This window comes from Labrus bergylta, chromosome 22, assembly GCF_963930695.1.
Source record: "Labrus bergylta chromosome 22, fLabBer1.1, whole genome shotgun sequence".
Classification (NCBI taxonomy): Eukaryota; Metazoa; Chordata; class Actinopteri; order Labriformes; family Labridae; genus Labrus; species Labrus bergylta.
Window position 1 is genome coordinate 15,426,722 of NC_089216.1, and position 144,179 is coordinate 15,570,900.

Here is a 144,179-nt window from a genome sequence, read left to right on the forward strand (position 1 = left end):
AAGGGCACGCCCACAACTGATCAGCCTTTCACAACTGAGGCAATAAGTGGGACTACTGAGGGATTGTCCACAACTGATCAGCCTGGCACAACTGATGCAACAAGTGGAACTACTGAGGGCACCCACACAACTGATCAGCCTGTCACAACTGATGCAACAAGTGGAACTACTGAGGGCACGCCCACAACTGATCAGCCTTTCACAACTGATGCAACAAGTGGAACTACTGAGGGCACGCCCACAACTGATCAGCCTGTCACAACTGATGCAACAAGTGGAACTACTGAGGGCTTGTCCACAACTGATCAGCCTGGCACAACAGATGCAACAAGTGGAACTACTGAGGGCACCCCCACAAGTGATCAGCCTGGCACAACTGATGCAACAAGTGGAACTACTGAGGGATTGTCCACAACTGATCAGCCTGGCACAACTGATGCAACAAGTGGAACTACTGAGGGCACATCCACAACTGATCAGCCTGTCACAACTGATGCAACAAGTGGAACTACTGAGGGCACGCCCACAACCGATCAGCCTGTCACAACTGATGCAACAAGTAGAACTACTGAGGGCACGCCCGCAACTGATCAGCCTGGCACAACAGATGCAACAATTGGAACTACTGAAGGCACGCCCACAACTGATCTGCCTGGCACAACTGATGCAACAAGTGGAACTACTGAGGTCTTGTCCACAACTGGTCAGTCTGGCACAACTGAGGCAACAAGTGGAACTACTGAGGTCTTGTCCACAACTGATCAGCCTGGCACAACTGATGCAACAAGTGGAACCACTGAGGGCACCCCCACAACTGATGCAACAAGTGGAACTACTGAGGGATTGTCCATAACTGCTCAGCCTGGCACAACTGATGCAACAAGTGGAACTACTGAGGGCATGCCCACAACTGATCAGCCTGGCACAACAGATGCAACAAGTGGAACTACTGAGGGTACCCCCACAACTGATGCAACAAGTGGAACTACTGAGGGCACCCCCACAACTGTTTACCCTGGCACAACAGATGCAACAAGTGGAACTACTGAGGGCACGCCCACAACTGATCAGCTTGGCACAACAGATGCAACAAGTGGAGCTACTGAAGGCACGCCCACAACTGATCAGCCTGGCACAACAGATGCAACAAGTGGAACTACTGAGGGTACCCCCACAACTGATGCAACAAGTGGAACTACTGAGGGCACGCCCACAACTGATCAGCCTGTCACAACTGATGCAACAAGTGGAACTACTGAGGGCTTGTCCACAACTGATCAGCCTGGCACAACAGATGCAACAAGTCAAACTACTGAGGGCACCCCCACAACTGATCAGCCTGTCAAAACTGATGCAACAAGTGGAACTACTGAGGGCTTGTCCACAACTGATCAGCCTGGCACAACTGATGCAACAAGTGGAACTACTGAGGGCACCCCCACAACTGATCAGCCTGCAACAACTGATGCAACAAGTGGAACTACTGAGGGATTGTCCACAACTGATCAGCCTGGCACAACTGATGCAACAAGTGGAACTACTGAGGGCACCCCCACAACTGATCAGCCTGCCACAACTGATCCAACAAGTGGAACTACTGAGGGTACGCCCACAACTGATCAGCCTGTCACAACTGATGCAACAAGTGGAACTACTGAGGGCACGCCCACAACTGATCAGCCTGTCACAACTGATGCAACAAGTAGAACTACTGAGGGTACGCCCACAACTGATCAGCCTGGCACAACAGATGCAACAATTGGAACTACTGAGGGTACCCCCACAACTGATGCTACAAGTGGAACTACCGAGGGCACGCCCACAACTGAACAGCCTACCACAACTCATGCAACAAGTGGAACTACTGAGGGCACCCCAACAACTGATCAGCCTGTAACAACTGATGCAACAAGTGGAACTACTGAGGGCACGCCCACAACTGATCAGCCTGTCACAACTGATGCAACAAGTAGAACTACTGAGGGCACGCCCGCAACTGATCAGCCTGGCACAACAGATGCAACAATTGGAACTACTGAAGGCTTGTCCACAACTGATCAGCCTGGCACAACAGATGCAACAAGTGGAACTACTGAGGGCTTGTCCACAACTGATCAGCCTGGCACAACAGATGCAACAAGTCAAACTACTGAGGGCACCCCCACAACTGATCAGCCTGTCAAAACTGATGCAACAAGTGGAACTACTGAGGGCTTGTCCACAACTGATCAGCCTGGCACAACTGATGCAACAAGTGGAACTACTGAGGGCACCCCCACAACTGATCAGCCTGCAACAACTGATGCAACAAGTGGAACTACTGAGGTCTTGTCCACAACTGATCAGCCTGGGACAACAGATGCAACAAGTGGAACTACTGAGGGCTTGTCCACAACCGATCAGCCTGGCACAACTGATGCAATAAGTGGAACTACTGAGGGCACCCCCACAACTGATCAGCCTGCCACAACTGATGCAAGAAGTGGAACTACTGAGGGCACCCCCACAACTGATCAGCCTGTCACAACTGATGCAACAAGTGGAACTACTGAGGGCACGCCCACAACTGATCAGCCTGGCACAACTGATGCAACAAGTGGAACTACTGAGGGCACCCCCACAACTGATGCAACAAGTGGAACTACTGAGGGCACGTCCACAACTGATCAGCCTGGCACAACAGATGCAACAAGTGGAACTACTGAGGGCACCCCCACAACTGATCAGCCTGTCACAACTGATGCAACAAGTGGAACTACTGAGGGCTTGTCCACAACTGATCAGCCTGGCACAACAGATGCAACAAGTGGAACTACTGAGGGCTTGTCCACAACCGATCAGCCTGGGACAACAGATGCAACAAGTGGAACTACTGAGGGCTTGTCCACAACCGATCAGCCTGGCACAACAGATGCAACAAGTGGAACTACTGAGGGCACGCCCACAACCGATCAGCCTGTCACAACTGATGCAACAAGTGGAACTACTGAGGGCACGCCCACAACTGATCAGCCTGTCACAACTGAGGCAACAAGTGGAACTACTGAGGGCACCCCCACAATTGATGCAACAAGTGGAGCTACTGAAGGCACGCCCACAACTGATCAGCCTGTCACAACTGAGGCAACAAGTGGAACTACTGAGGGCACCCCCACAACTGATCAGCCTGGAAAAACTGATGCAACAAGTGGAACTACTGAGGGCACGCCCACAACCAATCAGCCTGGCACAACAGATGCAACAAGTGGAACTACTGAGGGCACGCCCACAACAGATCAGCCTGTCACAACTGATGCAACAAGTAGAACTACTGAGGGCACATCCACAACTGATCAGCCTGGCACAACTGATGCAACAAGTGGAACTACTGAGGGCACGCCCACAACTGATCAGCCTGTCACAACTGATGCAACAAGTAGAACTACTGAGGGCACGCCCGCAACTGATCAGCCTGGCACAACAGATGCAACAATTGGAACTACTGAAGGCACGCCCACAACTGATCAGCCTGGCACAACAGATGCAACAAGTGGAACTACTGAGGTCTTGTCCACAACTGGTCAGCCTGGCACAACTGAGGCAACAAGTGGAACTACTGAGGGCTTGTCCACAACTAATCAGCCTGGCACAACTGATGCAACAAGTGGAACTACTGAGGGCACGCCCACAACTGATCAGCCTGGCACAACAGATGCAACAAGTGGAACTACTGAGGGTACCCCCACAACTGATGCAACAAGTGGAACTACTGAGGGCATGCCCACAACTGATCAGCCTGGCACAACAGATGCAACAAGTGGAACTACTGAGGGCACGCCCACAACTGATCAGCCTGTCACAACTGATGCAACAAGTGGAACTACTAAGGGCACCCCCACAACTGATCAGCCTGTCACAACTGATGCAACAAGTGGAACTACTGAGGGCTTGTCCACAACTAATCAGCCTGGGACAACAGATGCAACAAGTCGAACTACTGAGGGCACCCCCACAACTGATCAGCCTGTCAAAACTGATGCAACAAGTGGAACTACTGAGGGCTTGTCCACAACTGATCAGCCTGGCACAACAGATGCAACAAGTGGAACTACTGAGGGCACCCCCACAACTGATCAGCGTGTAACAACTGATGCAACAAGTGGAACTACTGAGGGATTGTCCACAACTGATCAGCCTGGCACAACTGATGCAACAAGTAGAACTACTAAAGGTACGCCCGCAACTGATCAGCCTGGCACAACAGATGCAACAATTGGAACTACTGAGGGTACCCCCACAACTGATGCTACAAGTGGAACTACCGAGGGCACGCCCACAACTGAACAGCCTACCACAACTCATGCAACAAGTGGAACTACTGAGGGCACCCCAACAACTGATCAGCCTGTAACAACTGATGCAACAAGTGGACCTACTGAGGGCACCCCCACAACTGATGCAACAAGTGGAACTACTGAGGGCACCCCCACAACTGATCAGCCTGTCACAACTGATGCAACAAGTGGAACTACTGAGGGCACGCCCACAACTGATCAGCCTGGCACAACTGATGCAACAAGTGGAACTACTGAGGGCACCCCCACAACTGATCAGCCTGTCACAACTGATGCAACAAGTGGAACTACTGAGGGCTTGTCCACAACCGATCAGCCTGTCACAACTGATGCAACAAGTGGAACTACTGAGGGCACCCCCACAACTGATCAGCCTGCCACAACTGATGCAACAAGTGGAACTACTGAGGGCACGCCCACAACTGATCAGCCTGTCACAACTGATGCAACAAGTGGAACTACTGAGGGCTTGTCCACAACTGATCAGCCTGGGACAACAGATGCAACAAGTGGAACTACTGAGGGCACCCTCACAACTGATCAGCCTGGCACAACTGATGCAACAAGTGGAACTACTGAGGGCTTGTCCACAACTGATCAGCCTGGGACAACAGATGCAACAAGTGGAACTACTGAGGGCTTGTCCACAACTGATCAGCCTGTCACAACAGATGCAACAAGTGGAACTATTGAGGGCTTGTCCACAACTCATCAGCCTGGCACAACTGATGCAACGAGTGGAACCACTGAGGGCACCCCCACAACTGATCAGCCTGCCACAACTGATGCAACATTTGGAACTACTGAGGGCACGCCCACAACTGATCAGCCTGTCACAACTGATGCAACAAGTGGAACTACTGAGGGCACGCCCACAACTGATCAGCCTGTCACAACTGATGCAACAAGTGGAACTACTGAGGGCTTGTCCACAACTGATCAGCCTGTCACAACTGATGCAACAAGTGGAACTACTGAGGGCACCCCCACAACTGATCAGCCTGGCACAACTGATGCAACAAGTGGAACTACTGAGGGCACGCCCACAACTGAACAGCCTGTCACAACTGAGGCAACAAGTGGAACTACTGAGGGCACCCCCACAACTGATCAGCCTGTCACAACTGATGCAACAAGTGGAACTACTGACGGCACCCCCACAACTGATCACCCTGCCACAACTGAGGCAACGAGTGGACCAACAGAGGGCACCCCCACAAATGATCAGCCTGGTACAACTAAAGCAACAAGTGGACCTACTGAGGGCACCCCCACAAATGATCAGCCTGGTACAACTGAAGCAACAAGTGGACCTACTGAGGGCACTCCTAAAACTGATCAGCCTGCCACAACAGATGCAACGGGGGGACCAACTGAGGGCACGCCCACAACTGATCAGCCTGGTACAACTGAGGCAACAAGTGGACCTACTGAGGGCACCCCCACAAATGATCAGCCTGGTACAACTGAGGCAACAAGTGGACAAACAGAAGGCACCCCCACAACTGATCAGCCTGGCACAACTGAGGCAACAAGTGGACCTACTGAGGGTACCCCCACAACTGATCAGCATGTCACAACTGAGGCAACGAGTGGACCAACTGAGGGCACCCCCACGACTGATCAGCCTGTAATATCTGAGGCAACGAGTGGACCAACTGAGGGCACTCCCACGACTGATCAGCCTGTCACAACTGAAGCAACGAGTGGACCAACTGAGGGCACTCCCACGACTGATCAGCCTGTCACAACTGGGGCAACGAGTGGACCAACTGATGGAACACCTACGACTGATCAGCCTGTCACAACTGAGGCAACGAGTGGTCCTACTGAGGGCACGCCCACAACTGATCAGCATGTCACAACTGAGGCAACGAGTGGACAAACTGATGGCACGCCCACAACTGATCAGCCTGTCACAACTGAGGCAACGAGTGGACCAACTGAGGGCACCCCCACAACTGATCAGCCTGTCACAACTGAGGCAACGAGTGGACCAACTGAGGGCACCCCCACAACTGATCAGCCTGTCACAACTGAGGGAACTCTCACAACTGATCATCCTGGTACAACTGAGGCAACGAGTGGACCAACTGAGGGCACCCCCACAACTGATCAGCCTGTCACCACTGAGGCAACAAGTGGACCAACTGAGGGCACGCCCACAACTGATCAGCCTGTCACCACTGAGGCAACAAGTGGACCAACTGAGGGCACGCCCACAACTGTACAGCCTGTCACCACTGAGGCAACAAGTGGCCCAACTGAGGGCACCCCCACAACTGATCAGTCTGTCACCACTGAGGCAACAAGTGGACCAACTGAGGGCACCCCCACGACTGATCAGCCTGTAACATCTGAGGCAACGAGTGGACCAACTGAGGGCACTCCCACGACTGATCAGCCTGTCACAACTGAAGCAACGAGTGGACCAACTGAGGGCACTCCCACGACTGATCAGCCTGTCACAACTGGGGCAACGAGTGGACCAACTGATGGAACACCTACGACTGATCAGCCTGTCACAACTGAGGCAACGAGTGGTCCTACTGAGGGCACGCCCACAACTGATCAGCATGTCACAACTGAGGCAACGAGTGGACAAACTGATGGCACGCCCACAACTGATCAGCCTGTCACAACTGAGGCAACGAGTGGACCAACTGAGGGCACCCCCACAACTGATCAGCCTGTCACAACTGAGGCAACGAGTGGACCAACTGAGGGCACCCCCACAACTGATCAGCCTGTCACAACTGAGGCAACGAGTGGACCAACTGAGGGAACTCTCACAACTGATCATCCTGGTACAACTGAGGCAACGAGTGGACCAACTGAGGGCACCCCCACAACTGATCAGCCTGTTACCACTGAGGCAACAAGTGGACCAACTGAGGGCACGCCCACAACTGTACAGCCTGTCACCACTGAGGCAACGAGTGGCCCAACTGAGGGCACCCCCAGAACTGATCAGTCTGTCACCACTGAGGCAACAAGTGGACCAACTGAAGGCACCCCCACAACTGATCAGCCTGTCACAACTGATGCAACAAGTGGACAAACAGAGGGCACTCCCACAACTGATCAGCCTGTCACAACTGAGGTAACAAGTGGACCAACTGAGGGCACGCCCACAACTGATTTGCCTGGCACAACTGAGGTAACAAGTGGACCAACTGAGGGCACGCCCACAACTGATTTGCCTGGCACAACTGAGGCAACAAGTGGATCAACTGAGGGCAGTCCCACAACTGATCATCCTGGCACAACTGAGGCAACAAGTAGACCTACTGAGGACACCCCCACAACTGATCAGCCTGGCACAACAGAGGCTACAAATCTGCCAACAGAGGGCACCCTCACAACTGATCAGCCTGTCACAACTGATGCAACAAGTGGAACTACTGAGGTCTTGTCCACAACTGATCAGCCTGGCACAACGGATGCAACAAGTGGAACTACTGAGGGCACCACCACAACTGATGCAACAAGTGGAACTACTGAGGGCACCCCCACAACTGATCAGCCTGTCACAACTGATGCAACAAGTGGAACTACTGAGGGCTTGTCCACAACTGATCAGCCTGTGACAACGGATGCAACAAGTGGAACTACTGAGGGCTTGTCCACAACTGATCAGCCTGGCACAACAGATGCAACAAGTGGAACTACTGAGAGCACTCCCACAACTGATCAGCCTGTCACAACTGATGCAACAAGTGGAACTACTGAGGGCACGCCCACAACTGATCAGCCTGGCACAACAGATGCAACAAGTGGAACTACTGAGGGCACGACCACGACTGATCAGCCTGTCACAACTGATGCAACAAGTGGAACTACTGAGGGCACGACCACAACTGAACAGCCTGTCACAACTGGGGCAACAAGTGGACCAACTGAGGGCTTGTCCACAACTGATCAGCCTGTCACAACTGGGGTAACAAGTGGACCTACTGAGGGCACTCCCACAACTGATCAGCCTGTCACAACTGAGAAGACCAGTGGGCCAACTGAAGACATGCCCACAACTGATCTGCCTGGCACAACTGATCAGCCTGGCACAGCTGAGGCAACAAGTGGACTAACTGAGGGCACGCCCACAACTTATTTGCCTGGCACAACTGAGGCAACAAGTGGACCAACAGAGGGCACTCCCACAACTGATCAGCCTGTCACAACTGAGAAGACCAGTGGGCCAACTGAGGGAACTCGTACAACTGATCAGCCTGGTACAACTGAGGCAATGAGTGGACCAACTGAGGGCACCCCCACAACTTATCAGCCTGTCACAACTGAGGCAACAAGTGGACCTACTGAGGGCACCCCCACAACTGATCAGCCTGTCACCACTGAGGCAACGAGTGGACCAACTGAGGGCACCCCCACAATTGATCAGCCTGTCACCACTGAGGCAACAAGTGGACAAACAGAGGGCACTCCCACAACTGATCAGCCTGTCACCACTGAGAAGAGCAGTGGGCCAACTGAGGGTACACCCACAAGTGATCTGCCTGGCACAACTGATCAGCCTGGCAAAACTGAGGTAACAAGTGGACCAACTGAGGGCACGCCCACAACTGATTTGCCTGGCACAACTGAGGCAACAAGTGGTCCTACTGAGGGCACCCCTACAACTAATCAGCCTGGTACAACTCATGCAACAAGTGAACCAACTGAGGGCACTCCCATAACTGATAAGCCTGGTACAACTGAGGCTACAACTGTACCTTCAACTACACCACCTATCACTCCAACAATTCAACCAACTACCCAATCCACTACTCGTAAGCCTTTAATTTGCCAAAACGGAGGAATTGACAATGGTCACAACTGCTCATGTCTCATTGGATTTATTGGACCTGTCTGTGAACATGTTGAAGTTGCTGTTGAGCCAGGTAAATTAAATAACTATAGTAAATTAATGTTAAATCATATACGTTTTTTAAAGACAACATTATTTTAACTTTATTCTTCACTGATATTTAATGAAATATTTCTATGTCCATACAGATACAATCAACAGAACGGTTGTGGTTAATATAGACATCAATGAGGAATATATTGATGAATATGAGGATGAGGCATCACAGGAATACAAAGAATTTGTTGGAAACTTCACCAGCCAGGTGAGATACATGGCTACAGAGTATTAGTCTGAAAAAGCACAAACAATAACAGGACATCCGTCCATTTAAAGAGAAATAAAGGATTATTCTCCAAAGAGATGTCTAATTGGATTTAACCTAAATGTTTTATTTATATCACAGCATATTTTCTTCTTGTATTTAATAAAACGAAAACACAATTATATGACCTAAACTAATATCATGAAGATATTGATATTCTATTATGTCACTATTTTCAGATGGAGGAATATTACAAAATAAGGATAGAAAATGTTAAAGAAGTGGTGGTCATAAGTGTCAGGTGATGTACTTTTCATTTTTTATAATCAATTTTAAAACTGTTTTTAAAACAACTGGTTTTGGTGGCAAATCTTCTTCTCCTTAAGATTGTTTCTCTTGTTCCTTTATAGCCCAGGAAGCCCATTGGGCAGATTATCAACCAACATTGTGGAAGAGGTGAATAATTTAAAAAAACATTGCCAATAGTTCAGAGAAAAGATCAAATAAAATGTAACTGGGTTTTTTTCATACCATTTCAGATACAATTAAGGGCTGAAGGCACAGATCTCACACCAACAAGAGTCGGGTAAGTAGAGAATAAAATGTCCAATGACATAAAGATGTACTGGACTGTATTATGGCTGTATCACAAGTTGACTTTGAAGTTTTTACATCACTCAGGGCATTTGATCTCAATTACCACGCTTGTCTTATCTGGAAAATTTGTGTCTGCTTTATCAATAGGTGTCAGCTTTTACAGATACTGTATATGTATTATCAAATGAGACAACAAATCCAGCTGTACTGCTTATTCTACCAGCGGTGTCAACAGTTACATTCAACTAGATTTAAAATGCTTAGGTGTCTCACCATGAAGCTAGTTTATCATCATCTGACTTATTGCAACTTAAAATATAATTTATTTTTAACAATATTTAACCAGGAAACAATAAAACAAATGAAATTGTAAAGAGACTACATCTCAGCAACATCTCATGTTTTGAATTGTGTTATTTGTTGCATTTTTGAATATTTTCTTTTAAAACCAACTGAAACTGACATATTGAATTCTCTCCCCATCAGTGTTGATGTCAAACATGATGTCATCCTGGCAATTCCAAATAACCCTGATTATGAGGATATATATGTGAATAATACTGAAGAAATTATGGAGGCTGTTGGTGACCTTGTTGGCTGCACTCTAGGTAAGAGAGACATTTCCCAATAGTGTGTGGACATGAAAACACAAGATTAGAAAAAAAACAATTCTTTATGAGGATTTAGAGCTTGTGATAAGGATAAGGAAAGTCCAACTAGTAGTGGTTGATGTGCACACACACTGATGTAGTTTTCTTTTTACATCAACATCATGTTAACATGCTAACATTGACTTCTTAACATAGACTGTGTATCAAATGTGGAGGTAGCTACCTTGATGTGACTTTGTTGCATAGCTGATGGTTTGTATCCTGAAGTTTGGCATTTTTACTCGATCTTTTCTGGTTTTTGGTGCCAGAAGGAACCGTATTTGAAAAAAGGGGTGGAGCTGGGGAGGAGCGAGGGAAACCCTTGCTCTTCTTGCTAAGTCTTCAGCTACAGCTACCTCAGAAAGCAAGGTGCATCTGTAATTTTAGTGTTTGTGATATTAAGTTGGACTCTAAACAAAATGTGTTTACTTTAGAAAATAAATAGCTGAGTCCTCAGAATGTTTTCAAGTAAATCGGACATTACACAAGATATTTTTCAGGTCACCATTGTAGCAGCTTGTCAATCACAGGTAGCCCCTCTAACCCCTCGCCTGCTTTCTGGTCTCTTTGACTCCAAAGTTTACCATTATTTATTAAGTGAACATGAAATTGTTTTGAAGAAGACTTGAAACCGGAGATTGAGATCATAAACTCAAAAAACAGACTCAGAAACAGTTTTTTCCACAGGCAGTGAAATGCCTTTACCGTCCATCTGTGTGTGCTGGAAATGACTGGAGCTGCTAAATTGTTTCTCGTTGTTTTTATAGCAATGACAATAAAGATATATTCTATTCTATTCTAGGAAAATGTTTACTGAGGTAATAAATCACCTGACTATAGAAACATTTTATCATAGACTTCTTCACAATCTGAATTCTGTTTACAACCAGTGGAGACGCCTCCTCTTGGACATTGAAGAAAATTAATAATGATGGTGTCATCTTTTGAGAACCATTCTATTAGATAGTAGGGGGAAAAAAAACTTGTTGATTAGGGTTGGAGAACTTGTTGGTGCTGTGATACAAGCATGGGTAAATAAACGGCTGATACCAAAGAAATTGAAAAATAATTTTCACACAATTTTAATAAATTGATTGTTATCTTTTTGTTTTTTAATTTTCAGACTGCCCGAGTTTTAATGTCACAGTGAAGCCGACAGTGACGCCTACAGAACCAGATCTTCAATGTCAGTATCTCCATAAGTCCTGTATTTGTTTGAAAATGTGTATGTGGGTGTGTGCATGTGTGTGTGTGTGTGTGTGTGTGTGTGTGTGTGTGTGTGTGTGTGTGTGTGTGTGTGTGTGTGTGTTAAGCTTAAAAGAATGACTCAAAGGATATGTTAACAATTTAAATTCCTTTGAGAATCTTCTTTATAGACTGAGCATGTGACATAATTTGAATATTATTTGATTGGAAAGTGATTTTCATTGTTCAGGTTCCACAACATAGAATGAAACATGTTGCTCATGGTTTGTAGCTATCTTCTAGTTTTCAATTCAAGCCCCTTATTTGTTTTAAACATGAACAGAGTAATTTACAAAAACACAAAACTCTCAGCCATGAACTGGCTAACAGAATTAGCATTGCGATAATTTTAACTTATTACTAAACATACTCAACAAACATCACCACATGCACTCTTACTTCCAGACATATGTTTCCTCTGTGGAGGCAGCCTCACGCTCGTCTGGTCTGCTGCTCTGATCCATCTTTATAAACATTCAATGCTCTGATCCAGTGACGCTGCATGACTCGCTCTTTATGTCTCAGTTCATGGGATATGTCTCTCTGCTGCCTCCTTTTGGGTGGTGGTGTGTAATGCGTTAATTTTTCCAGCGCCATCGAAGCTCCTATCTCTTTTTTTGAAGAGGAGCAAATGAGCAAACGATAACGCAGGTCAATGGCGGCCCTGAGCACTGGACCAGAGCTAGCACTCAAGACCAGAAACACGTCACAAGTCAGTAACTTTAGACACGCAGAACGGTTTTAAATCTATGTTTTTATTGCAGATTATACTTTTTATACAATAACTACACAAAATGTTCTTTGCAGTTCAGACGATATTAAAAACTGATTTTAAAAATCTTATCCGTGCTAAATGGTTGCGTCGCCCTAGTGCCCTCTATTGACCAGCCGCCACTGCTTCAGATATTTAAATATTACATTTAATAATAAACAGAGGTAATGTATCTAGGACATGGTGGTATTTAACGTGTCCTGCTGGTGTTATAAAGAAGCCATAACTGTTTTTGCATGCACAATGCTTATCGAGTGTTTTCATCCTCTTCTTCTTCTTCTTCCTGTCTTTCACCAGCGGTCTGTGAAAGGCTGAATGAGGATGCAGATGTGACTGATTTCTACCAGGCTGCGGAGGTTAATAATAAGGTAACCTGTGTGACTGCCTGCCATCCGAAACACGACAAGCATAAAACATGCTACAACAAGGGAGTGTGCAAAGTGTTTAAAGCCACCGGGCCGCTCTGCCAGTAAGTTTTACTCCGCTGTCACACAGTCCTGTTTCTGTCTCCCTCTGCTGCATTGTTTCATGTTGATATTTTTATTTTTACGTCTTCACAGTCTGATGAAAGAGGCTCTTGTTAAATGGATAATACTTTCAGCAATGAGCAGCTGATTTTAACACTTTGAAAACCTCATGTGGAGCTTGTTGTTGCTTCGTTAGCATAGCTAGGTATCCCAGGATGCTTTGAGCAGCACCCTCATGTTTAGTTTAAACATGGAGATTGAATATAATAATTTAAAAATATCTTTTACATTTAAGATATTTGAATTAAACATGATCAGTGCCAGATATTTGTATCACATGATCTAATTCCCGCCTTCTTATCTGTTTGATCAGAGGAGGTTTAGTTTGAAAGAGAGTTTAAACTGTTGCTTTTTGTTCCTCCCCGTCTCTTTAGTTTAACATTCTTCTCCTTCCTCTTTCAGTTGTGTGGACTTGTCCTCCACCTGGTACCTGAGCGATGACTGCAGACTGCCCATACAGAGGACGGCGTTCTTTGCCGGGCTGAGTGTGACGCTCACTGTTCTCTTGGTGCTGGTGGGAGTCCTGGCGGCGTTCGTATTAAGGAACAAACAGAGGAGGTGAGATTCTCACCGGTGGTAAAATGTTCCTACACTTTAGCTTTAGCTTAGCTGTCATGATGTTATTTTCATCAAAATTTTAAATAAATTGAAAGAAGTACCTCTAAAACAAAATCTCAAACTAAATGTTCTAATTGACGGTAAACTTCAAATGATGAATGTCCAAGATTTATGAGTTTGAGATTATTTTTATACCAAATTTATTTTAAAAAGTTGATTTTGGGATTGTTAATTTTTTTGTATTAACTCACTTGTCTGTTTTATTGATGAGATTATGATTCTCTGTTTTTGGTCAATGCAGGGAGTGAATAATGTTATACCCAATAAATATGACAGGGAACCCAGGAAGAGCTGTTTAACATATTTAACCCCTTCAGCTTCCTGGTTGGGCATCACGTACACAATCATTTAAAACTATCCAGTTTATCCAGCAATTGGTCCTTTTTTCAACTTGATCAAAAATACTTTTAGGAACTCTCAGAGACATTATTGTCGTGCTATTGCCTTGATGAAGTTTACTTCATATAAGTTTAACAAAAGCTCTTTATGTTTTACTTTTCAGGTTGTTCAGCATGGCAGTCAATCATTTTATGATCAATCAAACTTATTTGTATAGCACCAATTCATAAAAATAGTTTTCTAAAGACTCTTTAAAAAAAGTAACAGCTTTCAATTATTATATTTCATTCTCTACATTTTCAACTATTTCTTATTGCATATCAGTTTTCAGCATTTCAACGCATTTTCTGCAAGGAAATGCAATTTTTCTAGTTGTGTTAAATTTTACTTTTTTCATACTGCAGGATAAATGTTTATTCTCGTAATAAAATCTGACTGTTTCTCTGCTTTGTCTGCAGATACAAAGACATAAAAGACAAGCTGGTGAATCAGTGGCTGAACGAGGACTTTGAGTGGTCCAGATCAAACATTGACGGTGATGGTAATGCATTTATTACACACGTACACACAATCACACACTCGCCCAAGGGACAAACCTTCTTCTTCAATGACCAAGTGTGGGCTTCTAAGTCTAAAACACGTAAACACCTATAGTATTGGTTTGGGCATGATTTTAGAATGATTTAAGGCATGTCCAAGAGGGGACGTCACAAATTGAACCCTCTTTGCTGGCTGGTCCCCTCTTTGTGAACTAGAAACGACACGGAGGTCCCCTCAAGATATATATATATATATATATATATATCTACACACAAGTACACAAACACACACATTCTCTCCCTCTGTGAGTGTTGTTGCAGCAGTTGTTAGAATTACGTTTTTACTGCAGACGTTTTAGGAGTGTCAAGTTTTAGCACCACAATAACAGGGTTTATATAGAGAAAAAAATAAATAATATATTTGGTCTTTGGAAACGCCAATGTTGGTTGTGATTATCCGTTAAGTTTAACATTGAGAAAATTATAAACCTAAGAAATAAGGGAAGGGAGTGCTCCAGGGAGTGTTTGTGTGCTTTGTGGACTCGCAGAGGCAGGTCTGGTTCACTGGGAGAGGTTTCAGGGTTAGGTCTAATCAGGGTTAGGCCTAATCTACAGGTTATCATCATGCAGTATAAAGGGAGGACATACAACAAAAACTGGTGTATAAACACGCTATGGAAACAGTATCAAACTATTGACTAATAAAGATTAAAGTCTTAAAGCATATTAGACTTCTACATGTCAGAATGGAAAAGACTGATAGGTATAAAAAGTTTAGAGATTGTTGATGTAGATCTGCTCGGCCTGCAGCAGGTAAACAGACTGTAACGTCTGCAGCGGCTAAACAGGCTGTAACGTCTGCAGCAGTTAAACAGGCTGTAACGTCTGCAGCGGGTAAACTGACTGTCACGTCTGCAGCAGGTAAACAGAATGTAACGTCTGAAACAGGTAAACAGACTGTAAGATCTGCAGCAGGTAAACAGACTGTAACGTCTGCAGCAGGTAAACAGAATGTAGCGTCTGCAGCAGGTAAACAGACTGTAACATTGTCATTTTAGTCCCTGACAGGTTCAGATTGTTATTCTGTGTGTGACAACATGACAGAAAGTATCCCTACAGAGGAAGATGATGTTTTAGCCACAAACAGCTGTTACATCACTGTCTACAAACGCACCACACTAAATTCAGAAAAACAGAGATTTATCCTCACAGGACACAGAGGGATGTTGGTTTACTGCTGCCTCGACCAGTTTGTTTATTTGTTTGACTTAATGTTTAAATCGGTCAGTTTTTTTGCTACACAAAATTACATGATAAAGGTAATTTACTCTGTATGTGGTCTTTAAATTAACCCTTTCTTTTGTTCTAATTTCAGAAGTTTACGGAAACCCCACATTCACTCAGAGCGAAGCAACCGTCCACTTAGAGGACCTAGATGTTTACAGACAACCTCTACCTGCCTACCAGCCGACCCGTCCATCTTCACAGATTGACTACAGACAGTCAGCGGGCATGTTCCCCCCGTCACGACAAGCTCACAGACACATCACTCCTTCTAATATTTCTGGATACTCACAGTCTGCTGGTCCAGCCCGTCAACTCAGAAACTCAGTCAACCAGCCGGTCAGTTTTTACATCCACTCCAACACACAATCTTTTGCTCTGAGTGATAATCTCGGTCTCAAGATAAATTTTAAATGTGAAGAATCTCCATCCTTCCACACTTTTGATTATTTTATTGATACGTTAACGTCATGTTTATGTTTCTTTCTTTCTTGCTCTTCACAGATGAGGATCAACAGGCCTCAGATCAGGACGTCCTGGGATGTCTGAGTGGCACGCCAAGAAACTTTGTCTTCGAAAATATAACTGTAAATAAACAAAGAAAACATGAAAAATGATTTGCAGTGTTCAAAAAACAAATTCACAGTCTATTGATCTCATCTGAGCTGCAGCAGATCTGCAGGAGTGACGATTATTTATTTTTCATTCATCATCATGAGTAACTCTTTTCCAATTACACACCGCCATTTGAAGTATTTTTTTAAAATGAAAGAATACACATCAATATTTTGAGTTGCTTAGTGCTGTGCTCATGTTGGATTAGTGTTGAGTGTGTTGAAAAGGTTGTAAGTACTATAACCGCTAGTACAGTCAAGACCTACTCTTTCTGTAAATCGTCTGCTGCTAACATTTGTTATGATTTGGCGCAACCGATCACAATCGATATCTGATGTTAAAATGTGTCTGGACTTGTTCAAGTTTACCAAAGAGAGGCAGTTGTTATTATTTGTATTATTATTAGGATACAAATTAGTTTTTGAATATTGTTATTTATTTTATTTCTATTTATATGTTAATTGACCAGGTTTGACACATTCAGATTAAAGATCTCTTTAACAAGGAGACCTGGCAGCAATTCAAAGTTACAATGATAAGTAACATTAAGGCCATCAGATCAGAAAAAATAAGAAGCTGTTTGTAAATCTGTGCCAATTGAGGGGTAAACTTTGCAAGTTACTTAAACTGTGTGCATTGTTTCATAAACATTGTGCACAGATTCATATAATCTGCTACTGTTCTGTAAACTGTGTGCATTCATTTAGAGACCATATGCACGGATTTGTAAACTGTGCAAGGATTTGGGCAATCTGTGCTATCAGCCACTGATAGCAGATCTGATTTTGAGCCTCGCACATGGATTTGTGAACCGTGGGAACTGATTTACAAACAGCTTTTTTTTCTTAACTGAGCTTTCAGGGGCTCAGTATCCCGTGGAAGTTTTTGGCAGCAACACTTTCTTTCCTAATTTATTTCCATTTTTTAGAATAACAAATGGCCAAGAGTCCAAAGAACAAAGGTATTAATTACCATCCTTCACCAAGATTCAGAAAGAGACTCAACTCCCCACCCCTCCACCCCCCCCCCCCCCCCCCTACACACACACACACACACACACACACACACACACACTACACAACCCATGGATTTTAGTACACCATTATTTTCAAAGCCAAAATTCCTTGTAAGTCATCATTCTTGGGTTCAATGTTGTTTACAAGTCACATAAACTGCTTTGAACTAAAAATATTCCAAACTCTGCTATTCATCGTTATGCTGATGAGTCTCTCTTTTACTGATCTGAAACTATAACTTGTCTCTCTCCTCTTTCTTAATGTTGAAGAAAACTTTGGTCCCTGCAAACCTTCCGACTGCAGGTTAAGAAATGATTGTGGTGGTCTATACAAACCCTGACTTCGGATCTAAACACACGTTGAACATAAATGAAAGACATAAACAGAGAAAACAGCCGACTACCAGAGTCAGGCCATACTCTGTGAACTAGGTATTAGTTTCATTTAGGATCTGATTTTATAACAGTAAATGTTGTTTATTGCTTTTGATGCACTTTATGTTAATAAAAGTTCATAACTTAAAAGACTCTCTAGATTTCTTTTGATGATTAATAACTGAAATGAGATGATGTACAAGGGTTCCTGATCAAGTTTGAACAATACAGCAATTTATTAAAACTAATAACAAAGAAAAAAGAATTATTTGACCTGTATCTGAAACATTTTGAACCAGTTACTTAATTTGAACTTCAATTTGTTTGCTTGATTTACTGATATATTTCTTTTCAGACAATTAATGTAGGAGGTTTGTTAGAGGAGACTCAAATCATGTGATGTCTGTTCTCATTATTTTCCTGAGGGAAAGACCTTCTTTATCAGAAACAAAAACCCATCAAGTATCCAAAGTTTGATGATTTAGAAATCAATCACAAAAAAAACTGAATAAACACACGAGCTGGTTATTAGGATCATGTTTTAATGTGCAGATTTGACTTTGCAATAAAGTCTCAACCGTAGTGATGAAAAATGCAAAACAGAGGGTGTACTTACACTGTGCATCCACTGAGGGGCGCTGTATCATTATTTTGATCAAGCTTCACTATGATGAAGGATTGTGAGTCAAACTGATGTTCACTCACTCAAAAGCTTTACTTTGACAACTGTTCATTTAAATATAAGCACAATTGAATAATGTAATAAGATGAATCTGTATTATTATTTATTATTAGAGATTACTGACAGGAAAGCATGTTCATTTATATCTCTCTGACCCCATCTTTGGTTTAATTTGACTGAAATCCATCAGCTGCATACGTAAATGTATGAAATGAAATACCACTGACAAAGTGATTCACATCTTTATTCAGCAGAACGAGCATTAAAACATCATCATCAAATATGTAGCATAGACACTCGATCTGTGTTAACCTGTGTCCAAAGAATAAACTGTGCAGACAAAAGATGGATTTGAAGGAGTGGGAACTAATGTCGGTCCTGGATTTCATTCCTTTATTTATCAATTGTACAGTTGAATAGGGACGATGCATATTCAAAACAACTCTGTAAGGGTCAGTTTAGGAGAGTGACAGAACAAGAGACACACGAGGTACGCTAACCTGAGCAGCCACACGGTTCACTCAGCAGTGTACATACAGGACACTTAAAAACAACAGTATGATGTAAGAAGTCTCATCTGATTGGATCTACATGATATGTGTGTTAAAACAGGCCTGCAGGTGCGTGCATTACTCCTTCATTTACATGAAGCGACTCTGAGACGCTCTGAATGGAGCAGAATAAAAACTGCTGTTTTGAATGGGAGCTAAAAATGTCTGCTACTGAAAGGCAGAAATATGAAGCCGAAATATTTAGATCATTCATTTTAAAAACCTTTAATATCTGCTGCTGCTTTATGTTTTTAATGGTTATTATTGTTTGTGTAAAAATAAACTTGAAACAGATTGGATTTAACCGGCAGTGTGTTCACACAAAGGACTCTGTGTCAGCGGCTCACTGTAAGAAAATATACAAGCCTGAGGATAAACACACAAACTAAACCAACTGAGACAGACCCGGACACAGGGGGCATCCCTGTGACCTCAGTGGTGCCACTTTGGCGCAAACAAGTTCCTTACAAAAGTCTGTGTGACCCAAAGAAACAAGTCAACATAAATTTCAAACGATTTTATGGTTTCAAATGATCTTTGTATTCTGCACACTCGGAAGTCAAAGTCGGAATTTCAACTTCATCCAAGGTCTTCTTCATATTTCATATTCTTTTTAAATTCCTGGTATTATTCAGGGAATTTGAGGGAATGATGTATGAACCGTCTATAAGCACCGAGAGTGATGTCTTACCCGCCTGACCCCCAATTTACATATACTCCGTGCGCATCACGGTCCATCAGCGCCATGGTTTTACTTAGTTAGGTGGCGCTCACCCTGCCCCACTGGGTCCATTTCTGGAACGTGAACTCAGCCATGTGCAGCTGTACACACATCTCAGGAGAACTGCAAGATCACGGGAGAACTACAAGATCACATGAGAACTATAAGACCACAGGAGAACTACAAGATCTCAGGAGAGCTACAAGATCTCAGGAGAACTACAAGATCTCAGGAGAACTACAAGATCTCAGGAGAACTACAAGATAACATGAGAACTACAAGATCACATGAGAACTACAAGATTACATGAGAACTACAAGATCACATGAGAACTACAAGATCCCAGGAGAACTACAAGATCACATGAAAACTACAAGATCTCAGGAGAACTACAAGATCACAGAACTACAAAATAACAGGAGAACTACAAGATCACAGGAGAGCTAAAAGATCACAGGAGAACTACAAGATCACAGGAGAACTACAAGATCAAAGGAGAGCTAAAAGGTCACAGGAGAACTACAAGATCACAGGAGAACTAAAAGATCTCAGGAGAAATACAAGATCACATAAGAACTACAAGATCATAGGAGAACTACAAGATCACAGGAGAGCTAAACGATCACAGGAGAACTACAAGATCACAGGAGAACTACAAGATCACAGGAGAGCTAAAAGGTCACAGGAGTACTACAAGTTGTTTTGTCTTTCTGAGGAAGATTTTTTGTCCATCAGCAAAAATAGACGTATTTTAAATGGAGTAGAGCGTAGTGGCGCTGAGAGTGGCGTTTAATGGCGGCGTAGTGCATGCCGCTGACGGATTGTGGAAATTGGGGGTAACATCCTCCTCTATGAGTAGTACCTCTTATCATCAAACGGATGAAACAGTCCAACCATGCAAACAAATTAAGAAACTTTGAACTAAATTGTGAACGAATCGTAACATACTTTACAGTATCATATCGTAGTTGTGCCGTTTCACATTGCAACGAAACAAATTTGATATGTTTCGTATCCTTTCAAATTGTATTGTTTCGTTTCTTATCATATCATATAGTATCATACTCGTTGGTAAAATCATACTGAGTCATACTTTAATATATCCTTGAGTATTGTTTTCATATTGTTGGGGTTGTATCAACTTTGGTTATATTCTTTAATAATTATACTTAATTATTAATAATATAAATAAAATATCATTAAACTATGTTTAATCTCATTTTGGGGCACCAACCTGTAATCAGGTAAATATAACCAAAATATCACTCAAATCAGTCTCAAATTAGTTATTTAATTACTAATATTATTAATAATAAATAACTATATTTAATAAATTGAAGGCGTGAAATCCGTACACAAAGCCTTCTTACCCAGCTTATATCACAATGCAAATACACCAGTAATCACAAACAACTGCTCTCTTAAATTATAACAGAATTTATTTAAACAAAGCAACATCAATCCAAAATCAATGAACTTAATTAAACAAATAACTATTATAAACTAATCTAAGCAACAAACATTATCAAGCAAAGGCTTGTGGATGAGGTGTAAATGTGTGTGTGTGCAGATGAGTGTGTATGTAGATGTGTGAGAGAGAGAGAGAGAGAGAGAGATAGAGAGAACAAGATGGTGGAGAGAGACAATGCACCCTGTGGCTTCGTCACATGGTGACAAAAATGGTGGACAACAAAGGAAGTCGTGTGGCTACCTTTTGAAATAGTTTGAGCTCTCTGAGCTGAGTTCAGTAACTGTTACTTAAACACCAGAAAGCCAATGGCCGGACTTTGATTCAACGGCGGGTACACTGGTCTTTCTGATTGTGAAAGCCGTTGACTGAAGGTAAACTAGCATAGCATTACACACATAGACAAACACAGCAGTTCATTACAATAAAACAAATGCAGCAGCTTACAACAGATAATATACAGAATGTGACGTGTCGTCAACAATGATGCATAATTATCAGTGGTTATAAAAGAAACATAACTATTTCTGAAACTATTTCTACCCAGACCAAAGCTCTTACTTGGGGTAACTCCTGGTGATCGTTGCAAAGTTGGTTAGATCGTCACTCTGTTGAATGTTAAATCAACAGATTCAGGCAGGTTTCCTTCGTGGCAGATATAGGAGGAGGGTAGCGGGATTCACATCTTCGACCAGAGCGCTGCTCTATAGGGTCTTCTGGTTGCAGGAGCCGAGTTCTTTATGTGTCCTTGTGGATTCAGGGATCAGTGGGCTTCCTTCAGCGCTCCTGTCCAGTTGCGTTCAATGACGTCTTACGAAAAATCAAAGGAAAGAAACTCTTCTTTTTGCTCGAACCTGATAGCATCTGATTGCGCCCAAAACTCCTAAAAATATGCAGTGGAAGTAGTCAGCTGAATCCTCTGATGCTTGAATTCAGCATGTGAAGAGCTACCTATACTGAGCAACCTCAGCTCTGGAGTTTAACCTATGTAAGTCAAGAGGAGGAAAGGCTTTGTCTCGAATGATGGAGTCCATCTTGTTGGAGAGGGCATCCTCTGGTGTCAGCAGACAACACTTGAAGAGAAGGAAAGGGTTTGTCTCGAATGCTGGAGTCCATCATATGGAGAGGGTATCCTCTGGTGTCGGCAGACCACACTTGAAGAGAAGGAAGCAATGCCTGGTGATTGCTTTTAAAGACTGGAGCTGCCTGTGGGTTTACCTCATGCCTCCTCCAATGAGGATAGAGAATTCAGACACCCCCCCACTTTTCACACCTATTCGTTGGTTTCTGTTGGGGGGTTGCTGGGCTAAGACCCCTTTGTTCAGTTCCCTCCAAAATACTCTAGTCAGGCTTGAGAACTGTGATACAGGCCTGAGTCTCTTGTCCCATACACATGGGAACAATATTGTATAACATCCATTTGTATCATGTTGCATCGTTTCATATAATTTCAGATCAGCCCGTATCGTAGGATTTCTATCGTATCCTAACGTATTGTTTCTGTTCATATTATAAACCCTCTGGTACCGTATCTGATCCTATCTCTCCGTATCATAACCTTTCATTTCATATTCTTTGGTTTAGGGTTGTATCTTAAATCCTCTCTGTTTCGTATCCTATGAAGCCTAAATTTAAGATGATTGCAAAAGTCTTTCATGGATATTCTAAATGTTTGAATGTTTTTAGGCTCCCTTATTTATAGTTTTTTTAAACATAGTTTACTCGTACCAAAGTCTCGGTAAGGGATTCTTGTTATTTTTGTATCTGATAAAACAGAGCAGGTGATTCAGGGTCTGCATCGAGGTCTTCTTCCTGGTTTTAGTCTTTGACTTTCCGAGCTGTTCGACAGTAAACTTTCCAAACAGAGGATTCATTTTACCCTCGAATGTTCACAGAGCCCGTTCTGTGTGTGTGCAGTCTCAGTGAGCAGTGAAAGATGGACGGAGGAAAACTAATTACGCAGCAGGAGTGGGGGAGGCAGGAGGGGGGAGGGGGGAGGGATTGATGTGTTATGCCCTGTCAGTGTTGCTGCAGTAGCAATTAGATAATACATGTGGATCAGCAGCACACAGCCTGCTCAACACCATCAGAGATTAGAGGGAGATGTTTCAGTGTTCATGGTGGACTGCTCTTTCTCTGTTTGCGTCCAAACCTGCCGACCCAAAAGAAACCGACCCGAGAGAAGACACAGAAACACAGTTCACTGGCAGACATGATTCTTATTACTGATCATCAATGAAATATCTGGTGTTTTGGGTCTTTTACCTGGCAACCAAACCAGGTGTGCTCAGTCCTAGGCTTAAGTCCCAGCAGCTCTTCTTCACAAATCTTAACTATTTCAGAAACCTCCCATTTTAGATTTGCCTCCCCCTTAATGCTAACAGCATTCATTTTATGGAGAACAAGTTTCCAGCAACATCAATGTGTACAAACTGCATTTTACACCCTTATTTAATATTTTTCTTCCCATTTCTTCCCTTTTTTAACAAACAATATAATCAGGTAATCCTCTGTTTCTAGTATGATAGATAATCATTTTAACACAGTTTGCAAAAGGAGGAAGCATTATTCACCACACAGTGTTATTTGAAAATGAAATGTCATGGGTTAAAGCCTCTTTGCCTTGGTCCATTTTTTGTGGTGTACCACAAGGTTCTGTCCTCGACCCGATGCTGTTTGCATTACACTAGGGGGCATGTGTTCAAGCTCTGCTTCCTGAACGGGAAAACGCCCTCAGCATCAGCAAGTTCAACTTTTCAACTTCCTTTTTTAGGTTAAATTTGGGGATTTTTAATCTTTTATTTAGAGACAGGACAGACTTTAGAAATCAGGAAGAGAGAGATAGAGTGGGAAATGACATGCGGGAAAGTATGCATCAAACCCAGGCCTCCCCCCGAGAGGAACACAGCCGAATATGGGGCACCTGCACCAACCACTAGTCCACTGAAGCTCCCAACTTTTCAACTTTTGACACCGCCACCCTCATCAATTCTCGCTCACCAACCAATCAATATCAAGGGGCTCGATTTCTAAAATCAACTTTGCCAACATGAGTGGCGGAGGAGAAGCTAATATCTGACGTGTCTTGTCGAGGGGAAAGTTTCCAGGTTTAAAGCTGCTGCTGAGACCAGGACAGGATTCCTTTACCTGTTTTTGTTTTCTTTCTTTTTAATTAAAAGTAAATATTAAGCATACTGAGCAATGAGGCATTTACCGTCAGATGAAGGTAGACGGGGATTGCCAAAGGGTTCTGAGATTGCAAACTGGCTAACAAATAAGTTCTTCTTCATACACCTGAAGGCATCGTCCCAAAGGTCAAACCAAGCCTCCAGCCTACCATGAGGTCTCTCTAGCTCTTCTACTTCCTGTTGTCTTTGATGATGCCCAGCAGTGGAAGTGATGTGTGAAGTCAATAGTAAGCGAGGCCTCTAAACCCCATGGGTGTTTCGTTCCCCACAGCTCGACCAGTCTGCCTCATTAATGCCGCCTCTTCTGGATTAGTTTGCATCTGTTCCTGCCAAAATTCAACAGAAGTTATTGACTGTTTTGTTAACGCTCAGTGAAATTTATTTGAAATGCTCGACAAGGAAATTCATTTTCCCTAAAAAGGAAAACTGCTAAGGATGTGGGTGATTAAATAAATGGTGGTATCTAATATAAAACAGATGCTTTTTTAGCATCATGCACTGACCTAATCTCCATAATCCAACCCTCCAGACGTGGACTCTGTCCTCTGTGTTTCTGGGGCCAAACATACATAAGATAGAGTGTTATTAGGGGGATGCATTAACAGTTGGTGCGGAAAGAGCTGACACCAATAATGGCCAATAAAATCAAAGCAGAGCACACTGGACCGCAGTGTAAAGATGTATTTATACGCTGGTACTGCAGAGAGCATGTTCAGCATGTTCGACCGGGTGACTCAAACAGATTTTATAGGAACACAACATCTGTGAAAATATTACTGAAGTCACTTAGAATTAGAAGCTGGACTGTTTCCTCACTCTATTGTTTTCTCTATGTTACAGCTTCTTCATTTACTTGAGTAATGACGGTAACTGTATGATGTAAATCCTGATTTTCACTTCCAGCTTTTAGCGCTAAACAAAATAAAGGGATTAAAATGATGAAAAGTGTTCACATATCCTTCATTTAAACTATTAGCAACAATGTATGGAGGACTAAAAGTACCAAAATGAAATATATAAATATATAATTAATTAAATCATTAAATGTGTCATCAATTATTTAATATTGGAAATAAATCAACAAATATAGAAATAAATATATAATTATTTAATTAATTAAATGCATGTGTTATTAAATAATTAAGTAATTATTTAAATGTGTCATTAATTATCTAAAATTGGTAATATATAAATAAATAAATAAATAATTTATGAAATACATAAATAATTAAATAAATGTTTAAATAATTATTTAAAATGTTCATTCATTCTATGTAAAAACACATCTATTTATTCCACTATTTATTTAATTATTTCATGTTTCCTGCTCCAGCAGTCATCTATATTCTATGGTGATCTATAGTGATTTATATTTCATTTTGGCACATTTAGTCCTCCATAACAATGCCATGTGACACTATATCGTTTTTTTCATTTTCCCACCCGGAGCGGGACGTCAGAGGAAAATGTCAGCCGTGTGATTTGAGTCAACAACTGACCAATAAAAGAATGAAAGTTGACCAATCACAGCTTATAGATGCGGTTAAAAAGAGTCATTTTCATGCATTGCCTCTGAACAGTCAGAATGATAACGCTGTTATTGTGTATTCATTTTTTTTTTTGTGCTGGGACCCCCTTTAAAATGAGATGGACCATCTTTAGGGGCTTTCCTTTAATCAATTCAAAATACAAAATAGTACGATACAATTCAATTACAGGATATGTAACTTTGTGCTACGTTTTTCACTTATGATGTCTTAAGTTACCATCGATATGATACGATCAGTTCTTAAGTATCAATACGACAAAAAGTCATACCGCAGATACGTTACTTGGCGATAAGATCCGAAACAAAACAATTCAAGATTCAATTGGAGAAAGAAACAAAGTTTGTTCCTCATGGTTGGCAGATGGATAAACGTTTGGTTTGGTCCATTTAGCAGATGGATGGATGGTTGTGTGCAGCAGTGTTGATGACAGTGAACAGTGTCTGCACTTTTAAGGCAGACCGTATTGATTATGTAATATACAATGTGTGTGTGTGTGTGTGTGTGTGTGTGTGTGTGTGTGTGTGTGTGTGTGTGTGTGTGTGTGTGTGTGTGTGTGTGTGTGTGTGTGTGTGTGTGTGTGTGTGTTTGTGTGTGTGTGTGTGTGTAGATGCACTCAGTGTGGAGTGGACTCACAATGTCAGATCGTCCTCTGTTTGCCTCCAGCCTTAATCAGAGAAGAGCAGATATTCACTGAAATCAGACGTCCAGTGAGTAAAAGTTAATCTGGATTGTGCACTTTTTGGTTTTGGATGCATTTCAGTGCCTGCAGATGCAAATGTATTAGTTCATCGACTTCTTCTTTACTCTGAGAAGCAGAAAATGAAATTATTCCAACGACTCAAGCTACAAGCTACACTACTATTTTTGACTTTAAAATGCAGATAACCTTTGTCTAAGCAGCAACCTCCAAGTGCCAAAAGTTGCAGTTCCTCCAGTGTCCACTAGAGTCTGTCTCCTGCAGTGAGTCAGTCCCCATAGAACCCCATGTTAAAAGGTCCATGTTTACATCCTGGTACAAAAACAGTTTTGGTGTGGGCCGAGTGCAGACCGTCCCTGGACCAGACTAATCTTCCTTCGTGGGTGTGAGGCCCCCCAGGGTGTCATGATACGAGCTTTATGAGTCCAACAGACTGATTGCTGAGCATCATGCTCTCGGGGGGGTTTGATTCCAATGACCTTGTGGCCTTTTGCAGGATAACATATATTGTTCTGTTGAAGATGTCAGATGGGGAGGATTGATACTCTTGCTGGTCTCCAAGGAGGTGATGGTGTGGCTTGAAACCTTGAATCCTTCTGAAGAATCATCTCTGGAAACACAGTGTTGTAATCGAGGCTCTGGACTCATGAGACCTTTTCAGACTGCGTTTCCATAAAAGTGCTAATATTTTTTTTTGAAGGGGTTTGACTGCAGTTTATCAAAGACTCATACTTCTCTTACACGCCTGTATTATAAAATAAATGTTTATTTGATTAAGATCTGGTACTACTTAATACTCGTGATCCTAAATGTTGGAAATGTTGACGACCTTCATTTAAACCTTTTAATGGCTCATTAGTGTAATGGAGGTGTGGTTATAGTCATATCTTAGGCTTGGGAGGGGCCAATGTGAGATCTGTTCATGGGGCCCAGAGATCCTGGAGACGCCCCTAGATATGCTCTGGTGATTGGTTGTTTTTGTTGTGTTTGTCAAAGTTGTACTTCAGACAGACATGTTGGTTTATAAAACATTTAGCTGCTCTAATAAATCATTATGTTTCAAGTGATCGGCCCCCTTGTGGTGATATTTCTGTCTGTCACTGAGGAAGACGACGACGACGAAGGAGTGTCTTCACATTAGACTCAGTGTGTGACAGTGAGGGGCGGAGCTTAAAGACACGATTATTTATCAGGCGAATAACTGAAATTGTGACACCAATTAAACACAGAGCGAGGAGGATGTTTTTCACTTAAACTTTATCGACACTGATGGACAGGACAGCTGCAGCCTCATGAAGACTAAATATTTGTCCTCTGCTGCTCCTGTAACAGATCTCTACAGCTGTGTGTGTGTGTGTGTGTGTGTGTGTGTGTGTGTGTGTGTGTGTTTAATACAAACTGAGGAAAGAGTAAAGAGAGGTGAGACAGGTCAGATTCGAGGCACTTAAGTTGATTAAAATGTCTCTGCTGCAGTACCTCCTCCTCCCCTCCTCTCCCCATCTACCCTTTACTGCCTCCCTCTCCCCCACCCTCCCTCCGTCTCCTCCGTCTCCTCCCTCATTCTCCTCCTCCCTCCTTCTCCTTTTCCTTCTCCTCCCTCCATCTCCTCCCTCCTTCTCCCCCCTCCGTCTCCTCCCTCCGTCTCCTCCCTCCTTCTTCTTCTCCCTCCTTCTCCTGTCTCTGTCTCCTCCATCCTCCCCCTTTCTCTCCTCTCCTCTTGTTTTCAGAGAACGCTGCAGAACACAAACCTTGTTAGCCGAGGATAACAGGAGAAACACCAGATGATTCCATGCTCACTGAGAAGGTTTCATATGAAGCTGTGTTTGACTTTCACTTCCCTGATCACGACGGGCCTCAAAAAATCATCAAAACATTCAAAATGTGAGAGACCTGAAACTGTTGTAGTTCGGTTTTGTTCATGCACAAAATAGTTTACTAACAGAAAACCTCTGGGGTTTTAAAATGAAGACAATGCAGAAGTGCAAAAAAACTGTAGTTCCTCGAGTGCCCACTTGAAGCTGGCTCCGAAAGTGAGTCAATCCTCATTAGGTTCCGTATTACAGTGTCCCTTTTTACAGCAGAAATAAACATGTTTACAGCCTGGAACAAAACACATTTTGATCTCTCTAACTCATTTTGTTATCGGCACATCCTGTACAGGGTTAAATTAGTTTACATCTTTTTTTACACATGTATAATTAGGGGCGTGGCTTAGTTGACAGACAGGTAGGCATGTTGTAGCTGTTTGTAAAGATGTTAAAGCCCCGCCCTGAGCCCCACCCCTTTCTTTGTCTCTTGATTAATCTAAAGGTAGAGTCAGCATTTCAAACATGGTGACTGCCATCATTCTGCTTCAAAACTCCTCTTTAGTACCAAAGATGTGACGTCACTGAGACCACCTTCATGTTTTATACAGGCTGTGGGTTTTACCAAAAAAATTACTTTTAAAATGCTCTCCTCCAAACTCTTCTTTTTCTACTGCTGGGATTTATTTTATGTTCACACTGGTCACATGTTATGTAAAATACTAGCAATGTCAGCATGACCTAGTTAATCATGATTAAGGTCTGAAATGAATCCATTTATGTTTTAATCTTTAGTAATCTCATGTTATTGAGAGCCCTTCCAGAGAGGGGGCGTGGGCAGACACAGCTCATTTACATTTAAAGGTACAGACACAGAAACAGCCTGTTCTGAGCAGGGCTGAAATAGAGGGGTTTATAGGCATGATCAAATACAGGATCAGAGTGGATTTACAACAAGAAACTTCACACCGGTTGAAGAGGAGGAGGATATGTGACCTTTATTTAATATGTAGACTCAGACTCCACCAGGTTTGCAGACTTACAGATCCTAAACGATCTGAGTGCTGGAACTTCAATAGTCTGCTCCTCATTTGGTTTCCATGGCTGACTTTTTGTCATGACTTGATTTCCTCTAACTTAGTTTGCCTACACATTGTGGTAATTGTGATAGTTTGATGCATGCTGTGTGAGACAGTCAGTGTTTGAGGTTTGTCGTGATCATTTGAGAGCTTTTCCTCTATTCTTAGCTCCACTTCTCCTAATCCTGAGGGGACGCTCTGCAGAACAGTTGTTGTCTCCAGAGCCAAAAAAAGACAACAGTTGTCCCTTTAAAAGCCTCGGGAAAGAGTGTGTGTGTGTGTGTGTGTGTGTGTGTGTGTGTGTGTGTGTGTGTGTGTGTGTGTGTGTGTGTGTGTGTGTGTGTGTGTGTGTGTGTGTGTGTGTGTGCGTGTGTGTGTGTGTGTGTGTGCGTGTGTGTGTGTGCGTGTGGAACTACTGAGGGCTTGTCCACAACTGATCAGCCTGGCACAACAGATGCAACAAGTCAAACTACTGAGGGCACGCCCACAACTGATCAGCCTACCACAACTGATGCAACAAGTGGAACTACTGAGGGCTTGTCCACAACTGATCAGCCTGGCACAACAGATGCAACAAGTGGAACTACTGAGGGCACCCCCACAACTGATGCAACAAGTGGAACTACTGAGGGCACGCCCACAACTGATCAGCCTACCACAACTGATGCAACAAGTGAAACTACTGAGGGCTTGTCCACAACTGATCAGCCTGGCACAACAGATGCAACAAGTGGAACTACTGAGGGCACGCCCACAACTGATGCAACAAGTGGAACTACTGAGGGCACGCCCACAACTGATCAGCCTACCACAACTGATGCAACAAGTGGAACTACTGAGGGCACGCCCACAACTGATCAGCCTACCACAACTGATGCAACAAGTGAAACTACTGAGGGCTTGTCCACAACTGATCAGCCTGGCACAACAGATGCAACAAGTGGAACTACTGAGGGCACGCCCACAACTGATGCAACAAGTGGAACTACTGAGGGCACGCCCACAACTGATCAGCCTACCACAACTGATGCAACAAGTGGAACTACTGAGGGCTTGTCCACAACTGATCAGCCTGGCACAACAGATGCAACAAGTGGAACTACTGAGGGCACCCCCACAACTGATGCAACAAGTGGAACTACTGAGGGCATGCCCACAACTGATCAGCCTACCACAACTGATGCAACAAGTGGAACTACTGAGGGCTTGTCCACAACTGAACAGCCTGGCACAGCAGATGCAACAAGTGGAACTACTGAGGGCACCCCCACAACTGATCAGCCTACCACAACTGATACAACAAGTGGAACTACTGAGGGCACGCCCACAACTGATCAACCTACCACAACTGATGCAACAAGTGGAACTACTGAGGGCTTGTCCACAACTGAACAGCCTGGCACAACAGATGCAACAAGTGGAACTACTGAGGGCTTGTCCACAACTGATCAGCCTGGCACAACAGATGCAACAAGTGGAACTACTGAGGGCACCCCCACAACTGATCAGCCTATCACAACTGATGCAACAAGTGGAACTACTGAGGGCACCCCCACAACAGATCAGCCTGTAACAACTGATGCAACAAGTGGAACTACTGAGGGCTTGTCCACAACTGATCAGCCTGGCACTACAGATGCAACAAGTGGAACTACTGAGGGCACCCCCACAACTGATGCAACAAGTGGAACTACTGAGGGCACGCCCACAACTGATCAGCCTACCACAACTTATGCAACAAGTGGAACTACTGAGGGCTTGTCCACAACTGATCAGCCTGGCACAACAGATGCAACAAGTTTAACTACTGAGGGCTTGTCCACATCTGATCAGCCTGTCACAACTGATGCAACAAGTGGAACTACTGAGGGCTTATCAACAACTGATCTGCCTGGCACAACAGATGCAACAAGTGGAACTACTGAGGGCACCCCCACAACTGATGCAACAAGTGGAACTACTGAGGGAACGTCCACAACTGATAAGCCTACCACAACTGATGCAACAAGTGGAACTACTGAGGGCACCCCCACAACTGATCAGCCTGTAACAACTGATGCAACAAGTGGAACTACTGAGGGCTTGTCCACAACTGATCAGCCTGGCACAACAGATGCAACAAGTGGAACTACTGAGGGCACCCCCACAGCTGATGCAACAAGTGGAACTACTGAGGGCACGCCCACAACTGATCAGCCTACCACAACTGATGCAACAAGTGGAACTACTGAGGGCTTGTCCACAACTGATCAGCCTGGCACAACAGATGCAACAAGTGGAACTACTGAGGGCACCCCCACAACTGATGCAACAAGTGGAACTACTGAGGGCACGCCCACAACTGATCAGCCTACCACAACTGATGCAACAAGTGAAACTACTGAGGGCTTGTCCACAACTGATCAGCCTGGCACAACAGATGCAACAAGTGGAACTACTGAGGGCACGCCCACAACTGATGCAACAAGTGGAACTACTGAGGGCACGCCCACAACTGATCAGCCTACCACAACTGATGCAACAAGTGGAACTACTGAGGGCTTGTCCACAACTGATCAGCCTGGCACAACAGATGCAACAAGTGGAACTACTGAGGGCACCCCCACAACTGATGCAACAAGTGGAACTACTGAGGGCATGCCCACAACTGATCAGCCTACCACAACTGATGCAACAAGTGGAACTACTGAGGGCTTGTCCACAACTGAACAGCCTGGCACAGCAGATGCAACAAGTGGAACTACTGAGGGCACCCCCACAACTGATCAGCCTACCACAACTGATACAACAAGTGGAACTACTGAGGGCACGCCCACAACTGATCAACCTACCACAACTGATGCAACAAGTGGAACTACTGAGGGCTTGTCCACAACTGAACAGCCTGGCACAACAGATGCAACAAGTGGAACTACTGAGGGCTTGTCCACAACTGATCAGCCTGGCACAACAGATGCAACAAGTGGAACTACTGAGGGCACCCCCACAACTGATCAGCCTACCACAACTGATGCAACAAGTGGAACTACTGAGGGCACCCCCACAACAGATCAGCCTGTAACAACTGATGCAACAAGTGGAACTACTGAGGGCTTGTCCACAACTGATCAGCCTGGCACTACAGATGCAACAAGTGGAACTACTGAGGGCACCCCCACAACTGATGCAACAAGTGGAACTACTGAGGGCACGCCCACAACTGATCAGCCTACCACAACTTATGCAACAAGTGGAACTACTGAGGGCTTGTCCACAACTGATCAGCCTGGCACAACAGATGCAACAAGTGGAACTACTGAGGGCTTGTCCACATCTGATCAGCCTGTCACAACTGATGCAACAAGTGGAACTACTGAGGGCTTGTCCACAACTGATCAGCCTGGCACAACAGATGCAACAAGTGGAACTACTGAAGGCACCCCCACAACTGATGCAACAAGTGGAACTACTGAGGGCACGCCCACAACTGATCAGCCTACCACAACTGATGCAACAAGTGGAACTACTGAGGGCTTGTCCACATCTGATCAGCCTGTCACAACTGATGCAACAAGTGGAACTACTGAGGGCTTATCCACAACTGATCAGCCTGGCACAACAGATGCAACAAGTGGAACTACTGAGGGCTTGTCCACAACTGATCAGCCTGGCACAACAGATGCAACAAGTGGAACTACTGAGGGCTTGTCCACAACTGATGCAACAAGTGGAACTACTGAGGGCACGTCCACAACTGATCAGCCTACCACAACTGATGCAACAAGTGGAACTACTGAGGGCACGCCCACAACTGATCAGCCTACCACAACTGATGCAACAAGTGGAACTACTGAGGGCTTGTCCACAACTGATCAGCCTTTAACAACAGATGCAACAAGTGGGACTACTGAGGTCTTGTCCACAACTGATCAGCCTGGCACAACAGATGCAACAAGTGGAACTACTGAGGGCACCCCCACAACTGATCAGCCTACCACAACTGATGCAACAAGTGGAACTACTGAGGGCACCCCCACAACTGATGCAACAAGTGGAACTACTGAGGGCACGTCCACAACTGATAAGCCTACCACAACTGATGCAACAAGTGGAACTACTGAGGGCACCCCCACAACTGATCAGCCTGTAACAAGTGATGCAACAAGTGGAACTACTGAGGGCTTGTCCACAACTGATCAGCCTGGCACAACAGATGCAACAAGTGGAACTACTGAGGGCACCCCCACAGCTGATGCAACAAGTGGAACTACTGAGGGCACGCCCACAACTGATCAGCCTACCACAACTGATGCAACAAGTGGAACTACTGAGGGCTTGTCCACAACTGATCAGCCTGGCACAACAGATGCAACAAGTGGAACTACTGAGGGCACCCCCACAACTGATGCAACAAGTGGAACTACTGAGGGCACGCCCACAACTGATCAGCCTACCACAACTGATGCAACAAGTGAAACTACTGAGGGCTTGTCCACAACTAATCAGCCTGGCACAACAGATGCAACAAGTGGAACTACTGAGGGCACGCCCACAACTGATGCAACAAGTGGAACTACTGAGGGCACGCCCACAACTGATCAGCCTACCACAACTGATGCAACAAGTGGAACTACTGAGGGCACGTCCACAACTGAACAGCCTGGCACAACAGATGCAACAAGTGGAACTACTGAGGGCACCCCCACAACTGATCAGCCTACCACAACTGATACAACAAGTGGAACTACTGAGGGCACGCCCACAACTGATCAACCTACCACAACTGATGCAACAAGTGGAACTACTGAGGGCTTGTCCACAACTGAACAGCCTGGCACAACAGATGCAACAAGTGGAACTACTGAGGGCTTGTCCACAACTGATCAGCCTGGCACAACAGATGCAACAAGTGAAACTACTGAGGGCACCCCCACAACTGATCAGCCTACCACAACTGATGCAACAAGTGGAACTACTGAGGGCACCCCCACAACTGATCAGCCTGTAACAACTGATGCAACAAGTGGAACTACTGAGGGCACGCCCACAACTGATCAGCCTACCACAACTTATGCAACAAGTGGAACTACTGAGGGCTTGTCCACAACTGATCAGCCTGGCACAACAGATGCAACAAGTGGAACTACTGAGGGCTTGTCCACATCTGATCAGCCTGTCACAACTGATGCAACAAGTGGAACTACTGAGGGCTTGTCCACAACTGATCAGCCTGGCACAACAGATGCAACAAGTGGAACTACTGAGGGCTTGTCCACAACTGATGCAACAAGTGGAACTACTGAGGGCACGCCCACAACTGATCAGCCTACCACAACTGATGCAACAAGTGGAACTACTGAGGGCTTGTCCACATCTGATCAGCCTGTCACAACTGATGCAACAAGTGGAACTACTGAGGGCTTATCCACAACTGATCAGCCTGGCACAACAGATGCAACAAGTGGAACTACTGAGGGCTTGTCCACAACTGATCAGCCTGGCACAACAGATGCAACAAGTGGAACTACTGAGGGCACCCCCACAACTGATGCAACAAGTGGAACTACTGAGGGCACGTCCACAACTGATCAGCCTACCACAACTGATGCAACAAGTGGAACTACTGAGGGCACGCCCACAACTGATCAGCCTACCACAACTGATGCAACAAGTGGAACTACTGAGGGCACCCCCACAACTGATCAGCCTGTAACAAATGATGCAACAAGTGGAACTACTGAGGGCCTGTCCACAACTGATCAGCCTGGCACAACAGATGCAACAAGTGGAACTACTGAGGGCACGCCCACAACTGATCAGCCTACCACAACTGATGCAACAAGTGGAACTACTGAGGGCACCCCCACAACTGAACAGCCTGGCACAACAGATGCAACAAGTGGAACTACTGAGGGCACCCCCACAACTGATGCAACAAGTGGAACTACTGAGGGCACGCCCACAACTGATCAGCCTGGCACAACTGATGCAACAAGTGGAACTACTGAGGGCACCCCCACAACTGATCAGCGTGTCACAACTGATGCAACAAGTGGAACTACTGAGGGCTTGTCCACAACCGATCAGCCTGTCACAACAGATGCAACAAGTGGAACTACTGAGGGCACCCCCACAACTGATGCAACAAGTGGAACTACTGAGGGCATGCCCACAACTGATCAGCCTACCACAACTGATGCAACAAGTGGAACTACTGAGGGCTTGTCCACAACTGAACAGCCTGGCACAACAGATGCAACAAGTGGAACTACTGAGGGCACCCCCACAACTGATCAGCCTACCACAACTGATGCAACAAGTGGAACTACTGAGGGCACGCCCACAACTGATCAACCTACCACAACTGATGCAACAAGTGGAACTACTGAGGGCTTGTCCACAACTGAACAGCCTGGCACAACATATGCAACAAGTGGAACTACTGAGGGCTTGTCCACAACTGATCAGCCTGGCACAACAGATGCAACAAGTGGAACTACTGAGGGCACCCCCACAACTGATCAGCCTACCACAACTGATGCAACAAGTGGAACTACTGAGGGCACCCCCACAACTGATCAGCCTGTAACAACTGATGCAACAAGTGGAACTACTGAGGGCACCCCCACAACTGATCAGCCTGGCACTACAGATGCAACAAGTGGAACTACTGAGGGCACCCCCACAACTGATGCAACAAGTGGAACTACTGAGGGCACGCCCACAACTGATCAGCCTACCACAACTTATGCAACAAGTGGAACTACTGAGGGCTTGTCCACAACTGATCAGCCTGGCACAACAGATGCAACAAGTGGAACTACTGAGGGCTTGTCCACATCTGATCAGCCTGTCACAACTGATGCAACAAGTGGAACTACTGAGGGCTTGTCCACAACTGATCAGCCTGGCACAACAGATGCAACAAGTGGAACTACTGAGGGCACCCCCACAACTGATGCAACAAGTGGAACTACTGAGGGCACGCCCACAACTGATCAGCCTACCACAACAGATGCAACAAGTGGAACTACTGAGGGCACCCCCACATCTGATCAGCCTGTCACAACTGATGCAACAAGTGGAACTACTGAGGGCACGCCCACAACTGATCAACCTACCACAACTGATGCAACAAGTGGAACTACTGAGGGCTTGTCCACAACTGAACAGCCTGGCACAACAGATGCAACAAGTGGAACTACTGAGGGCTTGTCCACAACTGATCAGCCTGGCACAACAGATGCAACAAGTGGAACTACTGAGGGCACCCCCACAACTGATCAGCCTACCACAACTGATGCAACAAGTGGAACTACTGAGGGCACCCCCACAACTGATCAGCCTGTAACAACTGATGCAACAAGTGGAACTACTGAGGGCACCCCCACAACTGATGCAACAAGTGGAACTACTGAGGGCACGCCCACAACTGATCAGCCTACCACAACTTATGCAACAAGTGGAACTACTGAGGGCTTGTCCACAACTGATCAGCCTGGCACAACAGATGCAACAAGTGGAACTACTGAGGGCTTGTCCACATCTGATCAGCCTATCACAACTGATGCAACAAGTAGAACTACTGAGGGCTTGTCCACAACTGATCAGCCTGGCACAACAGATGCAACAAGTGGAACTACTGAGGGCACCCCCACAACTGATGCAACAAGTGGAACTACTGAGGGCACGCCCACAACTGATCAGCCTACCACAACTGATGCAACAAGTGGAACTACTGAGGGCTTGTCCACATCTGATCAGCCTGTCACAACTGATGCAACAAGTGGAACTACTGAGGGCTTATCCACAACTGATCAGCCTGGCACAACAGATGCAACAAGTGGAACTACTGAGGGCTTGTCCACAACTGATCAGCATGGCACAACAGATGCAACAAGTGGAACTACTGAGGGCACCCCCACAACTGATGCAACAAGTGGAACTACTGAGGGCACGTCCACAACTGATCAGCCTACCACAACTGATGCAACAAGTGGAACTACTGAGGGCACGCCCACAACTGATCAGCCTACCACAACTGATGCAACAAGTGGAACTACTGAGGGCACCCCCACAACTGATCAGCCTGTAACAAATGATGCAACAAGTGGAACTACTGAGGGCCTGTCCACAACTGATCAGCCTGGCACAACAGATGCAACAAGTGGAACTACTGAGGGCACCCCCACAACTGATGCAACAAGTGAAACTACTGAGGGCACGCCCACAACTGATCAGCCTACCACAACTGATGCAACAAGTGGAACTACTGAGGGCACCCCCACAACTGAACAGCCTGGCACAACAGATGCAACAAGTGGAACTACTGAGGGCTTGTCCACAACTGATCAGCCTGGCACAACAGATGCAACAAGTGGAACTACTGAGGGCACGCCCACAACTGATCAGCCTACCACAACTGATGCAACAAGTGGAACTACTGAGGGCACCCCCACAACTGATGCAACAAGTGGAACTACTGAGGGCACGCCCACAACTGATCAGCCTACCACAACTGATGCAACAAGTGGAACTACTGAGGGCTTGTCCACATCTGATCAGCCTGTCACAACTGATGCAACAAGTGGAACTACTGAGGGCTTGTCCACAACTGATCAGCCTGGCACAACAGATGGAACAAGTGGAACTACTGAGGGCTTGTCCACAACTGATCAGCCTGGCACAACAGATGCAACAAGTTTAACTACTGAGGGCTTGTCCACATCTGATCAGCCTGTCACAACTGATGCAACAAGTGGAACTACTGAGGGCTTATCAACAACTGATCTGCCTGGCACAACAGATGCAACAAGTGGAACTACTGAGGGCACCCCCACAACTGATGCAACAAGTGGAACTACTGAGGGCACGTCCACAACTGATAAGCCTACCACAACTGATGCAACAAGTGGAACTACTGAGGGCACCCCCACAACTGATCAGCCTGTAACAACTGATGCAACAAGTGGAACTACTGAGGGCTTGTCCACAACTGATCAGCCTGGCACAACAGATGCAACAAGTGGAACAACTGAGGGCACCCCCACAGCTGATGCAACAAGTGGAACTACTGAGGGCACGCCCACAACTGATCAGCCTACCACAACTGATGCAACAAGTGGAACTACTGAGGGCTTGTCCACAACTGATCAGCCTGGCACAACAGATGCAACAAGTGGAACTACTGAGGGCACCCCCACAACTGATGCAACAAGTGGAACTACTGAGGGCACGCCCACAACTGATCAGCCTACCACAACTGATGCAACAAGTGGAACTACTGAGGGCTTGTCCACAACTGATCAGCCTGGCACAACAGATGCAACAAGTGGAACTACTGAGGGCACCCCCACAACTGATGCAACAAGTGGAACTACTGAGGGCATGCCCACAACTGATCAGCCTACCACAACTGATGCAACAAGTGGAACTACTGAGGGCTTGTCCACAACTGAACAGCCTGGCACAACAGATGCAACAAGTGGAACTACTGAGGGCACCCCCACAACTGATCAGCCTACAACAACTGATGCAACAAGTGGAACTACTGAGGGCACGCCCACAACTGATCAACCTACCACAACTGATGCAACAAGTGGAACTACTGAGGGCTTGTCCACAACTGAACAGCCTGGCACAACAGATGCAACAAGTGGAACTACTGAGGGCTTGTCCACAACTGATCAGCCTGGCACAACAGATGCAACAAGTGGAACTACTGAGGGCACCCCCACAACTGATCAGCCTACCACAACTGATGCAACAAGTGGAACTACTGAGGGCACCCCCACAACTGATCAGCCTGTAACAACTGATGCAACAAGTGGAACTACTGAGGGCACCCCCACAACTGATCAGCCTGGCACTACAGATGCAACAAGTGGAACTACTGAGGGCACCCCCACAACTGATGCAACAAGTGGAACTACTGAGGGCACGCCCACAACTGATCAGCCTACCACAACTTATGCAACAACTGGAACTACTGAGGGCTTGTCCACAACTGATCAGCCTGGCACAACAGATGCAACAAGTGGAACTACTGAGGGCTTGTCCACATCTGATCAGCCTGTCACAACTGATGCAACAAGTGGAACTACTGAGGGCTTGTCCACAACTGATCAGCCTGGCACAACAGATGCAACAAGTGGAACTACTGAGGGCACCCCCACAACTGATGCAACAAGTGGAACTACTGAGGGCACGCCCACAACTGATCAGCCTACCACAACTGATGCAACAAGTGGAACTACTGAGGGCACCCCCACATCTGATCAGCCTGTCACAACTGATGCAACAAGTGGAACTACTGAGGGCACGCCCACAACTGATCAGCCTACCACAACTGATGCAACAAGTGGAACTACTGAGGGCTTGTCCACAACTGATCAGCCTGTAACAACAGATGCAACAAATGGGACTACTGAGGTCTTGTCCACAACTGATCAGCCTGGCACAACAGATGCAACAAGTGGAACTACTGAGGGCACCCCCACAACTGATCAGCCTACCACAACTGATGCAACAAGTGGAACTACTGAGGGCTTGTCCACAACTGATCAGCCTGGCACAACAGATGCAACAAGTGGAACTACTGAGGGCACCCCCACAACTGATGCAACAAGTGGAACTACTGAGGGCATGCCCACAACTGATCAGCCTACCACAACTGATGCAACAAGTGGAACTACTGAGGGCTTGTCCACAACTGAACAGCCTGGCACAACAGATGCAACAAGTGGAACTACTGAGGGCACCCCCACAACTGATCAGCCTACCACAACTGATGCAACAAGTGGAACTACTGAGGGCACGCCCACAACTGATCAACCTACCACAACTGATGCAACAAGTGGAACTACTGAGGGCTTGTCCACAACTGAACAGCCTGGCACAACAGATGCAACAAGTGGAACTACTGAGGGCTTGTCCACAACTGATCAGCCTGGCACAACAGATGCAACAAGTGGAACTACTGAGGGCACCCCCACAACTGATCAGCCTACCACAACTGATGCAACAAGTGGAACTACTGAGGGCACCCCCACAACTGATCAGCCTGTAACAACTGATGCAACAAGTGGAACTACTGAGGGCACCCCCACAACTGATCAGCCTGGCACTACAGATGAAACAAGTGGAACTACTGAGGGCACCCCCACAACTGATGCAACAAGTGGAGCTACTGAGGGCACGCCCACAACTGATCAGCCTACCACAACTTATGCAACAAGTGGAACTACTGAGGGCTTGTCCACAACTGATCAGCCTGGCACAACAGATGCAACAAGTGGAACTACTGAGGGCTTGTCCACATCTGATCAGCCTGTCACAACTGATGCAACAAGTGGAACTACTGAGGGCTTGTCCACAACTGATCAGCCTGGCACAACAGATGCAACAAGTGGAACTACTGAGGGCACCCCCACAACTGATGCAACAAGTGGAACTACTGAGGGCACGCCCACAACTGATCAGCCTACCACAACTGATGCAACAAGTGGAACTACTGAGGGCACCCCCACATCTGATCAGCCTGTCACAACTGATGCAACAAGTGGAACTACTGAGGGCACGCCCACAACTGATCAGCCTACCACAACTGATGCAACAAGTGGAACTACTGAGGGCTTGTCCACAACTGATCAGCCTGTAACAACAGATGCAACAAGTGGGACTACTGAGGTCTTGTCCACAACTGATCAGCCTGGCACAACAGATGCAACAAGTGGAACTACTGAGGGCACCCCCACAACTGATCAGCCTACCACAACTGATGCAACAAGTGGAACTACTGAGGGCACCCCCACAACTAATCAGCCTGTAACAACTGATGCAACAAGTGAAAATACTGAGGGCACCCCCACAACTGATCAGCCTGTAACAAATGATGCAACAAGTGGAACTACTGAGGGCTTGTCCACAACTGATCAGCCTGGCACAACAGATGCAACAAGTGGAACTACTGAGGGCACCCCCACAACTGATCAGCCTACCACAACTGATGCAACAAGTGGAACTACTGAGGGCTTGTCCACAACTGAACAGCCTGGCACAACAGATGCAACAAGTGGAACTACTGAGGGCTTGTCCACAACTGATCAGCCTGGCACAACAGATGCAACAAGTGGAACTACTGAGGGCACGCCCACAACTGATCAGCCTACCACAACTGATGCAACAAGTGGAACTACTGAGGGCACCCCCACAACTGATCAGCCTGTAACAACTGATGCAACAAGTGGAACTACTGAGGGCACCCCCACAACTGATCAGCCTGGCACTACAGATGCAACAAGTGGAACTACTGAGGGCACCCCCACAACAGATGCAACAAGTGGAACTACTGAGGGCACCCCCACAACTGATGCAACAAGTGGAACTACTCAGGGCACCCCCACAACTGATGCAACAAGTGGAACTACTGAGGGCTTGTCCACAACTGATCAGCCTGGCACAACAGATGCAACAAGTGGAACTACTGAGGGCTTGTCCACATCTGATCAGCCTGTCACAACTGATGCAACAAGTGGAACTACCGAGGACTTATCAACAACTGATCAGCCTGGCACAACAGATGCAACAAGTGGAACTACTGAGGGCACCCCCACAACTGATGCAACAAGTGGAACTACTGAGGGCACGCCCACAACTGATCAGCCTACCACAACTGATGCAACAAGTGGAACTACTGAGGGCTTGTCCACAACTGATCAGCCTGGCACAACAGATGCAACAAGTGGAACTACTGAGGGCACGCCCACAACTGATGCAACCAGTGGAACTACTGAGGGCACGCCCACAACTGATCAGCCTACCACAACTGATGCAACAAGTGGAACTACTGAGGGCTTGTCCACAACTGGTCAGCCTGGCACAACAGATGCAACAAGTGGAACTACTGAGGGCACCCCCACAACTGATGCAACAAGTGGAACTACTGAGGGCACCCCCACAACTGATCAGCCTGTAACAACTGATGCAACAAGTGGAACTACTGAGGGCTTGTCCACAACTGATCAGCCTGGCACAACAGATGCAACAAGTGGAACTACTGAGGGCACCCCCACAACTGATGCAACAAGTGGAACTACTGAGGGCACCCCCGCAACTGATCAGCCTGTCACAACTGATGCAACAAGTGGAACTACTGAGGTCTTGTCAACAACTGATCAGCCTGGCACAACTGATGCAACAAGTGGAACTACTGAGGGCACCCCCACAACTGATCAGCCTGCCACAACTGATGCAACAAGTGGAACTACTGAGGGCACCCCCACAACTGATCAGCCTGTCACAACTGATGCAACAAGTGGAACTACTGAGGGCTTGTCCACAACTGATCAGCCTGGCACAACAGATGCAACAAGTGGAACTACTGAGGGCACGCCCACAACTGATGCAACCAGTGGAACTACTGAGGGCACGCCCACAACTGATCAGCCTACCACAACTGATGCAACAAGTGGAACTACTGAGGGCTTGTCCACAACTGATCAGCCTGGCACAACAGATGCAACAAGTGGAACTACTGAGGGCACCCCCACAACTGATGCAACAAGTGGAACTACTGAGGGCATGCCCACAACTGATCAGCCTACCACAACTGATGCAACAAGTGGAACTACTGAGGGCTTGTCCACAACTGAACAGCCTAGCACAACTGATGCAACAAGTGGAACTACTGAGGGCACGCCCACAACTGATCAGCCTGTAACAACTGATGCAACAAGTGGAACTACTGAGGGCTTGTCCACAACTGATCAGCCTGGCACAACAGATGCAACAAGTGGAACTACTGAGGGCACGCCCACAACTGATGCAACAAGTGGAACTACTGAGGGCTTGTCCACAACTGATCAGCCTGGCACAATAGATGCAACAAGTGGAACTACTGAGGGCACGCCCACAACTGATGCAACAAGTGGAACTACTGAGGGCACCCCCACAACTGATGCAACAAGTGGAACTACTGAGGGCACGCCCACAACTGATCAGCCTACCACAACTGATGCAACAAGTGAAACTACTGAGGGCTTGTCCACAACTGATCAGCCTGGCACAACAGATACAACAAGTGGAACTACTGAGGGCACCCCCAAAACTGATGCAACAAGTGGAACTACTGAGGGCACGCCCACAACTGATCAGCCTACCACAACTGATGCAACAAGTGGAACTACTGAGGGCACCCCCACAACTGATCAGCCTGGCACAACAGATGCAACAAGTGGAACTACTGAGGGCACCCCCACAACTGATGCAACAAGTGGAACTACTGAGGGCATGCCCACAACTGATCAGCCTACCACAACTGATGCAACAAGTGGAACTACTGAGGGCTTGTCCACAACTGAACAGCCTGGCACAACAGATGCAACAAGTGGAACTACTGAGGGCACCCCCACAACTGATCAGCCTACCACAACTGATGCAACAAGTGGAACTACTGAGGGCACGCACAAAACTGATCAGCCTACCACAACTGATGCAACAAGTGGAACTACTGAGGGCTTGTCCACAACTGATCAGCCTGGCACAACAGATGCAACAAGTGGAACTACTGAGGGCACCCCCACAACTGATGCAACAAGTGGAACTACTGAGGGCATGCCCACAACTGATCAGCCTACCACAACTGATGCAACAAGTGGAACTACTGAGGGCACCCCCACAACTGATCAGCCTACCACAACTGATGCAACAAGTGGAACTACTCAGGGCACGCCCACAACTGATCAACCTACCACAACTGATGCAACAAGTGGAACTACTGAGGGCTTGTCCACAACTGAACAGCCTGGCACAACAAATGCAACAAGTGGAACTACTGAGGGCTTGTCCACAACTGATCAGCCTGGCACAACATATGCAACAAGTGGAACTACTGAGGGCACGCCCACAACTGATGCAACAAGTGGAACTACTGAGGTCACGCCCCCAACTGATCAGCCTACCACAACTGATGCAACAAGTGGAACTACTGAGGGCTTGTCCACAACTGATCAGCCTGGCACAACAGATGCAACAAGTGGAACTACTGAGGGCACCCCCACAACTGATGCAACAAGTGGAACTACTGAGGGCACCCCCACAACTGATCAGCCTGTAACAACTGATGCAACAAGTGGAACTACTGAGGGCTTGTCCACAACTGATCAGCCTGGCACAACAGATGCAACAAGTGGAACTACTGAGGGAACCCCCACAACTGATGCAACAAGTGGAACTACTGAGGGCACGCCCACAATTGATCAGCCTACCACAACTGATGCAACAAGTGGAACTACTGAGGGCTTGTCCACAACTGATCAGCCTGGCACAACAGATGCAACAAGTGGAACTACTGAGGGCACGCCCACAACTGATGCAACCAGTGGAACTACTGAGGGCACGCCCACAACTGATCAGCCTACCACAACTGATACAACAAGTGGAACTACTGAGGGCTTGTCCACAACTGAACAGCCTGGCACAACTGATGCAACAAGTGGAACTACTGAGGGCACGCCCACAACTGATCAGCCTGTAACAACTGATGCAACAAGTGGAACTACTGAGGGCTTGTCCACAACTGATCAGCCTGGCACAACAGATGCAACAAGTGGAACTACTGAGGGCACGCCCACAACTGATGCAACAAGTGGAACTACTGAGGGCTTGTCCACAACTGATCAGCCTGGCACAATAGATGCAACAAGTGGAACTACTGAGGGCACGCCCACAACTGATGCAACAAGTGGAACTACTGAGGGCACCCCCACAACTGATGCAACAAGTGGAACTACTGAGGGCACGCCCACAACTGATCAGCCTACCACAACTGATGCAACAAGTGGAACTACTGAGGGCTTGTCCACATCTGATCAGCCTGTCACAACTGATGCAACAAGTGGAACTACTGAGGGCTTGTCCACAACTGATCAGCCTGGCACAACAGATGGAACAAGTGGAACTACTGAGGGCTTGTCCACAACTGATCAGCCTGGCACAACAGATACAACAAGTTTAACTACTGAGGGCTTGTCCACATCTGATCAGCCTGTCACAACTGATGCAACAAGTGGAACTACTGAGGGCTTATCAACAACTGATCTGCCTGGCACAACAGATGCAACAAGTGGAACTACTGAGGGCACCCCCACAACTGATGCAACAAGTGGAACTACTGAGGGCACGTCCACAACTGATAAGCCTACCACAACTGATGCAACAAGTGGAACTACTGAGGGCACCCCCACAACTGATCAGCCTGTAACAACTGATGCAACAAGTGGAACTACTGAGGGCTTGTCCACAACTGATCAGCCTGGCACAACAGATGCAACAAGTGGAACTACTGAGGGCACCCCAACAAATGATGCAACAAGTGGAACTACTGAGGGCACGCCCACAACTGATCAGCCTACCACAACTGATGCAACAAGTGAAACTACTGAGGGCTTGTCCACAACTGATCAGCCTGGCACAACAGATGCAACAAGTGGAACTACTGAGGGCACCCCCACAACTGATGCAACAAGTGGAACTACTGAGGGCACGCCCACAACTGATCAGCCTACCACAACTGATGCAACAAGTGGAACTACTGAGGGCACCCCCACAACTGATCAGCCTGGCACAACAGATGCAACAAGTGGAACTACTGAGGGCACCCCCAAAACTGATGCAACAAGTGGAACTACTGAGGGCATGCCCACAACTGATCAGCCTACCACAACTGATGCAACAAGTGGAACTACTGAGGGCTTGTCCACAACTGAACAGCCTGGCACAACAGATGCAACAAGTGGAACTACTGAGGGCACCCCCACAACTGATCAGCCTACCACAACTGATGCAACAAGTGGAACTACTGAGGGCACGCCCACAACTGATCAGCCTACCACAACAGATGCAACAAGTGGAACTACTGAGGGCTTGTCCACAACTGATCAGCCTGGCACAACAGATGCAACAAGTGGAACTACTGAGGGCACCCCCACAACTGATGCAACAAGTGGAACTACTGAGGGCATGCCCACAACTGATCAGCCTACCACAACTGATGCAACAAGTGGAACTACTGAGGGCTTGTCCACAACTGAACAGCCTGGCACAACAGATGCAACAAGTGGAACTACTGAGGGCACCCCCACAACTGATCAGCCTACCACAACTGATGCAACAAGTGGAACTACTCAGGGCACGCCCACAACTGATCAACCTACCACAACTGATGCAACAAGTGGAACTACTGAGGGCTTGTCCACAACTGAACAGCCTGGCACAACAAATGCAACAAGTGGAACTACTGAGGGCTTGTCCACAACTGATCAGCCTGGCACAACAGATGCAACAAGTGGAACTACTGAGGACACCCCCACAACTGATCAGCCTGTAACAACTGATGCAACAAGTGGAACTACTGAGGGCACCCCCACAACTGATCAGCCTGGCACTACAGATGCAACAAGTGGAACTACTGAGGGCACCCCCACAACTGATGCAACAAGTGGAACTACTGAGGGCACGCCCACAACTGATCAGCCTACCACAACTTATGCAACAAGTGGAACTACTGAGGGCTTGTCCACAACTGATCAGCCTGGCACAACAGATGCAACAAGTGGAACTACTGAGGGCTTGTCCACATCTGATCAGCCTGTCACAACTGATGCAACAAGTGGAACTACTGAGGGCTTGTCCACAACTGATCAGCCTGGCACAACAGATGCAACAAGTGGAACTACTGAGGGCACCCCCACAACTGATGCAACAAGTGGAACTACTGAGGGCACGCCCACAACTGATCAGCCTACCACAACTGATGCAACAAGTGGAACTACTGAGGGCACCCCCACAACTGATCAGCCTGTAACAACTGATGCAACAAGTGGAACTAATGAGGGCTTATCCACAACTGATCAGCCTGGCACAACAGATGCAACAAGTGGAACTACTGAGGGCTTGTCCACAACTGATCAGCCTGGCACAACAGATGCAACAAGTGGAACTACTGAGGGCACCCCCACAACTGATGCAACAAGTGGAACTACTGAGGGCACGTCCACAACTGATCAGCCTACCACAACTGATGCAACAAGTGGAACTACTGAGGGCACCCCCACAACTGATCAGCCTGTCACAACTGATGCAACAAGTGTAACTACTGAGGGCTTGTCCACAACTGATCAGCCTGGCACCACAGATGCAACAAGTGGAACTACTGAGGGCACGCCCACAACTGATGCAACAAGTGGAACTACTGAGGGCTTGTCCACAACTGATCAGCCTGGCACAACAGATGCAACAAGTGGAACTACTGAGGGCACCCCCACAACTGATGCAACAAGTGGAACTACTGAGGGCACGCCCACAACTGATCAGCCTACCACAACTGATGCAACAAGTGGAACTACTGAGGGCTTGTCCACATCTGATCAGCTTGTCACAACTGATGCAACAAGTGGAACTACTGAGGGCTTATCCACAACTGATCAGCCTGGCACAACAGATGCAACAAGTGGAACTACTGAGGGCACCCCCACAACTGATCAGCCTACCACAACTGATGCAACAAGTGGAACTACTGAGGGCACCCCCACAACTGATCAGCCTGTAACAACTGATGCAACAAGTGGAACTACTGAGGGCACCCCCACAACTGATCAGCCTGGCACTACAGATGCAACAAGTGGAACTACAGAGGGCACCCCCACAACTGATGCAACAAGTGGAACTACTGAGGGCTTGTCCACAACTGATCAGCCTGGCACAACAGATGCAACAAGTGGAACTACTGAGGGCTTGTCCACATCTGATCAGCCTGTCACAACTGATGCAACAAGTGGAACTACTGAGGGCTTGTCCACATCTGATCAGCCTGTCACAACTGATGCAACAAGTGGAACTACTGAGGGCACCCCCACAACTGATCAGCCTACCACAACTGATGCAACAAGTGGAACTACTGAGGGCACGCCCACAACTGATCAGCCTGTAACAACTGATGCAACAAGTGGAACTACTGAGGGCTTGTCCACAACTGATCAGCCTGGCACAACAGATGCAACAAGTGGAACTACTGAGGTTACGCCCACAACTGATGCAACAAGTGGAACTACTGAGGGCACGCCCACAACTGATGCAACAAGTGGAACTACTGAGGGCACGCCCACAACTGATCAGCCTACCACAACTGATGCAACAAGTGGAACTACTGAGGGCACCCCCACAACTGATCAGCCTGTAACAACTGATGCAACAAGTGGAACTACTGAGGGCTTGTCCACAACTGATCAGCCTGGCACAACAGATGCAACAAGTGGAACTACTGAGGGCACCCCCACAACTGATGCAACAAGTGGAACTACTGAGGGCACGCCCACAACTAATCAGCCTACCACAACTGATGCAACAAGTGGAACTACTGAGGGCTTGTCCACATCTGATCAGCCTGTCACAACTGATGCAACAAGTGGAACTACTGAGGGCTTGTCCACAACTGATCAGCCTGGCACAACAGATGGAACAAGTGGAACTACTGAGGGCTTGTCCACAACTGATCAGCCTACCACAACAGATGCAACAAGTTTAACTACTGAGGGCTTGTCCACATCTGATCAGCCTGTCACAACTGATGCAACAAGTGGAACTACTGAGGGCTTATCAACAACTGATCTGCCTGGCACAACAGATGCAACAAGTGGAACTACTGAGGGCACCCCCACAACTGATGCAACAAGTGGAACTACTGAGGGCACGTCCACAACTGATAAGCCGACCACAACTGATGCAACAAGTGGAACTACTGAGGGCACCCCCACAACTGATCAGCCTGTAACAACTGATGCAACAAGTGGAACTACTGAGGGCTTGTCCACAACTGATCAGCCTGGCACAACAGATGCAACAAGTGGAACTACTGAGGGCACCCCCACAGCTGATGCAACAAGTGGAACTACTGAGGGCACGCCCACAACTGATCAGCCTACCACAACTGATGCAACAAGTGGAACTACTGAGGGCTTGTCCACAACTGATCAGCCTGGCACAACAGATGCAACAAGTGGAACTACTGAGGGCACCCCCACAACTGATGCAACAAGTGGAACTACTGAGGGCACGCCCACAACTGATCAGCCTACCACAACTGATGCAACAAGTGGAACTACTGAGGGCTTGTCCACATCTGATCAGCCTGTCACAACTGATGCAACAAGTGGAACTACTGAGGGCTTGTCCACAACTGATCAGCCTGGCACAACAGATGGAACAAGTGGAACTACTGAGGGCTTGTCCACAACTGATCAGCCTGGCACAACAGATGCAACAAGTTTAACTACTGAGGGCTTGTCCACATCTGATCAGCCTGTCACAACTGATGCAACAAGTGGAACTACTGAGGGCTTATCAACAACTGATCTGCCTGGCACAACAGATGCAACAAGTGGAACTACTGAGGGCACCCCCACAACTGATGCAACAAGTGGAACTACTGAGGGCACGCCCACAACTGATCAGCCTACCACAACTTATGCAACAAGTGGAACGACTGAGGGCTTGTCCACAACTGATCAGCCTGGCACAACAGATGCAACAAGTGGAACTACTGAGGGCTTGTCCACAACTGATCAGCCTGGCACAACAGATGCAACAAGTGGAACTACTGAGGGCACCCCCACAACTGATGCAACAAGTGGAACTACTGAGGGCACGTCCACAACTGATCAGCCTACCACAACTGATGCAACAAGTGGAACTACTGAGGGCACCCCCACAACTGAACAGCCTGGCACAACAGATGCAACAAGTGGAACTACTGAGGGCTTGTCCACAACTGATCAGCCTGGCACAACAGATGCAACAAGTGGAACTACTGAGGGCTTGTCCACAACTGATCAGCCTGGCACAACAGATGCAACAAGTGGAACTACTGAGGGCACCCCCACAACTGATCAGCCTGTAACAACTGATGCAACAAGTGGAACTACTGAGGGCACCCCCACAACTGATCAGCCTGTAACAACTGATGCAACAAGTGGAACTACTGAGGGCACCCCCACAACTGATCAGCCTGGCACTACAGATGCAACAAGTGGAACTACTGAGGGCACCCCCACAACTGATGCAACAAGTGGAACTACTGAGGGCACGCCCACAACTGATCAGCCTACCACAACTGATGCAACAAGTGGAACTACTGAGGGCTTGTCCACAACTGATCAGCCTGGCACAACAGATGCAACAAGTGGAACTACTGAGGGCTTGTCCACATCTGATCAGCCTGTCACAACTGATGCAACAAGTGGAACTACTGAGGGCTTGTCCACATCTGATCAGCCTGTCACAACTGATGCAACAAGTGGAACTACTGAGGGCTTGTCCACAACTGATCAGCCTGGCACAACAGATGCAACAAGTGGAACTACTGAGGGCACCCCCACAACTGATGCAACAAGTGGAACTACTGAGGGCACGCCCACAACTGATCAACCTACCACAACTGATGCAACAAGTGGAACTACTGAGGGCTTGTCCACAACTGAACAGCCTGGCACAACAGATGCAACAAGTGGAACTACTGAGGGCACCCCCACAACTGATCAGCCTACCACAACTGATGCAAAAAGTGGAACTACTGAGGGCACGCCCACAACTGATCAGCCTGTAACAACTGATGCAACAAGTGGAACTACTGAGGGCTTGTCCACAACTGATCAGCCTGGCACAACAGATGCAACAAGTGGAACTACTGAGGGCACGCCCACAACTGATGCAACAAGTGGAACTACTGAGGGCTTGTCCACAACTGATCAGCCTGGCACAACAGATGCAACAAGTGGAACTACTGAGGGCACGCCCACAACTGATGCAACAAGTGGAACTACTGAGGGCACCCCCACAACTGATGCAACAAGTGGAACTACTGAGGGCACGCCCACAACTGATCAGCCTACCACAACTGATGCAACAAGTGGAACTACTGAGGGCACCCCCACAACTGATCAGCCTGTAACAACTGATGCAACAAGTGGAACTACTGAGGGCTTGTCCACAACTGATCAGCCTGGCACAACAGATGCAACAAGTGGAACTACTGAGGGCACCCCCACAACTGATGCAACAAGTGGAACTACTGAGGGCACGCCCACAACTGATCAGCCTACCACAACTGATGCAACAAGTGGAACTACTGATGGCTTGTCCACATCTGATCAGCCTGTCACAACTGATGCAACAAGTGGAACTACTGAGGGCTTGTCCACAACTGATCAGCCTGGCACAACAGATGGAACAAGTGGAACTACTGAGGGCTTGTCCACAACTGATCAGCCTGGCACAACAGATGCAACAAGTTTAACTACTGAGGGCTTGTCCACATCTGATCAGCCTGTCACAACTGATGCAACAAGTGGAACTACTGAGGGCTTATCAACAACTGATCTGCCTGGCACAACAGATGCAACAAGTGGAACTACTGAGGGCACCCCCACAGCTGATGCAACAAGTGGAACTACTGAGGGCACGCCCACAACTGATCAGCCTACCACAACTGATGCAACAAGTGGAACTACTGAGGGCTTGTCCACAACTGATCAGCCTGGCACAACAGATGCAACAAGTGGAACTACTGAGGGCACCCCCACAACTGATGCAACAAGTGGAACTACTGAGGGCACGTCCACAACTGATCAGCCTACCACAACTGATGCAACAAGTGGAACTACTGAGGGCACCCCCACAACTGAACAGCCTGGCACAACAGATGCAACAAGTGGAACTACTGAGGGCTTGTCCACAACTGATCAGCCTGGCACAACAGATGCAACAAGTGGAACTACTGAGGGCACCCCCACAACTGATCAGCCTGTAACAACTGATGCAACAAGTGGAACTACTGAGGGCACCCCCACAACTGATCAGCCTGTATCAACTGATGCAACAAGTGGAACTACTGAGGGCACCCCCACAACTGATCAGCCTGGCACTACAGATGCAACAAGTGGAACTACTGAGGGCACCCCCACAACTGATGCAACAAGTGGAACTACTGAGGGCACGCCCACAACTGATCAGCCTACCACAACTGATGCAACAAGTGGAACTACTGAGGGCTTGTCCACAACTGATCAGCCTGGCACAACAGATGCAACAAGTGGAACTACTGAGGGCTTGTCCACATCTGATCAGCCTGTCACAACTGATGCAACAAGTGGAACTACTGAGGGCTTGTCCACATCTGATCAGCCTGTCACAACTGATGCAACAAGTGGAACTACTGAGGGCTTGTCCACAACTGATCAGCCTGGCACAACAGATGCAACAAGTGGAACTACTGAGGGCACCCCCACAACTGATCAGCCTACCACAACTGATGCAACAAGTGGAACTACTGAGGGCACCCCCACAACTGATCAGCCTGTAACAACTGATGCAACAAGTGGAACTACTGAGGGCACGCCCACAACTGATCAGCCTGGCACTACAGATGCAACAAGTGGAACTACTGAGGGCACCCCCACAACTGATGCAACAAGTGGAACTACTGAGGGCACGCCCACAACTGATCAGCCTACCACAACTGATGCAACAAGTGGAACTACTGAGGGCTTGTCCACATCTGATCAGCCTGTCACAACTGATGCAACAAGTGGAACTACTGAGGGCTTGTCCACAACTGAACAGCCTGGCACAACAGATGCAACAAGTGGAACTACTGAGGGCTTGTCCACAACTGATCAGCCTGGCACAACAGATGCAACAAGTGGAACTACTGAGGGCACCCCCACAACTGATCAGCCTACCACAACTGATGCAAAAAGTGGAACTACTGAGGGCACGCCCACAACTGATCAGCCTGTAACAACTGATGCAACAAGTGGAACTACTGAGGGCTTGTCCACAACTGATCAGCCTGGCACAACAGATGCAACAAGTGGAACTACTGAGGGCACGCCCACAACTGATGCAACAAGTGGAACTACTGAGGGCTTGTCCACAACTGATCAGCCTGGCACAACAGATGCAACAAGTGGAACTACTGAGGGCACGCCCACAACTGATGCAACAAGTGGAACTACTGAGGGCTTGTCCACAACTGATCAGCCTGGCACAACAGATGCAACAAGTGGAACTACTGAGGGCACGCCCACAACTGATGCAACAAGTGGAACTACTGAGGGCACCCCCACAACTGAACAGCCTGGCACAACAGATGCAACAAGTGGAACTACTGAGGGCTTGTCCACAACTGATCAGCCTGGCACAACAGATGCAACAAGTGGAACTACTGAGGGCTTGTCCACAACTGATCAGCCTGGCACAACAGATGCAACAAGTGGAACTACTGAGGGCACCCCCACAACTGATCAGCCTGTAACAACTGATGCAACAAGTGGAACTACTGAGGGCACCCCCACAACTGATCAGCCTGTAACAACTGATGCAACAAGTGGAACTACTGAGGGCACCCCCACAACTGATCAGCCTGGCACTACAGATGCAACAAGTGGAACTACTGAGGGCACCCCCACAACTGATGCAACAAGTGGAACTACTGAGGGCACGCCCACAACTGATCAGCCTACCACAACTGATGCAACAAGTGGAACTACTGAGGGCTTGTCCACAACTGATCAGCCTGGCACAACAGATGCAACAAGTGGAACTACTGAGGGCTTGTCCACATCTGATCAGCCTGTCACAACTGATGCAACAAGTGGAACTACTGAGGGCTTGTCCACATCTGATCAGCCTGTCACAACTGATGCAACAAGTGGAACTACTGAGGGCTTGTCCACAACTGATCAGCCTGGCACAACAGATGCAACAAGTGGAACTACTGAGGGCACCCCCACAACTGATCAGCCTACCACAACTGATGCAACAAGTGGAACTACTGAGGGCACCCCCACAACTGATCAGCCTGTAACAACTGATGCAACAAGTGGAACTACTGAGGGCACGCCCACAACTGATCAGCCTGGCACTACAGATGCAACAAGTGGAACTACTGAGGGCACCCCCACAACTGATGCAACAAGTGGAACTACTGAGGGCACGCCCACAACTGATCAGCCTACCACAACTGATGCAACAAGTGGAACTACTGAGGGCTTGTCCACATCTGATCAGCCTGTCACAACTGATGCAACAAGTGGAACTACTGAGGGCTTGTCCACAACTGAACAGCCTGGCACAACAGATGCAACAAGTGGAACTACTGAGGGCTTGTCCACAACTGATCAGCCTGGCACAACAGATGCAACAAGTGGAACTACTGAGGGCACCCCCACAACTGATCAGCCTACCACAACTGATGCAAAAAGTGGAACTACTGAGGGCACGCCCACAACTGATCAGCCTGTAACAACTGATGCAACAAGTGGAACTACTGAGGGCTTGTCCACAACTGATCAGCCTGGCACAACAGATGCAACAAGTGGAACTACTGAGGGCACGCCCACAACTGATGCAACAAGTGGAACTACTGAGGGCTTGTCCACAACTGATCAGCCTGGCACAACAGATGCAACAAGTGGAACTACTGAGGGCACGCCCACAACTGATGCAACAAGTGGAACTACTGAGGGCTTGTCCACAACTGATCAGCCTGGCACAACAGATGCAACAAGTGGAACTACTGAGGGCACGCCCACAACTGATGCAACAAGTGGAACTACTGAGGGCACCCCCACAACTGATGCAACAAGTGGAACTACTGAGGGCACGCCCACAACTGATCAGCCTACCACAACTGATGCAACAAGTGGAACTACTGAGGGCACCCCCACAACTGATCAGCCTGTAACAACTGATGCAACAAGTGGAACTACTGAGGGCTTGTCCACAACTGATCAGCCTGGCACAACAGATGCAACAAGTGGAACTACTGAGGGCACCCCCACAACTGATGCAACAAGTGGAACTACTGAGGGCACGCCCACAACTGATCAACCTACCACAACTGATGCAACAAGTGGAACTACTGAGGGCTTGTCCACAACTGAACAGCCTGGCACAACAGATGCAACAAGTGGAACTACTGAGGGCACCCCCACAACTGATCAGCCTACCACAACTGATGCAAAAAGTGGAACTACTGAGGGCACGCCCACAACTGATCAGCCTGTAACAACTCATGCAACAAGTGGAACTACTGAGGGCTTGTCCACAACTGATCAGCCTGGCACAACAGATGCAACAAGTGGAACTACTGAGGGCACGCCCACAACTGATGCAACAAGTGGAACTACTGAGGGCTTGTCCACAACTGATCAGCCTGGCACAACAGATGCAACAAGTGGAACTACTGAGGGCACGCCCACAACTGATGCAACAAGTGGAACTACTGAGGGCACCCCCACAACTGATGCAACAAGTGGAACTACTGAGGGCACGCCCACAACTGATCAGCCTACCACAACTGATGCAACAAGTGGAACTACTGAGGGCACCCCCACAACTGATCAGCCTGTAACAACTGATGCAACAAGTGGAACTACTGAGGGCTTGTCCACAACTGATCAGCCTGGCACAACAGATGCAACAAGTGGAACTACTGAGGGCACCCCCACAACTGATGCAACAAGTGGAACTACTGAGGGCACGCCCACAACTGATCAGCCTACCACAACTGATGCAACAAGTGGAACTACTGATGGCTTGTCCACATCTGATCAGCCTGTCACAACTGATGCAACAAGTGGAACTACTGAGGGCTTGTCCACAACTGATCAGCCTGGCACAACAGATGGAACAAGTGGAACTACTGAGGGCTTGTCCACAACTGATCAGCCTGGCACAACAGATGCAACAAGTTTAACTACTGAGGGCTTGTCCACATCTGATCAGCCTGTCACAACTGATGCAACAAGTGGAACTACTGAGGGCTTATCAACAACTGATCTGCCTGGCACAACAGATGCAACAAGTGGAACTACTGAGGGCACCCCCACAACTGATGCAACAAGTGGAACTACTGAGGGCACGTCCACAACTGATAAGCCTACCACAACTGATGCAACAAGTGGAACTACTGAGGGCACCCCCACAACTGATCAGCCTGTAACAACTGATGCAACAAGTGGAACTACTGAGGGCTTGTCCACAACTGATCAGCCTGGCACAACAGATGCAACAAGTGGAACTACTGAGGGCACCCCCACAGCTTATGCAACAAGTGGAACTACTGAGGGCACGCCCACAACTGATCAGCCTACCACAACTGATGCAACAAGTGGAACTACTGAGGGCTTGTCCACAACTGATCAGCCTGGCACAACTGATGCAACAAGTGGAACTACTGAGGGCACCCCCACAACTGATCAGCCTACCAAAACTGATGCAACAAGTGGAACTACTGAGGGCACGCCCACAACTGATCAACCTACCACAACTGATGCAACAAGTGGAACTACTGAGGGCTTGTCCACAACTGAACAGCCTGGCACAACAGATGCAACAAGTGGAACTACTGAGGGCTTGTCCACAACTGATCAGCCTGGCACAACAGATGCAACAAGTGGAACTACTGAGGGCACCCCCACAACTGATCAGCCTGTAACAACTGATGCAACAAGTGGAACTACTGAGGGCACCCCCACAACTGATCAGCCTGTAACAACTGATGCAACAAGTGGAACTACTGAGGGCACCCCCACAACTGATCAGCCTGGCACTACAGATGCAACAAGTGGAACTACTGAGGGCACCCCCACAACTGATGCAACAAGTGGAACTACTGAGGGCACGCCCACAACTGATCAGCCTACCACAACTAATGCAACAAGTGGAACTACTGAGGGCTTGTCCACAACTGATCAGCCTGTAACAACAGATGCAACAAGTGGGACTACTGAGGTCTTGTCCACAACTGATCAGCCTGGCACAACAGATGCAACAAGTGGAACTACTGAGGGCACCCCCACAACTGATCAGCCTACCACAACTGATGCAACAAGTGGAACTACTGAGGGCACCCCCACAGCTGATGCAACAAGTGGAACTACTGAGGGCACGCCCACAACTGATCAGCCTACCACAACTGATGCAACAAGTGGAACTACTGAGGGCTTGTCCACAACTGATCAGCCTGGCACAACAGATGCAACAAGTGGAACTACTGAGGGCACCCCCACAACTGATGCAACAAGAGGAACTACTGAGGGCACGCCCACAACTGATCAGCCTACCACAACTGATGCAACAAGTGAAACTACTGAGGGCTTGTCCACAAGTGATCAGCCTGGCACAACAGATGCAACAAGTGGAACTACTGAGGGCACCCCCACAACTGATGCAACAAGTGGAACTACTGAGGGCACGCCCACAACTGATCAGCCTACCACAACTGATGCAACAAGTGGAACTACTGAGGGCTTGTCCACAACTGATCAGCCTGGCACAACAGATGCAACAAGTGGAACTACTGAGGGCACCCCCACAACTGATGCAACAAGTGGAACTACTGAGGGCATGCCCACAACTGATCAGCCTACCACAACTGATGCAACAAGTGGAACTACTGAGGGCTTGTCCACAACTGAACAGCCTGGCACAACAGATGCAACAAGTGGAACTACTGAGGGCACCCCCACAACTGATCAGCCTGTCACAACAGATGCAACAAGTGGAACTACTGAGGGCACGCCCACAACTGATCAGCCTACCACAACTGATGCAACAAGTGGAACTACTGAGGGCTTGTCCACAACTGATCAGCCTGTAACAACAGATGCAACAAGTGGGACTACTGAGGTCTTGTCCACAACTGATCAGCCTGGCACTACAGATGCAACAAGTGGAACTACTGAGGGCACCCCCACAACTGATCAGCCTACCACAACTGATGCAACAAGTGGAACTACTGAGGGCACCCCCACAGCTGATGCAACAAGTGGAACTACTGAGGGCACGCCCACAACTGATCAGCCTACCACAACTGATGCAACAAGTGGAACTACTGAGGGCTTGTCCACAACTGATCAGCCTGGCACAACAGATGCAACAAGTGGAACTACTGAGGGCACCCCCACAACTGATGCAACAAGAGGAACTACTGAGGGCATGCCCACAACTGATCAGCCTACCACAACTGATGCAACAAGTGAAACTACTGAGGGCTTGTCCACAACTGATCAGCCTGGCACAACAGATGCAACAAGTGGAACTACTGAGGGCACCCCCACAACTGATCAGCCTACCACAACTGATGCAACAAGTGGAACTACTGAGGGCACCCCCACAGCTGATGCAACAAGTGGAACTACTGAGGGCACGCCCACAACTGATCAGCCTACCACAACTGATGCAACAAGTGGAACTACTGAGGGCTTGTCCACAACTGATCAGCCTGGCACAACAGATGCAACAAGTGGAACTACTGAGGGCACCCCCACAACTGATGCAACAAGAGGAACTACTGAGGGCACCCCCACAACAGATCAGCCTACCACAACTGATGCAACAAGTGAAACTACTGAGGGCTTGTCCACAACTGATCAGCCTGGCACAACAGATGCAACAAGTGGAACTACTGAGGGCACCCCCACAACTGATGCAACAAGTGGAACTACTGAGGGCACGCCCACAACTGATCAGCCTACCACAACTGATGCAACAAGTGGAACTACTGAAGGCTTGTCCACAACTGATCAGCCTGGCACAACAGATGCAACAAGTGGAACTACTGAGGGCACCCCCACAACTGATGCAACAAGTGGAACTACTGAGGGCATGCCCACAACTGATCAGCCTACCACAACTGATGCAACAAGTGGAACTACTGAGGGCTTGTCCACAACTGAACAGCCTGGCACAACAGATGCAACAAGTGGAACTACTGAGGGCACCCCCACAACTGATCAGCCTGTCACAACAGATGCAACAAGTGGAACTACTGAGGGCACGCCCACAACTGATCAGCCTACCACAACTGATGCAACAAGTGGAACTACTGAGGGCTTGTCCACAACTGATCAGCCTGTAACAACAGATGCAACAAGTGGGACTACTGAGGTCTTGTCCACAACTGATCAGCCTGGCACAACAGATGCAACAAGTGGAACTACTGAGGGCACCCCCACAACTGATCAGCCTACCACAACTGATGCAACAAGTGGAACTACTGAGGGCACCCCCACAGCTGATGCAACAAGTGGAACTACTGAGGGCACGCCCACAACTGATCAGCCTACCACAACTGATGCAACAAGTGGAACTACTGAGGGCTTGTCCACAACTGATCAGCCTGGCACAACAGATGCAACAAGTGGAACTACTGAGGGCACCCCCACAACTGATGCAACAAGAGGAACTACTGAGGGCATGCCCACAACTGATCAGCCTACCACAACTGATGCAACAAGTGAAACTACTGAGGGCTTGTCCACAACTGATCAGCCTGGCACAACAGATGCAACAAGTGGAACTACTGAGGGCACCCCCACAACTGATGCAACAAGTGGAACTACTGAGGGCACGCCCACAACTGATCAGCCTACCACAACTGATGCAACAAGTGGAACTACTGAGGGCTTGTCCACAACTGATCAGCCTGGCACAACAGATGCAACAAGTGGAACTACTGAGGGCACCCCCACAACTGATGCAACAAGTGGAACTACTGAGGGCATGCCCACAACTGATCAGCCTACCACAACTGATGCAACAAGTGGAACTACTGAGGGCTTGTCCACAACTGAACAGCCTGGCACAACAGATTCAACAAGTGGAACTACTGAGGGCACCCCCACAACTGATCAGCCTACCACAACTGATGCAACAAGTGGAACTACTCAGGGCACGCCCACAACTGATCAACCTACCACAACTGATGCAACAAGTGGAACTACTGAGGGCTTGTCCACAACTGAACAGCCTGGCACAACAAATGCAACAAGTGGAACTACTGAGGGCTTGTCCACAACTGATCAGCCTGGCACAACAGATGCAACAAGTGGAACTACTGAGGGCACCCCCACAACTGATCAGCCTGGCACTACAGATGCAACAAGTGGAACTACTGAGGGCACCCCCACAACTGATGCAACAAGTGGAACTACTGAGGGCACGCCTACAACTGATCAGCCTACCACAACTTATGCAACAAGTGGAACTACTGAGGGCTTGTCCACAACTGATCAGCCTGGCACAACAGATGCAACAAGTGGAACTACTGAGGGCTTGTCCACATCTGATCAGCCTGTCACAACTGATGCAACAAGTGGAACTACTGAGGGCTTGTCCACAACTGATCAGCCTGGCACAACAGATGCAACAAGTGGAACTACTGAGGGCACCCCCACAACTGATGCAACAAGTGGAACTACTGAGGGCACGCCCACAACTGATCAGCCTACCACAACTGATGCAACAAGTGGAACTACTGAGGGCACCCCCACAACTGATCAGCCTGTAACAACTGATGCAACAAGTGGAACTACTGAGGGCTTATCCACAACTGATCAGCCTGGCACAACAGATGCAACAAGTGGAACTACTGAGGGCACCCCCACAACTGATGCAACAAGTGGAACTACTGAGGGCACGTCCACAACTGATCAGCCTACCACAACTGATGCAACAAGTGGAACTACTGAGGGCACCCCCACAACTGATCAGCCTGTAACAACTGATGCAACAAGTGGAACTACTGAGGGCTTGTCCACAACTGATCAGCCTGGCACAACAGATGCAACAAGTGGAACTACTGAGGGCACGCCCACAACTGATGCAACAAGTGGAACTACTGAGGGCTTGTCCACAACTGATCAGCCTGGCACAACAGATGCAACAAGTGGAACTACTGAGGGCACCCCCACAACTGATGCAACAAGTGGAACTACTGAGGGCACGCCCACAACTGATCAGCCTACCACAACTGATGCAACAAGTAGAACTACTGAGGGCTTGTCCACATCTGATCAGCCTGTCACAACTGATGCAACAAGTGGAACTACTGAGGGCTTATCCACAACTGATCAGCCTGGCACAACAGATGCAACAAGTGGAACTACTGAGGGCACCCCCACAACTGATCAGCCTACCACAACTGATGCAACAAGTGGAACTACTGAGGGCACCCCCACAACTGATCAGCCTGTAACAACTGATGCAACAAGTGGAACTACTGAGGGCACCCCCACAACTGATCAGACTGGCACTACAGATGCAACAAGTGGAACTACTGAGGGCACCCCCACAACTGATGCAACAAGTGGAACTACTGAGGGCTTGTCCACAACTGATCAGCCTGGCACAACAGATGCAACAAGTGGAACTACTGAGGGCTTGTCCACATCTGATCAGCCTGTCACAACTGATGCAACAAGTGGAACTACTGAGGGCTTGTCCACATCTGATCAGCCTGTCACAACTGATGCAACAAGTGGAACTACTGAGGGCACCCCCACAACTGATCAGCCTACCGCAACTGATGCAACAAGTGGAACTACTGAGGGCATGCCCACAACTGATCAGCCTACCACAACTGATGCAACAAGTGGAACTACTGAGGGCTTGTCCACAACTGAACAGCCTGGCACAACAGATGCAACAAGTGGAACTACTGAGGGCACCCCCACAACTGATCAGCCTACCACAACTGATGCAAAAAGTGGAACTACTGAGGGCACGCCCACAACTGATCAGCCTGTAACAACTGATGCAACAAGTGGAACTACTGAGGGCTTGTCCACAACTGATCAGCCTGGCACAACAGATGCAACAAGTGGAACTACTGAGGGCACGCCCACAACTGATGCAACAAGTGGAACTACTGAGGGCTTGTCCACAACTGATCAGCCTGGCACAACAGATGCAACAAGTGGAACTACTGAGGGCACGCCCACAACTGATGCAACAAGTGGAACTACTGAGGGCTTGTCCACAACTGATCAGCCTGGCACAACAGATGCAACAAGTGGAACTACTGAGGGCACGCCCACAACTGATGCAACAAGTGGAACTACTGAGGGCAACCCCACAACTGATGCAACAAGTGGAACTACTGAGGGCACGCCCACAACTGATCAGCCTACCACAACTGATGCAACAAGTGGAACTACTGAGGGCACCCCCACAACTGATCAGCCTGTAACAACTGATGCAACAAGTGGAACTACTGAGGGCTTGTCCACAACTGATCAGCCTGGCACAACAGATGCAACAAGTGGAACTACTGAGGGCACCCCCACAACTGATGCAACAAGTGGAACTACTGAGGGCACGCCCACAACTGATCAGCCTACCACAACTGATGCAACAAGTGGAACTACTGAGGGCTTGTCCACATCTGATCAGCCTGTCACAACTGATGCAACAAGTGGAACTACTGAGGGCTTGTCCACAACTGATCAGCCTGGCACAACAGATGGAACAAGTGGAACTACTGAGGGCTTGTCCACAACTGATCAGCCTGGCACAACAGATGCAACAAGTTTAACTACTGAGGGCTTGTCCACATCTGATCAGCCTGTCACAACTGATGCAACAAGTGGAACTACTGAGGGCTTATCAACAACTGATCTGCCTGGCACAACAGATGCAACAAGTGGAACTACTGAGGACACCCCCACAGCTGATGCAACAAGTGGAACTACTGAGGGCACGCCCACAACTGATCAGCCTACCACAACTGATGCAACAAGTGGAACTACTGAGGGCTTGTCCACAACTGATCAGCCTGGCACAACAGATGCAACAAGTGGAACTACTGAGGGCACCCCCACAACTGATGCAACAAGTGGAACTACTGAGGGCACACCCACAACTGATCAGCCTACCACAACTGATGCAACAAGTGGAACTACTGAGGGCTTGTCCACATCTGATCAGCCTGTCACAACTGATGCAACAAGTGGAACTACTGAGGGCTTGTCCACAACTGATCAGCCTGGCACAACAGATGGAACAAGTGGAACTACTGAGGGCTTGTCCACAACTGATCAGCCTGGCACAACAGATGCAACAAGTTTAACTACTGAGGGCTTGTCCACATCTGATCAGCCTGTCACAACTGATGCAACAAGTGGAACTACTGAGGGCTTATCAACAACTGATCTGCCTGGCACAACAGATGCAACAAGTGGAACTACTGAGGGGACCCCCACAACTGATGCAACAAGTGGAACTACTGAGGGCACGTCCACAACTGATAAGCCTACCACAACTGATGCAACAAGTGGAACTACTGAGGGCACCCCCACAACTGATCAGCCTGTAACAACTGATGCAACAAGTGGAACTACTGAGGGCTTGTCCACAACTGATCAGCCTGGCACAACAGATGCAACAAGTGGAACTACTGAGGGCACCCCCACAGCTGATGCAACAAGTGGAACTACTGAGGGCACGCCCACAACTGATCAGCCTACCACAACTGATGCAACAAGTGGAACTACTGAGGGCTTGTCCACAACTGATCAGCCTGGCACAACAGATGCAACAAGTGGAACTACTGAGGGCACCCCCACAACTGATCAGCCTACCACAACTGATGCAACAAGTTTAACTACTGAGGGCACCCCCACAACTGATCAGCCTACCACAACTGATGCAACAAGTGGAACTACTGAGGGCACCCCCACAACTGATCAGCCTGTAACAACTGATGCAACAAGTGGAACTACTGAGGGCACCCCCACAACTGATCAGCCTGGCACTACAGATGCAACAAGTGGAACTACTGAGGGCACGCCCACAACTGATGCAACAAGTGGAACTACTGAGGGCTTGTCCACAACTGATCAGCCTGGCACAACAGATGCAACAAGTGGAACTACTGAGGGCACCCCCACAACTGATCAGCCTGTAACAACTGATGCAACAAGTGGAACTACTGAGGGCACCCCCACAACTGATCAGCCTACCACAACTGATGCAACAAGTGGAACTACTGAGGGCACGCCCACAACTGATCAGCCTACCACAACTTATGCAACAAGTGGAACTACTGAGGGCTTGTCCACAACTGATCAGCCTGGCACAACAGATGCAACAAGTGGAACTACTGAGGGCTTGTCCACAACTGATCAGCCTGGCACAACAGATGCAACAAGTGGAACTACTGAGGGCACCCCCACAACTGATGCAACAAGTGGAACTACTGAGGGCACGTCCACAACTGATCAGCCTACCACAACTGATGCAACAAGTGGAACTACTGAGGGCACCCCCACAACTGAACAGCCTGGCACAACAGATGCAACAAGTGGAACTACTGAGGGCTTGTCCACAACTGATCAGCCTGGCACAACAGATGCAACAAGTGGAACTACTGAGGGCACCCCCACAACTGATCAGCCTGTAACAACTGATGCAACAAGTGGAACTACTGAGGGCACCCCCACAACTGATCAGCCTGTAACAACTGATGCAACAAGTGGAACTACTGAGGGCACCCCCACAACTGATCAGCCTGGCACTACAGATGCAACAAGTGGATCTACTGAGGGCACCCCCACAACTGATGCAACAAGTGGAACTACTGAGGGCACGCCCACAACTGATCAGCCTACCACAACTTATGCAACAAGTGGAACTACTGAGGGCTTGTCCACAACTGATCAGCCTGGCACAACAGATGCAACAAGTGGAACTACTGAGGGCTTGTCCACAACTGATCAGCCTGGCACAACAGATGCAACAAGTGGAACTACTGAGGGCACCCCCACAACTGATGCAACAAGTGGAACTACTGAGGGCACGCCCACAACTGATCAGCCTACCACAACTGATGCAACAAGTGGAACTACTGAGGGCTTGTCCACAACTGATCAGCCTGGCACAACAGATGCAACAAGTGGAACTACTGAGGGCACCCCCACAACTGATCAGCCTACCACAACTGATGCAACAAGTTTAACTACTGAGGGCACCCCCACAACTGATCAGCCTACCACAACTGATGCAACAAGTGGAACTACTGAGGGCACCCCCACAACTGATCAGCCTGTAACAACTGATGCAACAAGTGGAACTACTGAGGGCACCCCCACAACTGATCAGCCTGGCACTACAGATGCAACAAGTGGAACTACTGAGGGCACGCCCACAACTGATGCAACAAGTGGAACTACTGAGGGCTTGTCCACAACTGATCTGCCTGGCACAACAGATGCAACAAGTGGAACTACTGAGGGCACCCCCACAACTGATCAGCCTGTAACAACTGATGCAACAAGTGGAACTACTGAGGGCACCCCCACAACTGATCAGCCTACCACAACTGATGCAACAAGTGGAACTACTGAGGGCACGCCCACAACTGATCAGCCTACCACAACTTATGCAACAAGTGGAACTACTGAGGGCTTGTCCACAACTGATCAGCCTGGCACAACAGATGCAACAAGTGGAACTACTGAGGGCTTGTCCACAACTGATCAGCCTGGCACAACAGATGCAACAAGTGGAACTACTGAGGGCACCCCCACAACTGATGCAACAAGTGGAACTACTGAGGGCACGTCCACAACTGATCAGCCTACCACAACTGATGCAACAAGTGGAACTACTGAGGGCACCCCCACAACTGAACAGCCTGGCACAACAGATGCAACAAGTGGAACTACTGAGGGCTTGTCCACAACTGATCAGCCTGGCACAACAGATGCAACAAGTGGAACTACTGAGGGCACCCCCACAACTGATCAGCCTGTAACAACTGATGCAACAAGTGGAACTACTGAGGGCACCCCCACAACTGATCAGCCTGTAACAACTGATGCAACAAGTGGAACTACTGAGGGCTTGTCCACAACTGATCAGCCTGGCACTACAGATGCAACAAGTGGATCTACTGAGGGCACCCCCACAACTGATGCAACAAGTGGAACTACTGAGGGCACGCCCACAACTGATCAGCCTACCACAACTTATGCAACAAGTGGAACTACTGAGGGCTTGTCCACAACTGATCAGCCTGGCACAACAGATGCAACAAGTGGAACTACTGAGGGCTTGTCCACATCTGATCAGCCTGTCACAACTGATGCAACAAGTGGAACTACTGAGGGCTTGTCCACATCTGATCAGCCTGTCACAACTGATGCAACAAGTGGAACTACTGAGGGCACCCCCACAACTGATCAGCCTGGCACTACAGATGCAACAAGTGGAACTACTGAGGGCACGCCCACAACTGATGCAACAAGTGGAACTACTGAGGGCTTGTCCACAACTGATCAGCCTGGCACAACAGATGCAACAAGTGGAACTACTTAGGGCACCCCCACAACTGATGCAACAAGTGGAACTACTGAGGGCTTGTCCACAACTGAACAGCCTGGCACAACAGATGCAACAAGTGGAACTACTGAGGGCACCCCCACAACTGATCAGCCTACCACAACTGATGCAACAAGTGGAACTACTGAGGGCACGCCCACAACTGATCAGCCTACCACAACTTATGCAACAAGTGGAACTACTGAGGGCTTGTCCACAACTGATCAGCCTGGCACAACAGATGCAACAAGTGGAACTACTGAGGGCTTGTCCACAACTGATCAGCCTGGCACAACAGATGCAACAAGTGGAACTACTGAGGGCACCCCCACAACTGATGCAACAAGTGGAACTACTGAGGGCACGTCCACAACTGATCAGCCTACCACAACTGATGCAACAAGTGGAACTACTGAGGGCACCCCCACAACTGAACAGCCTGGCACAACAGATGCAACAAGTGGAACTACTGAGGGCTTGTCCACAACTGATCAGCCTGGCACAACAGATGCAACAAGTGGAACTACTGAGGGCACCCCCACAACTGATCAGCCTGTAACAACTGATGCAACAAGTGGAACTACTGAGGGCACCCCCACAACTGATCAGCCTGTAACAACTGATGCAACAAGTGGAACTACTGAGGGCACCCCCACAACTGATCAGCCTGGCACTACAGATGCAACAAGTGGATCTACTGAGGGCACCCCCACAACTGATGCAACAAGTGGAACTACTGAGGGCACGCCCACAACTGATCAGCCTACCACAACTTATGCAACAAGTGGAACTACTGAGGGCTTGTCCACAACTGATCAGCCTGGCACAACAGATGCAACAAGTGGAACTACTGAGGGCTTGTCCACATCTGATCAGCCTGTCACAACTGATGCAACAAGTGGAACTACTGAGGGCTTGTCCACATCTGATCAGCCTGTCACAACTGATGCAACAAGTGGAACTACTGAGGGCACCCCCACAACTGATCAGCCTACCACAACTGATGCAACAAGTGGAACTACTGAGGGCACCCCCACAACTGATCAGCCTGAAACAACTGATGCAACAAGTGGAACTACTGAGGGCACCCCCACAACTGATCAGCCTGGCACTACAGATGCAACAAGTGGAACTACTGAGGGCACCCCCACAACTGATGCAACAAGTGGAACTACTGAGGGCACGCCCACAACTGATCAGCCTACCACAACTTATGCAACAAGTGGAACTACTGAGGGCTTGTCCACAACTGATCAGCCTGGCACAACAGATGCAACAAGTGGAACTACTGAGGGCTTGTCCACAACTGATCAGCCTGGCACAACAGATGCAACAAGTGGAACTACTGAGGGCACCCCCACAACTGATGCAACAAGTGGAACTACTGAGGGCACGTCCACAACTGATCAGCCTACCACAACTGATGCAACAAGTGGAACTACTGAGGGCACCCCCACAACTGATCAGCCTGTAACAACTGATGCAACAAGTGGAACTACTGAGGGCTTGTCCACAACTGATCAGCCTGGCACAACAGATGCAACAAGTGGAACTACTGAGGGCACGCCCACAACTGATGCAACAAGTGAAACTACTGAGGGCACGCCCACAACTGATCAGCCTACCACAACTGATGCAACAAGTGGAACTACTGAGGGCTTGTCCACAACTGATCAGCCTGGCACAACAGAATCAACAAGTGGAACTACTGAGGGCACGCCCACAACTGATGCAACAAGTGGAACTACTGAGGGCACGCCCACAACTGATCAGCCTACCACAACTGATGCAACAAGTGGAACTACTGAGGGCTTGTCCACAACTGATCAGCCTGGCACAACAGATGCAACAAGTGGAACTACTGAGGGCACCCCCACAACTGATGCAACAAGTGGAACTACTGAGGGCATGCCCACAACTGATCAGCCTACCACAACTGATGCAACAAGTGGAACTACTGAGGGCTTGTCCACAACTGAACAGCCTGGCACAACAGATGCAACAAGTGGAACTACTGAGGGCACCCCCACAACTGATCAGCCTACCACAACTGATACAACAAGTGGAACTACTGAGGGCACGCCCACAACTGATCAACCTACCACAACTGATGCAACAAGTGGAACTACTGAGGGCTTATCAACAACTGATCTGCCTGGCACAACAGATGCAACAAGTGGAACTACTGAGGGCACCCCCACAACTGATGCAACAAGTGGAACTACTGAGGGCACGCCCACAACTGATCAGCCTACCACAACTGATGCAGCAAGTGAAACTACTGAGGGCTTGTCATCAACTGATCTGCCTGGCACAACAGATGCAACAAGTGGAACTACTGAGGGCACCCCCACAACTGATGCAACAAGTGGAACTACTGAGGGCACGCCCACAACTGATCAGCCTACCACAACTGATGCAACAAGTGGAACTACTGAGGGCTTGTCCACAACTGATCAGCCTGGCACAACAGATGCAACAAGTGGATCTACTGAGGGCACCCCCACAACTGATGCAACAAGTGGAACTACTGAGGGCACCCCCACAACTGATGCACCAAGTGGAACTACTGAGGGCACGCCCACAACTGATCAGCCTGTAACAACTGATGCAACAAGTGGAACTACTGAGGGCTTGTCCACAACTGATCAGCCTGGCACAACAGATGCAACAAGTGGAACTACTGAGGGCACCCCCACAGCTGATGCAACAAGTGGAACTACTGAGGGCACGCCCACAACTGATCAGCCTACCACAACTGATGCAACAAGTGGAACTACTGAGGGCTTGTCCACAACTGATCAGCCTGGCACAACAGATGCAACAAGTGGAACTACTGAGGGCTTGTCCACATCTGATCAGCCTGTCACAACTGATGCAACAAGTGGAACTACTGAGGGCTTGTCCACAACTGATCAGCCTGGCACAACAGATGCAACAAGTGGAACTACTGAGGGCACCCCCACAACTGATGCAACAAGTGGAACTACTGAGGGCACGCCCACAACTGATCAGCCTACCACAACTGATGCAACAAGTGGAACTACTGAGGGCACCCCCACATCTGATCAGCCTGTCACAACTGATGCAACAAGTGGAACTACTGAGGGCACGCCCACAACTGATCAGCCTACCACAACTGATGCAACAAGTGGAACTACTGAGGGCTTGTCCACAACTGATCAGCCTGTAACAACAGATGCAACAAGTGGGACTACTGAGGTCTTGTCCACAACTGATCAGCCTGGCACAACAGATGCAACAAGTGGAACTACTGAGGGCACCCCCACAACTGATCAGCCTGTAACAAATGATGCAACAAGTGGAACTACTGAGGGCTTGTCCACAACTGATCAGCCTGGCACAACAGATGCAACAAGTGGAACTTCTGAGGGCACCCCCACAACTGATGCAACAAGTGAAACTACTGAGGGCACCCCCACAACTGATCAGCCTACCACAACTGATGCAACAAGTGGAACTACTGAGGGCTTGTCCACAACTGAACAGCCTGGCACAACAGATGCAACAAGTGGAACTACTGAGGGCTTGTCCACAACTGATCAGCCTGGCACAACAGATGCAACAAGTGGAACTACTGAGGGCACGCCCACAACTGATCAGCCTACCACAACTGATGCAACAAGTGGAACTACTGAGGGCACCCCCACAACTGATCAGCCTGTAACAACTGATGCAACAAGTGGAACTACTGAGGGCACCCCCACAACTGATCAGCCTGGCACTACAGATGCAACAAGTGGAACTACTGAGGGCACCCCCACAACAGATGCAACAAGTGGAACTACTGAGGGCTTGTCCACAACTGATCAGCCTGGCACAACAGATGCAACAAGTGGAACTACTGAGGGCACCCCCACAGCTGATGCAACAAGTGGAACTACTGAGGGCACGCCCACAACTGATCAGCCTACCACAACTGATGCAACAAGTGGAACTACTGAGGGCTTGTCCACAACTGATCAGCCTGGCACAACAGATGCAACAAGTGGAACTACTGAGGGCACCCCCACAACTGATCAGCCTACCACAACTGATGCAACAAGTGGAACTACTGAGGGCACGCCCACAACTGATCAATCTACCACAACTGATGCAACAAGTGGAACTACTGAGGGCTTGTCCACAACTGAACAGCCTGGCACAACAGATGCAACAAGTGGAACTACTGAGGGCTTGTCCACAACTGATCAGCCTGGCACAACAGATGCAACAAGTGGAACTACTGAGGGCACCCCCACAACTGATCAGCCTGTAACAACTGATGCAACAAGTGGAACTACTGAGGGCACCCCCACAACTGATCAGCCTGGCACTACAGATGCAACAAGTGGAACTACTGAGGGCACCCCCACAACTGATGCAACAAGTGGAACTACTGAGGGCTTGTCCACAACTGATCAGCCTGGCACAACAGATGCAACAAGTGGAACTACTGAGGGCACCCCCACAACTGATGCAACAAGTGGAACTACTGAGGGCTTGTCCACAACTGAACAGCCTGGCACAACAGATGCAACAAGTGGAACTACTGAGGGCACCCCCACAACTGATCAGCCTACCACAACTGATGCAACAAGTGGAACTACTGAGGGCACGCCCACAACTGATCAGCCTACCACAACTTATGCAACAAGTGGAACTACAGAGGGCTTGTCCACAACTGATCAGCCTGGCACAACAGATGCAACAAGTGGAACTACTGAGGGCTTGTCCACAACTGATCAGCCTGGCACAACAGATGCAACAAGTGGAACTACTGAGGGCACCCCCACAACTGATGCAACAAGTGGAACTACTGAGGGCACGTCCACAACTGATCAGCCTACCACAACTGATGCAACAAGTGGAACTACTGAGGGCACCCCCACAACTGAACAGCCTGGCACAACAGATGCAACAAGTGGAACTACTGAGGGCTTGTCCACAACTGATCAGCCTGGCACAACAGATGCAACAAGTGGAACTACTGAGGGCACCCCCACAACTGATCAGCCTGTAACAACTGATGCAACAAGTGGAACTACTGAGGGCACCCCCACAACTGATGCAACAAGTGGAACTACTGAGGGCACGCCCACAACTGATCAGCCTACCACAACTTATGCAACAAGTGGAACTACTGAGGGCTTGTCCACAACTGATCAGCCTGGCACAACAGATGCAACAAGTGGAACTACTGAGGGCTTGTCCACATCTGATCAGCCTGTCACAACTGATGCAACAAGTGGAACTACTGAGGGCTTGTCCACATCTGATCAGCCTGTCACAACTGATGCAACAAGTGGAACTACTGAGGGCTTGTCCACAACTAATCAGCCTGGCACAACAGATGCAACAAGTGGAACTACTGAGGGCACCCCCACAACTGATCAGCCTACCACAACTGATGCAACAAGTGGAACTACTGAGGGCACGCCCACAACTGATCAACCTACCACAGCTGATGCAACAAGTGGAACTACTGAGAGCTTGTCCACAACTGAACAGCCTAGCACAACAGATGCAATAAGTGGAACTACTGAGGGCTTGTCCACAACTGATCAGCCTGGCACAACAGATGCAACAAGTGGAACTACTGAGGGCACGCCCACAACTGATCAGCCTACCACAACTTATGCAACAAGTGGAACTACTGAGGGCTTGTCCACAACTGATCAGACTGGCACAACAGATGCAACAAGTGGAACTACTGAGGGCTTGTCCACAACTGATCAGCCTGGCACAACAGATGCAACAAGTGGAACTACTGAGGGCACGCCCACAACTGATGCAACAAGTGGAACTACTGAGGGCTTGTCCACAACTGATCAGCCTGGCACAACAGATGCAACAAGTGGAACTACTGAGGGCTCGTCCACAACTGATCAGCCTGGCACAACAGATGCAACAAGTGGAACTACTGAGGGCACCCCCACAACTGATCAGCCTACCACAACTGATGCAACAAGTGGAACTACTAAGGGCTTATCAACAACTGATCTGCCTGGCACAACAGATGCAACAAGTGGAACTACTGAGGGCACCCCCACAACTGATGCAACAAGTGGAACTACTGAGGGCACGCCCACAACTGATCAGCCTACCACAACTGATGCAGCAAGTGAAACTACTGAGGGCTTGTCATCAACTGATCTGCCTGGCACAACAGATGCAACAAGTGGAACTACTGAGGGCACCCCCACAACTGATGCAACAAGTGGAACTACTGAGGGCTTGTCCACAACTGATCAGCCTGGCACAACAGATGCAACAAGTGGATCTACTGAGGGCACCCCCACAACTGATGCAACAAGTGGAACTACTGAGGGCACCCCCACAACTGATGCACCAAGTGGAACTACTGAGGGCACGCCCACAACTGATCAGCCTACCACAACTGATGCAACAAGTGGAACTACTGAGGGCTTGTCCACAACTGAACAGCCTGGCACAACAGATGCAACAAGTGGAACTACTGAGGGCTTGTCCACAACTGATCAGCCTGGCACAACAGATGCAACAAGTGGAACTACTGAGGGCACCCCCACAACTGATCAGCCTACCACAACTGATGCAACAAGTGGAACTACTGAGGGCACCCCCACAACTGATCAGCCTGGCTCTACAGATGCAACAAGTGGAACTACTGAGGGCACCCCCACAACAGATGCAACAAGTGGAACTACTGAGGGCACCCCCACAACTGATGCAACAAGTGGAACTACTGAGGGCACCCCCACAACTGATGCAACAAGTGGAACTACTGAGGGCTTGTCCACAACTGATCAGCCTGGCGCAACAGATGCAACAAGTGGAAATACTGAGGGCTTGTCCACATCTGATCAGCCTGTCACAACTGATGCAACAAGTGGAACTACTGACGGCTTGTCCACAACTGATCAGCCTGGCACAACAGATGCAACAAGTGGAACTACTGAGGGCACCCCCACAACTGATGCAACAAGTGGAACTACTGAGGGCACGCCCACAACTGATCAGCCTACCACAACTGATGCAATAAGTGGAACTACTGAGGGCACCCCCACAACTGATCAGCCTGTAACAACTGATGCAACAAGTGGAACTACTGAGGGCTTGTCCACAACTGAACAGCCTGGCACAACAGATGCAACAAGTGGAACTACTGAGGGCTTGTCCACAACTGATCAGCCTGGCACAACAGATGCAACAAGTGGAACTACTGAGGGCACCCCCACAACTGATCAGCCTACCACAACTGATGCAACAAGTGGAACTACTGAGGGCACCCCCACAACTGATCAGCCTGTAACAACTGATGCAACAAGTGGAACTACTGAGGGCACCCCCACAACTGATCAGCCTGGCACTACAGATGCAACAAGTGGAACTACTGAGGGCACGCCCACAACTGATGCAACAAGTGAAACTACTGAGGGCACGCCCACAACTGATCAGCCTACCACAACTGATGCAACAAGTGGAACTACTGAGGGCTTGTCCACAACTGATCAGCCTGGCACAACAGAATCAACAAGTGGAACTACTGAGGGCACGCCCACAACTGATGCAACAAGTGGAACTACTGAGGGCACGCCCACAACTGATCAGCCTACCACAACTGATGCAACAAGTGGAACTACTGAGGGCTTGTCCACAACTGATCAGCCTGGCACAACAGATGCAACAAGTGGAACTACTGAGGGCACCCCCACAACTGATGCAACAAGTGGAACTACTGAGGGCATGCCCACAACTGATCAGCCTACCACAACTGATGCAACAAGTGGAACTACTGAGGGCTTGTCCACAACTGAACAGCCTGGCACAACAGATGCAACAAGTGGAACTACTGAGGGCACCCCCACAACTGATCAGCCTACCACAACTGATACAACAAGTGGAACTACTGAGGGCACGCCCACAACTGATCAGCCTACCACAACTGATGCAGCAAGTGAAACTACTGAGGGCTTGTCATCAACTGATCTGCCTGGCACAACAGATGCAACAAGTGGAACTACTGAGGGCACCCCCACAACTGATGCAACAAGTGGAACTACTGAGGGCACGCCCACAACTGATCAGCCTACCACAACTGATGCAACAAGTGGAACTACTGAGGGCTTGTCCACAACTGATCAGCCTGGCACAACAGATGCAACAAGTGGATCTACTGAGGGCACCCCCACAACTGATGCAACAAGTGGAACTACTGAGGGCACCCCCACAACTGATGCACCAAGTGGAACTACTGAGGGCACGCCCACAACTGATCAGCCTACCACAACTGATGCAACAAGTGGAACTACTGAGGGCTTGTCCACAACTGAACAGCCTGGCACAACAGATGCAACAAGTGGAACTACTGAGGGCACCCCCACAACTGATGCAACAAGTGAAACTACTGAGGGCACGCCCACAACTGATCAGCCTACCACAACTGATGCAACAAGTGGAACTACTGAGGGCACCCCCACAACTGAACAGCCTGGCACAACAGATGCAACAAGTGGAACTACTGAGGGCTTGTCCACAACTGATCAGCCTGGCACAACAGATGCAACAAGTTTAACTACTGAGGGCTTGTCCACATCTGATCAGCCTGGCACAACAGATGCAACAAGTTTAACTACTGAGGGCTTGTCCACATCTGATCAGCCTGTCACAACTGATGCAACAAGTGGAACTACTGAGGGCTTATCAACAACTGATCTGCCTGGCACAACAGATGCAACAAGTGGAACTACTGAGGGCACCCCCACAACTGATCAGCCTGTAACAACTGATGCAACAAGTGGAACTACTGAGGGCTTGTCCACAACTGATCAGCCTGGCACAACAGATGCAACAAGTGGAACTACTGAGGGCACCCCCACAGCTGATGCAACAAGTGGAACTACTGAGGGCACGCCCACAACTGATCAGCCTACCACAACTGATGCAACAAGTGGAACTACTGAGGGCTTGTCCACAACTGATCAGCCTGGCACAACAGATGCAACAAGTGGAACTACTGAGGGCTTGTCCACATCTGATCAGCCTGTCACAACTGATGCAACAAGTGGAACTACTGAGGGCTTGTCCACAACTGATCAGCCTGGCACAACAGATGCAACAAGTGGAACTACTGAGGGCACCCCCACAACTGATGCAACAAGTGGAACTACTGAGGGCACGCCCACAACTGATCAGCCTACCACAACTGATGCAACAAGTGGAACTACTGAGGGCACCCCCACATCTGATCAGCCTGTCACAACTGATGCAACAAGTGGAACTACTGAGGGCACGCCCACAACTGATCAGCCTACCACAACTGATGCAACAAGTGGAACTACTGAGGGCTTGTCCACAACTGATCAGCCTGTAACAACAGATGCAACAAGTGGGACTACTGAGGTCTTGTCCACAACTGATCAGCCTGGCACAACAGATGCAACAAGTGGAACTACTGAGGGCACCCCCACAACTGATCAGCCTGTAACAAATGATGCAACAAGTGGAACTACTGAGGGCTTGTCCACAACTGATCAGCCTGGCACAACAGATGCAACAAGTGGAACTTCTGAGGGCACCCCCACAACTGATGCAACAAGTGAAACTACTGAGGGCACCCCCACAACTGATCAGCCTACCACAACTGATGCAACAAGTGGAACTACTGAGGGCTTGTCCACAACTGAACAGCCTGGCACAACAGATGCAACAAGTGGAACTACTGAGGGCTTGTCCACAACTGATCAGCCTGGCACAACAGATGCAACAAGTGGAACTACTGAGGGCACGCCCACAACTGATCAGCCTACCACAACTGATGCAACAAGTGGAACTACTGAGGGCACCCCCACAACTGATCAGCCTGTAACAACTGATGCAACAAGTGGAACTACTGAGGGCACCCCCACAACTGATCAGCCTGGCACTACAGATGCAACAAGTGGAACTACTGAGGGCACCCCCACAACAGATGCAACAAGTGGAACTACTGAGGGCTTGTCCACAACTGATCAGCCTGGCACAACAGATGCAACAAGTGGAACTACTGAGGGCACCCCCACAGCTGATGCAACAAGTGGAACTACTGAGGGCACGCCCACAACTGATCAGCCTACCACAACTGATGCAACAAGTGGAACTACTGAGGGCTTGTCCACAACTGATCAGCCTGGCACAACAGATGCAACAAGTGGAACTACTGAGGGCACCCCCACAACTGATCAGCCTACCACAACTGATGCAACAAGTGGAACTACTGAGGGCACGCCCACAACTGATCAATCTACCACAACTGATGCAACAAGTGGAACTACTGAGGGCTTGTCCACAACTGAACAGCCTGGCACAACAGATGCAACAAGTGGAACTACTGAGGGCTTGTCCACAACTGATCAGCCTGGCACAACAGATGCAACAAGTGGAACTACTGAGGGCACCCCCACAACTGATCAGCCTGTAACAACTGATGCAACAAGTGGAACTACTGAGGGCACCCCCACAACTGATCAGCCTGGCACTACAGATGCAACAAGTGGAACTACTGAGGGCACCCCCACAACTGATGCAACAAGTGGAACTACTGAGGGCTTGTCCACAACTGATCAGCCTGGCACAACAGATGCAACAAGTGGAACTACTGAGGGCACCCCCACAACTGATGCAACAAGTGGAACTACTGAGGGCTTGTCCACAACTGAACAGCCTGGCACAACAGATGCAACAAGTGGAACTACTGAGGGCACCCCCACAACTGATCAGCCTACCACAACTGATGCAACAAGTGGAACTACTGAGGGCACGCCCACAACTGATCAGCCTACCACAACTTATGCAACAAGTGGAACTACAGAGGGCTTGTCCACAACTGATCAGCCTGGCACAACAGATGCAACAAGTGGAACTACTGAGGGCTTGTCCACAACTGATCAGCCTGGCACAACAGATGCAACAAGTGGAACTACTGAGGGCACCCCCACAACTGATGCAACAAGTGGAACTACTGAGGGCACGTCCACAACTGATCAGCCTACCACAACTGATGCAACAAGTGGAACTACTGAGGGCACCCCCACAACTGAACAGCCTGGCACAACAGATGCAACAAGTGGAACTACTGAGGGCTTGTCCACAACTGATCAGCCTGGCACAACAGATGCAACAAGTGGAACTACTGAGGGCACCCCCACAACTGATCAGCCTGTAACAACTGATGCAACAAGTGGAACTACTGAGGGCACCCCCACAACGGATGCAACAAGTGGAACTACTGAGGGCACGCCCACAACTGATCAGCCTACCACAACTTATGCAACAAGTGGAACTACTGAGGGCTTGTCCACAACTGATCAGCCTGGCACAACAGATGCAACAAGTGGAACTACTGAGGGCTTGTCCACATCTGATCAGCCTGTCACAACTGATGCAACAAGTGGAACTACTGAGGGCTTGTCCACATCTGATCAGCCTGTCACAACTGATGCAACAAGTGGAACTACTGAGGGCTTGTCCACAACTAATCAGCCTGGCACAACAGATGCAACAAGTGGAACTACTGAGGGCACCCCCACAACTGATCAGCCTACCACAACTGATGCAACAAGTGGAACTACTGAGGGCACGCCCACAACTGATCAACCTACCACAGCTGATGCAACAAGTGGAACTACTGAGAGCTTGTCCACAACTGAACAGCCTAGCACAACAGATGCAACAAGTGGAACTACTGAGGGCTTGTCCACAACTGATCAGCCTGGCACAACAGATGCAACAAGTGGAACTACTGAGGGCACGCCCACAACTGATCAGCCTACCACAACTTATGCAACAAGTGGAACTACTGAGGGCTTGTCCACAACTGATCAGACTGGCACAACAGATGCAACAAGTGGAACTACTGAGGGCTTGTCCACAACTGATCAGCCTGGCACAACAGATGCAACAAGTGGAACTACTGAGGGCACGCCCACAACTGATGCAACAAGTGGAACTACTGAGGGCACGCCCACAACTGATCAGCCTACCACAACTGATGCAACAAGTGGAACTACTGAGGGCTTGTCCACAACTGATCAGCCTGGCACAACAGAATCAACAAGTGGAACTACTGAGGGCACGCCCAAAACTGATGCAACAAGTGGAACTACTGAGGGCACGCCCACAACTGATCAGCCTACCACAACTGATGCAACAAGTGGAACTACTGAGGGCTTGTCCACAACTGATCAGCCTGGCACAACAGATGCAACAAGTGGAACTACTGAGGGCACCCCCACAACTGATGCAACAAGTGGAACTACTGAGGGCATGCCCACAACTGATCAGCCTACCACAACTGATGCAACAAGTGGAACTACTGAGGGCTTGTCCACAACTGAACAGCCTGGCACAACAGATGCAACAAGTGGAACTACTGAGGGCACCCCCACAACTGATCAGCCTACCACAACTGATGCAACAAGTGGAACTACTGAGGGCACGCCCACAACTGATCAACCTACCACAGCTGATGCAACAAGTGGAACTACTGAGAGCTTGTCCACAACTGAACAGCCTAGCACAACAGATGCAACAAGTGGAACTACTGAGGGCTTGTCCACAACTGATCAGCCTGGCACAACAGATGCAACAAGTGGAACTACTGAGGGCACCCCCACAACTGATCAGCCTACCACAACTGATGCAACAAGTGGAACTACTGAGGGCACCCCCACAACTGATCAGCCTGGCACTACAGATGCAACAAGTGGAACTACTGAGGGCACCCCCACAACTGATGCAACAAGTGGAACTACTGAGGGCACGCCCACAACTGATCAGCCTACCACAACTTATGCAACAAGTGGAACTACTGAGGGCTTGTCCACAACTGATCAGCCTGGCACAACAGATGCAACAAGTGGAACTACTGAGGGCTTGCCCACATCTGATCAGCCTGTCACAACTGATGCAACAAGTGGAACTACTGAGGGCTTGTCCACAACTGATCAGCCTGGCACAACAGATGCAACAAGTGGAACTACTGAGGGCACCCCCACAACTGATGCAACACGTGGAACTACTGAGGGCACGCCCACAACTGATCAGCCTACCACAACTGATGCAACAAGTGGAACTACTGAGGGCTTGTCCACAACTGATCAGCCTGGCACAACAGATGCAACAAGTGGAACTACTGAGGGCACCCCCACAACTGATGCAACAAGTGAAACTACTGAGGGCATGCCCACAACTGATCAGCCTACCACAACTGATGCAACAAGTGGAACTACTGAGGGCTTGTCCACAACTGAACAGCCTGGCACAACAGATGCAACAAGTGGAACTACTGAGGGCACCCCCACAACTGATCAGCCTACCACAACTGATGCAACAAGTGGAACTACTGAGGGCACGCCCACAACTGATCAACCTACCACAACTGATGCAACAAGTGGAACTACTGAGGGCTTGTCCACAACTGAACAGCCTGGCACAACAGATGCAACAAGTGGAACTACTGAGGGCTTGTCCACAACTGATCAGCCTGGCACAACAGATGCAACAAGTGGAACTACTGAGGGCACCCCCACAACTGATGCAACAAGTGGAACTACTGAGGGCACGCCCACAACTGATCAGCCTACCACAACTGATGCAACAAGTGAAACTACTGAGGGCTTGTCCACAACTGAACAGCCTGGCACAACAGATGCAACAAGTGGAACTACTGAGGGCACGCCCACAACTGATGCAACAAATGGAACTACTGAGGGCACGCCCACAACTGATCAGCCTACCACAACTGATGCAACAAGTGGAACTACTGAGGGCTTGTCCACATCTGATCAGCCTGTAACAACTGATGCAACAGGTGGAACTACTGAGGGCTTGTCCACAACTGATCAGCCTGGCACAACAGATGCAACAAGTGGAACTACTGAGGGCACGCCCACAACTGATGCAACAAGTGGAACTACTGAGGGCACCCCCACAACTGATCAGCCTGTAACAACTGATGCCACAAGTGGAACTACTGAGGGCACCCCCACAACTGATCAGCCTGGCACAACAGATGCAACAAGTGGAACTACTGAGGGCACCCCCACAACTGATGCAACAAGTGGAACTACTGAGGGCACCCCCACAACTGATGCAACAAGTGGAACTACTGAGGGCTTGTCCACAACTGATCAGCCTGGCACAACAGATGCAACAAGTGGAACGACTAAGGGCTTGTCCACATCTGATCATCCTGTCACAACTGATGCAACAAGTGGAACTACTGAGGGCTTATCAACAACTGATCAGCCTGGCACAACAGATGCAACAAGTGGAACTACTGAGAGCAAACCCACAACTGATGCAACAAGTGGAACTACTGAGGGCTTGTCCACAACTGAACAGCCTGGCACAACAGATGCAACAAGTGGAACTACTGAGGGCACCCCCACAACTGATCAGCCTACCACAACTGATGCAACAAGTGGAACTACTGAGGGCACGCCCACAACTGATGCAACAAGTGGAACTACTGAGGGCTTGTCCACAACTGATCAGCCTGGCACAACAGATGCAACAAGTGGAACTACTGAGGGCACCCCCACAACTGATGCAACAAGTGGAACTACTGAGGGCACGCCCACAACTGATCAGCCTACCACAACAGATGCAACAAGTGGAACTACTGAGGGCTTGTCCACAACTGATCAGCCTGGCACAACAGATGCAACAAGTGGAACTACTGAGGGCTTGTCCACAACTGATCAGCCTGGCACAACAGATGCAACAAGTGGAACTACTGAGGGCACCCCCACAACTGATCAGCCTACCACAACTGATGCAACAAGTGGAACTACTAAGGGCTTTTCAACAACTGATCTGCCTGGCACAACAGATGCAACAAGTGGAACTACTGAGGGCACCCCCACAACTGATGCAACAAGTGGAACTACTGAGGGCACGCCCACAACTGATCAGCCTACCACAACTGATGCAGCAAGTGAAACTACTGAGGGCTTGTCATCAACTGATCTGCCTGGCACAACAGATGCAACAAGTGGATCTACTGAGGGCACCCCCACAACTGATGCAACAAGTGGAACTACTGAGGGCACCCCCACAACTGATGCACCAAGTGGAACTACTGAGGGCACGCCCACAACTGATCAGCCTACCACAACTGATGCAACAAGTGGAACTACTGAGGGCTTGTCCACAACTGAACAGCCTGGCACAACAGATGCAACAAGTGGAACTACTGAGGGCTTGTCCACAACTGATCAGCCTGGCACAACAGATGCAACAAGTGGAACTACTGAGGGCACCCCCACAACTGATCAGCCTACCACAACTGATGCAACAAGTGGAACTACTGAGGGCACCCCCACAACTGATCAGCCTGGCACTACAGATGCAACAAGTGGAACTACTGAGGGCACCCCCACAACAGATGCAACAAGTGGAACTACTGAGGGCACCCCCACAACTGATGCAACAAGTGGAACTACTGAGGGCACCCCCACAACTGATGCAACAAGTGGAACTACTGAGGGCTTGTCCACAACTGATCAGCCTGGCGCAACAGATGCAACAAGTGGAAATACTGAGGGCTTGTCCACATCTGATCAGCCTGTCACAACTGATGCAACAAGTGGAACTACTGACGGCTTGTCCACAACTGATCAGCCTGGCACAACAGATGCAACAAGTGGAACTACTGAGGGCAACCCCACAACTGATGCAACAAGTGGAACTACTGAGGGCACGCCCACAACTGATCAGCCTACCACAACTGATGCAATAAGTGGAACTACTGAGGGCACCCCCACAACTGATCAGCCTGTAACAACTGATGCAACAAGTGGAACTACTGAGGGCTTGTCCACAACTGAACAGCCTGGCACAACAGATGCAACAAGTGGAACTACTGAGGGCTTGTCCACAACTGATCAGCCTGGCACAACAGATGCAACAAGTGGAACTACTGAGGGCACCCCCACAACTGATCAGCCTACCACAACTGATGCAACAAGTGGAACTACTGAGGGCACCCCCACAACTGATCAGCCTGTAACAACTGATGCAACAAGTGGAACTACTGAGGGCACCCCCACAACTGATCAGCCTGGCACTACAGATGCAACAAGTGGAACTACTGAGGGCACGCCCACAACTGATGCAACAAGTGGAACTACTGAGGGCTTGTCCACAACTGATCAGCCTGGCACAACAGATGCAACAAGTGGAACTACTGAGGGCACCCCCACAACTGATGCAACAAGTGGAACTACTGAGGGCTTGTCCACAACTGAACAGCCTGGCACAACAGATGCAACAAGTGGAACTACTGAGGGCACCCCCACATCTGATCAGCCTACCACAACTGATGCAACAAGTGGAACTACTGAGGGCACGCCCACAACTGATCAGCCTACCACAACTTATGCAACAAGTGGAACTACTGAGGGCTTGTCCACAACTGATCAGCCTGGCACAACAGATGCAACAAGTGGAACTACTGAGGGCTTGTCCACAACTGATCAGCCTGGCACAACAGATGCAACAAGTGGAACTACTGAGGGCACCCCCACAACTGATGCAACAAGTGGAACTACTGAGGGCACGTCCACAACTGGTCAGCCTACCACAACTGATGCAACAAGTGGAACTACTGAGGGCACCCCCACAACTGAACAGCCTGGCACAACAGATGCAACAAGTGGAACTACTGAGGGCTTGTCCACAACTTATCAGCCTGGCACAACAGATGCAACAAGTGGAACTACTGAGGGCACCCCCACAACTGATCAGCCTGTAACAACTGATGCAACAAGTGGAACTACTGAGGGCACCCCCACAACTGATCAGCCTGTAACAACTGATGCAACAAGTGGAACTACTGAGGGCACCCCCACAACTGATCAGCCTGGCACTACAGATGCAACAAGTGGAACTACTGAGGGCACCCCCACAACTGATGCAACAAGTGGAACTACTGAGGGCACGCCCACAACTGATCAGCCTACCACAACTTATGCAACAAGTGGAACTACTGAGGGCTTGTCCACAACTGATCAGCCTGGCACAACAGATGCAACAAGTGGAACTACTGAGGGCTTGTCCACATCTGATCAGCCTGTCACAACTGATGCAACAAGTGGAACTACTGAGGGCTTGTCCACATCTGATCAGCCTGTCACAACTGATGCAACAAGTGGAACTACTGAGGGCTTGTCCACAACTGATCAGCCTGGCACAACAGATGCAACAAGTGGAACTACTGAGGGCACCCCCACAACTGATCAGCCTACCACAACTGATGCAACAAGTGGAACTACTGAGGGCACCCCCACAACTGATCAGCCTGTAACAACTGATGCAACAAGTGGAACTACTGAGGGCACCCCCACAACTGATCAGCCTGGCACTACAGATGCAACAAGTGGAACTACTGAGGGCACCCCCACAACTGATGCAACAAGTGGAACTACTGAGGGCACGCCCACAACTGATCAGCCTACCACAACTTATGCAACAAGTGGAACTACTGAGGGCTTGTCCACAACTGATCAGCCTGGCACAACAGATGCAACAAGTGGAACTACTGAGGGCTTGTCCACAACTGATCAGCCTGGCACAACAGATGCAACAAGTGGAACTACTGAGGGCACCCCCACAACTGATGCAACAAGTGGAACTACTGAGGGCACGTCCACAACTGATCAGCCTACCACAACTGATGCAACAAGTGGAACTACTGAGGGCACCCCCACAACTGATCAGCCTGTAACAACTGATGCAACAAGTGGAACTACTGAGGGCTTGTCCACAACTGATCAGCCTGGCACAACAGATGCAACAAGTGGAACTACTGAGGGCACGCCCACAACTGATGCAACAAGTGGAACTACTGAGGGCACGCCCACAACTGATCAGCCTACCACAACTGATGCAACAAGTGGAACTACTGAGGGCTTGTCCACAACTGATCAGCCTGGCACAACAGAATCAACAAGTGGAACTACTGAGGGCACGCCCACAACTGATGCAACAAGTGGAACTACTGAGGGCACGCCCACAACTGATCAGCCTACCACAACTGATGCAACAAGTGGAACTACTGAGGGCTTGTCCACAACTGATCAGCCTGGCACAACAGATGCAACAAGTGGAACTACTGAGGGCACCCCCACAACTGATGCAACAAGTGGAACTACTGAGGGCATGCCCACAACTGATCAGCCTACCACAACTGATGCAACAAGTGGAACTACTGAGGGCTTGTCCACAACTGAACAGCCTGGCACAACAGATGCAACAAGTGGAACTACTGAGGGCACCCCCACAACTGTTCAGCCTACCACAACTGATGCAACAAGTGGAACTACTGAGGGCACGCCCACAACTGATCAACCTACCACAACTGATGCAACAAGTGGAACTACTGAGGGCTTGTCCACAACTGAACAGCCTAGCACAACAGATGCAACAAGTGGAACTACTGAGGGCTTGTCCACAACTGATCAGCCTGGCACAACAGATGCAACAAGTGGAACTACTGAGGGCACCCCCACAACTAATCAGCCTACCACAACTGATGCAACAAGTGGAACTACTGAGGGCACCCCCACAACTGATCAGCCTGTAACAACTGATGCAACAAGTGGAACTACTGAGGGCACCCCCACAACTGATCAGCCTGGCACAACAGATGCAACAAGTGGAACTACTGAGGGCACCCCCACAACTGATGCAACAAGTGAAACTACTGAGGGCATGCCCACAACTGATCAGCCTACCACAACTGATGCAACAAGTGGAACTACTGAGGGCTTGTCCACAACTGAACAGCCTGGCACAACAGATGCAACAAGTGGAACTACTGAGGGCACCCCCACAACTGATCAGCCTACCACAACTGATGCAACAAGTGGAACTACTGAGGGCACCCCCACAACTGATCAGCCTACCACAACTTATGCAACAAGTGGAACTACTGAGGGCTTGTCCACATCTGATCAGCCTGTCACAACTGATGCAACAAGTGGAACTACTGAGGGCTTGTCCACAACTGAACAGCCTGGCACAACAGATGCAACAAGTGGAACTACTGAGGGCACCCCCACAACTGATGCAACACGTGGAACTACTGAGGGCACGCCCACAACTGATCAGCCTACCACAACTGATGCAACAAGTGGAACTACTGAGGGCTTGTCCACAACTGATCAGCCTGGCACAACAGATGCAACAAGTGGAACTACTGAGGGCACCCCCACAACTGATGCAACAAGTGAAACTACTGAGGGCATGCCCACAACTGATCAGCCTACCACAACTGATGCAACAAGTGGAACTACTGAGGGCTTGTCCACAACTGAACAGCCTGGCACAACAGATGCAACAAGTGGAACTACTGAGGGCACCCCCACAACTGATCAGCCTACCACAACTGATGCAACAAGTGGAACTACTGAGGGCACGCCCACAACTGATCAACCTACCACAACTGATGCAACAAGTGGAACTACTGAGGGCTTGTCCACAACTGAACAGCCTGGCACAACAGATGCAACAAGTGGAACTACTGAGGGCTTGTCCACAACTGATCAGCCTGGCACAACAGATACAACAAGTGGAACTACTGAGGGCACCCCCATAACTGATGCAACAAGTGGAACTACTGAGGGCACGCCCACAACTGATCAGCCTACCACAACTGATGCAACAAGTGAAACTACTGAGGGCTTGTCCACAACTGAACAGCCTGGCACAACAGATGCAACAAGTGGAACTACTGAGGGCACGCCCACAACTGATGCAACAAATGGAACTACTGAGGGCACGCCCACAACTGATCAGCCTACCACAACTGATGCAACAAGTGGAACTACTGAGAGCTTGTCCACATCTGATCAGCCTGTCACAACTGATGCCACAAGTGGAACTACTGAGGGCTTGTCCACAACTGAACAGCCTGGCACAACAGATGCAACAAGTGGAACTACTGAGGGCTTGTCCACAACTGATCAGCCTGGCACAACAGATGCAACAAGTGGAACTACTGAGGGCACACCCACAACTGATCAGCCTACCACAACTGATGCAACAAGTGGAACTACTGAGGGCACCCCCACAATTGATCAGCCTGTAACAACTGATGCAACAAGTGGAACTACTGAGGGCACCCCCACAACTGATCAGCCTGGCACTACAGATGCAACAAGTGGAACTACTGAGGGCACCCCCACAACAGATGCAACAAGTGGAACTACTGAGGGCACCCCCACAACTGATGCAACAAGTGGAACTACTGAGGGCACCCCCACAACTGATGCAACAAGTGGAACTACTGAGGGCTTGTCCACAACTGATCAGCCTGGCACAACAGATGCAACAAGTGGAACGACTAAGGCCTTGTCCACATCTGATCATCCTGTCACAACTGATGCAACAAGTGGAACTACTGAGGGCTTATCAACAACTGATCAGCCTGGCACAACAGATGCAACAAGTGGAACTACTGAGGGCTTGTCCACAACTGATCAGCCTGGCACAACAGATGCAACAAGTGGAACTACTGAGGGCACCCCCACAACTAATCAGCCTACCACAACTGATGCAACAAGTGGAACTACTGAGGGCACCCCCACAACTGATCAGCCTGTAACAACTGATGCAACAAGTGGAACTACTGAGGGCACCCCCACAACTGATCAGCCTGGCACTACAGATGCAACAAGTGGAACTACTGAGGGCACCCCCACAACTGATGCAACAAGTGGAACTACTGAGGGCTTGTCCACATCTGATCAGCCTGTCACAACTGATGCAACAAGTGGAACTACTGAGGGCTTGTCCACAACTGATCAGCCTGGCACAACAGATGCAACAAGTGGAACTACTGAGGGCACCCCCACAACTGATGCAACACGTGGAACTACTGAGGGCACGCCCACAACTGATCAGCCTACCACAACTGATGCAACAAGTGGAACTACTGAGGGCTTGTCCACAACTGATCAGCCTGGCACAACAGATGCAACAAGTGGAACTACTGAGGGCACCCCCACAACTGATGCAACAAGTGAAACTACTGAGGGCATGCCCACAACTGATCAGCCTACCACAACTGATGCAACAAGTGGAACTACTGAGGGCTTGTCCACAACTGAACAGCCTGGCACAACAGATGCAACAAGTGGAACTACTGAGGGCACCCCCACAACTGATCAGCCTACCACAACTTATGCAACAAGTGGAACTACTGAGGGCTTGTCCACATCTGATCAGCCTGTCACAACTGATGCAACAAGTGGAACTACTGAGGGCTTGTCCACAACTGATCAGCCTGGCACAACAGATGCAACAAGTGGAACTACTGAGGGCACCCCCACAACTGATGCAACACGTGGAACTACTGAGGGCACGCCCACAACTGATCAGCCTACCACAACTGATGCAACAAGTGGAACTACTGAGGGCTTGTCCACAACTGATCAGCCTGGCACAACAGATGCAACAAGTGGAACTACTGAGGGCACCCCCACAACTGATGCAACAAGTGAAACTACTGAGGGCATGCCCACAACTGATCAGCCTACCACAACTGATGCAACAAGTGGAACTACTGAGGGCTTGTCCACAACCGAACAGCCTGGCACAACAGATGCAACAAGTGGAACTACTGAGGGCACCCCCACAACTGATCAGCCTACCACAACTGATGCAACAAGTGGAACTACTGAGGGCACCCCCACAACTGATCAGCCTACCACAACTTATGCAACAAGTGGAACTACTGAGGGCTTGTCCACATCTGATCAGCCTGTCACAACTGATGCAACAAGTGGAACTACTGAGGGCTTGTCCACAACTGATCAGCCTGGCACAACAGATGCAACAAGTGGAACTACTGAGGGCACCCCCACAACTGATGCAACACGTGGAACTACTGAGGGCACGCCCACAACTGATCAGCCTACCACAACTGATGCAACAAGTGGAACTACTGAGGGCTTGTCCACAACTGATCAGCCTGGCACAACAGATGCAACAAGTGGAACTACTGAGGGCACCCCCACAACTGATGCAACAAGTGAAACTACTGAGGGCATGCCCACAACTGATCAGCCTACCACAACTGATGCAACAAGTGGAACTACTGAGGGCTTGTCCACAACTGAACAGCCTGGCACAACAGATGCAACAAGTGGAACTACTGAGGGCACCCCCACAACTGATCAGCCTACCACAACTGATGCAACAAGTGGAACTACTGAGGGCACGCCCACAACTGATCAACCTACCACAACTGATGCAACAAGTGGAACTACTGAGGGCTTGTCCACAACTGAACAGCCTGGCACAACAGATGCAACAAGTGGAACTACTGAGGGCTTGTCCACAACTGATCAGCCTGGCACAACAGATGCAACAAGTGGAACTACTGAGGGCACCCCCACAACTGATGCAACAAGTGGAACTACTGAGGGCACGCCCACAACTGATCAGCCTACCACAACTGATGCAACAAGTGAAACTACTGAGGGCTTCTCCACAACTGAACAGCCTGGCACAACAGATGCAACAAGTGGAACTACTGAGGGCACGCCCACAACTGATGCAACAAATGAAACTACTGAGGGCACGCCCACAACTGATCAGCCTACCACAACTGATGCAACAAGTGGAACTACTGAGGGCTTGTCCACATCTGATCAGCCTGTCACAACTGATGCAACAAGTGGAACTACTGGGGGCTTGTCCACAACTGAACAGCCTGGCACAACAGATGCAACAAGTGGAACTACTGAGGGCTTGTCCACAACTGATCAGCCTGGCACAACAGATGCAACAAGTGGAACTACTGAGGGCACACCCACAACTGATCAGCCTACCACAACTGATGCAACAAGTGGAACTACTGAGGGCACCCCCACAACTGATCAGCCTGGCACTACAGATGCAACAAGTGGAACTACTGAGGGCACCCCCACAACAGATGCAACAAGTGGAACTACTGAGGGCACCCCCACAACTGATGCAACAAGTGGAACTACTGAGGGCACCCCCACAACTGATGCAACAAGTGGAACTACTGAGGGCTTGTCCACAACTGATCAGCCTGGCACAACAGATGCAACAAGTGGAACGACTAAGGCCTTGTCCACATCTGATCATCCTGTCACAACTGATGCAACAAGTGGAACTACTGAGGGCTTATCAACAACTGATCAGCCTGGCACAACAGATGCAACAAGTGGAACTACTGAGAGCAAACCCACAACTGATGCAACAAGTGGAACTACTGAGGGCTTGTCCACAACTGAACAGCCTGGCACAACAGATGCAACAAGTGGAACTACTGAGGGCACCCCCACAACTGATCAGCCTACCACAACTGATGCAACAAGTGGAACTACTGAGGGCACGCCCACAACTGATGCAACAAGTGGAACTACTGAGGGCTTGTCCACAACTGATCAGCCTGGCACAACAGATGCAACAAGTGGAACTACTGAGGGCACCCCCACAACTGATGCAACAAGTGGAACTACTGAGGGCACGCCCACAACTGATCAGCATACCACAACAGATGCAACAAGTGGAACTACTGAGGGCTTGTCCACAACTGATCAGCCTGGCACAACAGATGCAACAAGTGGAACTACTGAGGGCACCCCCACAACTGATCAGCCTACCACAACTGATGCAACAAGTGGAACTACTGAGGGCACCCCCACAACTGATCAGCCTACCACAACTAATGCAACAAGTGGAACTACTGAGGGCTTATCAACAACTGATCTGCCTGGCACAACAGATGCAACAAGTGGAACTACTGAGGGCACCCCCACAACTGATGCAACAAGTGGAACTACTGAGGGCACGCCCACAACTGATCAGCCTACCACAACTGATGCAGCAAGTGAAACTACTGAGGGCTTGTCATCAACTGATCTGCCTGGCACAACAGATGCAACAAGTGGAACTACTGAGGGCACCCCCACAACTGATGCAACAAGTGGAACTACTGAGGGCACGCCCACAACTGATCAGCCTACCACAACTGATGCAACAAGTGGAACTACTGAGGGCTTGTCCACAACTGATCAGCCTGGCACAACAGATGCAACAAGTGAATCTACTGAGGGCACCCCCACAACTGATGCAACAAGTGGAAATACTGAGGGCACCCCCACAACTGATGCACCAAGTGGAACTACTGAGGGCACGCCCACAACTGATCAGCCTACCACAACTGATGCAACAAGTGGAACTACTGAGGGCTTGTCCACAACTGAACAGCCTGGCACAACAGATGCAACAAGTGGAACTACTGAGGGCTTGTCCACAACTGATCAGCCTGGCACAACAGATGCAACAAGTGGAACTACTGAGGGCACCCCCACAACTGATCAGCCTACCACAACTGATGCAACAAGTGGAACTACTGAGGGCACCCCCACAACTGATCAGCCTGGCACTACAGATGCAACAAGTGGAACTACTGAGGGCACCCCCACAACAGATGCAACAAGTGGAACTACTGAGGGCACCCCCACAACTGATGCAACAAGTGGAACTACTGAGGGCACCCCCACAACTGATGCAACAAGTGGAACTACTGAGGGCTTGTCCACAACTGATCAGCCTGGCGCAACAGATGCAACAAGTGGAACTACTGAGGGCTTGTCCACATCTGATCAGCCTGTCACAACTGATGCAACAAGTGGAACTACTGAGGGCTTGTCCACAACTGATCAGCCTGGCACAACAGATGCAACAAGTGGAACTACTGAGGGCACCCCCACAACTGATGCAACACGTGGAACTACTGAGGGCACGCCCACAACTGATCAGCCTACCACAACTGATGCAATAAGTGGAACTACTGAGGGCACCCCCACAACTGATGCAACAAGTGGAACTACTGAGGGCACGCCCACAACTGATCAGCCTACCACAACTGATGCAACAAGTGGAACTACTGAGGGCTTGTCCACATCTGATCAGCCTGTCACAACTGATGCAACAAGTGGAACTACTGAGGGCTTATCCACAACTGATCAGCCTGGCACAACAGATGGAACAAGTGGAACTACTGAGGGCTTGTCCACAACTGATGCAACAAGTGGAACTACTGAGGGCTTGTCCACAACTGAACAGCCTGGCACAACAGATGCAACAAGTGGAACTACTGAGGGCTTGTCCACAACTGATCAGCCTGGCACAACAGATGCAACAAGTGGAACTACTGAGGGCACCCCCACAACTGATCAGCCTACCACAACTGATGCAACAAGTGGAACTACTGAGGGCACCCCCACAACTGATCAGCCTGTAACAACTGATGCAACAAGTGGAACTACTGAGGGCACCCCCACAACTGATCAGCCTGGCACTACAGATGCAACAAGTGGAACTACTGAGGGCTTGTCCACAACTGAACAGCCTGGCACAACAGATGCAACAAGTGGAACTACTGAGGGCTTGTCCACAACTGATCAGCCTGGCACAACAGATGCAACAAGTGGAACTACTGAGGGCACACCCACAACTGATCAGCCTACCACAACTGATGCAACAAGTGGAACTACTGAGGGCACCCCCACAACTGATCAGCCTGTAACAACTGATGCAACAAGTGGAACTACTGAGGGCACCCCCACAACTGATCAGCCTGGCACTACAGATGCAACAAGTGGAACTACTGAGGGCACCCCCACAACAGATGCAACAAGTGGAACTTCTGAGGGCACCCCCACAACTGATGCAACAAGTGGAACTACTGAGGGCACCCCCACAACTGATGCAACAAGTGGAACTACTGAGGGCTTGTCCACAACTGATCAGCCTGGCACAACAGATGCAACAAGTGGAACGACTAAGGCCTTGTCCACATCTGATCATCCTGTCACAACTGATGCAACAAGTGGAACTACTGAGGGCTTATCAACAACTGATCAGCCTGGCACAACAGATGCAACAAGTGGAACTACTGAGGGCTTGTCCACAACTGATCAGCCTGGCACAACAGATGCAACAAGTGGAACTACTGAGGGCACCCCCACAACTAATCAGCCTACCACAACTGATGCAACAAGTGGAACTACTGAGGGCACCCCCACAACTGATCAGCCTGTAACAACTGATGCAACAAGTGGAACTACTGAGGGCACCCCCACAACTGATCAGCCTGGCACTACAGATGCAACAAGTGGAACTACTGAGGGCACCCCCACAACTGATGCAACAAGTGGAACTACTGAGGGCTTGTCCACATCTGATCAGCCTGTCACAACTGATGCAACAAGTGGAACTACTGAGGGCTTGTCCACAACTGATCAGCCTGGCACAACAGATGCAACAAGTGGAACTACTGAGGGCACCCCCACAACTGATGCAACACGTGGAACTACTGAGGGCACGCCCACAACTGATCAGCCTACCACAACTGATGCAACAAGTGGAACTACTGAGGGCTTGTCCACAACTGATCAGCCTGGCACAACAGATGCAACAAGTGGAACTACTGAGGGCACCCCCACAACTGATGCAACAAGTGAAACTACTGAGGGCATGCCCACAACTGATCAGCCTACCACAACTGATGCAACAAGTGGAACTACTGAGGGCTTGTCCACAACTGAACAGCCTGGCACAACAGATGCAACAAGTGGAACTACTGAGGGCACCCCCACAACTGATCAGCCTACCACAACTTATGCAACAAGTGGAACTACTGAGGGCTTGTCCACATCTGATCAGCCTGTCACAACTGATGCAACAAGTGGAACTACTGAGGGCTTGTCCACAACTGATCAGCCTGGCACAACAGATGCAACAAGTGGAACTACTGAGGGCACCCCCACAACTGATGCAACACGTGGAACTACTGAGGGCACGCCCACAACTGATCAGCCTACCACAACTGATGCAACAAGTGGAACTACTGAGGGCTTGTCCACAACTGATCAGCCTGGCACAACAGATGCAACAAGTGGAACTACTGAGGGCACCCCCACAACTGATGCAACAAGTGAAACTACTGAGGGCATGCCCACAACTGATCAGCCTACCACAACTGATGCAACAAGTGGAACTACTGAGGGCTTGTCCACAACTGAACAGCCTGGCACAACAGATGCAACAAGTGGAACTACTGAGGGCACCCCCACAACTGATCAGCCTACCACAACTGATGCAACAAGTGGAACTACTGAGGGCACCCCCACAACTGATCAGCCTACCACAACTTATGCAACAAGTGGAACTACTGAGGGCTTGTCCACATCTGATCAGCCTGTCACAACTGATGCAACAAGTGGAACTACTGAGGGCTTGTCCACAACTGATCAGCCTGGCACAACAGATGCAACAAGTGGAACTACTGAGGGCACCCCCACAACTGATGCAACACGTGGAACTACTGAGGGCACGCCCACAACTGATCAGCCTACCACAACTGATGCAACAAGTGGAACTACTGAGGGCTTGTCCACAACTGATCAGCCTGGCACAACAGATGCAACAAGTGGAACTACTGAGGGCACCCCCACAACTGATGCAACAAGTGAAACTACTGAGGGCATGCCCACAACTGATCAGCCTACCACAACTGATGCAACAAGTGGAACTACTGAGGGCTTGTCCACAACTGAACAGCCTGGCACAACAGATGCAACAAGTGGAACTACTGAGGGCACCCCCACAACTGATCAGCCTACCACAACTGATGCAACAAGTGGAACTACTGAGGGCACGCCCACAACTGATCAACCTACCACAACTGATGCAACAAGTGGAACTACTGAGGGCTTGTCCACAACTGAACAGCCTGGCACAACAGATGCAACAAGTGGAACTACTGAGGGCTTGTCCACAACTGATCAGCCTGGCACAACAGATGCAACAAGTGGAACTACTGAGGGCACCCCCACAACTGATGCAACAAGTGGAACTACTGAGGGCACGCCCACAACTGATCAGCCTACCACAACTGATGCAACAAGTGAAACTACTGAGGGCTTCTCCACAACTGAACAGCCTGGCACAACAGATGCAACAAGTGGAACTACTGAGGGCACGCCCACAACTGATGCAACAAATGAAACTACTGAGGGCACGCCCACAACTGATCAGCCTACCACAACTGATGCAACAAGTGGAACTACTGAGGGCTTGTCCACATCTGATCAGCCTGTCACAACTGATGCAACAAGTGGAACTACTGAGGGCTTGTCCACAACTGAACAGCCTGCCACAACAGATGCAACAAGTGGAACTACTGAGGGCTTGTCCACAACTGATCAGCCTGGCACAACAGATGCAACAAGTGGAACTACTGAGGGCACACCCACAACTGATCAGCCTACCACAACTGATGCAACAAGTGGAACTACTGAGGGCACCCCCACAACTGATCAGCCTGTAACAACTGATGCAACAAGTGGAACTACTGAGGGCACCCCCACAACTGATCAGCCTGGCACTACAGATGCAACAAGTGGAACTACTGAGGGCACCCCCACAACAGATGCAACAAGTGGAACTACTGAGGGCACCCCCACAACTGATGCAACAAGTGGAACTACTGAGGGCACCCCCACAACTGATGCAACAAGTGGAACTACTGAGGGCTTGTCCACAACTGATCAGCCTGGCACAACAGATGCAACAAGTGGAACGACTAAGGCCTTGTCCACATCTGATCATCCTGTCACAACTGATGCAACAAGTGGAACTACTGAGGGCTTATCAACAACTGATCAGCCTGGCACAACAGATGCAACAAGTGGAACTACTGAGAGCAAACCCACAACTGATGCAACAAGTGGAACTACTGAGGGCTTGTCCACAACTGAACAGCCTGGCACAACAGATGCAACAAGTGGAACTACTGAGGGCACCCCCACAACTGATCAGCCTACCACAACTGATGCAACAAGTGGAACTACTGAGGGCACGCCCACAACTGATGCAACAAGTGGAACTACTGAGGGCTTGTCCACAACTGATCAGCCTGGCACAACAGATGCAACAAGTGGAACTACTGAGGGCACCCCCACAACTGATGCAACAAGTGGAACTACTGAGGGCACGCCCACAACTGATCAGCATACCACAACAGATGCAACAAGTGGAACTACTGAGGGCTTGTCCACAACTGATCAGCCTGGCACAACAGATGCAACAAGTGGAACTACTGAGGGCTTGTCCACAACTGATCAGCCTGGCACAACAGATGCAACAAGTGGAACTACTGAGGGCACCCCCACAACTGATCAGCCTACCACAACTAATGCAACAAGTGGAACTACTGAGGGCTTATCAACAACTGATCTGCCTGGCACAACAGATGCAACAAGTGGAACTACTGAGGGTACCCCCACAACTGATGCAACAAGTGGAACTACTGAGGGCACGCCCACAACTGATCAGCCTACCACAACTGATGCAGCAAGTGAAACTACTGAGGGCTTGTCATCAACTGATCTGCCTGGCACAACAGATGCAACAAGTGGAACTACTGAGGGCACCCCCACAACTGATGCAACAAGTGGAACTACTGAGGGCACGCCCACAACTGATCAGCCTACCACAACTGATGCAACAAGTGGAACTACTGAGGGCTTGTCCACAACTGATCAGCCTGGCACAACAGATGCAACAAGTGGATCTACTGAGGGCACCCCCACAACTGATGCAACAAGTGGAAATACTGAGGGCACCCCCACAACTGATGCACCAAGTGGAACTACTGAGGGCACGCCCACAACTGATCAGCCTACCACAACTGATGCAACAAGTGGAACTACTGAGGGCTTGTCCACAACTGAACAGCCTGGCACAACAGATGCAACAAGTGGAACTACTGAGGGCTTGTCCACAACTGATCAGCCTGGCACAACAGATGCAACAACTGGAACTACTGAGGGCACCCCCACAACTGATCAGCCTACCACAACTGATGCAACAAGTGGAACTACTGAGGGCACCCCCACAACTGATCAGCCTGGCACTACAGATGCAACAAGTGGAACTACTGAGGGCACCCCCACAACAGATGCAACAAGTGGAACTACTGAGGGCACCCCCACAACTGATGCAACAAGTGGAACTACTGAGGGCACCCCCACAACTGATGCAACAAGTGGAACTACTGAGGGCTTGTCCACAACTGATCAGCCTGGCGCAACAGATGCAACAAGTGGAACTACTGAGGGCTTGTCCACATCTGATCAGCCTGTCACAACTGATGCAACAAGTGGAACTACTGAGGGCTTGTCCACAACTGATCAGCCTGGCACAACAGATGCAACAAGTGGAACTACTGAGGGCACCCCCACAACTGATGCAACAAGTGGAACTACTGAGGGCACGCCCACAACTGATCAGCCTACCACAACTGATGCAATAAGTGGAACTACTGAGGGCACCCCCACAACTGATGCAACAAGTGGAACTACTGAGGGCACGCCCACAACTGATCAGCCTACCACAACTGATGCAACAAGTGGAACTACTGAGGGCTTATCCACAACTGATCAGCCTGGCACAACAGATGGAACAAGTGGAACTACTGAGGGCTTGTCCACAACTGATGCAACAAGTGGAACTACTGAGGGCTTGTCCACAACTGAACAGCCTGGCACAACAGATGCAACAAGTGGAACTACTGAGGGCTTGTCCACAACTGATCAGCCTGGCACAACAGATGCAACAAGTGGAACTACTGAGGGCACCCCCACAACTGATCAGCCTACCACAACTGATGCAACAAGTGGAACTACTGAGGGCACCCCCACAACTGATCAGCCTGTAACAACTGATGCAACAAGTGGAACTACTGAGGGCTTGTCCACAACTGATCAGCCTGGCACAACAGATGCAACAAGTGGAACTACTGAGGGCACCCCCACAACTGATGTAACAAGTGGAACTACTGAGGGCACGCCCACAACTGATCAGCCTACCACAACTGATGCAACAAGTGGAACTACTGAGGGCATGCCCACAACTGATCAGCCTACCACAACTGATGCAACAAGTGGAACTACTGAGGGCTTGTCCACAACTGATCAGCCTGGCACAACAGATGCAACAAGTGGAACTACTGAGGGCTTGTCCACAACTGATCAGCCTGGCACAACAGATGCAACAAGTGGAACTACTGAGGGCACCCCCACAACTGATCAGCCTACCACAACTGATGCAACAAGTGGAACTACTGAGGGCACCCCCACAACTGATCAGCCTGTAACAACTGATGCAACAAGTGGAACTACTGAGGGCACCCCCACAACTGATCAGCCTGGCACTACAGATGCAACAAGTGGAACTACTGAGGGCACCCCCACAACTGATGCAACAAGTGGAACTACTGAGGGCACGCCCACAACTGATCAGCCTACCACAACTTATGCAACAAGTGGAACTACTGAGGGCTTGTCCACAACTGATCAGCCTGGCACAACAGATGCAACAAGTGGAACTACTGAGGGCTTGCCCACATCTGATCAGCCTGTCACAACTGATGCAACAAGTGGAACTACTGAGGGCTTGTCCACAACTGATCAGCCTGGCACAACAGATGCAACAAGTGGAACTACTGAGGGCACGCCCAAAACTGATGCAACAAGTGGAATTACTGAGGGCTTGTCCACAACTGATCAGCCTGGCACAACAGATGCAACAAGTGGAACTACTGAGGGCACCCCCACAACTGATGTAACAAGTGGAACTACTGAGGGCACGCCCACAACTGATCAGCCTACCACAACTGATGCAACAAGTGGAACTACTGAGGGCTTGTCCACAACTGATCAGCCTGGCACAACAGATGCAACAAGTGGAACTACTGAGGGCTTGTCCACAACTGATCAGCCTGGCACAACAGATGCAACAAGTGGAACTACTGAGGGCTTGTCCACAACTGATCAGCCTGGCACAACAGATGCAAGAAGTTTAACTACTGAGGGCTTGTCCACATCTGATCATCCTGTCACAACTGATGCAACAAGTGGAACTACTGAGGGCTTATCAACAACTGATCTGCCTGGCACAACAGATGCAACAAGTGGAACTACTGAGGGCACCCCCACAACCGATGCAACAAGTGGAACTACTGAGGGCTTGTCCACAACTGATCAGCCTGGCACAACAGATGCAACAAGTGGAACTACTGAGGGCACCCCCACAACTGATGTAACAAGTGGAACTACTGAGGGCACGCCCACAACTGATCAGCCTACCACAACTGATGCAACAAGTGGAACTACTGAGGGCATGCCCACAACTGATCAGCCTACCACAACTGATGCAACAAGTGGAACTACTGAGGGCTTGTCCACAACTGATCAGCCTGGCACAACAGATGCAACAAGTGGAACTACTGAGGGCTTGTCCACAACTGATCAGCCTGGCACAACAGATGCAACAAGTGGAACTACTGAGGGCACCCCCACAACTGATCAGCCTACCACAACTGATGCAACAAGTGGAACTACTGAGGGCACCCCCACAACTGATCAGCCTGTAACAACTGATGCAACAAGTGGAACTACTGAGGGCACCCCCACAACTGATCAGCCTGGCACTACAGATGCAACAAGTGGAACTACTGAGGGCACCCCCACAACTGATGCAACAAGTGGAACTACTGAGGGCACGCCCACAACTGATCAGCCTACCACAACAGATGCAACAAGTGGAACTACTGAGGGCTTGTCCACAACTGATCAGCCTGGCACAACAGATGCAACAAGTGGAACTACTGAGGGCTTGTCCACATCTGATCAGCCTGTCACAACTGATGCAACAAGTGGAACTACTGAGGGCTTGTCCACAACTGATCAGCCTGGCACAACAGATGCAACAAGTGGAACTACTGAGGGCACGCCCAAAACTGATGCAACAAGTGGAATTACTGAGGGCTTGTCCACAACTGATCAGCCTGGCACAACAGATGCAACAAGTGGAACTACTGAGGGCACCCCCACAACTGATGTAACAAGTGGAACTACTGAGGGCACGCCCACAACTGATCAGCCTACCACAACTGATGCAACAAGTGGAACTACTGAGGGCATGCCCACAACTGATCAGTCTACCACAATTGATGCAACAAGTGGAACTACTGAGGGCTTGTCCACAACTGATCAGCCTGGCACAACAGATGCAACAAGTGGAACTACTGAGGGCTTGTCCACAACTGATCAGCCTGGCACAACAGATGCAAGAAGTTTAACTACTGAGGGCTTGTCCACATCTGATCATCCTGTCACAACTGATGCAACAAGTGGAACTACTGAGGGCTTATCAACAACTGATCTGCCTGGCACAACAGATGCAACAAGTGGAACTACTGAGGGCACCCCCACAACCGATGCAACAAGTGGAACTACTGAGGGCACGTCCACAACTGATCAGCCTGTAACAACTGATGCAACAAGTGGAACTACTGAGGGCTTGTCCACAATTGATCAGCCTGGCACAACAGATGCAACAAGTGGAACTACTGAGGGCTTGTCCACAACTGATCAGCCTGGCACAACAGATGCAAGAAGTTTAACTACTGAGGGCTTGTCCACATCTGATCAGCCTGTCACAACTGATGCAACAAGTGGAACTACTGACGGCTTATCAACAACTGATCAGCCTGGCACAACAGATGCAACAAGTGGAACTACTGAGGGCTTGTCCACAACTGATCAGCCTGGCACAACAGATGCAAGAAGTTTAACTACTGAGGGCTTGTCCACATCTGATCAGCCTGTCACAACTGATGCAACAAGTGGAACTACTGACGGCTTATCAACAACTGATCTGCCTGGCACAACAGATGCAACAAGTGGAACTACTGAGGGCACCCCCACAACTGATGCAACAAGTGGAACTACTGAGGGCACATCCACAACTGATCAGCCTACCACAACTGATGCAACAAGTGGAACTACTGAGGGCTTGTCCACAACTGATCAGCCTGGCACAACAGATGCAACAAGTGGAACTACTGAGGGCTTGTCCACAACTGATCAGCCTGGCACAACAGATGCAACAAGTGGAACTACTGAGGGCACCCCCACAACTGATGCAACAAGTGGAACTACTGAGGGCACGCCCACAACTGATCAGCCTACCACAACTGATGCAACAAGTGGAACTACTGAGGGCTTGTCCACATCTGACCAGCCTGTCACAACTGATGCAACAAGTGGAACTACTGAGGGCTTATCCACAACTGATCAGCCTGGCACAACAGATGCAACAAGTGGAACTACTGAGGGCTTGTCCACAACTGATCAGCCTGGCACAACAGATGCAACAAGTTTAACTACTGAGGGCTTGTCCACATCTCATCAGCCTGTCACAACTGATGAAACAAGTGGAACTACTGAGGGCTTATCAACAACTGATCTGCCTGGCACAACAGATGCAACAAGTGGAACTACTGAGGGCACCCCCACAACTGATGCAACAAGTGGAACTACTGAGGGCACGTCCACAACTGATCAGCCTACCACAACTGATGCAACAAGTGAAACTACTGAGGGCTTGTCCACAACTGATCAGCCTGGCACAACAGATGCAACAAGTGGAACTACTGACGGCACCCCCACAACTGATGCAACAAGTGGAACTACTGAGGGCACGCTCACAACTGATCAGCCTACCACAACTGATGCAACAAGTGGAACTACTGAGGGCTTGTCCACAACTGATCAGCCTGGCACAACAGATGCAACAAGTGGAACTACTGAGGGCACCCCCACAACTGATGCAACAAGTGGAACTACTGAGGGCACGCCCACAACTGATCAGCCTACCACAACTGATGCAACAAGTGGAACTACTGAGGGCTTGTCCACAACTGATCAGCCTGGCACAACAGATGCAACAAGTGGAACTACTGAGGGCTTGTCCACAACTGATCAGCCTGGCACAACAGATGCAACAAGTTTAACTACTGAGGGCTTGTCCACATCTGATCAGCCTGTCACAACTGATGAAACAAGTGGAACTACTGAGGGCATATCAACAACTGATCTGCCTGGCACAACAGATGCAACAAGTGGAACTACTGAGGGCACCCCCACAACTGATGCAACAAGTGGAACTACTGAGGGCACGTCCACAACTGATCAACCTACCACAACTGATGCAACAAGTGGAACTACTGAGGGCACCCCCACAACTGATCAGCCAGTAACAACTGATGCAACAAGTAGAACTACTGAGGGCTTGTCCACAACTGATCAGCCTGTAACAACTGATGCAACAAGTGGAACTACTGAGGGCTTGTCCACAACTGATCAGCCTGGCACAACAGATGCAACAAGTGGAACTACTGAGGGCACGCCCACAACTGATGCAAAAAGTGGAACTACTGAGGGCTTGTCCACAACTGATCAGCCTGGCACAACAGATGCAACAAGTGGAACTACTGAGGGCACCCCCACAACTGATCAGCCTACCACAACTGATGCAACAAGTGGAACTACTGAGGGCACCCCCACAACTGATCAGCCTGGCACTACAGATGCAACAAGTGGAACTACTGAGGGCACCCCCACAACTGATGCAACAAGTGGAACTACTGAGGGCATGCCCACAACTGATCAGCCTGTAACAACTGATGCAACAAGTGGAACTACTGAGGGCACCCCCACAACTGATCAGCCTGGCACTACCGATGCAACAAGTGGAACTACTGAGGGCACCCCCACAACTTATGCAACAAGTGGAACTACTGAGGGCACGCCCACAACTGATCAGCCTACCACAACTTATGCAACAAGTGGAACTACTGAGGGCTTGTCCACAACTGATCAGCCTGGCACAACAGATGCAACAAGTGGAACTACTGAGGGCTTGTCCACATCTGATCAGCCTGTCACAACTGATGCAACAAGTGGAACTACTGAGGGCTTGTCCACATCTGATCAGCCTGTCACAACTGATGCAACAAGTGGAACTACTGAGGGCTTGTCCACAACTGATCAGCCTGGCACAACAGATGGAACAAGTGGAACTACTGAGGGCACCCCCACAACTGATGCAACAAGTGGAACTACTGAGGGCACGCCCACAACTGATCAGCCTACCACAACTGATGCAACAAGTGGAACTACTGAGGGTTTGTCCACAACTGAACAGCCTGGCACAACAGATGCAACAAGTGGAACTACTGAGGGCTTGTCCACAACTGATCAGCCTGGCACAACAGATGCAACAAGTGGAACTACTGAGGGCACCCCCACAACTGATCAGCCTACCACAACTGATGCAACAAGTGGAACTACTGAGGGCACCCCCACAACTGATCAGCCTGTAACAACTGATGCAACAAGTGGAACTACTGAGGGCACCCCCACAACTGATCAGCCTGTAACAACTGATGCAACAAGTGGAACTACTGAGGGCACCCCCACAACTGATGCAACAAGTGGAACTACTGAGGGCACGCCCACAACTGATCAGCCTACCACAACTTATGCAACAAGTGGAACTACTGAGGGCTTGTCCACAACTGATCAGCCTGGCACAACAGATGCAACAAGTGGAACTACTGAGGGCTTGTCCACAACTGATCAGCCTGGCACAACAGATGCAACAAGTGGAACTACTGAGGGCACGCCCACAACTGATCAGCCTGTCAAAACTGATGCAACAAGTGGAACTACTGAGGCCACGCCCACAACTGATCAGCCTGTCACAACTGAGGCAACAAGTGGAACTACTGAGGGCACGCCCACAACTGATCAGCCTGGCATAACTGATGCAACAAGTGAAACTACTGAGGGCACCCCCACAACTGATCAGCCTGGCACAACTGATGCAACAAGTGGAACTACTGAGGGCACTCCCACAACTGATCAGCCTGGCACAACAGATGCAACAAGTGGAACTCCTGAAGGCACGCCCACAACTGATCAGCTTGGTACAACAGATGCAACAAGTGGAACTACTGAGGGCTTGTCCACAACTGATCAGCCTGGCACAACAGATGCAACAAGTGGAACTACTGAGGGCACCCAAACAACTGATCAGCCTGGCACAACTCATGCAACAAGTGAACCAACTGAGGGCACTCCCATAACTGATAAGCCTGGCACAACTGAGGCTACAACTGTACCTCCAACTACACCACCTATCACTCCAACAACTCAACCAACTACCCAATCCACTACTCGTAAGCCTTTAATTTGCCAAAACGGAGGAATTGACAATGGTCACAACTGCTCATGTCTCATTGGATTTAATGGACCTGTCTGTGAACATGTTGAAGTTGCTGTTGAGCCAGGTAAATTAAATAACTATAGTAAATTAATGTTAAATCATGTACGTTTTTTAAAGACAACATTATTTTAACTTTATTCTTCACTGATATTTAATGAAATATTTCTATGTCCATACAGATACAATCAACAGAACAGTTGTGGTTAATATAGACATCAATGAGGAATATATTGATGAATATGAGGATGAGGCATCACAGGAATACAAAGAATTTGTTGGAAACTTCACCAGCCAGGTGAGATACATGGATACAGAGTATTAGTCTGAAGAAGCACAAACAATAACAGGACATCCGTCCATTTAAAGAGAAATAAAGGATTATTCTCCAAAGAGATGTCTAATTGGATTTAACCTAAATGTTTTATTTATATCACAGCATATTTTCTTCTTGTATTTAATAAAACGAAAACACAATTATATGACCTAAACTAATATCATGAAGATATTGATATTTTATTATGTCACTATTTTCAGATGGAGGAATATTACAAAACAAGGATAGAAAATGTTAAAGAAGTGGTGGTCATAAGTGTCAGGTGATGTACTTTTCATTTTTTATAATCAATTTTAAAACTGTTATTAAAACAACTGGTTTTGGTGGCAAATCTTCTTCTCCTTAAGATTGTTTCTCTTGTTCCTTTATAGCCCAGGAAGCCCATTGGGCAGATTATCAACCAACACTGTGGAAGAGGTGAATAATTTAAAAAAAATTGCCAATAGTTCAGAGAGAAGATCAAACAAAATGTAACTGGGTTTTTTTCATACCATTTCAGATACAATTAAGGGTTGAAGGCACAGATCTCACACCAACAAGAGTCGGGTAAGTAGAGAATAAAATGTCCAATGACATAAAGATGTACTGGACTGTATTATAGCTGTATCACAAGTTGACTTTGAAGTTTTTACATCACTCAGGGCATTTGATCTCAATTACCACGCTTGTCTTATCTGGAAAATTTGTGTCTGCTTTATCAATAGGTGTCAGCTTTTACAGATATTGTATATGTATTATCAAATGAGACAACAAATCCAGCTGTACTGCTTATTCTACCAGCGGTGTCAACAGTTACATTCAACTAGATTTAAAATGCTTAGGTGTCTCACCATGAAGCTAGTTTATCATCATCTGACTTATTGCAACTTAAAATATAATTTATTTTTAACAATATTTAACCAGGAAACAATAAAACAAATGAAATTGTAAAGAGACTACATCTCAGCAACATCTCATGTTTTGAATTGTGTTATTTGTTGCATTTTTGAATATTTTCTTTTAAAACCAACTGAAACTGACATATTGAATTCTCTCCCCATCAGTGTTAATGTCAAACATGATGTCATCCTGGCAATTCCAAATAACCCTGATTATGAGGATATATATGTGAATAATACTGAAGAAATTACGGAGGCTGTTGGTGACCTTGTTGGCTGCACTCTAGGTAAGAGAGACATTTCCCAATAGTGTGTGCACATGAAAACACAAGATTAGAAAAAAAACAATCCTTTATGAGGATTTAGAGCTTGTGATAAGGATAAGGAAAGTCCAACTAGTAGTGGTTGATGTGCACACACACTGATGTAGTTTTCTTTTTACATCAACATCATGTTTTAACATGTTAGCATGCTAACATTGACTTCTTAACATAGACTGTGTATCAAATGTGGAGGTAGCTACCTTGATGTGACTTTGTTGCATAGCTGATGGTTTGTATCCTGAAGTTTGGCATTTTTACTCGATCTTTTCTGGTTTTTGGTGCCAGAAGGAACCGTATTTGAAAAAAGGGGTGGAGCTGGGGAGGAGCGAGGGAAACCCTTGCTCTTCTTGCTAAGTCTTCAGCTACAGCTACCTCAGAAAGCAAGGTGCATCTGTAATTTTAGTGTTTGTGATATTAAGTTGGACTCTAAACAAAATGTGTTTACTTTAGAAAATAAATAGCTGAGTCCTCAGAATGTTTTCAAGTAAATCGGACATTACACAAGATATTTTTCAGGTCACCATTGTAGCAGCTTGTCAATCACAGGTAGCCCCTCTAACCCCTCGCCTGCTTTCTGGTCTCTTTGACTCTAAAGTTTACCATTATTTATTAAATGAACATGAAATTGTTTTGAAGAAGACTTGAAACCGGAGATTGAGATCATAAACTCAAAAAACAGACTCAGAAACAGTTTTTTCCACAGGCAGTGAAATGCCTTACCGTCCATCTGTGTGTGCTGGAAATGACTGGAGCTGCTAAATTGTTTCTTGTTGTTTTTATAGCAATGACAATAAAGATATATTCTATTCTATTCTAGGAAAATGTTTACTGAGGTAATAAATCACCTGACTATAGAAACATTTTATCATAGACTTCTTCACAATCTGAATTCTGTTTACAACCAGTGGAGACGCCTCCTCTTGGACATTGAAGAAAATTAATAATGATGGTGTCATCTTTTGAGAACCATTCTATTAGATAGTAGGGGGGAAAAAAACGTGTTGATTAGGGTTGGAGAACTTGTTGGTGCTGTGATACAAGCATGGGTAAATAAACGGCTGATACCAAAGAAATTGAAAAATAATAATAATGTGAATTCACACAATTTTAATAAATTGATTGTTATCTTTTTGTTTTTTAATTTTCAGACTGCCCAAGTTTTAATGTCACAGTGAAGCCGACAGTGACGCCTACAGAACCAGATCTTCAATGTCAGTATCTCCATAAGTCCTGTATTTGTTTGAAAATGTGTATGTGGGTGTGTGTGTGTGTGTGTGTGTGTGTGCGTGTGTGCGTGTGCGTGTGCGTGTGTGTGTGTGTGTGTGTGTGTGTGTGTGTGTGTGTGTGTGTGTGTGTGTGTGTGTTAAGCTTGAAAGAATGACTCAAAGGCAGCCTCACGCTCGTCTGGTCTGCTGCTCTGATCCATCTTTATAAACAGTCAATGCTCTGATCCAGTGACGCTGCATGACTCACTCTTTATGTCTCAGTTCATGGGATATGTCTCTCTGCTGCCTCCTTTTGGGTGGTGGTGTGTAATGCGTTCATTTTTCCAGCGCCCATCGAAGCTCCTATCTCTTTTTTTGAAGAGGAGCAAATGAGCAAATGATAACGCAGGTCAATGGCGGCCCTGAGCACTGGACCAGAGCTAGCACTCAAGACCAGAAACACGTCACAAGTCAGTAACTTTAGACACGCAGAACGGTTTTAAATCTATGTTTTTATTGCAGATTATACTTTTTATACAATAACTACACAAAATGTTCTTTGCAGTTCAGACGATATTAAAAACTGATTTAAAAAATCTTATCCGTGCTAAATGGTTGAGTCGCCCTAGTGCCCTCTATTGACCAGCCGCCACTGCTTCAGATATTTAAATATTACATTTAATAATAAACAGAGGTAATGTATCTAGGACATGGTGGTATTTAACGTGTCCTGCTGGTGTTATAAAGAAGCCATAACTGTTTTTGCATGCACAATGCTTATCGAGTGTTTTCATCCTCTTCTTCTTCTTCTTCCTGTCTTTCACCAGCGGTCTGTGAAAGGCTGAATGAGGATGCAGATGTGACTGATTTCTACCAGGCTGCGGAGGTTAATAATAAGGTAACCTGTGTGACTGCCTGCCATCCGAAACACGACAAGCATAAAACATGCTACAACAAGGGAGTGTGCAAAGTGTTTAAAGCCACCGGGCCGCTCTGCCAGTAAGTTTTACTCCGCTGTCACACAGTCCTGTTTCTGTCTCCCTCTGCTGCATTGTTTCATGTTGATATTTTTATTTTTACGTCTTCACAGTCTGATGAAAGAGGCTCTTGTTAAATGGATAATACTTTCAGCAATGAGCAGCTGATTTTAACACTTTGAAAACCTCATGTGGAGCTTGTTGTTGCTTCGTTAGCATAGCTAGGTATCCCAGGATGCTTTGAGCAGCACCCTCATGTTTAGTTTAAACATGGAGATTAAATATAATAATTTAAAAATATTTTTTACATTTAAGATATTTGAATTAACATGATCAGTGCCAGATATTTGTATCACATGATCTAATTCCCGCCTTCTTATCTGTTTGATCAGAGGAGGTTTAGTTTGAAAGAGAGTTTAAACTGTTGCTTTTTGTTCCTCCCCGTCTCTTTAGTTTAACATTCTTCTCCTTCCTCTTTCAGTTGTGTGGACTTGTCCTCCACCTGGTACCTGAGCGATGACTGCAGACTGCCCATACATAGGACGGCGTTCTTTGCCGGGCTGAGTGTGACGCTCACTGTTCTCTTGGTGCTGGTGGGAGTCCTGGCGGCGTTCGTATTAAGGAACAAACAGAGGAGGTGAGATTCTCACCCGTGGTAAAATGTTCCTACACTTTAGCTTTAGCTTAGCTGTCATGATGTTATTTTCATCAAAATTTAAAATAAATTGAAAGAAGTACCTCTAAAACATAATGCAAACTAAATGTTCTAATTGACGGTAAACTTCAAATGATGAATGTCCAAGATTTATGAGTTTGAGATTATTTTTATACCAAATTTATTTTAAAAAGTTGATTTTGGGATTGTTAATTTTTTTGTATTAACTCACTTGTCTGTTTTATTGATGAGATTATGATTCTCTGTTTTTGGTCAATGCAGGGAGTGAATAATGTTATACCCAATAAATATGACAGGGAACCCAGGAAGAGCTGTTTAACATATTTAACCCCTTCAGCTTCCTGGTTGGGCATCACGTACACAATCATTTAAAACTATCCAGTTTATCCAGCAATTGGTCCTTTTTTCAACTTGATCAAAAATACTTTTAGGAACTCTCAGAGACATTATTGTCGTGCTATTGCCTTGATGAAGTTTCCTTCATATAAGTTTAACAAAAGCTCTTTATGTTTTACTTTTCAGGTTGTTCAGCATGGCAGTCAATCATTTTATGATCAATCAAACTTATTTGTATAGCACCAATTCATAAAAATAGTTTTCTAAAGACTCTTTAAAAAAAGTAACAGCTTTCAATTATTATATTTCATTCTCTACATTTTCAACTATTTCTTATTGCATATCAGTTTTCAGAATTTCAACACATTTTCTGCAAGGAAATGCAATTTTTCTAGTTGTGTTAAATTTTACTTTTTTCATACTGCAGGATAAATGTTTATTCTCGTAATAAAATCTGACTGTTTCTCTGCTGTGTCTGCAGATACAAAGACATAAAAGACCAGCTGGTGAATCAGTGGCTGAACGAGGACTTTGAGTGGTCCAGATCAAACATTGACGGTGATGGTCATGCATTTATTACACACGTACACACAATCACACACTCGCCCAAGGGACAAACCGTGGACTCTTCTTCTTCAATGACCAAGTGTGGGCTTCTAAGTCTAAAACACGTAAACACCTATAGTATTGGTTTGGGCATGATTTTAGAATGATTTAAGGCATGTCCAAGAGGGGACGTCACAAATTGAACCCTCTTTGCTGGCTGGTCCCCTCTTTGTGAACTAGAAACGACACGGAGGTCCCCTCAAGATATATATATATATATATATATGTGTATATATCTACACACAAGTACACAAACACACACATTCTCTCCCTCTGTGAGTGTTGTTGCAGCAGTTGTTAGAATTACGTTTTTACTGCAGACGTTTTAGGAGTGTCAAGTTTTAGCACCACAATAACAGGGTTTATATAGAGAAAAAAATAAATAATATATTTGGTCTTAGGGCTTTGGAAACGCCAATGTTGGTTGTGATTATCCGTTAAGTTTAACATTGAGAAAATTATAAACCTAAGAAATAAGGGAAGGGAGTGCTACAGGGAGTGTTTGTGTGCTTTGTGGACTCGCAGAGGCAGGTCTGAAGTTCACTGGGAGAGGTTTCAGGGTTAGGTCTAATCAGGGTTAAATCTAATCTACAGGTTATCATCATGCAGTATAAAGGGAGGACATACAACAAAAACTAGTGTATAAACACGCTATGGAAACAGTATCAAACTATTGACTAATAAAGATTAAAGTCTTAAAGCATATTAGACTTTTACATGTCAGGATGGAAAAGACTGATAGGTATAAAAAGTTTAGAGATTGTTGATGTAGATCTGCTCGGCCTGCAGCAGGTAAACAGACTGTAACGTCTGCAGCGGCTAAACAGACTGTAACGTCTGCAGCGGGTAAACAGACTGTAACGTCTGCAGCGGGTAAACAGAATGTAACGTCTGCAGCGGGTAAACAGACTGTAACGTCTGCAGCGGGTAAACAGAATGTAACGTCTGCAGCGGGTAAACTGACTTTCACGTCTGCAGCGGGTAAACAGAATGTAACGTCTGAAACAGGTAAACAGACTGTAATGTCTGCAGCAGGTAAACAGGCTGTAAGATCTGCAGCAGGTAAACAGACTGTAACGTCTGCAGCAGGTAAACAGAATGTAACGTCTGCAGCAGGTAAACAGACTGTAACATTGTCATTTTAGTCCCTGACAGGTTCAGATTGTTATTCTGTGTGTGACAACATGACAGAAAGTATCCCTACAGAGGAAGATGATGTTTTAGCCACAAACAGCTGTTACATCACTGTCTACAAACGCACCACACTAAATTCAGAAAAACAGAGATTTATCCTCACAGGACTCAGAGGGATGTTGGTTTACTGCTGCCTCGACCAGTTTGTTTATTTGTTTGACTTAATGTTTAAATCGGTCAGTTTTTTTGCTACACAAAATTACATGATAAAGGTAATTTACTCTGTATGTGGTCTTTAAATTAACCCTTTCTTTTGTTCTAATTTCAGAAGTTTACGGAAACCCCACATTCACTCAGAGCGAAGCAACCGTCCACTTAGAGGACCTAGATGCTTACAGACAACCTCTACCTGCCTACCAGCCGACGCGTCCATCTTCACAGATTGACTACAGACAGTCAGCGGGCATGTTCCCCCCGTCACGACAAGCTCACAGACACATCACTCCTTCTAATATTTCTGGATACTCACATTCTGCTGGTCCCGTCAACTCAGAAACTCAGTCAACCAGCCGGTCAGTTTTTACATCCACTCCAACACACAATCTTTTGCTCTGAGTGATAATCTCGGTCTCAAGATAAATTTTAAATGTGAAGAATCTCCATCCTTCCACACTTTTGATTATTTTATTGATACGTTAACGTCATGTTTATGTTTCTTTCTTTCTTGCTCTTCACAGATGAGGATCAACAGGCCTCAGATCAGGACGTCCTTGGATGTCTGAGTGGCACACCAAGAAACTTTGTCTTAGAAAATATAACTGTAAATAAACAAAGAGTTATTTAAGTGCCTTAGAAAAAGAAATGAAAAAGAAACCAAGAAAACATGAAAAATGATTTGCAGTGGTCAAAAAACAAATTCACAGTCTATAGATCTCATCTGAGCTGCAGCAGATCTGCAGGAGTGACGATTATTTATTTTTCATTCATCATCATGAGTAACTCTTTTCCAATTACACACCGCCATTTGAAGTATTTAAAAAAAAATGAAAGAATACACATCAATATTTTGAGTTGCTTAGTGCTGTGCTCATGTTGGATTAGTGTTGAGTGTGTTGTAAGTATTATAACCGCTAGTACAGTCAAGACCTACTCTTTCTGTCAAGCGTCTGCTGCTAACATTTGTTATGATTTGGTGCAACCGATCACAATCGATATCTGATGTTAAAATGTGTCTGCACTTGTTCAAGTTTACCAAAGAGAGGCAGTTGTTATTATTTGTAGTATTATTAGGCTACAAATTAGTTTTTGAATATTGTAATTTATTTTATTTCTATTTACATGTTAATTGACCAGGTTTGACACATTCAGATTAAAGATCTCTTTAACAAGGAGACCTGGCAGCAATTCAAAGTTACAATGATAAGTAACATTAAGGCCATCAGATCAGAAAAAATAAGAAGCTGTTTGTAAATCTGTGCCAATTGAGGGGTAAACTTTGCAAGTTACTTAAACTGTGTGCATTGTTTCATAAACATTGTGCACAGATTCATATAATCTGCTACTGTTCTGTAAACTGTGTGCATTCATTTAGAGCCCGGATTTATGCACGGATTTGTAAACTGTGCAAGGATTTGGGCAATCTGTGCTATCAGCCACTGATAGCAGATCTGATTTTAAGCCTCGCACATGGATTTGTGAACCGTGGGAACTGATTTACAAACAGCTTTTTTTTCTTAACTGAGCTTTCAGGGGCTCAGTATCCCGTGGAAGTTTTTGGCAGCAACACTTTCTTCCCTAATTTATTTCCATTTTTTAGAATAACAAATGGCCAAGAGTCCAAAGAACAAAGGTATTAATTACCATCCTTCAAGATTCAGAAAGAGACTCAACTCCCCCCCCCCCCACCCCCCCCCCCTACACACACACACACACACACACACTATAAAAGCCATGGATTTTAGTACATCATTATTTTCAAAGCCAAAATTCCTTGTAAGTCATCATTCTTGGGTTCAATGTTGTTTACAAGTCACATAAACTGCTTTGAACTAAAAGTATTCCAAACTCTGCTATTCGTCGTTATGCTGATGACTCTCTCTTTTACTGATCTATACTCGCTTCTCTTCAGTATGCATTTGAAACTGCAACTTGTCTCTCTCCTCTATCAAAAGTTTGATGATTTAGAAATCAATCACAAAAAAACTAAATAAACACACGAGCTGGTTATTAGGATCATGTTTTAATGTGCAGATTTGACTTTGCAATAAAGTCTCAACCGTAGTGATGAAAAATGCAAAACAGAGGGTGTACATACACTGTGCATCCACTGAGGGGCGCTGTATCATTATTTTGATGCAGCTTCACTATGATGAAGGATTGTGAGTCAAACTGATGTTCACTCACTCAAAAGCTTTACTTTGACAACTGTTCCTTTAAATATAAGCACAAATAAATAATGTAATAAGATGAATCTGTATTATTATTTATCATTAAAGATTACTGACAGGAAAACCTGTTCATTTATATCTCTCTGACCCCATCTTTGGTTTAATTTGACTGAAATCAGCTGCATACGTAAATGTATGAAATGAAATACCACTGACAAAGTGATTCACATCTTTATTCAGCAGAACGAGCATTAAAACATCATCATCAAATATGTAGCATAGACACTCGATCTGTGTTAACCTGTGTCCAAAGAATAAACTGTGCAGACAAAAGATGGATTTGAAGGAGTGGGAACTAATGTCGGTCCTGGATTTCATTCCTTTATTTATCAATTGTACAGTTGAATAAGGACGATGCATATTCAAAACAACTCTGTAAGGGTCAGTTTAGGAGAGTGACAGAACAAGAGACACACGAGGTACGCTAACCTGAGCAGCCACACGGTTCACTCAGCAGTGTACATACAGGTGTGTGTGTGTGTCTATGAGTCTGTGTGTGCGTGAGTGTGTGTGAGTGTGTGAGTGTCTATGAGTCTGTGTGTGTATGTGTGTGTTTGTGTTTGTGTGTGTGTGTAAGTGTGTGTGTGTGTGAGTGTGTGTGTGTGTGTGTGTGTGAGTGAGTGTGTGTGTGTGTGTGTGTGTGTGTGCGTGTGTGTGTGTCTATGAGTCTCCGTGTGTGTGTGTGTGTGTGTGTGTGTGTGTGTGTGTGTGTGGGTGTGTGTGTGTGTGTGTGTGTGTGTGTGTGTAGATGCACTCAGTAAGCCGTCCGTCCACATGGCTGAAGATGAACAATAAAGCGACTCTGAGACGCTCTGAATGGAGCAGAATAAAAACTGCTGTTTTGAATGGGAGCTAAAAATGTCTGCTACTGAAAGGCAGAAATATGAAGCCGATATATTTAGATCATTCATTTTAAAAACCTTTAATATCTGCTGCTGCTTTATATTTTTAATGGTTATTATTGTATGTGTAAAAATAAACTTGAAACAGATTGGATTTAACCGGCAGTGTGTTCACACAAAGGACTCCGTGTCAGCGGCTCACTGTAAGAAAATATACAAGCCTGAGGATAAACACACAAACTAAACCAACTGAGACAGACCCGGACACAGGGGGCATCTCCGTGACCTCAGTGGTGCCACTTTGGCGCAAACAAGTTCCTTACAAAAGTCTGTGTGACCCAAAGAAACAAGTCAACATACATTTCAAACGATTTTACGGTTTCAAATGATCTTTGTATTCTGCACACTCGGAAGTCAAAGTTGGAATTTCTACTTCATGCAAGGTCTTCTTCATATTTATTTTTATTTTTAAATTCCTGGTATTATTCAGTGAATTTCAGGGAATGACGTATGAGCCATCTATAAGCACAGAGAGTGATGTCTTACCCGTCCGACCCCCAATTTACATATACTCCGTGCGCATCACGGTCCATCAGCTGTACACACATCTCAGGAGAACTACAAGATCACGGGAGAACTACAAGATCACATGAGAACTACAAGATCACAGGAGAACTACAAGATCACATGAGAACTACAAGATCACAGGAGAACTACAAGATCACAGGAGAACTACAAGATCTCAGGAGAACTACAAGATCACATGAGAACTACAAGATCACAGGAGAACTACAAGATCTCAGGAGAACTACAAGATCACATGAGAACTACAAGATCTCAGGAGAACTGCAAGATCTCAGGAGAAATACAAGATCTCAGGAGAATTACAAGATCTCAGGAGAAGTACAAGATCCCAGGAGGACTACAAGATCACAGGAGAACTAAAAGATCACAGGAGAACTAAAAGATCACAGGAGAACTAAAAGATCACAGGAGAACTACAAGATCACATGAGAACTACAAGATCACAGGAGAGCTAAAAGATCACAGGAGAACTACAAGATCACAGGAGAACTACAAGATCACAGGAGAGCTAAAAGGTCACAGGAGTACTACAAGTTGTTTTGTCTTTCTTAAGGAAGATTTTTTTGTCCGTCAGCAAAAATAGACGTATTTTAAATGGAGTAGAGCGTAGTGGCGCTGAGAGTGGCGTTTAATGGTGGCGTAGTGCATGCCGCTGACGGATTGTGGCGCCCACGGAGTATGTGGAAATTGGGGGTAATATCCTCCTCTATGAGTAGTACCTCTTATCATCAAACGGACGAAACAGTCCAACCATGCAAACAACTTAAAAAACTTTGAACTAAATTGTGAACATATCGTAACGTACTTTACAGTATAATATCGTAGTTGTGCCATTTCACATTGCAACAAAAAAATTTGAATTGTTTTGTATCCTTTCAAATTGTATTGTTTCGTTTCTTATCGTATCATATAGTATCGTACTCGTTGGTAAAATCATACTGAGTCGTACTTTAATATATCCTTGCGTATTGTTTCATATCGCATAACATCCATTTGTATCATGTTGCATCGTTTCATATAATTTCAGATCAGCCCGTATCGTAGGATTTCTATATTATCCTAACGTATTGTTTCTGTTCGTATCATAAACCTTCTGGTATCGTATCTGATCCTATCTCTCCGTATCATAACCTTTCATTTCATATCCTTTGGTTTAGGGTTGTATCTTAAATCCTCTCTGTTTCGTATCCTATGAAGCCTAAATTTAAGATGATTGCAAAAGTCTTTCATGGATATTCTAAATGTTTGAATGTTAATAGGCTCCCTTATTTAAAGTTTTTTAAACATAGTTTACTCGTACCGAAGTCTCGGTAAGGGATTCTTGTTATTTTTGTATCTGATAAAACAGAGCAGGTGATTCAGGGTCTGCATCGAGGTCTTCTTCCTGGTTTTAGTCTTTGACTTTCCAAGCTGTTCAACAGTAAACTTTCCAAACAGAGGATTCATTTTACCCTCGAATGTTCACAGAGCCCGTTCTGTGTGTGTGCAGTCTCAGTGAGCAGTGAAAGACGGACGGAGGGAAACTAATTACACAGCAGATATGGGGGGAGGCAGGAGGGGGGGATTGATGTGTTATGCCCCGTCAGTGTTGCTGCAGTAGCAATTAGATAATAGATCTGGATCAGCAGCACACAGCCTGCTCAACACCATCAGAGATTAGAGGGAGATGTTTCAGTGTTCATGGTGGACTGCTCTTTCTCTGTCTGCGTCCAAACCTGCCGACCCAAAAGAAACCGACCCGAGAGAAGACACAGAAACACAGTTCACTGGCAGACATGATTCTTATTACTGATCATCAATGAAATATCTGGTGTTTTGAGTCTTTTACTATCTGCGCCCTGGCAACCAAACCAGGTGTGCTCAGTCCTAGGCTTAAGTCCCAGCAGCTCTTCTTCACAAATCTTACCGATTTCAGAAACCTCCCATTTTAGATTCGCCTCCCCCTTAATGCTAACAGCATTCATTTTATGCAGCATAAGTTTCCAGCAACATCAATGTGTACAAACTGCATTTTACACCCTTATTTTAAAAAATTTCTTACCCTAACCCTTTTAACAAACAATATAATCAGGTAATCCTCTGTTTCTGGTATGATAGATAATCATTTTGACACAGTTTGCAAAAGGAGGAAGCATTATTCATCACACAGTGTTATTTGAAAATGAAATGTCATGGGTTAAAGCCTCTTTGCCTTGGTCCATTTTTTGTGGTGTACCACAAGGTTCTGTCCTCGACCCGATGCTGTTTGCATTACACTAGGGGGCCTGTGTTCAAGCTCTGCTTCCTGAACGAGAAAACGCCCTCAGCATCAGCTGTTTGTAGGCAAGTTCAACTTTTCAACTTCCTTTTTTAGGTTAAATTTGGGGATTTTTAAGCTTTTATTTAGAGACAGGACAGACAATAGAGTCAGAAATCAGGAAGAGAGAGAGAGAGTGGGGAATGACATGCGGGAAAGTAGGCATCGAACCCAGGCCTCCCCCCAAGAGGAACACAGCCACTGTATGTGGGGCACCTGCACCTACCACTAGTCCACTGAAGCTCCCAACTTTTCAACTTTTGACACCGCCACCCTCATCAATTCTCCCTCACCGACCAATCAAAATCAAGGGGCTGGATTTCTGACATCAACTTTGTCAACACGAGTGGTGGAGGAGAAACGAATATCTGACGTGTCTTGTCGAGAGGAAAGTTTCCAGGCTTAAAGCTGCTGCTAAGACCAGGACACGATTCCTTTACCTGTTTTTGTTTTCTTTGTTTTTAATCAAAAGCAAATATTAAGCATACTGAGCAATGAGGCATTTATCGTCAGATGAAGGTAGACGGGGATTGCCAAAGGGTTCTGAGATTGCAAACTGGCTAACAATACGGTTTTTTTCATGCACCTGAAGGCGTCATCCCAAAGGTCAAACCAAGCCTCCAGCCTACCATGAGGTCTCTCTAGCTCTTTTACTTCCTGTTGTCTTTGATGATGCCCAGCAGTGGAAGTGATGTGTGAAGTCAATAGTAAGCGAGGCCTCTAAACCCCATACATTTCGTTCCCCACAGCTCGACCAGTCCGCCTCATTAATGCCGCCTCTTCTGGATTAGTTTGCATCTGTTCCTGCCAAAATTCAACAGAAGTTATTCACTGTTTTGTTAATGCTCAGTGAAATTTATTTGACATGCTCGACAAGGAAATTCATTTTCCCTAAAAAGGAAAACTGCTAAGGATGTGGTTGATTAAATAAATGGTGGTATCTAATATAAAACAGATGCTTTTTTAGCATCATGCACTGACCTAATCTCCATAATCCAACCCTCCAGACGTGGACTCTGTCCTCTGTGTTTCTGGGGCCAAACATACATAAGATAGAGTGTTATTAGGGGGATGCATTAACAGTCTGTGCGCAAAGAGCTGACACCAATAATGGCCAATAAAATCAAAGCAGAGCACTCTGGACCGCAGTGTAAAGATGTATTTATACGCTGGTGCTGCAGAGAGCATGTTCAGCATGTTCGACCGGGTCACTCCAACAGATTTTATAGGAACACAACATCTGTGAAAATATTACTGAAGTCACTTAGAATTAGAAGCTGGACTGTTTCCTCCCTCTATTGTTTTCTCTGTGTTACAGCTTCTTCATTTTCTTGAGTAATGACGATTACTGTATGTTGTAAATCCTGATTTTCACTTCCAGCTTTTAGCGCTAAACAAAATAAAGGGATTAAAATGATGAAAAGTGTTCACATATCCTTCATTTAAACTATTAGCAACAATGCCATGTGACACTGTATCTTTTTTTTCAGCTTCCCACCCGGAGCGGGACGTCAGAGGAAAATGTCAGCCGTGTGATTTGAGTCAACAGCTGACCAATAAAAGAATGAAAGTTGACCAATCACAGCTTATAGATGCGGTTAAAAAGAGTCATTTCCGTGCATCGCCTCTGAACAGTCAGAATGATAACGCTGTTATTGTGTATTAATTTGTTTTTGTGCTGGGACCCCCTTTAAAATGAGATGGACCATCTTTAGGGGCTTTCCTTTAATCAATTCAAAATACAAAATAGTATGATACAATTCAATTGCAGGATATGTAACTTTGTGCTACGTTTTTCACTTATGATGTCTTAAGTTACCATCGATATGATACGATCAGTTCTTACGTATCAATACGACAAAAAGCCATACCGCAGATACGTTACTTGGCGATAAGATACGAAACAATACGATTCAATTGGATTCTATAAAATATTTTACGATACCTTAGGAAATATAACTCTACCACGATACGATACTTTATTGTCTGCTTGGAAAAATATGCGTGGACTCCAGTGTGACAGACTCCACACTGGAATCCATTTATTCTAACAAAAGAAAAAAGAAAAACAATCAACAAGTAAACAGAGAAGAACAAATCATGAAACTTAAATTGCACATTATTCATTTAGTCTTAGAGAAAAAGAGAGAGAAAGTTTGTGACAAATAAGTAGCAGGAATAAATCCGATCTCCGTCTTTAAGCAAAGCATTGACTGTCGCTTTAAGCTAAAAACAGAATGATCCGTGTACACAGAAACACATCATGCGACAGAAACAGATTACAGGTTACATGTTATTTATATTTATTTCTGTCTGCGGTTACAAACACAAAGCAAAGAAACAAAGTTTGTCCCTCATGGTTGGCAGATGGATGAACGTTTAGTTTGGTCCATTTAGCAGATGGATGGATGGTTGTGTGCAGCAGTGTCGATGACAGTGAACAGTGTCTGCACTTTTAGGGCAGACCGTATTGATTATGTAATATACAAGCGCTGGTGCTGAACGACTCCTTCTTAATTCTCTGAGAGCCGTTATGCTGAGACAGACGCTGCAGCGACAGAAAAGAGGGAGAGAGGGATGAAGAAGAAGAGGACAGAATGAGATTAATTTGACAGGGGAGGAAGAGGAACTGGCTCTGTGTGTGTGTGTGTGTGTGTGTGTGTGTGTGTGTGTGTGTGTGTGTGTGTGTGTGTGTGTGTGTGTGTGTGTGTGTGTGTGTGTGTGTGTGGATGCACTCAGTGTGGAGTGGACTCACAATGTCAGATCGTCCTTTGTTTGCCTCCAGCCTTAATCAGAGAAGAGCAGATATTCACTGAAATCAGACGTCCAGTGAGTAAAAGCTAATCTGGATTGTGCACTTTTTGGTTTTGGATGCATTTCAGTGCCTGCAGATGCAAATGTATTAGTTCATCGACTTCTTCTTTACTCTGAGAAGCAGAAAATGAAATTATTCCAACGACTCAAGCTACAAGCTACACTACTATGCAGATAACCTTTGTCTAAGCAGCAACCTCCAAGTGCCAAAAGTTGCAGTTCCTCCCACTAGAGTCTGTCTCCTGCAGTGAGTCAGTCCCCATAGAACCCCATGTTAAAAGGTCCATGTTTACATCCTGGTACAAAAACAGTTTTGGTGTGGGCCGAGTGCAGACCGTCCCTCGACCAGACTAATCTTCCTTCGTGGGTGTGAGGCCCCCCAGGGTGTCATGATACGAGCTTTATGAGTCCAACAGCTGATTGCTGAGCATCATGCTCTCGGGGGGTTTGATTCCAATGACCTTGTGGCCTTTTGCAGGATAACATATATTGTTCTGTTGAAGATGTCAGATGGGGAGGATTGATACTCTTGCTGGTCTCCAAGGAGGTGATGGTGTGGCTTGAAACCTTGAATCCTTCTGAAGAATCATCTCTGGAAACACAGTGTTGTAATCGAGGCTCTGGACTCATGAGACCTTTTCAGACTGCGTTTCCATAAAAGTGCTAATATTTTTTTTTAAGGGGTTTGACTGCAGTTTATCAAAGACTCATACTTCTCTTACACGCCTGTATTATAAAATAAATGTTTATTTGATTAAGATCTGGTACTACTTAATACTCGTGATCATAAATGTTGGAAATGTTGACGACCTTCATTTAAACCTTTTAATGGCTCATTAGTGTAATGGAGGTGTGGTTATAGTCATATCTTAGGCTGGGGAGGGGCCAATGTGAGATCTGTTCATGGGGCCCAGAGATCCTGGAGACGCCCCTAGATATGCTCTGGTGATTGGTTGTTTTTGTTGTGTTTGTCAAAGTTGTACTTCAGACAGACACATGTTGGTTTATAAAACATTTAGCTGCTCTAATAAATCATTATGTTTCAAGTGATCGGCCCCCTTGTGGTGATATTTCTGTCTGTCACTGAGGAAGACGACGACGACGAAGGAGTGTCTTCACATTAGACTCAGTGTGTGACAGTGAGGGGCGGAGCTTAAAGACACGATTATTTATCAGGCAAATAACTGAAATTATGACACCAATTAAACATGGAGCGAGGAGGATGTTTTTCACTCAAACTTTATCGACACTGATGGACAGGACAGCTGCAGCCTCATGAAGACTAAATATTTGTCCTCTGCTGCTCCTGTAACAGATCTCTACAGCTGTGTGTGTGTGTGTGTGTGTGTGTGTGTGTGTGTGTGTGTTTAATACAAACTGAGGAAAGAGTAAAGAGAGGTGAGACAGGTCAGATTCGAGGCACTTAAGTTGATTAAAATGTCTCTGCTGCAGTACCTCCTCCTCCCCTCCTCTCCCCATCTACCCTTTACTGCCTCCCTCTCCCCCACCCTCCCTCCGTCTCCTCCCTCCTTCTCCTTTTCCTTCTCCTCCCTCCATCTCCTCCCTCCGTCTCCTCCCTCCTTCTCCTCTCTCTGTCTCCTCCATCCTCCCCCTTTCTCTCCTCTCCTCTTGTTTTCAGAGAACGCTGCAGAACACAAACCTTGTTAGCCGAGGACAACAGGAGAAACACCAGATGATTCCATGCTCACTGAGAAGGTTTCATATGAAGCTGTGTTTGACTTTCACTTCCCTGATCACGACGGGCCTCAAAAAATCATCAAAACATTCAAAATGTGAGAGACCTGAAACTGTTGTAGTTCGGTTTTGTTCATGCACAAAATAGTTTACTAACAGAAAACCTCTGGGGTTTTAAAATGAAGACAATGCAGAAGTGCAAAAAAAATGTAGTTCCTCGAGTGTCCACTTGAAGCTGGCTCCGAAAGTGAGTCAATCCTCATTAGGTTCCATATTACAGTGTCCCTTTTTACAGCAGAAATAAACATGTTTACAGCCTGGAACAAAACACATTTTGATCTCTCTAACTCATTTTGTTATCGGCACATCCTGTACAGGGTTAAATAAGTTTACATCTTTTTTTACACATGTATAATTAGGGGCGTGGCTTAGTTGACAGACAGGTAGGCATGTTGTAGCTGTTTGTAAGGATGTTAAAGCCCCGGCCTGAGCCCCACCCCTTTCTTTGTCTCTTGATTAATCTAAAGGTAGAGTCAGCATTTCAAACATGGTGACTGCCATCATTCTGCTTCAAAACTCCTCTTTAGTACCAAAGATGTGACGTCACTGAGACCACCTTCATGTTTTATACAGGCTGTGGGTTTTACCAAAAAAATACTTTTAAAATGCTCTCCTCCAAACTCTTCTTTTTCTACTGCTGGGATTTATTTTATGTTCACACTGGTCACATGTTATGTAAAATACTAGCAATGTCAGCATGACCTAGTTAATCATGATTAAGGTCTGAAATGAATCCATTTATGTTTTAATCTTTAGTAATCTCATGTTATTGAGAGCCCTTCCAGAGAGGGGGCGTGGGCAGACACAGCTCATTTACATTTAAAGGTACAGACACAGAAACAGCCTGTTCTGAGCAGGGCTGAAATAGAGGGGTTTATAGGCATGATCAAATACAGGATCAGAGTGGATTTACAACAAGAAACTTCACACACATGTTTTGAGGAGCTCTGAGACTTATTTACACCGGTTGAAGAGGAGGAGGATATGTGACCTTTATTTAATATGTAGACTCAGACTCCACCAGGTTTGCAGACTTACAGATCCTAAACGATCTGAGTGCTGGAACTTCAATAGTCTGCTCCTCGTTTGGTTTCCATGGCTGACTTTTTGTCATGACTTGATTTCCTCTAACTTAGTTCGCCTACACATTGTGGTAATTGTGATAGTTTGATGCATGCTGTGTGAGACTGTCAGTGTTTGAGGTTTGTCGTGGTCATTTGAGAGCTTCTCCTCTATTCTGAGCTCCACTTCTCTTAATCCTGAGGGGACGCTCTGCAGAACAGTTGTTGTCTCCAGAGCCAAAAAAAGACAACAGTTGTCCCTTTAAAAGCCCCGGGGCAGAGTGTGTGTGTGTGTGTGTGTGCGTGTGTGTGTGTGTGCGTGTGTGCGTGTGTGCGTGTGTGCGTGTGTGCGTGTGTGTGTGTGTGGCCAAGGACATCCAATCCCATTTTTGTAAATACTAACCCTTGGAGCCCTGACACGCTCTTTCTCTCCTCGTGCATCAGTTCATAAAGATGTTTTTAAGTAAATCTTGTATTCAGTCTTCGCTCACAGTTTATAAAATCAGTGTGGTGGGGGGGTGGAGACAGATACCAAGTGTTTATGTGTGCAGGGGCAGGTCTGTCTGTAACACCTCTGACATGTTTTATAGAATAGTAAATACCACCAGTGAAGGTTTTCTCAGCAACAGGTGTTCTGTTATTGTTAAAGATGGACGCAGTAGAAATGTTTGCAAACACAACATGCAAACGTGGCCTCTCCTCCTGGGCTCATCACCCCCAGAAGCCATGCCCACTCACTGCAGGACGTAGTGTGTACGTTTACTGCTTGTACCTACACTGCAAGCTAACGCACGCTAGCACAAGCCAACCGCCTGTGTTTTTCACCTGCCTGTCCAACAGGAAGCAGTACAAATCTGTGCCTGGAACTTCTCCTTTACTGCCCTCACAGAGCATGCTCACTGGGAGTCTCAGTCCCATGGCTCTGATCCGCGTTCATTATGTCGACTATGTCGTCTCTGTCCTTGCATCATGTGACGCTGCAATACCAGGTTCTGCCACCATGTAAAACTGGCTTCAACGGTCCACGTGCTTCCTGGGGTTTGGGTCTCACAAACACTTAATCTTCTGTTGCATCATGGGAAATGATTATCTTTTTGTTGTCTGTCTTTGTGATATTTCAAACACATTGAAGTAGAATAATAAACACACTTTTGCAATGTTTCCCCCTGAGGTTTCCTTCAGTCTGCTTTCATCTAAACACCTGAACTGGAAGCTTCTCTCACTGTGCTTCCACATCGTGCTGAGCGTCATGTGTGAACACAAACAGCTGAATGTTTCTCTCTTCACCCAGAGTTTCTCCTCCAGCCTCCTCGTATTTATTCTGCAGAAAGTCAGAGTGAGCTGATGTGAGAACGCAGCAGGATATAATCAGGAGAATTCACCTGGAGCCAGTGGGAGGGGGTGGTGACGTTTATTCCCTGTGATCGCTGCACGACCATAGACTGTCTGCACGCCACCTCTACCATCTCCGTGCTCTAATGAACCTGCTGCATTATGTTTCCTGTTCTCCAGTATGTTCTACTCCACTCTTTAGTTCACATTGAGATTTTGTTCAACTACATGTAGCATTGATAGAAAGACACATATTCTCATTATAGCGTCCTATAGTGCAGAAGTTCCCAAACTTTGCGATGCCATGGAACCCGTGTAGCATCATCACCCTTAGCGCCCCCTGGTGCCGCTGCCTGAGTCAGGACCCCCACTTTGAAAAGCACTGGCATATCGGACTCTGTTGCATCGTTCTTTTTACGTCATGGTGGCCTCGTGAGACCCCTCCCCCTTCCTGTCATTGACCTATAGATGATGTCACAGTCTGTGGTAAGAAGTTTCCTGACAGTCTATAAAAGAAATCTTCAGCACCAACATCATGTTTATAATATTTAAGTAAAATAATAATGTTGATGTTTGCTGTGAGGACATCATTGTTTGTTTATGTGTTATAAAAGTATTTGGTACATTATTATGGAAGCCCTAAGCGGACATTTTATCCAACTCGGGTTTCCGGAGATAACCAGTTGGTCATTATATCATAATAACAATGCCAGTGCCGTTTCCTCTAGATACCATTTTTTTATTCATTCAGGCTATTCTAAAACAATTTTAAATATTTCAAATAAATTATTACTTTCAAGCCTCAGTAATTTTTTCTAATGCTGCAGGCTCCTCTGGGCTCCCGTAGTTTTGACTTTGTGCTCCATCTTTATGGATAAAGTTTTTTATGTCGGCCTCATTTTTCATCTCTTTGTTTATTTGTTATTCTAAATGTCAGCTGTGAGCTTAGAATTCATTCTTATATAATTTATAATTTTTTGACACAAAGAGAATGAAGTGTTTTATTTTTTATCTCCTTCAGTGAATCACAAACACTCGCAGTCTGTGTATAGATTATTTAACACCTCAGGCTTTCTGTGCTGTATGGAATCAAGCGTTCCGCCGCTGTTCTCGCGAGATGACGCGTCTTTACTATGTTTACAGGCAGTATTTAGCAGCAGCAGTCTCCCCCTGCCGTCACTGCTTTACGGTCCGGTCGAGTGGACGTTAAACGCGCCGCCGCTACTGCTGGGAGGAGGAGGCTCTACCGACATTTCGTGCCTGACAGCCGGCCGGAGGCTCCTCTCCTGCGGGACACGGTTTCATTCAACCACCAACCGACCTCCGGTGTCGTTAATTCAGCCGAGGAGAGGAAGAAACGAACCTGCAGCTCGCTTTGTTTGCTTCGCAGGGGTAGACAGGTAAGACCGAAACACCGGAGCCGTCCTTCTGGCTGCTAATGCTGCTCGAGAACACGGCTGACACTTTGAGATGTGAATGACATGGTTATAATAAAACTGGTAGAATTCCAGATGGGATTCTGCATTACAGTGACAGCTGTACACCTAATGGAGCTCGTGCGGTTCTCACACTGTTTATCTCGTGCGTGACAGATGAGATGCCCTATAATCTTTGCTTCATCAACGGTAGTCATGGTAACTGTCCATTTCCCGAGATCCACGGAACCGGTACCAGGTTAGGCGGTGCAGCTGTTCGTGCGGTGAAGAGCGTCACGCCGAATCCCATTACAATTTCTACAAATTTAGAGTTTTCTCGCTCACGTAATAATCCATACGGCTCATTGGACATGGATGGTTATCAACTCTGAATGTACGTGAGGAGTGAGTCTTTTCGGCTTCCATATAACCTGTAAAAAAGAATAGTTTCAGTGACATTGTATTTAAACTGCAAACAAGCCTGCAGGAATAGCAAGTAAACGCCTTGTAGGATTGCATTACTCACACACAGGTTCATGTTGTATGACAGAGAGACATTCAATTGTCAAATTCATGTGCGTCTGTGTGTGCGTGTGCGCGAGCGCGCGTGCGTGTGTGTTTGGTTGCAGCTGGAGGAGACAGTTCTGGGAAATCGATGTGTGTGACGCGCCTCGATGGCGAGACGCATGTGGCTGCTGTGTGTTGTTGGTATCCTCTTTCGTTCACCGTGTGTGTGTGTGTCAGTGTATCTCACACACTCGGTAATAGACGTGCACGCTCTCTGGTTTTGCAGAAAGCTCAGATTGAATCTTTCTGCAAAGATCTGCACATTTTGAACACGTTTAAAGGTTGAATTCCATCTTTTTTTAAAGCGTTTGTTGGATTGTATGTGTAGTGTTTCATGTTAACATTATTTACCCTGATAGTGTTTTTATTTCCTGTCAGAGAGCAGATTACTAAACATCGTGACATCCCTGCTCTCCTTACAGAAGCTGTGCAGCTTCTAATCAGTCACACAGCTGTGTGTGTGTGCGCGTGCGTTTTTGTGTATGTCTCCACGTGTGTGTGTGTGTATGTGTGCGTGTGTTAGATAACAGCGTTTCAGGGATGCTGTGTGTTGGCTGAGGTGTGGGAACAGATAAGAGGTAGGTTGATGATGAACGGGTGTTTACAGTGGTTAAAACAAACTCTGTCCTCCTTCTCTGCTCTGATTTACGCCCTCCTATAACTCCAAGGACTTAATGCAGCTCTGACAGCTGGCACCGCATGCCGCTCTCCTCTCACTGCCAAATACTAATCAATGCTGCGGCTTTTTATTCATTTATTAAAAGTAGCATTCCTGCACACGGGATAATATCTGTAAGTGAGTCTGACTCTGCAGTTTTGGGTCCTCGGGGGAGTACTTTGTCTCTGTGAGCTGCTGTAATCCTGAATCAGGGCGAAGTGACGGGACATTAATATGGTCACAATAATGACATCATAAGGCCGGTTTGAGGAGCGTCTTTAAAACATCTGAAGGAACAGTTTAATGAGCTGATCACTGAAGCTCGTTTGCTCAACCTGTCCGTCGCAGTTTTTTCATGTAGAGACGGGACCGTGGATAGAGTCAGAGATCAGGGCGAGAGAGAGAGAGAGTGGGGGGTTACATGCAGGAAAGAGCCCACAGGTCAGATTTGAGCTCAGGCTGCCCCCTTGGAGGACTATAGCCTCCGTACATGGGGTTCACGACCTAACCGCTGGGCTACCAGCATCCCAACAAAAACTAAAATCACAGACGACCCCTCCCACCCCCTCCACCCTGATCACAGACGACCCCTCCCACCCCCTTCACCCTGATCACAGACGACCCCTCACACCCCCTTCACCCCTGTTTCCAGTTACTGCCATCATGTGGACTTTCCAAAGTCCCTGTGTCCCATAATAACAGCTACAGAACATCCTTCATTGGTTGTTGTTGTTTATTATTTGAGCCTCGTCAAAGCAGATGTTCTGTCTCTGTTGGGACAGACAGTAAAGTTTATCTATCTCCCTAAACACCGACACTGAAAGGAAGCATCGCAACCAAAGAAACAATCTTACTGATAAATGTGTTCCTGAAGGTTCCTCATGTTGAATCAGTTTGACTATTAGTGGAGGATTCTGTCCCACAGACGTATTGCAGTTTGATCTGCTTGTTCCCCTGACTGAAGCTTCTCTAAAATGTTCCAGTTCATCCACAGTGTGTTTGACCTGCTCAGCCTGTGGGCGGGTTAAGAGTCAGACAGCAGAGAACAGTTTAATGTGGGAGTTGGCAGAAAAATACTCTCAAACTGTGAGAGTGTGCGGCTGAGTCCTCGCTGTAACATCCTCGCTTTAACATCCTCGCTTTAACGTCCTCGCTGTAGCGTCCTCGCTGTAACGTCCTCGCTGTAACGTCCTCGCTGTAGCGTCCTCGCTGTAACGTCCTCGCTTTAACGTCCTCGCTGTAACGTCCTCGCTGTAATGTCCTCGCTGTAATGTCCTCGCTTTAACGTCCTCGCTGTAACGTCCTCGCTTTAACGTCCTCGCTGTAACGTCCTCGCTTTAACGTCCTCGCTGTAACGTCCTCGCTTTAACGTCCTCGCTGTAACGTCCTCGCTTTAACGTCCTCGCTGTAACGCCCTCGCTGTAACGTCCTCGCTTTAACGTCCTCGCTGTAACGTCCTCGCTTTAACGTCCTCGCTGTAACGTCCTCGCTGTAACGTCCTCGCTGTAACGTCCTCGCTGTAACGTCCTCGCTGTAATGTCCTCGCTTTAACGTCCTCGCTGTAACGTCCTCGCTGTAATGTCCTCGCTTTAACGTCCTCGCTGTAACGTGCTGCCAGCTAACAACGTCTGAATGTTCCTCATGGTGTGACACATCTGTTATTTAATGATGGATAGAATCAAACGGTAACAAAGCTTTAAGAGGACCAACGAGTGCGAGACGAGTCAACGCATCAACAGAAAGATCTCCTGCACACAAACAGTGCCGACGTGTTTGTGTCGGGAAGGAGCATGAAGACGCCATCTTTGTTTGTTTCAGTTTTCAATAATAGAAGTGGGCCCTCGTTAGCCTCAGCTCTTACATGGTTAATAACAGGACCTTTTATGGACATAAAGTTCTGGTTCTGGATCAGTGTGAGCAGAGACCCACGCTGACTGTGTTTACTGTAAAGCACTCTATAGAAACCAGAGAAGAAGAAACCCGGAGGAGTCGGGCTCAGTGTGATGACGGTTCATTAGGTCAGTTAGACTTTTACGTGTGTGTGTGTATATCTGTGTGTATCTGATTGTGTGTGTGTGTATGATGTGTGTATGTGTGTAATGGGTAAATGTACAGTAGATGGACTTGAGCTTTTCTAGTCTTCCGACTACTCAAAGTGCTTTTACACTGCATGTCACACCTACACATTCACACACTGATGTTAGTGGTTGCTATGTAGTATCATCCATCAGAAGTAACTAATCCATTCATACACCACCACCGAAGCAACAGGAGCAATTCGTGGTTAAGTGTCTTGCCCAAGGACACATCGAACATGTTGCCCAGCTGGGGATAGAATCTGTGTGTCCAGAGGGGTGTTGTGTGAATCATTAGATGACCAAACTGCAAAATGGAAAATTCCAGTGATCCCTCTGCAGCTGGTTGTCCGTCAGAATCCCCCCCCCCCCGTCACAGTATGTGCCATGCTGTCTTCAATCAGGTCCTCACGCGCACCGCTCATGTGAGGTAGTATTCCCTCCTAGAGATCGTTTGCTCTGGTCTGAATGAAGGATCAGTTTTGGTCTTCAGAGACTTCAGGTGTTTCTCAGGTTTCATGTTTCGGGAGGATCGCAGACTTTGAGTCTGATGTTTTGACATCGTGGCCCGGTCAGAGACGGACCTCCCAGTTTAATGTTTGGATAAAACATTTTGTACTCTTCAGTCTCCATCTGAATGGTTTCTATTAAAGAGTTCCAGCTCATACTTGTCCCACTCTGATACTTTCTTGGGGGTGGGGGGGGTTCTGGATTGACCGCCATGCATCAGGATTCATCTGTCTTCTCCTCTGAGCAGGAGCCTGACCGGGCCCAGGGAGAAACACCCGTACACATCCTGTCTAACACTTTGACTCTGTGATTGGCTTTGGTTCATGGTGTTTGGAGTCCTGCTTGAAGGGCCAAACCTGCACGCTTACACAAACGGAGCTCAGCGGCATGCAGCCAAGAGACCACAAACATTACACCCGTCGTGTTGCTGCATGAAAACTCGAGGAGTGAAACACGTGTGAGCCGGCTGCATGAATCAAAGGATCTGATCAGGAACTCATCATGCTCTTGGAGAAGATATGGATCCTCTGTGATTGGCCCTGATTCTCATCGTGGAGACGTCGCTGTGATTCAGGTGGAAACCGTCTGCTGATGAATCTTTTGCTGATGATTTCTGCTTCTTGTTTTTTAGCCTTCATTATTAATAGCTGTATGTTTGCACCAGCTGCTGCAGGTTCTGCTTTTCCATCTGTGCTCTGCATTAATGATCATTAAGACGAACAAAACAACCAGCAGCCTGTTGTGGTGTGTGCATCCTCTGCTCCTCACTGCATCTCTGATTCCCTCCTCAGTCTCTCCATGTTCACTTGTTGTTTAAGACATCTGAGCGTCTGATCATATAGAAACACGTTTCAGTGCGTTGTCTCCACACTCACACTGACGTCTCTGTCCAGGTTTCTTCCTGATAGACACGATGTGACATGACCCCGCCCCCCCTGAAACCAATCCTCCTGTGAACTTCAGACACAAATTCCTGGGTCTAATTTAAGGAGTGACACACTTTCTCCCCCCCTGTCTCCCCCTGCCCCTCCCCTCAGAGTCTTCCCCTGCCCTCCTCTCTTATTTCCTCACCCACTGGAACCAACACTCCCCCCTCCTCCCTGTCTGGTTTATTCATATATTTCTATTTCCCTCTCGGGCTGTCAAGATATGATATAAGAAATCAAATAATATAGTTACCACGGCAACAAAACTGGAAGTCCTACGCACCAAATATTGGATCATTTTTGTTTTTATCTAAATTGCAAAGCAAATGATTTGGTACAGATTTCAGTTAAGAAAAGTAGGAAATTAAGTGGTTCTACTTTATCTCGATAACTCGTGTTCTTCCTCTCTCTGCTCGTCTCTGAGTCTAACTCTCAAAGCTCTGATGATCTTCAGACACAAACACAGTTAGCTCTTGTTTAATGTGTTAATGTGGAGAGAAGCTATCTGCAGCTTTACTCTGCACAGAGCTGCACTCTCACACTGACGGAGCTGCACTCTCACACTGACGGAGCTGCACTCACTCTCTTGTGACGGAGCTGCACTCACTCTCACACTGACGGAGCTGCACTCTCACACTGACGGAGCTGCACTCACTCTCTTGTGACGGAGCTGCACTCTCTCACACTGACGGAGCTGCACTCTCTCACACTGACGGAGCTGCACTCTCACACTGACGGAGCTGCACTCTCTCACACTGACGGAGCTGCACTCACACTCACACTGACGGAGCTGCACTCACTCTCACACTGACGGAGCTGCACTCACTCTCACACTGACGGAGCTGCACTCTCACACTGACGGAGCTGCACTCTCACACTGACGGAGCTGCACTCACTCTCACACTGACGGAGCTGCACTCTCTCACACTGACGGAGCTGCACTCTCATACTGACGGAGCTGCACTCACTCTCACACTGACGGAGCTGCACTCTCACACTGATGGAGCTGCACTCTCACGCTGACGGACTGATTTAACCCCTGGTTGTATTAATAATAATCATGTCAGAGTCATATTTACAGACTTTATTTACAGAGCTTTTATTTTGAAGGCCCACAGAGGTGGAAGTGTTTTCCTGATCACTGGAAAGTTTGAGCGTCACATCTCTCATAAATCATGCGTCGTTGCAGTTACCGCCAACTCTCAGCAGACGCTTGTTTCTTCACTCTAACTGTGCGTGGCTGTTAGCGCCCCTTGTCTGTGAGTTAGACTCTTTTTACAATGAGGCTGATTCACTGAGAAAGAGGAGAATTGTTCCATTACTGACTGAATAAAGGATCATTGAAATACAAACAGCAGCGAAGCACAGAGGCGCAGTTTGAGGAACTTTTAACCCTTTGAGTGACTTTTTGACTCGGTTGCAGATTTATCGGGCGCAGAAGCTGCACCCACAGGGAGATACTGTAGCCCATACTTCGCTGGTCCCTGAACACACCGTCTCATCACCATCCACTCTCTCTCTCCTCTTCTCTCGTCCCAGCAGCCTCTCTGTAGTCTCTGCCGTCTCTGCTATTAATAATCACTTTGTGACGTCACAAATCTGTTTTTAATAGAATATATGAAGAGTCAATCACTTCTCAGTCCTCCTCTGAAAGGGCGACGCAGTCCAGCTAATCCAAACCAGGTAGTCTAGATATGCCTTCTTATTGTTTCTACTCTTCTTATTTGTATTGAATCATATTTACATATTGTTTGTTCCTGATGTTGTTTCTGTTATTGACCCTCCTCGTCTCTCTTCCTGCTTTATCTCATCGGGTCAGAGTCTGAACTCTGTGGTGCTACAGTGATTATGTTGTTATAAGCGGCTGTGGTTGAGTGGGTTGTCTAAACCAGAAGGTTGGGGGGTTTACTCCCCAGCTCCTGCAGCCGACGTGTCCTTGAGCAAGACACTTAAATTAAGTTGTGTGGGAATGTCTGTTTTCACATACAGGACAAGTCATGTCTCAGATCACTTCATTTCTTGGTTCATTCCCCAGTAGGTTTGCCCGTTCATCAGTTTCCTGTGGGTCTCCCTTTAACTGAAAATAATAAGTCACACTTCAGAGGTCTGAACCTGGAGCACAAACTGATCTTCTTGTGACTGACTTTAACGGCTCGTCAGTTTGATGAAACACCAACATCAGGATGCAGATGTTTAATCATGAGTTCAGCTTCGTCAGGTCGGCCATCAAGAGAAGAAAACGACTTTATAAATGTTTCTCTGCTGAATGGAGGTCGCATTGATCATTTACGATGCATTCAAGGAAGTTGGGGAATCTAAACACTGATTGGCTTCTCATCACAGCGAGTTTGATCTGGAACAGACTGTTTGCTGCAAATATCTGTTGATAGAGAGACGGGGGGTCGATACGATAGTTTGTGTTTCTTTCTCTCCATACAAACACTTGCGGGCGGTTTCCACAGGATCCGTGTGGGCAGCGTTCTGTCTTCGCCGTGGTTTTGCTCTGTTGACGGTGTACATGCAAACAACAGGCATCTTTGTCTTTCAGAGGTTTGTTGTTCATGTGGTGCCTGTTTTGATAAGTGACATACGCTCCCGAGTCTGCATGTTAAGTTTTATTTTGAAATTGGCCAGACGCTCTATGCCTTCCCTTGTCTGACTTCCTGTCCTGGTCCTGGCTCCTTTGAAAATAGATTCTGCGTGTAAACGTGAAGTGGCGCTGTTTGCACGAGACAGAGACGGCGCTTCGTGGAAGAAACATCACGCCACAGATTCCGTGGAAGCTGCCCGTTAGATGTTCGATTCTTGAACTCTTCATAGTACCACATTCTTTAAATGAGACAATCTTCATTATCTTAGAAAGTAACGTCTGTTTCATCAGAGAGGAAAGACTCCATCAAAAGAAGGGGAGGACTCCTGCTCTCTGCACAGAACCGTACGCATGCTTTCCGTACACCCCCTTTCCGTACGCACGCTTCGGTTCGGTCTGTAAACATGGCCTACAGTCATGGCACAGAGGTGACCTATAAATGAATCCTCCTCTCTGCTGCTTCATTTCAAGTGTTTTCTCTTCTTCAACAACAATGGCCGCTCTCGCTCCTCTCCCACCTGTCTGTTTGAGGCTGCTGTTTATGTTGTGTGATGTATGGTTGTCATAGCAACAGGATTAGTTTGGAGGTGCTGTAAGGGATAGGGGGGCAGCTGTGTGTGTGTGAGTGTGTGTGTGTGTGAACACTCTCGACTGTATAGAGATATAGAGGGTCTATTTTGGTGATGTAACCTTCCTTGCACACACACACACACACACACACACACACACACACACACATAAACAGGCCTAAAATGACCTCCTACACACTCACTCTTTTCATCATGTCGTCTTATATAAACAAATATCTCTTAACGTTCTCGTCCAGCTCATCACTGCTTCATGTGTCTGTGTGAAAACTGAGAGTTATTTGTAAACTCAAAAACTTATTGACAAAGTATATTTGTATATTTGTCTCGTATTTTAAAATACAAAACGCTATAATCTGTTATCTGTAACGTCTGTTTCATAAGACGTGTGTGCAGGAGAGGAATAAACCAAACCAAATATAATACGTATGGGTAACGCCACGTTTCCAAAGATGGTGGCCTCGCTGACTGGAGGTTTATTCAATCTCAAGTCTTTGATCCAAATAAAAACCCTGTCTTTAATCTGAGCAGCTGTCACAGGGTGAGAATGTCTCTGCCTTCCTTTCATGAACATTTTTATTTTACAAAGATTTTATTGATTGACACGATGAGACTCGAAGGTTAATGCATCAAATTAACATCAGGGTGGAATCATCTACCTGTGAATGTGTGCTCCATTTCACAAAACAAAGATCGTCTCCCTGATTCTTCTCTCCACATCGACATGAAACTCTGACTTACAAACTGCTGTAAGGTTCTTACAATGAGGACAAACACATGGTGCACAGGGTCACTGTGTGTGTGTGTGTGTGTGGTATTTACTAGGCTTTTACTCTGAAGCCTTTTTATAGTTCCCCTCATGACCACACACCTGTCCTGTGGTTTGTCGCTGAGCTCTGAGGGTTTAAACACGTCTGAGCGCTGAGAGAGGAAAATGTTTCCTCTGACAGTGAGTCTGTGTCATTATTGAGCGTTTACTTTCAAACCTTCATCATTGTAACACATGTCTGAGTCTGAATGATTGATAAGGGTTAGGGTTAAACAGTCTGTAACGTCTGCAGCTATATTCTTTTTTCTCTGTTATGTGGAGCTGCATGACTCGAACAGACTGCTGCTCAATATTTAATGAGTCTTTTCTGGGAAACTAACGCCCGCCTACACATCTGCTGCACCTGAACAAACCATCATTCTCTGCTCCTTAACACATCATCATCCTCTGTACCTGAACACATCATCATTCTCTGCTCCTTAACACATCATCATCCTCTGTACCTGAACACATCATCATCCTCTGTACCTGAACACATCATCATTCTCTGCTCCTTAACACATCATCATTCTCTGCTCCTTAACACATCATCATCATCTGTACATGAACACATTATCATTCTCTGCTCCTTAACACATCATCATCCTCTGTACCTGAACACATCATTATCCTCTGCATCTTGACGTATCATCATCCTCTGCTCCTGAACACATCATAATCCTCTGCAACTGAATGCATCATCATCCTCTGCACCTGAACACATCATCATCCTCTGCAACTGAATGCATCATCATCCTTTGCACCTGAACACATCATCCTCCTCTGCACCTGAACACATCATCATCCTCTGCACCTGAACACATCATCATCCTCTGCAACTGAATGCATCATCATCCTTTGCACCTGAACACATCATCCTCCTCTGCACCTGAACACATCATCATCCTCTGCACCTGAACACATCATCATCCTCTGTACCTGAACACATCATCCTCCTCTGCACCTGAACACATCATCATACTCTGCACCTGAACACATCATCATCCTCTGCACCTGAACACATCATCATCCTTATATCTGTTATATCTGTATCAGCAGGATACAGACTCTAGTGGACACTGGAGGAACTGCAGCTGTAAAGTTGGACATTTTAACATGGGGCTCTATGGGGACTCACTGCAGGAGACAGACTCTAGTGGACATTGGAGGAACTGCAGTTTTTTGGATTAATTTTTTCATCACCGGAGGTTGCTGCTTGGATCTGACTCGTCATATTGTATCATCGTGACGTTTGGTGTAGATTCATGTCGGCCTTGTGTTAAACCAGCAGTTGTCACACTGACCATGCTTTGTTAACCATTCACAATTGAGTACATTGCTTTGTTTAGCCTTGCCACACCCTCCTATGACATGTCCCTTGAGGGGGTGCACTCCTCAGTTTGGGAATAAATGAAGGTGAAGAGTCTGTTATTGACTCTGACGCTCAGACTTATGCTCACATAGATTTAGAGTTAGTAGAAGTACTGACAGGATGCCACAGGACGCTATGTTTAGATTCATGCATCAAAGAGAGAAAACCGTGTAGACTGAGCACAAGAACATTTAAAGATGATGTTTGAAGATGATGTTTGAATGAGTAAAATAGGATAACTTGGGAGATAATAGATGTCTGACTAATATTTTGAAAATAATGTTTTGAATTTCAGTCCTCTGCCCGTCCGAACTGTTCAAAGACAAAGACACGACCAGGACTTCCTACATCAGGTCCATCATCTGTTTCCTCAGAGTCTGGTCTCCATCACTCTAATCACATTACTCTCTCTCTCTCTTTTTCTCTCTCTCTCAGATCCCATCCCGCCCTCACTGACTGATCGGAGAGGGAATCTTGACCAAGCCGACCGCCTCCATCATGCAGGCCTCCATCCTCCTCCTCCTCTCCCCGTTTCTCCTCCTCTCTCTCCTCCTCCCCTCCTGCTCCTCTCAGGGCGAGTCAGACCTCACCGTTATGACTCGTACTGGTCGAGTCCGTGGGTTCCGTCAGCCAGTGCTTGAACACAGCTTCGTCACTTCCTTCCTGGGCATCCCCTTCGCCGAGCCTCCTGTTGGAAAGCGGCGTTTCCGGCGTGCCGAAACCAAGCGCCTGTGGACGGGGGTGTATGACGCCATGGAATACCCCAACGCCTGTTACCAGTTTGTGGACACGTCGTTTCCCGGGTTCCAGGGCAGCGAGATGTGGAACCCCAACAGACAGATGAGCGAGGACTGTCTGTACCTGAACGTGTGGGTGCCCTCCTCGCCAAGACCGCACAACCTCACCGTCATGGTGTGGATCTACGGAGGAGGTACTCATCGAGTCAAACAAACACACAATAAACAAACACAACAAACAAACACACAACAACAAACAAACAAACAACAAACAAACACACAACAAATATGACTGAATCGTTCAGTTGAGCAGCTGTGATAACAAACAACACAAAGACACAACAGACAACAACTAACAAACAACGACGAACAGACAAACAACAAACAAACATACAAGAAACACACAACAAAAAAACACAAACAACAATGAACAACACACAAACACAAAACAAACAAACACATAACAAGCTCACGAACAACAACAAACAAAAACACAACAAATACACAACAACAAACACACAAACAACAATGAACAACACACAAACAAACACAAAACAAACAAACACACAACAAGCTCACGAACAACAACAAACACACAACAACAACAAACAAACAACAAGCTCACGAACAACAAATAACAACAAACACAACAACAACAAACAAACACACAACAAGCTCACGAACAACAACAAACACACAACAACAACAAACAAACAACAAGCTCACGAACAACAAATAACAACAAACACAACAACAACAAACAAACACACAACAGCAAACAAACACACAACACTCACAATAACGAACAAACACACAATAACAAACAAACAAGATGCATTCAAGGAACATTGTAGTAGTTTTAAAGGTCCCATATTATGCTTCTTCTGGTTTTATATGCTCTTTAGTGTGTTTTCCAAGTGTCCTGTGCATGTTTAGGCACATCTGTGTGCAAAAATTCAAAGTCCGCGGAAACGCGGCTTCTCCTACATCCTCCTGTTAGCTGTAGCATTAGCTGCATGTAACGCTCGGTTCTAGCCCCCCTCGAAAAAAATTTCAGTGCGGCGTCATTGTCAGTGTGAGATCACTGATCTAAGCCCATTGGCTCGTTGTGGAAAGCCCTGCAGCTCATGTTGCAATTTCCGAGACGTGTGCTGAGCAACTGACCAATAACGAAAGAGGGGATTGGCAGACCAATCAGAGCAGACTTGGCCCACGTGGGGTCTAACAGTGTGGGCTCAACAGAGCGTAGCTGACGGACTCAGAGCTTAGAGGGAGCAAGGAAGAGCAGTACATGAAAACAGACTCTTTTTTCGGACTTTAGCTATAGTGAACGTACAAAAGTAGGTACATAGATTAAATATACGAACCCCAAAAACGGCCAAATATGACCTCTTTAAAGCCGGGTTCAATTGTTTCATTTGTTTTGGGTGGCAGCATTAATCGTGTTTGAAAATGACTTCCTGTTTGTACCCTAACGTATACATGGCACGAAGTGTCTCAGCCGAGGTGTATTTCCCTCCTGACACGGTCGTTTTTTTTAACTTGCACCCCCGTTAGCGCCCAGCAGGGGGGTTTGTCTTAGACTGAGGTGTGTTCAGTGAGACAGGTCCTATCTTGAGGGCGCCTGGTCTAAAGTCAGTGGGGCAGTATGTTCCTGATATTTAGAAAAAGTCTTAGAAAGATGGTCAGACATCAGCAAGGTCAACACACTGAGCTTTTTGTTCCACACACACAGGATGTTCAGCAGCACACCTGCTCCACAGTCTGAAAATCTCTCTAAAAAATCTCTCTGAGTTTGAATCACCTGCCTGATTTTTTTTGTGTGAGAAAAAAAATAACACTTCTGATCTATCTGACAGGATTCTACAGCGGCTCTTCTTCTCTGGACGTGTACGACGGTCGCTACCTGGCTCACAGTGAGACGGTCATCGTGGTCTCCATGAACTATCGGATCGGTGCGTTCGGCTTCCTCGCCCTGCACGGCTCCTCAGAGGCTCCTGGAAACGTAGGTCTGCTTGACCAGAGGATGGCGCTGCAGTGGGTCCAAGACAACATCCACTTCTTTGGAGGAAACCCCAAACAGGTCCGTTTGTGACTGATTTAGTCCTCCTTTTATTTCTCAGATCATTTTAAACCTCTGTGTGTGATCTTTATCAGGTGACCATCTTTGGAGAGAGCGCGGGTGGAGCTTCAGTCGGGTACCACCTCCTGTCTCCAGACAGCCGGCCCACCTTCACCCGGGCCATCCTTCAGAGTGGGGTCCCCAACTGCCCCTGGGCCTCGGTCAGCCCCGCAGAGGCCCGCAGACGAGCCACGCTGTTGGGCAAACTGGTCGGCTGTAACGGCGGCAACGACACAGAGCTGGTGGACTGTCTGAGGAGCAAAACCCCCCAGGAGCTCATCGACCAGGAGTGGCAGGTAACGCAGAGTAAAGACCCGATTGCACAGTACGCTGAGGATCCACTCGACTCACATGAAAAGGTCATTCTGGTTTTTAATCTCATTGATTCCCTGTCCTCCTTCTCTGATCAGGTCCTGCCGTGGTCAGCCCTCTTCAGGTTCTCATTCGTCCCTGTGGTCGATGGCGAGGTTCTCCCTGACACGCCAGAGGCCATGCTGAGCTCAGGAAACTTTAAAGACACTCAGGTGCTGCTCGGGGTCAACCAGGACGAGGGATCCTACTTCCTGTTGTACGGAGCGCCAGGCTTCAGCAAGGACAACGAGAGCCTCATCTCCAGAGAAGACTTCCTGGAAGGTGAAGGAGGATCAGAGAAAAGCCTGCTTGAGTCCAACAGAGTTACACAAAAGCTCGTTAAATAGAGACCAAAGATTGATTCTGCAGTCATAAAAACCAGAGTAAGATCTCTTTATTTAACCAGAAACAAACGTTACGTCGCCTCTTTTAAAGCCACCGGCCTCAAACCAGTAAACCAGTTCATAACTTAACAGAACATGGGAGCTTCTGCACTCCCTGATCTCTGGTTTGATTAGTTTTATTTATCTTTTTGTGTTCAGGTACAGAGGACGAGTATGATGATGTGTTCAGGTGCAGAGGATGATGATGTGTTCAGGTGCAGAGTATGATGATGTGTTTAGGTGCAGAGGATGATGATGTGTTCAGGTGCAGAGTATGATGTGTTCAGGTACAGAGGATGATGATGTGTCCAGGTGCATATGATGATGATGTGTCCAGGTGCATATGATGATGATGTGTTCAGGTGCAGAGGATGATGATGTGTTCAGGTACAGAGGATGATGATGTGTTCAGGTTCAGAGGATGATGATATGAGGATGATGATGTGTTCAGGTACAGAGTATGATGATATTAGGTTGATGATGTGTTCAGGTGCAGAGGATGATGATGTGTTCAGGTACAGATTATGATGATGTGTTGATGTACAGGTGATGATGATGATGTGTTCAGGTGCAGAGGATGATGATGCATTTAGGTGCAGAGGATGATGATGTGTTCAGGTACTGATGATGATGATGTGTTCAGGTACAGATGATGATGATGTGTTCAGGTGCAGAGGATGATGATGCATTTAGGTGCATATGATGATGATGTGTTCAGGTGCAGATGATTACGATGTGTTGAGGTACAGAGTATGATGATGTGTTCAGGAGCAGAGGATGATGATGATGTGTCCAGGTTCAGAGGATGATGATGCATTTAGGTGCATATGATGATGATGATGATGTGTTCAGGTGCAGATGATTACGATGTGTTGCGGTACAGAGTATGATGATGTGTTCAGGAGCAGAGGATGATGATGATGTGTCCAGGTGCATATTATGATTATGTGTTCAGGTGCAGAGGATGATGATGTGTTCAGGTACAGAGTATGATGATATTAGGATGATGATGATTTCAGGTGCAGAGGATGATGGTGCATTTAGGTGCAGATGATGATGATGATGTGTTCAGGTGCAGAGTATGATGATGTGTTCAGGTGCAGAGGATTACGATGCATTCAGGTGCAGATGATGGTGATGCATTCAGGTGCAGATGATTACGATGTGTTTAGGTCCAGAGTATGATGATGTGTTCAGGTGTAGATGATGGTGATGTGTTCTGGTTCTTTAATGTTTATATTCACTTTTTAACCCTTCCTCTTGCAGGTGTGAAGCTGAGCGTTCCTCATGCTAACGACATCGGTCTGGAGTCTGTGGTGCTGCAGTACACCGACTGGATGGACGAGAACAATGGGTTGAAGAACCGCGATGCCATGGACGACATCGTTGGTGACCATAATGTCATCTGCCCACTTGCTCACTTTGCTCGCTCCTATGCCCAGCACAACGCCATGAAGGCCAACACAGGGGGAGCGGGCGGGGGGATGAACAGCGGAGGAAACTCACAGGGTAAGATCATGTCTAGGTATGCTGGTGTCAGTCCATCTCTGAGCCATAATTAACTCCTCCTCCTCCTCCTCCTCCTCCTCCTCCTCCAGGAGGCGTCTACCTGTACCTGTTTGACCACCGGGCGTCTAACCTGGCCTGGCCCGAGTGGATGGGAGTGATCCACGGATACGAGATCGAGTTTGTGTTCGGCCTCCCGCTGGAGAAGAGACTGAACTACACGCTGGACGAGGAGAAGCTGAGCCGACGCATGATGAAATACTGGGCCAACTTCGCTCGCACAGGGTCAGAACCACATAGCAAATATTGAATCTGAATCCAACATGAAATCCTCCTGCAGCCTCAAACATCTCTGTTGATAAATGAGATGTGTCTCTGTGCAGCATGGAGAGAATCATTAAAGCTTTTAATCTAATGATGTCAGAGCAGTGAGTGATGACTCTGTTGCAGAGGGCTGATGTCAGACTCTATACTGAAACACACACGCAGTTTAAGATGTATCAGAACTCAAACATTTCATCATCAGGCTTTAAACCTCTTTACTTAGCATTCAGTCTATAACCTGGATTATACATGACATATATGACCAACATGGCCTCACCACAGTTTTTAGACCTTTAAGTTAATCTCATTTTCACACTGATTAAAAAAGACCAAATATCTGCAGTTTGGCTGTTAGTGAATGAGTAAGTTGGCTGGTTGGTTGGTTGAGACGGTTGGTTGGTTGGCTGGTTGGTTAAGACGGTTGGTTGATTGTTAAGACGGTTGGTTGGTTGGTTAAGTTGGTTGGTTTGTTAAGATGGTTGGTTGGTTAAGATGGTTGGTTGGTTGGTTGATTGGTTGGTTGGTTTGTTAAGATGGTTGGTTGGTTTGTTAAGACGGTTGGTTGATTGTTAAGACGGTTGGTTGGTTGTGTTGATTGGTTTAGATGGTTGATTGGTTGGTTGGTTTGTTAAGGTGGTTGGTTAAGATGGTTGGTTGGTTGGTTAAGACGGTTGGTTGGTTGTGTTGATTGGTTTAGATGGTTGATTGGTTGGTTGGTTTGTTAAGGTGGTTGGTTAAGATGGTTGGTTGGTTGGTTAAGACGGTTGGTTAAGACGGTTGGTTGATTGGTTAAGATGGTTAATTGGTTGGTTGATTGGTTGGTTGATTTGTTAAGACGGTTGGTTAAGATGGTTGGTTGATTGTGTTGATTGGTTTAGATGGTTGATTGGTTGGTTGGTTTGTTAAGGTGGTTGGTTAAGATGGTTGGTTGGTTGGTTGGTTAAGACGGTTGGTTGATTGGTTAAGATGGTTAATTGGTTGGTTGATTGGTTGGTCGATTTGTTAAGACGGTTGGTTAAGACGGTTGGTTGATTGGTTAAGATGGTTAGTTGATTGGTTGGTTGGTTTGTTAAGACGGTTGGTTGGTTGGTTGGTTGGTTGATTGGTTAAGACGGTTTGTTAGTTAAGTTATTTGGTTTGTGTGTAAGTCAGTTAGTAGTCTCTTAGTAGTCATGGCTTCTACATGTTGTGCGCTGCTCGTACGTTTGTTTATGAGGGAGGTTTATGTTTCAAGCTGGTGATGCTGGTTAGCTGAAGGGTACGGGTTAACTTTTGAGTTATTATTGACTCTGAAAGAAAACATCTTTAATTCTGTCTCACTGGTTGTTTGACTCCTCGCTGTTCTAACGGCGTCTCTGCAGGAACCCCAATGTGAACCATGACGGCCCGGTGGAGAGTAAGAAGCGTTGGCCCGTGTTCACGCTGAGCGAGCAGAAGCACGTCGGTCTGAACACTGAACCTCTGAAGATCCACAGAGGCCTGAGGAACCAGATGTGTGCTTTCTGGAACCGCTTTCTGCCACGCCTCCTCAACATCACTGGTAAACACTGCATCTAAAAAACAAAGACCAGCTTTTAACAGACATGAACCTGTTGTTAAAGCACCACCTGAATATTTAACTCATGGTCGTCTGTTAAAGGTTTAAACGTATTCCTTATGGTTAGCTGGCATGCTAATGTAAATTAAGTTCCCCCATGAGAAGCAACGCGTAGTACTGGAGGATTCCTCTAGAGTGCGCACCACATAAACATCACACAACATCTAGAATCATATGGAAGTTTGAAACTCTGACTGTTCATGACTGTAACAGATAAACACGATGACGTGTCCACCTGTCTAAATGCCCCCCCCCCTCCTGTGTGTGTCCTGTCAGATAACATCGACGAGGCCGAGCGCCAGTGGAAGGTGGAGTTTCACCGCTGGTCCTCCTACATGATGCACTGGAAGAGTCAGTTCGATCACTACAGCAAGCAGGAGCGCTGCACCGACCTCTGAGCCCCGCCCTTTTCACCCCGCCCACAGAGAGAGAGAGCGACGAGGGAGGGCAGAGTGAGCGGTCATTCCCCTCCATAGCCCCGCCCCCTCACAGTGAAGTGTGACTTCATTCGTTGTTTGAGTTCAAACTGACGTGTATTTATTTAATTTATTCTATTTATTCAGCCCGTGTCTATGTGTGTCTGTCCAAGGGCTGTGGAGGGAAGTGATGTCACGACTGTCAGAGATCTGTCATTACCTCGGGCGTGTGCGTGTGCGTGTGTGTGTGATGACGACGTGTGTGTGTGGGTCTCATAAACTCATCTTCTGTTTCAGACGATTCCTTCTTTTCGACATATCAGGGTTTTTGTTTCCGTCCTTCAGTCTCTGTCTGGTTGATGACCACTAATTCCATAACACCGGGTGTTCTGCTTCACTTTGCTGTGTGTGTGTGTGTGTGTGTGTGTGTGTGTGTGTGTGTGTGTGTGTGTGTGTGTGTGTGTGTGTGTGTGTGTGTGTGTGTGTGTGTGTGTGTGTGTGTGTGTGTGTGTGTGTGTGTGTGTGTGTGTGTGTGTGTGTGTGTGTGTGTGTGTGTGTGTGTGTGTGTGTGTGTGTGTGTGTGTGTTCGCTCACAGAGTCACAGATATCCACAGGATATTTTAGCATGGCGTGTTTTGTTTTCCTGAAAAATGTTGAAATAATCATCTTTAATAATGTGAAGACTCCGAACTACCAATCAAAATCTAGATATGACCTTTAAAGGTTAAATTAAAGGTCAAAGATGGGCGGGGTCTGAAAATCGTCCACTCCGTGCTCTCTTCATCTTCCTCACCCTGCTCTCTTCATCTTCTTCGCCCTGCTCTCCTCGTCTACCTCACCGTGCTCTCCTCATCTTACTCGCCCCGCTCTCTTCGTCTTCCCCGCCCTGCTCTCCTCGTCTTCCTCGTCTTCCTCACCCTGCTCTCCTCGTCTTCCTCGCCTTTAATCTGCCTCTCCTATCCGCCTGTCATCTTCTTCTTCATCACTAATCGTCCTCCACCCATCCTCCTCTTGCTCGTCCTCTCTTCCTCATGTCCTTCTCTCCTTCCACCTCATCTAACTTTTATCCTCTCCATCATCTCTCTCTCACCTCTCTCTCTACCCCCTCCTCCCCCCTCCGTCCTCTGCGTTCTCGTTAGCCTAATGGAGGGCGAGTAATTCACTCAGTGCAGGGTAAAGTGACAGAGCGCTGGCTCAGCCAACAGGACGTGAAGGATGGAGGGATGATGGAAAATGGAGGAGGAGGCAAGGGGGGAGGAAAGGGGGGAGATGGAGGATGCGAGGGGGGAGGAAAGGGGAGAGATGGAGGAAGCAAGGAGGAGGTGAGGGATGGATGGATGAAGAGGGAGGGGGGAAGGCAAGGGGTGAGGGATGGATGAAGAGGGAGGGGGGAAGGCGAGGGGGAGATGGAGGATGGAGATAGAGGTGGAGATGTGACAGAGAGATGAAAA

General features: G+C 47.3%; 4 protein-coding genes across 4 annotated transcripts in view; all 4 read left to right on the forward strand.

Annotated features, from left to right (window-relative positions):
• The first annotated feature begins 3,728 nt into the window (after positions 1–3,728).
• On the forward strand, positions 3,729–18,192 carry LOC109975462 (mucin-2-like). Its single transcript, XM_065950644.1, has 12 exons — positions 3,729–9,232; positions 9,348–9,463; positions 9,703–9,764; positions 9,874–9,919; positions 10,003–10,049; positions 10,547–10,668; positions 11,834–11,896; positions 13,025–13,196; positions 13,657–13,812; positions 14,670–14,752; positions 16,126–16,373; positions 16,539–18,192. Exons 1-12 carry the CDS (start codon positions 3,757–3,759, stop codon positions 16,581–16,583), a joined length of 6,636 nt encoding a protein of 2,211 aa, XP_065806716.1. The 5' UTR covers positions 3,729–3,756; the 3' UTR covers positions 16,584–18,192.
• Positions 17,586–96,475, forward strand: LOC136177545 (uncharacterized). The gene is made up of 3 exons (XM_065950989.1): positions 17,586–17,610; positions 94,696–96,001; positions 96,454–96,475. The coding sequence occupies exons 1-3, from the start codon at positions 17,586–17,588 to the stop codon at positions 96,473–96,475; spliced, it is 1,353 nt and encodes a 450-aa protein (XP_065807061.1).
• Positions 96,476–99,504: 3,029 nt separating this feature from the next.
• Positions 99,505–113,186, forward strand: LOC110000925 (mucin-2). Its single transcript, XM_020656311.3, has 12 exons — positions 99,505–104,247; positions 104,363–104,478; positions 104,718–104,779; positions 104,889–104,934; positions 105,017–105,063; positions 105,561–105,682; positions 106,867–106,929; positions 107,751–107,922; positions 108,382–108,537; positions 109,394–109,470; positions 110,981–111,224; positions 111,390–113,186. Exons 1-12 carry the CDS (start codon positions 100,032–100,034, stop codon positions 111,391–111,393), a joined length of 5,325 nt encoding a protein of 1,774 aa, XP_020511967.2. The 5' UTR covers positions 99,505–100,031; the 3' UTR covers positions 111,394–113,186.
• An 11,742-nt stretch (positions 113,187–124,928) lies between these two features.
• Positions 124,929–144,179, forward strand: part of ache (acetylcholinesterase (Yt blood group)) — a 21,140-nt gene continuing 1,889 nt past the window's right edge. Inside the window, exons 1-9 of the mRNA XM_065950138.1 lie at positions 124,929–125,184; positions 135,728–136,223; positions 137,889–138,112; positions 138,187–138,447; positions 138,562–138,784; positions 140,152–140,394; positions 140,484–140,676; positions 142,077–142,255; positions 142,589–144,179. The exon at positions 142,589–144,179 is cut by the window's right edge and continues 1,889 nt beyond it. Coding sequence (XP_065806210.1) covers positions 135,791–136,223; positions 137,889–138,112; positions 138,187–138,447; positions 138,562–138,784; positions 140,152–140,394; positions 140,484–140,676; positions 142,077–142,255; positions 142,589–142,710 — 1,878 coding nt within the window. The 5' untranslated portion in view covers positions 124,929–125,184; positions 135,728–135,790 and the 3' untranslated portion in view covers positions 142,711–144,179. The remainder of the gene's footprint in view (positions 125,185–135,727; positions 136,224–137,888; positions 138,113–138,186; positions 138,448–138,561; positions 138,785–140,151; positions 140,395–140,483; positions 140,677–142,076; positions 142,256–142,588) is intronic.

Coding starts and splice junctions, on each gene's coding strand:
- LOC110000925 (XM_020656311.3), top strand. CDS start 100,032: ATGCCCACAACTGATCAGTCTACCACAATTGATGCAACAAGTGGAACT. Junction 105,064..105,560: donor CTCACACCAACAAGAGTCGG/GTAAGTAGAGAA, acceptor TCTCCCCATCAG/TGTTAATGTCAAACATGATG. Junction 105,683..106,866: donor CCTTGTTGGCTGCACTCTAG/GTAAGAGAGACA, acceptor TTTAATTTTCAG/ACTGCCCAAGTTTTAATGTC.
- LOC136177545 (XM_065950989.1), top strand. CDS start 17,586: ATGGCCAAGAGTCCAAAGAACAAAG. Junction 17,611..94,695: donor CAAGAGTCCAAAGAACAAAG/GTATTAATTACC, acceptor CAAGTGGAACTA/CTGAGGGCACGCCCACAACT. Junction 96,002..96,453: donor ACAAGTGGAACTACTGAGGG/CACCCCCACAAC, acceptor CTGGCACAACAG/ATGCAACAAGTGGAACTACT.
- LOC109975462 (XM_065950644.1), top strand. CDS start 3,757: ATGCCCACAACTGATCAGCCTGGCACAACAGATGCAACAAGTGGAACT. Junction 9,765..9,873: donor GTGGTGGTCATAAGTGTCAG/GTGATGTACTTT, acceptor GTTCCTTTATAG/CCCAGGAAGCCCATTGGGCA. Junction 10,050..10,546: donor CTCACACCAACAAGAGTCGG/GTAAGTAGAGAA, acceptor TCTCCCCATCAG/TGTTGATGTCAAACATGATG.